General features: G+C 55.9%; 1 protein-coding gene and 1 non-coding gene across 3 annotated transcripts; both read right to left on the bottom strand.

The window, feature by feature from the left end:
• Positions 1-22395: 22395 nt before the first annotated feature.
• On the bottom strand, positions 22396-22554 carry LOC118677962. Its single transcript, XR_004974664.1, has one exon. It is a non-coding gene; the product is annotated as a U1 spliceosomal RNA (small nuclear RNA).
• Positions 22555-29318: 6764 nt separating this feature from the next.
• PAX7 (paired box 7) lies at positions 29319-127874 on the bottom strand. 2 transcript variants are annotated; one of them, XM_036350431.1, is made up of 9 exons: positions 127718-127874; positions 124953-125188; positions 124280-124409; positions 123285-123419; positions 75140-75339; positions 68685-68850; positions 67350-67552; positions 39718-39964; positions 29319-33069 (listed from the first exon to the last, which is right to left on the bottom strand). In XM_036350431.1, the coding sequence occupies exons 1-9, from the start codon at positions 127800-127802 to the stop codon at positions 32954-32956; spliced, it is 1518 nt and encodes a 505-aa protein (XP_036206324.1). In that variant the 5' UTR covers positions 127803-127874; the 3' UTR covers positions 29319-32953. The 2 variants fall into 2 exon arrangements, with proteins under 2 accessions (XP_036206324.1, XP_036206323.1); XM_036350430.1 differs by having other exon boundaries at positions 123285-123413.
• Positions 127875-141018: the final 13144 nt, after the last annotated feature.

Below are 141018 nucleotides of genomic sequence, written 5' to 3'. Positions count from 1 at the left end.
GTTGGTGGTGGTAGTGGGGGTGGTAGTTAGGGGATGCTGTTGTTTACTGAGCCCAGAGCCCCGCCCAGCTGGGCTGAAGCAATGCCATGGCCAGTGACTCTCCCGCTGCCCCAGCCAGACATTCCTAAGGCGTCTGTGCCCTGCGAACATGCCTGTATGCTTTGGCATCTGGCTGTCTTTGTTTTCCTTTTGAAAAACTCCAGCCTGGGCTGGAAAAGCAATTGCCCACAGTTCAGTTGGGTTAGAGAGGGGATCAGGGTGTCTGGCAAGGCCAGGAAGAGAAAGAAGAGACAATGTGAGGCGAGGGGACACCAGGGAAGACGGGGCTCACAGCGCCTTTCCCACCAGGGCTTTCCCTCCATCCCCTCTCTGTCCGCCCACCTTCCTTCCTTCTCTCATTTACTTGTTCAGTGGACTCACTGGGGACCCTCGATGTCAGGCCCCGGGTAGGCCCCTGATGTACTGTGCATCTCTTGAAAGCAGGGAGCTTCTCTAACATCATAGTATCCCCAGCACCTGTTGAATGAATGAATGAATGAATGAGTGAATGAGCGAATGCACAGACAAATTGATGCCATCCCTTTTCTCAAGGAGTTCACAAGATGATCAGCGGAGTGGCACTCAGGACTCTGGAAGCACAGGGAGGGAGGGATCAATTCCTCCCAAGGGCTCTGTGACAATTGATCAAGAACCAATCAAGTGAGGAGCCCCTGTAGTTGAAGGAACAGCCTTTACTGGAAGCTACTGACCCTCACTTTTCTACTCCTCCATTCTCAAGACTGCTATGGGGGTCTTGGGCCTAAGGGATGGTGAGCTGCTTCCCTGGGACGGGGTGGGTGGGTCAAAGCCTTGCATGTGGGTGTGAGCGTGCGCCCGAGTGCCGCTGAGGGTCTCCTAAAAGCCTCATGTAGCCTAGAATGGCAGTGCTGCATGGGCCCTTAGAGGTCATCCAGCTTACTGGTTCCCAAACCGGGTTCCTCAAAGCCTTGGGGTTCACTGCAGTGTCTCTGTGAATGGGACACTGAAGGGGTGGTCACTAGGGGGAGGACTGAGGGACAGCAGCCTCAGGCACAGTAGTACCTTGTGGGCTCTATCCATTTGGGTTCTGGGTGGGAACTTATCAAAATGCAATGGCTGCCCAGTTGTCCTGGATATTGGCGACGTGGAAGAATCTGGTGTTGGGGTTGAGGTTGTCATTGGCGGTGGTGGTGATGCTGGGGCTGGGGTAGGGGCTGTTATCGTTGTAGCTGTTGGTGGTACTGCTGCTATCGGTAATGTTGTAGGCATCATGCTCTGTCCCTCCTCTGGGACACCTGCCAACTCCTACTCACCCAGGTCCCCCAAGGAGGTCCTGCCTCCTGTCATTCACACCTTCTCCCTGGGTCCTTTCACTGCAATCCTTTGCCGTCTGTCTTCCCCACACAGATGTCAGCCCTGAAGGGTAGGGAGCGGGGCCAGGACCCAGCGCTCAGTAGGTGCTCAGTGAATGCTGTGAAGTGAACCATCTCATGCAGCCCTCTTGGGTTGCAGATGAAGGAGCAAGGCCCAGAGGGGGACGTGGCCTGGGGCCCCACGGCAAGTCAGTGACACAGGCAGCTGGTGTCCTCTGTCCCACGCCTCCTGCTGTTCCCAGTGACCTGTCCAGGGCTCCTCTCCCACCTTCCCTGGGCAGACCTTCCTCCTCCCTGCACACCCCTGACACTCCCTGTAACATCTGCACGCTGGGGTGGCATGGGAAGCTGGCAGCGATCTCCCTCCCTGCCCCCCCCCCCCTTGGGGCAGGAAGTCTCTCTCCCGCCAGCTCTGGCTCTTGGCCTGGACCACTGTCCTCTAAGCCCCAGCCTGGGAAAGGCTCCCCTGGCCCCAGTGTGGCATTCCTGGCCCAGCCTTGCCAAGGGCCTCAGCTGGTGAAGGCCAGGATATGGGGGGGGGGGGAGAGGTGGGGGCGCGGGTGGGTGCTGGCATCCAGACCCATGGAGGGTGGGGGTATTTACGGGAATCAGCCTCCTGCCCAGCTCCCCCCCACCCTCCACCCCCTATCTCAGTTGTGATGGAGGCCATGAGGCTGGAGAGGGTTTGGCCAGGAGGCAGCGGGCGGCCAGGGCGGGATGAATGAATAACAGCAGCGGAGAGGCCAGACCACTTCTGGGAAACACCCTTGAAAATTGATTCACAGTGTGGAAAACTGATGGGTGAAGCGGGGTCTTTTGGGGTTTTTGGAGTTTGGGGGCTGCGGTATGTTCCCCTCCATCCTCTGGGGACGGCCATTCCCAGGGAGGCTCCATTCTGCCCAGGTCTGCCCAGTTCCCAAGGCACCACGCCCACCTGGATGTGCGAGGCTTTGCCATCGGGACAGAGACAAGAGGACAACAACCACCCGTGACGCTGTTTGCTTAGTTATTTCTCCCCCCGAGTTCCAGGCAGACGTTCAGGGAGGCGTTAAATTTGCCATCCACTCTGTGAACGAGTGGCCGGATGCCCTCATACCGTAGGTGCCCGATAAACGCTGGTGGAGTATACGGTCTTAGGCCACTGGGTGTAATTGACTCCCATTTTGCAGATGAGGAAACTGAGGCTCCCAGGTTCCAGTCTTGCCCGAGGGCTCCCAGCTGGTGTGGAGTAGACCTGGGACTCTGTCTGCAGATCCCACTGTTCACAGTAGGGGTGGGGGGGGGCCAGAGCGCCCTGGGGGCAAGTCCCATTACGCAGGCTGCGGGGGCCAGGATAGAGTGTCTTTGAGACAGAAATTATAGACTTGCAGTGCTACGGCTCCAGAACAAACAGGCAACCCACCAAGGAACTCTTTGTAGTGTTTGCTTATTTTTCCTTCAGATTATTACAGTAAGGCATGCTTATTAGAGAAAATATAGAGACGTATAAAGATGAAAAGTAAACGCCACCGCCCAATGGCACACTCTACCAGAGTGGAGACCAGCTATTCTGGCTTCTTACCTCCGTTCTGCCCCTGGGACAGGCCCTTGAATTCCCTGAGATTCAGTTTTCTCTTCTGTAAGATGGGGATAATGATCCCTTTTGACATTATGGGAAGATGGTGGGAAGAAGATGATGCTTGAAAACACCTTCCACCTGGCCATCGTGGCTCCTAGGTCGAGTGTCCACCTATGAACCAGGAGGTCACAGTTTGATTCCCGGTCAGGGCACACGCCTGGGTTGCACGCCTGGGTTGCAGGCTCCATCCCTAGTGTGGAGCGAGCAGGAGGCAGCTGATCAACGATTCTCTCTTATCATTGATGTTTCTATCTCCCTCTCCCTCTCCCTTCCTCTCTCTAAAATAAATAAACCCTATCCTTGGGTGAGGATTTAAAAAAGGTCTTGTGGATGGTGAACAGTGCTGTGAGAGCCCAGAGGAGGAATGGTCTGGATCTGGGCGTAGGAGGGAAACTGAGGGCAGCTGGGAGCTGACAGACATGCTGAAGGTGGAGGGTGAAGAGCTGCACTCCAGAGGGAGGGAGGGAGAGAGGGCGCTCCAGGGGGACGGGACGGGAGGGGAGCAAATGCATGAGGCCTGCGGGCAGGGCAGAGGGGCAGGGGTGGGGTGATGTGAGAGGCAGGCAGCAGGGGAGACAGAGGAGAGGGACAGAACACCGCGAACTTAACTCTGGCTGCAGCACGGAGGCTGCGTAGAGCAGTGGGAGGAGAGGCAGGGAGACCCTGAGCAGCCAGACAAGGTGGGAGTCACAGCCAGATGCCACTCAGAATCCGTGAGCTGCGAGAGCCCTGAAAACTTCCAGTCCTCTCGCTTTGCAGTCATGGGAGTGAGGCCCTGAGAAGGCAAGGGATGGGCCCAAGGTCACACAGCATGGTGGTGGCCCAGCCAGAAGTCGGGCGAAGAAGGGGGAGGTTGAGTGGGACCCCAGCTAACCCCAGCTCCGTACCCCTTCCCCACACTACCTCCAGCCTTCCCACTGGTGCTCGGACAGTCACGCTGAGGCCTCCTGAGCTCCCTCCTCCACCAGTCTCTCTGGAGACCAACTTCTTGGCCATTGGCCAGGCTTCATAGCTAAAGTCTGAGCGACTAATGGAAGCCGATGGCTGAAAGGCCTCTCTGTTAATTGGGGCCTAATCGAGGCGGCTGCAGCCACAGCTGGGTTGTGGAAGGGCACAGCCCACAGTGCTGGTTCCCCTTGGTATTCCTCCTGCTACCTCCACAGAAAAGGTCCAAGTCCCACCATGGGGTTTCTGGACCCTCATTCATTCATTCATTCATTCATTCATTCATTCATTCCACAAAGATTTATTGGAGCAAGTACATGCCAGGTGCTGACGGACAGCTATCACCAAGATGGCATGCAGCAGGCAGCCACACCCGGCCTTCATGGAACAAATAGTCTAAAAGCAGAGTCAGATGGTGAGCAGGTAGAGGAGACCATGCCAGCTGGTGACAGGTGCCCTTGGAGAATAAAGCGGGGAAGGGATGGAAGCTTCGGGGTGGGGGTGGGCCTGCGCTGAGATGCTGTGATCAAGGGAGGCAACATTTGAGCTGAGACCCGAAGGATGAGAAGGAGGGAGCCCAGCAGAGATCTGGGGGAAGAGCATCCCAGACAGAGGGAACAGCAAGTGCAAAAGCAGAACAGGGAACCAGGAGGCAGAAATCCTGGGTTTGAAGCCGGAGTCCGCCACCATTGGCTGCGTGGCCATCACTCCCCTGATGAGGCTGGACTTGCTCATTCTCCTCAGCTTTTGGGTAAGCGGAAACCTCGAGGGCCTGGCTGAGGGCCGCACAGGAGGTGGACGGGGAAGCTGAGATTTCTTCAGGAGCTGGGCAGTTCTGGCAGGGCTGTGGGAAGTGCTGGGAGCCTGCTGGGCTGTGGCTGCAGGCAGGGAGGGCTGGATTCACACGCCCCCGCTAATTAAATTAACTCTTAGCACTTTAGCAGCCAAGGCCCCAGCTCTAGGTTTCTCACTTCAGCCAATTCCGGGGGCGATTTAGGAAAGGATGTTTCATTTAGCCCAGGTGGCTGGCTGGAGAAGGTCACCTGGCAGGTGGTCTTCCCAGGAGGTAGACCAGATGTCTCTAGGAAGGCTGGGCCTTAGACGGGAATTGGGAAGATTAGGGGCAGGCAGGTGCAAAACTGGTGAGAACCAATCGGTGCTCCCCTCCTGTTCTCACCCCAAAACTCCGCAAATGATGGGGGGAAGCAGCCTGTTTCGGGGAGCTCCCAACCTGAGGGGAGAGACATAGCACCTGCCCCAGAGAAACTGTCAGAGGGGAGAGGCAGAACACTTGCCCTGGGAGAGTTCTCCGTCTGATTTTTAAAAACCAAATTAGCCCGACTGACGTGGCTCAGGGCTTGAGCATCAACCTATGAACCAGGAGGTCACGGTTCGATTCCTGGTCAGGACACAGGCCCGGGTTGCGGGCGATCCCCAGCATGGGGCAAGCAGGAGGCAGCTAATCAATGATTCTCTCTCATCATTGATGTTTCTCTCTCTCCCCCTTTCCCTTCCTCTCCGAAATCAATAAAAATATATATTTAAAAAAAAACCCCAAACTAAACACATACCAAGAAATTTGTGAAAGAACCAGGCCTGGGTGCTGAGGACTCCACGGGAGCATCGTGGATGGTTTTCTTGTACGTCAGCTTTGTGGCCGGCCCAGTGGGACCTGCTCTTTTGGGCCAAGCTGCTCATGGGCCGGGGATCTGCCGGGCGGTGAGAGGCTGTGGAGCAGGGGGGGAGGGGACAGGCTCCGGAGCCAGATGCCTGGCTTTGAATCTGGCTCCGGAATCTAGTACTGTGTGACCTTGAGCACCTGCTACTGCATGACCTTGAGCAACTCCTACTCTATGACCTTGAGCAACTGCTACTCTATGACCTTGAGCAACTGCTACTCTGTGACCTTGAACACCTGCTACTGCGTGACCTTGGGTTATTTGACACGTTGGGTTCCAGCTTTTTTCATCTATAAAATAGGAGGTGATGGGGTTTAACTTAATTCATACCTGTAAAGTGCTTAGAATGGTGCTTGGCACGTAGCAAGCACTTGGCAAAGAGCTCCTATTTTGATTATTTGTATTCCTCCGTTTTGCAGCTGAGCTGACAGGCTCAGGGAGGGGCAGTTTTTACCCAAAGTCCCTGGGCTGGCTGTGGCCGCCTGGAACTTGAGCCCAGACCTCCTGACTCCATGTCGGCCTTCTTTCCACGGCTTCCCCTTCGTGGCCACATTAACCACCTCCCAGAGCCTGGCCATTGCCCTAGGAAGCGGTCCAGGGAGGTGGCGGTGTCCCATTCTTGCCGATGAGAAAACTCAGGCCCAGAGACCGTTGACTACTTGAAGGCAGGACCCATGTCTGAGTCACTGTAGCATTCCTGGTCGCGTGCTGTGGGATGAGACCACACTTGTTGAAACGAAGATGAAACGAGGAGGGGATTGGTGGGGGCATGGTGGGAGTTTAGGAGAACTGCATGTTCCCCTGGGATGGAGCCAGGATTCCAACCCGATGGGCCTCCCGGGCCAGCATCTAGCATCTGTCTCTTTGCCTCGCTGCCCATCCCAGAGGCAGACATTTGGTTTAGGGTCCTGCCCCAGGCCTCTCTTCGGGCCTAGTGAGTGTCACTGGCCGCCCATCTTCCTGACCTGTGGGAGGTGTGCGTGAAGGCGGAGGGAGGTGAGCAGGGAGGGGGGCACTGGGCCCGGATGCTGAGGCCTCCTGCCCAGGCCTTGGGAGAGCTCACACCTGGCTGGGGAAGATGACAAACACAGCAGAACAGTGTCTGTGACATCCTGTGGATTAATCCGAGCATCCTGGGCCTCGGGCAGTGCAAGCGCTGGCAGCAGGAGGGTTCTGTCTGCAGCCCTGATTAAATCAGAACGCGCTGCCAGTCCGTGCCCATTGGTATAGCCAGCGAGGGCAGCCAGGGTGGAGAGATGTGGCTGACACAGGAGGACACAGGGCACCCGGGCAGTCACCTGGGCCTGTCTGTCCCATGACTCAGGGTTTGTCCTCAAACGAGTCTTTGCGAGAAGCCCATGCTCTGTGTAGGCAGCACCCAGATCAAGAGAGTTGTTCTCACGTAGAAGCCGCCACTGCCCCTCCAGGTTGGAGGAGCTCCAGGTGGGTCCACATCGTTGAATGTCCCTCCCTTTCTGGACAAGACATGGCTTTTACTCACCCATCCATTCATTTCTTCACTCATTTCTTCACCCATTTCTCCCTCCTGCATCCTCCTCTCCTTCCCTCCTCTTCCTCCATCCCTCTCTTCCTTCCATGGACACCCTAGGTAAAATCCTAATCTCCCAACCCCCATTTCCTTCTTTATTTTACCCTTAGCATTTAGAGCCATCGACACTATATATTTTTTCCATTCGTATGTATTTTCCTTATTTACTGAGGTGTAATTTATAACAGTAAAATGTACAGCTCTCACATGTACAGTTTGATAACTTTTGACAAATATGCACACCCATGTTACCACCTCCTCGGTCAAGAGACACAACATGTTCTTCACCCAGAAAGCCCCCGGGCGCCTTCCGGCCAGTCCTCCCTCTGAAGGCAGCCACTGCTCTGCTGTCTATCACTATAGATTAGTGTTGCCTGTTCTTGAACTTCATACACATGGAACCCTACAGTAACACTGCAGACTTTCTTATTTATCTTGTTTATTGTCTGTCTCTCCAACTAGAATGTAGGCACAGCTTTTGGTTCGTCTTGTTCATTGCTGAGTCCCCAGGTTCCAGAACAGTGCCTGGCACATACTGTTGGGAAGGTAAATAAATGTCTGAATAAAGCTATGGAGTTACCCATTTGCCCCCACCCCCCCACCCCCCGCCCCGCAATAGGAATCAGGATGAAGTTAAGCGAGCAGCCCCAGAGTCAGATTGCATCTGGGCTCCACCACCCATTTGCTCTCTGAACTAGGACAAGTGCCTCAGTTTCTGCATCTGTGAAATGGGGACAAGAATGGTTCCTCTCTCAGCGGGTAGGAACCCTTCCCTTAGGATCAGATCAAAGGAGTTGATATATGTACCAATTTACTAAGTTTTCATTAATGTTAATGATTGCAGTTATTGATTAATCAACTGTTAATATACCTTTAGAGGTCATGTAGGTTATTCATTCATTTATTTGTTCAACAGATATGTGTTGAGGACCTCTAGTGACACCCATTGGTATTATAACAGGGACTCAGACTAAGTCCCTTCTTCATGGGGGCTGGCATTTTGGTGGGAAAGTACGTTAGGTGGGGTACAGGTTAAGCTACTAAAACAAATAAACCCCAACACCTCAGTGCTACAGTTGCTAAAACAAGTTAGAAATTCTTTGTTTATTTGATTTATTATTTTCTTTTTCTTTTTAGTAACACTCAAAAAAGTGTCAGCCCTGCTAGTCTCAACATGTGACTTCTACCTCTGTGTTCAGTTATGGCTGCTGCAGCTCCTGCCATCTCATCTGCAACCCAGTGAGCAGGAAGTGGGAAAGGGCAAGAGGAACGTCTGTCCTTTCTTTTTAAGGCTTGACCGAGGTGGGTCTGATATCATATTTTACATACGTACCACTGACTAGAACTTACTCATGTGACCACACCTAGCCCTAAGGAGGTCTGGGAAATAGCATTTCTAGCTGAAGTTCCTAAAATCTTGGGAACTAGTGGTTTGGGGCACTGACTCCCTATCCCCCAGGTGAGCCAGGCCCCTTATGGGGTAGCTTGGGGGTCTCTCAAAGCTAGGATTGTCCGGTTTAGCAAATAGAAATACAGGACACCAGTCAATTTGAACTTCAGGGATGCAAAAATCTTAGGGATGTGTTTATGCTAAGAAGCTTTCCATTGTTTATTCGAAATACTATATCTTATCAGCCATTTCCAGTCAGAGTTCTGTCATGCGAAGGACACAAACCAGTCTTCCTGCGTCTCCCAGCCCCTCATAGCTTTGCTTCCGAAGCCACACGGTCAGATGGCCATGCCACAAGGCTTACCTGTGCACTTCGTGGGTGTTAAACTCTACAGGATGCAGGGAACACGGGTGATGGGGTCCCTGCACCCCCCACCCCGACCCAGGGCAGAGCAGCCAGGACAGGCGGCGGCACCTTTCCTACCACGGCGCTTAATCAGAAGCCCACAGTTTGTCGCGTGGGGCAGCTGGTTGGGGGGCATCCCAGGGGCCCATCACAGGGGGCTGAGCCTGCCCGAGAAGGTGGGGTTTCCATGTGGTGCCAGAGCAAAGCCCAAGCTCAGAATCACCTCATCCCTGGTTCAAATCCCAGCTCTGCCCCTTCCTGGCTGTGTGACCTTGGGCTAGTCCAGCCGTGGGCAAACTACGGCCCGCGGGCCGGATCCGGCCCGTTTGAAATGAATAAAACTAAAAAAAAAAAAAGAAGACCGTACCCTTTTATGCAATGATGTTTACTTTGAATTTATATTAGTTCACACACTCCATCCATGCTTTGGTTCCGGCCCTCCGGTCCAGTTTAAGAACCCATTGTGGCCCTCGAGTCCAAAAGTTTGCCCACCCCTGGGCTAGTCCCTCACCACTCCCAGCTGGGATCTCTCATCTGTAAGTGGGGATCCAAACCGAACCCACTTCGCCTCGTGGTGGTGGAGGTGGGTTGAGATGGGGTTTGTGCCTTGCTCCCGGGACCCCTTCATCTTGTAAAATAAGATCTGGGCCACGGCTTCTTGTGGAGCTGTTGTTACTATTTTTATTGGAGGGAACAATGGGTTGTCGTTGTTATCAGGAGGCAGCAGGAGGGGGGAGGAGGGAGACAAAGGCAAAAGTGTAAAAGGGGCCTGGGCTTGGTGCCGCGGGTGACCAGCTTGAGGCCCGGTGGCCCTGAGGGCCAGCAGCACCATCTCTCCCCTTGTCCCCGCGTCCCTGCCCCCCAGGACCCCCCTCACCCAGTCCTGTGCGCCTCCGGTCCCCGCCCCCCGCTGCGTCCCAGCCCACCACGGCCACGGCCATGGCCACGGCCACGCTGTGGAATTTCCAATTTTCAGCTAATGTGCAGGTCGTGACAGAGGCTCAGGGGCCCTGGTTGGACATAATGGCAGAAGAATTGTAAATGTCGCCCCGGTGAATGGCAATGAGGCCGGGCGGGGAGGGGCCGGCTCCCGGCGGCCTGGGCGCGGGCCCGGGCGCATTTTCCCTGGGAGTGTGTCGCATTGGATTTCCAGAGGTGCTCGGGCTCCAGGTACATGTCATTAGTAACAGTTTGGGCGATAATGAATCCTTTTATTTCTTTTCCTCGCAGCTCATGAATACATAACGAGGCCCGCTCCAGCGCATCTGGCCTGGGCCGAGCCTCCCGCCACCTAATCTTGTCCCCGCTCATATCCAGGCGGCCCAGCTGGGGCCCGCCTTAACCGCCTTAAAGGGGCCGTGTGCCCTTTGCTGCCTGGGTCCCCCTGGCAACACTGAGACCTAGGATATACGCAAAGGGGGTGGCAGACCGGGACGGAAGGGGTCCCCTGGTCCTGGCTCAGTTGCGAGCACCCACAGTGCATCCAGCAGGCACTCCACGGTGCAGGCTGGGCGAGCTGGGTGAAGGCTTTCGGTGACTATCTCTGAGCCCGGCCAGCCGCTCTACCAGGTGGGGCTATGAGGTGTGAGCCCACTTCACAGCTGAGGAAACTGAGGCCTGGAAGGGTGGGGAGGCTGCCTGGGCTCAGCAGGGCAGGCGGAGGCACCGCCACTTCTCCTCAACTGGCCATTCATGGGGAGGTCCCAGGGGAGGGCGCTTTATCAAGTGATTCTTGCTGCCTCTGTTTCGCTACCAAGGATGTGTCTGGGGCTCTCCAGGACGCTTGGGGGGCAGGCAGGCCTGGCGCTTGTCGTGTGGCCTGCCAAGTGGTACCCCGAACAGCAGTAAAGCCCCCTAGATGTCCCTGTGGTGTGGACCCCACCCCATGCCCGCATGACCTCGCCTGGCCGCACTGTGGATGTTGGTGCTCGGCCCTCACCTGGGCGTCCGTGACCGGCCAGGAATTTCAAGCTGAATTTGGTTTGACCTGTTTTGGGGGGTTGGCCCCTAAGCCAAACCATATTCCCTGGGAGGTGGGGACAGAGCTGGCTGAGCTGCTGCCTGGGGCCCCCCTCGCCAGCCCCCTGCCCAGCGCTGCCCCCTGAACTAATCCTGTAATCCCGCCTCCTGCTGCCCCCAGCGGCTCAGGAAGGGTCCTTGGCCTCTGTGATCCCTGTCCTGCTCAGCCCGGCACAGCCCTCGGCCCCTCGGCCCCTTGGCCCCTCACCCGCCCACACTGGGCCCTGCTGAGGTTCTGAAACTCATTTAGATCTGCCTTAGCACCCCCACCCCAGACCCCCAGCCAGGCCCTGTAACAAGACCCAGATGTTCCTTCCCCTGTCCCCGGGGTCCCTAGCATAATCCGTGACAGTTGGGGGGCTGGAGGGGGCCAGCACAGCTGCAGGGACTGCTGGGATAGAGGGCGGAAATGGGGTCCGAGGCCCAGTGTCCGGGGTCAATGGAAGGATACACATACACACCCTGACCTGGGCACCTTCTGTCCAAGCCGCTCTGCCTGCCTCCGGAAAACACCTTCAGTTGGCTGTGTGCCCTTGGGTGGATGGTGGACCTCTCTGAGCCTCACCTTCCTAGCCCACTGTCCCCGCTGTGACCTCACAGCATGGCCCTTAGACCAAATAAGTGAAGGGCTAATTTGGCATAGGAGCCTAGCACATAGTAGGTATTCACCAAACAGTCCTGAGCAAGTCCCCTCATCACTTGGAGCCCCAGTTTCCTCATCCAAAGCCTGGGGAAAATAGAACCTACCTGTCCGGGTTTCCAGGAGCACCGGCACATAGTAGGAGCGCACCAAATGGCAGGTGCTTCCCTCTTGCCTTTCAGCATCACTGGCCAGCACCCACATGGCAGAAGGAGGGGCAGTCCAGCTCCTGGACTCGGCCTCAATGGCCTGGGCTGGCTTGGGGACCCCCTCACCCAATGGGGAATTCAGGACAGAGACCTGGTTTCTAGTCCCGGGCCCCTTGCCTCTCGGCAAGCCCCTTCTCTTGTCTGGCCTCAGTTTCCCCATCTGAACCTCTAGAGCTGTTCCAAGAACACAGTGGATGTTCAATAAACATCTGTTGAGCGATACCCAGAATGCTCTCCATCCTTTCTCTCTTCCTCCCTTCCACTCCTACAGGTCTTCCTCCTCCCCTTGTCCCCTCCCCTCTGCCCCTCAAATGGCAGAGGCACCCCTGGGCCTGGCCACCCTTCCCACACGCTCAGGGGCACCCCCTTGAGTGCCGATGCTCAGCAGAGGAGGAACTGGGGAGCCGGGGCTAGGCCGGGAGGAGCGGCCGCTGCCGAAGAAGCCGGGGCAGAGAAGGTTATGAACTTTGGTTGAGGAAGCCCTGATGGCCGTGGGGGTCTCAGCAAATCACTCTGCCTCTCTGTGTCCTAAGCTCCTCCCTGGAAATAGAATAATAGCTACAGAGCCCTGAGACTTCATAGGGGCCAGGCCCTGCTCCCCTCCACCCCCCACCCCCCGCACCCACCCTGCACCCCCCCCCCACCCCCGCCTGTTACCTGTTTCAGAGACTCTCAGCGCGGTTCCCAGCAGCAGTAGCTGGGAACTTGTTAGAAATGTAGCTCTGTCCTAGACCCCTGCATCTGCAGCTCTGGGGTGGAGCCCAGTCGTGTGTGTGTGTGTGTGTGTGTGTGTGTGTGTGTGCGTGTGTGTGTGCGTGTTAGCAAGCCTTGCAGTGATGTCTGCTGAGGACTCAAGCGTGAGAGCCACACATCTATATTCTCATCATCTTCTTTATCCTCAGCCACGGATCCCAGGCCCCTCCTGCCTGTCCCTCTGAGACTGTCCCTTAGCAAGTCCTCCCTCCCCGACAGGCCACCGGAAGCTGTCCCTCCACACTTCCCAGTGTCCGCAGCGTTAAGGGCTGTGCCCTCCCCCGGTCTGGAATGGGCAGCTTCCATGTTTCTGAGCCTTTCTGCGTCTCAGCTGCTCACCTTTAAAACAGATCATCGTAGCCTTTTCTAGGATGGTTGCAAAAATGAGAGGTGATACAGGTAAAGCTTAGAACGACACCTGTCACGTAGCATGTGCCTGTCACGCTTTAGAAACATGGTTCCCGGGGCCCTGCCCACCCACGCCCGAGCCTTCCTGCCCCTCCTCTCCTTCACGCATCCTGAGCACCGGACTGGGCCACTGTGACTCCCGGAACATGCCATTCCTTGTCATGCCTCCATCCCTTTGCACATGCTGTGACCTCCACCTGCCACGCTTTCCCCCTCCCCCCATCTTGCTCCCGTCTCACAGCCTGATTGGCTCAGCCCCCCAAACCGCCCCCCGCCCCCACCTCCGACAGGACACACATACTCTGATCCCCCCCTGCAGGTCCGCAGTCCCCGGGTGCTTAAATGCCTAGTTTGATGTCCGGCTTCTCCCCTAGGATGTAAGCTCTTTGAAAGCAGAGCCTGCATCTTATTTATCTTCGTATCCTGGGTCTGGCTTCTAGTGGGTGGTTTATAGGCATTCGTGGAGTAAAAAGTAAGAGTGAATTTTAAAAAATGAGTAGAGTTACAGGGACTGACAATGACAGATCGTCACGATAGAGTGCGTGGAACTTCAAAACGGCAGAAAAGTATGCGCGATAGGAGCCCGCACGTTCACCCTCCCCAAGCTGTATTGCTGTGCACGTACGGAACGCACAGGCAGGCTCTGGAAGAGGGAACAGCAGTGATACCAGACATGGGCTCGGACAGGAGACTCCTTGCAGGGGTGGTGAAGGGGTCTCTGTCACCTTGTCTTGTCTGAATTGTTACAGAGAATGAACAGCCAAGCCTCTCTCTGCCACAGGGCCTTTGCACTTACTGTTCCTTCTCCCCAGCTTCCAGGTGGCTGCCTCCTGGGCATCACTCAGGGTCCCAGTAAATGTAGCCTCCTCAGAGGCATCTAATTCAGCCCCTTCATCGCCTCTCAGAGTCCTCTGCTACTTCCCACATGTACAGCTGCTTTGATTATTTCCAGCCTTTGTTTGTCCAGTCGCTTCCTGTCTCCTCCTGCTAGAACAGGGGTGGGCAAACTTTTTGACTCGAGGGCCACAATGGGTTCTTAAACTGGGCCGGAGGGCCAGAACCAAAGCATGGATGAAGTGTTTGTGTGAACTAATATAAATTCAAAGTAAACATCATTACATAAAAGGGTACGGTCTTTTTTTTTTTTTAGTTTTATTCATTTCAAATGGGCCGGATCCGGCCCGCGGGCCGTAGTTTGCCCACGGCTGTAATGTGAGCTCTCTGAGGGCAGAAGCTGTGACCGTCTTTTCCCTGTCGCACCCAAGGCCTAACAGGGCTCCTGGATATAGTAAGTGCTCATTTAATATTTGTTGAATGAGTAAAATTCTTTTTAACAATCTTTAAAAAAAATGTTTGTGTGTGTCCAGTGTTCTTGACCTGTTTCTATTTTTTTAAAGCTTCCCTAGTTCAAACCTGAACCACCAACTCCACGCCTGCCCTGGGAGCCCGGAGGCCCTCATGGACTCAGGCTCCCTCATGAAAATCGTCTGATGGTGCAAGTGAGCTCTGCAGGCACCGACAGACAAGAAACACGGGTTCAATCCTGTGAGACCCACAGGCTGCTCAGGAGGGACAGCACCCAGCCCGGTCCAGTGAGCGCGTGGCTGGTGGCCACTGCCCATTCGCTTGTGCTTTTAAGACCAAAGTGTTCCTTTTCCTCATGTTTCAAAACCTTTTTAATTTTATGTATTGACTATCAGACAGTCACATGATTCAAAATTCCTAAGGACAAAGGCATCTTTCCCTGCCCCCCTCCCTAAAGGGGACCAATGTCAACAGCTCCTCATGTAGCTTCTGGGATTGATTATTTATTTATTAAATACATTTTTATTGATTTCAGAGAGGAAGGGAGAAGAGAGAGAGACAGAAACATCAATGATGAGAGAGAATCATTGATCGGCTGCCTCCTTCACGCCCCCCACTAGGGAATGAGCCTGCAACCTGGGCACGTGCCCTGACCGGGAATTGAACTGTGACCTCCTGGTTCATAGGTCGGCACCACCACGGAGTCATTTTTTTTACCTAACTGTCTATCTTGCAGATCTTTCCATACTTAACAAGTAAATGAGCAAAGCTTCCCTACATGCAGTGATATTGACCAGGGAGTCCAGCCTGGTGCTGGGGAGGGTCAAAGAGACCAGGCCTGGAGTCCCAGCTCAGCCACTATCCCTTAAGCCACTTAACCAGAACCTCTCTGTGCACCCAAAGGGGGACAATTCCAGCACCTGCTCGTGAGATGTTACCAGGATTAACTAAGGGAATGCGTGTTGGGGTCTTAGCTCTTATATGTGAGGTGCTCAAGAAGTGGTGGCTGCTATGAAAATATTCTTAATGATAACATAAGCAGTACTGCCTGGCCCGCGTGGCTCAGTGGTTGAGCATCAACCTATGAACCAGGAGTCACGGTTCGATTCCCAGTTGGGGCACATGCCTGGGTTGTGGGCTCTATCCCCAGTGTGGGGTGTGCAAGAGGCGGCTGATCGGCGATTCTCTCTCATCACTGATGCTTCTATCTCTCTCCCCCTTCCTCTCTGGAATCAATAAAAATATATTTTAAGATAATAAAACAAGCAGTACTGCCTCGTCTCTGTTGCTCAGCAGGGGTGGGGATTTCTGGAGGTTTCCTATTGACCCTGGAATCTTCCGTTTAGAGGAAGCCAGGCTGGTGGTTCCTGAACGGTGGGCCTCAGCACGTTTCGGCAGGAAGGGCCCTGGGAGGACGTCCACCCACCACATCTCGCGAGAACGGGGAGAGGTCAGGGTCTCCAGGTGAGCCGGGGAGTGCTCTGTGGGCATCGTGCAGACAGAGGGGTGTGTGTGTGTGTGTGGGGGGGGGGGGGCACGCCTTCCTTTGCAGCCTTTGTTAGTCCTTGGTCACTGGACACATTCAGGCTTAAACCATTCTGCGTTTTGTGAAATTTCTTTCCCTTCGTTTCCTTTCTCCAGCAGGGAAAGTTGCCATTAACAAGAGGCGAAGACAAGAACAGTGCCTTTTTCTTCTAGTCTCCCTTTGCACACGCATTCTTTGTTTGCCTCTGTTTTGTTTTGTTTTATGAATTTCTAGTTTTCAAGGCAATAGAACGTCCATTTAGAGAGTGAAAAGAGAGTCATAATTCCATTCTCGATGGCCATTTCCATCCCCTTCTGGTCTACGTTCTGGGTACTTTAACGTATTTGAGATCATATCATAAAGTCCGTTTTCTGTCCTAAATTGCTTGGCTTATCGTTGGGTTAGCAACCTTTCCCTGTGTGGTTAAGACTGGCTGCCAAGTAGCCATTGAGTGGAGAAACCACATTCCTTACAGGCCTCTGTTGGACCTTGGGGTGTCCTCATGTATTCCACTGTCCTGGGCACCCCACTGGAGAGGGCTTTGCACCATCCCAGGTTTTTCCCTGAGACTCGGGTTCCAGGGGTGGAATTCCCTGGTCCATGACTATAATGATGCTTAAGGATGTTTACTTCCCCTCCTCCATCACCCCCAGTCCGCTTTAATACATGGCTTAGCAAATCCTGCCTTTATAACAGACAGGGTTCTGACCTGAGTGACAGAAATTTCACAATTTGTTTTCCCTAAAGCATCTTCAAGGTCCCCAAATCCAAGGCCATAATAATGTGGTAAAAACAACTTCCCAGGGCACCCAGCATGGCCCTGCGGAGCCTGGGCACCGCCTCGCTGCGGAAGCAGCACGGAGGGCAGGGAGCTCTGCACGGGCAGCAGCCCTGTGTGCCAGCCATTCCCACCCTCTCCTCCCTGTCAGTTTGGAGCTGTGTGATCCTTTGAAATATCTCAGCCACTCTGAGCGTCAATTATGCTTAAAACAGGATAACCCTTCACCCATCTGAATGTTGGCTGGTGAATTCCTAAGAGGACTGTTCATTCACTCAATAAAATTTAACTAAGCTCTCTCAGGCTATGGTTTCAATTTGCCATTCCCCATATTCCATCTATACTCACTGGTTCAACAGAGGCGTGAGCTGGGGTTAAAGTCCCGTCTCTCTCCCTAATTCGCCGTGGGACTTGGACAGGCCCATGAATCCCTATGAGTCTATGTTTTCTCATCTGTACGTTGGGACCAATAATAGTAGCCTGGAAGGTGACTTTGAGGATTAAATGACATAATGAGCGAACTTAGTAAGAACCTGGCAAATGTTAGCTGTAATAACAATTACTATATTGCACAAGAGGGTCTCAAACAACTGCCAGATGGTCATTTTGCCCCCTTTTCAAGATAATGAAACGCCTTAATTAGGTTCTAGTTGAGTCTCTGTGGGGACTTTGCCTGGATGCCTGCAGGAAGGTCTCCGGGGCTACATGTGCTTTCCCGCCCCGCCCCCCCCCCCCGCCCCCCCCCCCCCCCCAAACCAGGAGCAAGGAGGCCACCAGGTCTGAGCACCTTCCTGTCTGTGACTTAGAATCAGACCCTGGGAATAGGTCCACGGAAGATTCGAGGGCTTCAGTGGGGACCGGACAGATTGAATGTTGGAGCGAGGCAGTGCTGAGCGTTAGAATAATGTCATAATCAAGGGTGACAATGTTATAATGTTAGGGTGTTAAAGCGACTCAGTGTTAGACTGTGCGGATGTTACAATAATGAATGGAGCTTTGTTCTAAGAACTTCAGCTTTGAAAAGGCTGTTTAAGAAGATCTGATCTTTTGCTGAATTGCTAGACATGCACAGCCAAGAAAAAAAATGTAAAATAACTTTTCTGGGGGTTAGTGATAGTGGTTTTAGACTGAATTTGTGAGCTGACCTGGCACCATTTTTATATTATAACATGCATTTGGGAACAGAATACAAACTTTGAATACATTTTTAAGTTAAAAAAAAGTTTGACCTTTTAAATGAGTGTTTGGGGTGGGGCAGGCTGTTAGGGGTGCTTGGTTACCCTGCTTCCTGTACACAGCACCGGTGAATTCTGACTTGGAATAAAGCTAATGGTGCACATGCTATACTCAGCCTGCTGGCTGTTCACATGGTGCGTAGGCCATATCTTATATGGTTATATCTTTCTACTGAGAAAATAAATAGCTGGAAAAAGACGGTCGTCTGGTCTACTTAGAACAGTTGAGTAGAGCAAGTTTTTAGCTCCCAGCCCTGCCACTTCCCAGCTGTTGTGACCCTGGGCAAAGAGCATAGCCTCTCGCCCTAACTGGTTTGGCTCAGTGGAGAGAGCATCAGCCTGCGGACTGAAGGGTCCCGGGTTTGATTCTGGTCAAGGGCACATGCCTGCGTTGTGGGCTCGATCCCCAGTGTGGGGCATGCAGGAGGCAGCAGATCAATGATTCTCTCTCATCATTGATGTTTCTATCTCTCCTTTCCTCTCTGAAAATCAATAAAAATGTATTTTAAAAAAGAACATAGCCTCTGTGACTCAGTCTTCTTTCTTTGGTAAATGAAATTAAAAGGTACTTCCTAATATTGTTGTGAGAATTCAGTGAGATAAAGGACTTTACACAGAGCCTGCAACAGAGAACAAGTGCTTAATAAATACTCTATTTGTAATAATTTATAATAATAATAATCTCTCCTTCTTGCTTCCCCTCAACTCATACCGCCCCCTCCCTGGATGCTCACTCATTCATCTTTCATTACCCTGGTCTCTATTTCAGGCATAGAAACCTGACTCACCCCCACAACAAGTGTCTAAGTGATAGACTTTTGGAGGTTGGGCTTTTCTTGATGACCTAAAAGGATTTTTTAAAAATATATTTTAAAAACCTTTATCAAGCCGGGAGCCACAGCATGAGAGGGGAAAGCCACCTGCCGAAGGCTTGCCGCATGCTCTAAAAGTTAATTCTCACAGCCTTCATTCAGAAGTATCATCGCCTCCATTTTGCAGATGAGAAAACTGAGGTCCAGAAACCAATTAATGTGGCCAACATCAGACAGCAAGAAAGAGAAAGCACTGAGATTCTGGAACTCCGGATGCTTGATCCTAAAACCATTCTCTTTCCACTAGGACACCCCGCCCCCCCCCCCCCCCCCCGGTCTTGCTTTCTGAGCTGGAGTATGGCCCAGTCTTCACTTGGCCCTGGGGTCCAGAGGTGGGTAGGAGGGTGAGGTGTAGGGTAGGATGGGGTCGGAGGTGAGGGTGTGGTCCACGTTCACAAAGTCCCATGAAGTACTTTCCAAAGAGATAGCTGGAAGCCATGGCGATGGGTCTTTGAATGATGGGTATTGAATTGTTTTGATGATTTCCCGGTTTGGTCCAATATTCTTGGTTACTTCCTCTGTGAAATGCTGAGTGGGTCCCTTCGGGAGTGAGGTCCTCCTCACGGGGCAACGGAGAGATGGGACCGAGTTGAAGCCGGTGCAAGTGCTTGGAAAACAAAGGTGAACATGCCGAGCAAAAGCGAGGTGCTCCAACCAGTGCATCTTATCATTAAGTTTCTCCCCAGACTTCTTGTGCGTGAGTGTTCCTTAAACGCATCGGGATGACGATGGTTAATAACATTATGTGATTTCCTTTTACATCTCAAAGAGGTCGCGGGCAGCCACCCTGAAATGGGCCAGGCTCGGGGAGCCCGGGATGCACTGAGGAAGAGCAGGTGACCCTCCAGGAGGGAAAGGCAGCCACTCAACAGACAGGAACCAAGTCCAGGGGGTTGGGAGTGGTGAAGGCCGTCCAGCAGATGTTGGTCAGGGCAGGAGGCTCAGAACCAAGACCACGAACCAGCTGAGAGGTCAAAAGTCTGCTTTTAGGTCACTTGGATGCAGGTCTAATGGCCCACAAGTTACACCCAAAGCACAGACCAAAGCGATGATGGTTCGAGGCTGGCAGACACAAGGAAAAGGCGGATTAGAATAGGAATGACCTTCATCAGAGTCACCCAGCTTGGCCAGTGGACAGAGAACAAGTCCAGGGAACTAAGACCCTGTCCACTCCCTTCCAACCCCGAAGTTTTTATCCCGCCCCCGGGTCTGGAGCGAGCCACAGGCGGCGGCTGCTCATCCTTTGGTCTCCAGCCATCAAGAGACAACAGAATGGAAAAATAATTAAAAAATAAGAGAGGAGGTGGCGGGGGGGGCGGGGGGGGGGCGGGGGGGAGCTGGGGGCGGAGGACTCGATTTCCAGGGAAGAGCGGGATGGAGGGTTGGAGAGGCTGGCGTTGAGATAACCAACAGATGCGATTCTTCAGATAAGCGTAGCAATTTAGATAAATCTCAGGCTTTGGAGCTGGTCGCCTGCGTCCCCGCTCCTCCGTCTGCCTTTTTTCAATTTTATCTCTGAGCCAAGGGAGGGGGCGGGGGAGGGCAGGGAACTCTGAGGGGTGAGGAGATGGGAGGCGGGGAGGGCAGCGAGGGGGGCCAACTTCATCTTCGGGGACTTTGGTTTTTCTTTTTAATGTGTTTTTCCCAGAAGGTGGGAAATGCCAACACACACTCGGAGACCTAGAAGGCGGCCTATGTTTTTTAAAAAGCGGCAGACAAAAATCAAAATATTTGAAAATGTATTTCATGGTAATTATGTCATATTTCATGGGCTGGTGCCACTACTGAAAGAGAGGCTGAATGCCTTAATTTGTATAGAAATTGTAATCATTTGTTCATTTCAAGGTGAAAATTGCATTTTTTAATTTAAATTGTATCCTGCATGATAGTCTATTATCTAGTAAAATTGTCTCCATGTCTGAATGCCTTATATGCAGCTGCAATGCTTGTTACAAATCCACTTATATTCATAAAAGCAGGTGGACTTCTCAGGAAATGGAAGCCGCTGTGTGTGTGTGTGTGCCCGTGCGGACGCGTGTGGACGCGTGTGGGGGCGGTGGCTCCCCTGCCCATCTCCCACTCCTGCCTCCTCGTCCCCCCATCGGCCCCTCCCACCCCTGATTCTCATGTCCGCACGTCCAGATCTGCCTGACAAATGATAATTAGTTGGAACAAATGAGGAGGCTCCGTTATGTGGAAGCACAAGCCCTGGACTGAGTGTCGGCCTTGCTGCGGGCTCCTGGGCAGGTTGCAGTCCTGATCCCCACTCTGGGCCTCAGTTTCCCCCATCTGTAAAGTCATCTTCCGAGTGAAGGTTCGGTGGTCACGTGGCAGCTTGGCGAAGAGCTTGGCCCCGGGACTCAACTGCCTGACACCGAATCCTGGTTTTGCCACCAGCAAGCTGTGTGATCTTACACAAATTCCTTAACCTCTCTGGGACGCGGTGGCCTCCTCTTTAGAGCGAGGTAACACCAAAATCTACCGCATCTGGTTGTTGTCAGCAAACTATGGCCAGCAAGCCAACTTCACCTGCCCCCTGTCCATACAGCTTGCCAGCTAAGAGTGGTTTTGACATTTTCTAAATCTACATTTTTACATTGTTTAAATTTATTTTTTCTGGTTGAAGAATAAATCAAAAGAAGAAGAATGTATTGTGACATGAAATTCAAATATAAGTGTCCATAAGTAAGTTGTACTGGAACACAGACACGCACATGTGAGTACATGTAGTCACTGGATTCTACATCACAGGTGAGTGGCTAGGACAGAGACTCCATGGCCCACAAGGTAATTCATGAAGTATTCATTATCTGGCCTTTTATGGAAAAAGCTTGCCAACCCCTCAAATAGCAAGTCGAGTGCTTAGCCCGGTGTCTGGCATGTCATAAGCATTAGTGCTTTTTTGTTTTTTTAAATGTATTTTATTGATTTTTTACAGAGAGGAAGGGAGAGAGATAGAGAGTTAGAAACATTGATGAGAGAGTAACATCAATCAGCTGCCTCCTGCACACCCCCGACTGGGGATGTGCCCACAACCAAGGTACTTGCCCTTGACCAGAATCGAACCTGGGACCCTTTAGTCCGCAGGCCGATGCCCTATCCACTGAGCCAAACCGGTTAGGGCATAAGCATTAGTTCTTATTAGCTGGGTGGAAGATTTAAGGATGTTTGGTGTCAGGAAAAAAACCAACCAGTATTTATTTAACAGTTATCTTTTCCCGGCTTATACCTGATACAAAGATGCAGACTTTCTCTTTGGGGCAAAAAGCAGAATTAGGGACCTTGTTTTCCCAGAGGAACTTTCACCCAGAGTTTTCTTGAAAAGTCTATAATATTGTTTTAACCCTGGGATGTCAGAAGGGGCCCATGGACCAGTAGTTCCATGCTCTTGTCCACCCACCTGCTCTGTAAAATGGGTCTCTTGCAGCAAACGCACAGCTGTGCACACCCCATGCCACGTGGACAGGGCTCGCACGCACTTGGCCTATAGCAGCTGTCCAGATGCTCAGTTTCTCCTCCTTCCACTGGGGTAGACTCCCTGGTCATTGCTGGACCCTGGTTAGAAGCACCTACTGCCCATCTCTTAGCCCAGCCCATGCATTCATTCACTCATCATTCATTCATTCATCCCTCCCACAATTTCCAAGCAACCTGGGTTTTCTCTCTCTTTTTTCTGGGGGTGCTAACGCAGTCCCCCACTACCACAGCACGCAGTGGAGTTTCCCCCATTTGGGGAAATCGCAGGGGTGAGCGCATCCGGAGTGCCATGGATGAGACTCGTCCTGGGAAAACCACCTTGCTGATCATGGCCTCTCCCCTGCCAGGTTAGTGTCCCCTGGGCTCTCTCTTCATTCCAGCCTTCCTCCGGTGAAGGAGAAGGAGAGCCTGCGCTGGAACCCAGGCTGAGTGTCCTCTGGTGAGAGACTTCTCGGAGCCTCTCTTCCCCGACCGGAAGATGGAGCTCATAGTTCCCCGCTCCCTCTCAAATCGTGCAGGACTCAGAGACGGTGTGTGGCAAATGCCCATCACCTGCAGAGAGGCGCACAATTGTTACCTACGGATCTACCTTTCCCAGGAGTTAGGTGAGGGGGGACGTGCCGGAGGCCACGTGGCTAAAAGTGACCCAGTTGAGTGTAACATCAAGGCTTGGTGTTTGTGTCCAACTCCCACAAATCCCTGTGTTGAGGCCCTAACCCCGCAATATGATGGTATTTGGGGGGTGGGGGGGCTTTGGTAGGTAGTTACAGGCAGGTAAGTCCATGGCCAAACAAATAATGAATGAATGGATGTTCGGGAAGGGCCTGGGCTGGGAATTCAGAGACCTGGCCTCAGGTGATGGTTATCTGGAACTTTGGACAATCCCCCTTGTCCTGTCTGGGCCTTTGTTCTCAATGTTTGTTGGGATAAATTCTCCCATAAAGTAGGCATGGTCACACCCATTTTATAGATGAAGAAAGAGAGTCTTGGAGGGGCTAAGTCCCATGCCCAGGCCACCCACTGGTAAGGGCGAGGGCTAGGATTTGAGCACTGGCCCATCTGTTCCAAAGCCCACACACTTCCCTACGCTTCCACCCTGAATGCGCTTCCCAGCCCAGACCCCTGACCGATCTCCAGGTTGGGCCAGTGGCACATCCAGCTGCTGTCAGAATCCCCGCCTGGGGCCCCTCATTCTGCAGAACCCTCCATGCCCCAGGCCCTGGCCCCTCCTAATCACAGTGTACCCGATTGAAATGGGCCACATCCCGCTGCCTTCTGCAAAGAACCAGGTCTACTGCGACACGGGTAAAGAGGAAAATTCCACTCGTTTAGTGAGTCCAGACTCAATGTATAATGCTAACAAGCATTCCTACCATAAAAGGGCCTATGGTCACATAAGACTGTGAAACACAGAGCTAAAGAAAGTTAAATTGATTTCTTTATTCTGTGATCTCTTTTAGTCTTCCCAACTCTCTTGGAGGCTGGTAGCATCATTACGCCAGCTTTGCAGGTGACGAGAAAACCGAGTCCTCAGACAAGTGTAGACCACCTGCCCACGGTTAGCCAGGGGTGGCACTGGTGTTGGAACATAGGCGTCTACTCTCTTAAAACATATACAAATCATGTATCTAAAAAGCCTGGCTACAGGCTGGCCTCAAGCCTGGCTTCACAAAGAAGGGTTCTGTAGGCTCCGGAGGGTGTGGCCCCGCCCATGGTCTCAGGGAATCCTGCAACCCCTACCCCAACTCTCGCCTAAGCCCTTCTGCCCGAGAATGCTCCTACTCATGCCAATTTATCCCAAGTTGCTCCTGATAACCCACAAACCTCATACTGAGCCCCACCTTGGCTTTCCGCTCTTGGAGGCCTGCTCTCCATAGACACAACTGACAGGCCTGGGGGAGGGAGCTGCATGGCTTCACACGCACCAGGGAGGTAATTGCTTATCGGTCAGCAGTGTAGCCCTGGAAGTGAGAGAGGTAGAACCAGGAGAGGATCCTTTTGTGTTTTTGGTAAATTTCCTGAATAATGGGTCCCAATTCTTTTAAAAAATATATTTTTATTGATTTCAGAGATGAAGGGAGAGGAAGAGAGAGAGATAGAAACATCAATGATGAGAGAAAATCATTGATTGGTTCCTTTCTGCATGCCTCCTACTGGGGATTGAGCCCACAACCAGGCATGTGCTCTGACCGAGAATCGAACTGTGACCTCCTGGTTCATGGGTCGATGCTCAACCACTGAGCCACACTGGCTGGGCAATGGGCCCAAATTCTTAACTCCCTTGTCATAGACATACATACCCTTTCCATGCCTCGAGATGGGTATGATAGACCTGCCCAACTTTTGACTTGGGGCTTGACTTGCCTTGGTCAATGAGATGTCACTGAATCTGACCAGAGAAGCAGCTGGAAATGGGGCTTCGAATGGGACCCCCACAATGCCTTTAGGACTCTAGTGATCTTTAGTCATGACCCAGTAGCCACACTCTTCATGGGCCCCCAGAACAAATATTGTCAGACCTACAAGCTTAAAACTGAGCTGCCCACCTATATTAGTTTTCTGTTGCTGCATAACCAATTGCCACTAACTTAGCAGCTTAGATCAACCCATTCATCATCTCACCGTTTCTGTAGGTCAGAAGTCTAGCCTTAGCACATCAGGGTCCTCTGCTCAGGTGTCATCAGACTGAAACCAAGGTCTTGACTGAGATCTCATCTGAAAGCTTGACTGGGGAAGAGTCTGTTTTCAAGCCCATTCAGAGTGTTGGCAGAAATCAGGTTTTTGTGTAGTACTAAGTCCCTGCTTTCTTGCTGGCTGTTGGGCAAGGGTCACTCTTCACTTCCTAGAGGGTGTCCTCACACCCTCTTACAACATAGCAAGCCGCTTACATTTTTATAGGCGGCAGGAGACTCTCACTCCAGGCTGCTGTGATGGTGTCTCATGGAACGTGAAGCAATCACGACCAGGACTATCCCATCACCTTTGCTAGATAGTGTAACCATGTCCAGGTAGTGACCATTCCACCATATTCACAGATCCTGCCCCCACTCAAGGGCAGTGGACTAGATCAGGAGTGTGCAGCAGGGGACGGAAATCTTGGTGGACATCATAGAGTTCTGCCAACTACACCACCCAAAAGTAGATTAGCCTAAACCATGGTCAACCTACAAACTTGGGAAGGTGAGAATGAATGCTTATTATAGGCCACTGAGGTTCGAGGTTATGATTCTTACGCAGCGTTGCTCTGGTATTGGCTGTCTGATACACTGTAAGAAGCAGTCTTCCTCATTCACAGTGTCCTAGCTCCCTGGTGGGGAGGAAGCTTGCTATGAAGGACAGGGCACTGGGACCAGTCAGGTCTGGGTTTGACTCTTCTCCTCCTAGTGGGGGGCCCTTGAGCCAGTTACTTCGCTTCTCTGGGTCCACGTCCTCCTCTGTGTAGTTGGAACCACAATGCCTATCTCACTTGGCTGTTGGAAGGATTAACTAAAATAATGGATGAGGACCACGTGGTATACAGTAAGCACCATAAATGTCAGTGTCTTTTCTCTATGAAGTTCATATTTCTAGTCAACATGCCCATGTCTTCAGAGAATGAATGTGGTATGAATTCTGGGAGTGGCCACTGCTGATTCCCGTAGGTTGCCTGGCTGGTCACCCATTACCAGATGAGAGGGTGACCTGCAGGGCTCTCTGACCCTGGGTGGGCTCTCGGCTTGAGTCACATGGTGGAAGGCAGCCCTGCCTGGTTTCTATGGGGTAGAGGCCCTGGGCAGCCACTCGCAGACAAGGCCCCTGCTCCCACTCTCCAGAACTTTAATTTTAAAATGTGACAATGGTCGCCCTGTTTTGGAGAGCGCAGTCTCTCCCACTAACCAGCTGTGTGAGCTAGGGGAGGTAACTTCAACCTTCTGACCCTTGCTTCCTTCCCTGTGCGTTACAGGTAAGATTCCCACCCCATAGCGTCATTATGCTGATGATCTGACAAAAGGCATATCCCTGGGCCCATTACTGGAGTCCGAGGTGGTGTACTCCTTCCTCAGAGCGGAGACTGTCTACACCTGTTCTTTTGGTGCTACTCCCTGCCCCGCTCTGCCTCCCAGGCCCTTCACAGAGAGGAGCGCAGGGCAGGTGCTAAGGGTATTTTTGGTGCTGAATTCACGCCTTTTGTCTCATTTGATTCTCATGAGAACGTCTGTGTAGGTGGGCGTGGAGGCCCTGAAGGCTGTTCCCCCCAGACCCACCTCCCGCCCCCCAGGCACGGGATGGATGACACTTCCCTTCTCTTTTCAAGTTCAATGTGATCACATGACTTGCTTTGGCTAAGGAAGGGTGAGCAGAGGTGTCCCAGGTCACTTGGGAAAGAAGCTTCAGGGGTCAGTGCCGATTCACCACCCCCCTCTTTCCTTCTGATACCAGCGACCGGCAATGCTTGTGATGATGCCTGTGCTCTGTCAACTGACAATAATGAGTAGAGGACATGAACGTGAACAAGGAAAGATCAGCCTTTGGTGCTTTAAGCCACGGAGCTTTGGGGGAGTTGCTCACTGCACTCTAGCCTGATATAGTGGACAGACTGTATTTCCATTTGAAGGAAGAGGGGAGTGGCTTGCCTAAGGTCACACAGAGGGTACCTGGGATCATGGGTGGGGCTTTGCCTGAGGGGGCATGTCTGATTCTGTCCAGGGAGAGAGCAGAGGTGATGAGAGCCCTGAACACCCTCTCCCTGGTGCCTTGGGGAAATGAGTCCCTGCAACAGCTGTTTACATCACCAGGAGCAGGAAAACGATTCTCTGTTCAGAATAAGTGAATGGAAGCTTAGGGAGTGGAGGGCATGATTCTGGAAGCTGTATTCTCAAAAGGACCAGATATTCTTTTTTTTTTTTTAAATATATTTTATTGATTTTTTACAGAGAGGAAGGGAGAGAGATAGAGAGTTAGAAACATCGATGAGAGAGAAACATCGATCAGCTGCCTCCTGCACATCTCCTACTGGGGATGTGCCCACAACCCAGGTACATGCCCTTGACCGGAATCGAACCTGGGACCTTTCAGTCCGCAGGCCGACGCTCTATCCACTGAGCCAAACTGGTTTTGGCAGGACCAGATATTCTAGACTCAACTCGGCAACAGAAGCCTCCGTCTCTCTGTCTGTGTGTCCCTCCTCATCTCCGTGGCTCCACTTGCCTCCTCCTTCAGGAGCCTCTACCCTCCACTAGTAAATCTTGTTCAGGGAAAGGCTGTGAAACTCATCCACCATGAGGTGTGCCCCGGCAATGAGACCAGGAACAGACCGCTATGTTACGCAGCATTGTTATGACAATAGCTAACTGATACACTTGTCTATCCAATATCTGTTCTTTTCTATTCCTTTAGAGGTAAACTGATTTTATTCTGGGCAGTAGTGTGCCTGGGCAGAAGACTGTATTTCTCAGCTTTTCATGGGGTGTAAGCAAAGGTTTTTGAGTGGGACTCCCAGGAAAGCTCTCTAAGAGGGGGGTCAGAGAGCTCGCTGGGGGCCGCCAAAGGTCAGGGAGCTCCTTGGTATCATACACTCAGCACCCAATATGTTGAATTGCCTTCCCAGCAGTGGTGTTGGACCCCTCTGCATCATCCAGGCACTCTCTGCACTGCTTCAAGACCAGCCTTTGGCTCAGTTTATTGTCATGGTAACCTAGAAGATGCTTAGAGATCATCTAGCCTGCTTTTAAAAAGATACACAGAATTAGGGTCTGAGACGGGGAGAAGATTGTCTCGGGACCCATAGCAAGTCATATGCAGAGCTAAGAGTAGAACTTGATTAGTTCTTCACTCTCCCTCATACCTTCCTTCCTTATTGAGTGATGGTTGCCTGGTTGGGGTGGTGGGAGGGGTAACAGACTTGGGGTGGAATGTGGCTGGGAGCCCTGGTTATGACAGCAGCTGCCTGGAATTCATAGGGGCTGGAACAGAGCTCATCACACTGCAGGGACTCTATCTGGAGGCGGGTGCTGGGGCAGTCCTCCCCTTGGTCGCAGACCCTGGGTGCTGCCCTGGAGAACTGGGCTGGGTTGAATGGACCAGGTCCACAGGAACAGCTTATGAACCCTTCTTGTACCATTTTTCCCAACTACTGCCCCCCCACACCCCTTCCTGTTCAGGTCATCGAGGTAATCCAGCATCCTGGAATGACATGAGGACCCTGGAATGACATGGGGACCCTGGAATGACATGGGGACCCTGAAAGGACCTGGGGACCCTGGTTTAGAGCCAGGGGAGCATACGTGAGTAGACGCTGCTGATCCTGGGCTAGATGCTCTTTGCTGGGCCAGCACACCGGTTCTTTAACTGGTATGAATGTTGTTGCTAAGGGCTCATTGCCACACCTTTCTCTGGAGAACTGGCCTCAGCCCATAGGAGCCACTGTAACCAGAGATGCTGAGGCACCTAGTAAGTCCTTTAGCCACCCACCCACATCCCCAGGGACAGCCAACAGCCAATGAATGTCAGATACTGGGGAACAAAGGGCCAGTCTCTGGTCTCATGGTCAGACTAACTCTGTGCTATGATTCACGCCCAGAGCTCCCTGCAGTATTAGGATGAAGCAAGACTCCAGTTAAACCTCCCTCTTTGCTCATCCCCTCCCCGGCCCTCTCTTGCTTCCTTCTCTCCCTTATGGGTTTCTCTTGAGGGCTCTCCCTCAATAAGTCACCTGCCCAGGAACCCTCCCATCAGCCTCCATTTCTGCGGCAAGATGGAAGCTTCTGAGCTCTCACCCCCACATTTGTGTCCTAGGAGACGGCCAAGAGGGTTCTAAGCTGAGAAGCTTCAGAAGTTGGTCGTGGTGAAGAGAACGGAGGCTTTCCCAGAGAGGTGCTTAGCAACAGGATCCATCGATCAAATATTGACGAGGTATCCACTGTGTATCCAGCAGCTGCTTGCCATTGGGGGGCCCGGTGGGGTGTGAAAGCAACGTAGCTCCTAGCCTGACCCTCTAAATTAGGTCAAAGCACTTGGGTCTCTGTTAGGGCAGTCGCATAACGGCGACCAAGTGAGCACAAGGAACCTTGCAAATGCTTTTAATTTCTTTTAATGTAGAACAGTTACGCCTGAGTTACAGAGGAAGCGCTTACAAGCAGGTAGTTAAAGCGAATGCCGGTTTCTCTTTCTAGTCTACTACTCCATATAGCTGAATAAATTATGGTGCGATTATACTTAAACACACACCCTCGCGTCCACACGCACACCCCACGCACACGCCCATGCACACACGCTCACTTCCACGTGGAGGAAAATGGCTGCGAGTCAAACATGGATGCAACCAAGTTGCAGTTACTAGGAAGGAGGAACGATCTAGAGTGCCGCGTAGATTGTTCCCAAGCAGGGGACCGGCCACCTTACAGTTGGCAGAGAATGCATTCGATGCGCCGTGTCTCTGAGCATTTCACGATGGCGGCTGGAGACCCCCCATTTGGTCTGGGTTTGGTGCCTCTGCAGGAGGGGAGGAGAGAAGACCCGTCGACCTCAAAAAGCGTCCAAGAGTGAAGGGTGCATTTGGGAGCTTGGGGGGAACCTCCATCTGAGAGAGGCCCCAGAGGAAGTCCTTTTGGGGCAATCATGGAGTTTTGCCAAGTTCCACAATGCAAAGCACAGGATGCTTCACCAGCTCCATGGACATGCTGGACTTGAGAGGCCAAAGTCTGGGACCTTCCTGTCCTCAAGCCACCGCCAGACTGGACATCCGCTCTCGGTTTTCTTCTGGGCCAACCTGTCTTCATCCTTCCCTTCTCTCTCACCCCCCCCTCACTTCTCCTCCATGTTCCTCTGGCAAAAGAACGGCAAAGGTAAACCAAGTAAAATATACGAGTATAAAAGCGTAGCTTGGTTCTTATACATTGGCTTTTTTTTTCTTCATAGCAAGAGAGAAATACCGAACGGCAAAAACAAAGCAATAAAAATGGAAGAACCCAAGAGAGCCTGGAATGTATACTTTGAAACACACGCTATGCAGATATATCCCTACAGATGGTCCCTGGTACTAGCACGACACACACTGTGGGTTTCTTTCCTGTTGGATATATATTTATAGATAGAAAAGTCAACTTCCTATAGACGAACAGCACATCACCACGTTTCCAGCTAATGTACAATGAGCTCCGGGGAGGGGCCGCCCATAGGTTGGGCCTCCAGTGACGTGTGAGAAGCTGGAGGACACATCTCTTATTTTGCTACAGACTATTCGCAGGGATGGATGGGGGTCGCTTCTGGGCTGGCCTAGCCGCTGGGGTTCAGGCTGTGGTCAACCCTCAAGAGTTTGAGGCCTTGTCCCTCTCATCCCACACCACCTCTCTGGTGAGGTTGTGAGCTGCCAACCCCAAGACTGAATTTTCTACACCGAGTTGGTTAAGCAAAGCCATGAGTGAGCTTTTAGGGAAGAGCTGTCTGGGCCAAGGTCTCTTTCTGAGGGGAGTGGGCACCTGGGGGAATAAGTCCCATTTTCTACACCAAGATGGTGGCTTGGGAGAACTCCAGAGAAGCCGAACGTAATGAGGAATCATTTGGTTTGTTCCCGTTTCATCACAGGGGGCAGAGATTTGGATTGGTCCCAGCTTTGGAATGTCATCTGCCTGGCATCCCTGCGCCTGGGCAACGTAGGGCATAAAAAGGCTCAGGTGATTCCTGAGCCAGGTCTCCAGGAGGAAGGAGGGACCAGTCAAGGAATGTGGGTGAAGATTGTGGTCGAAGGAAGAGCTGCTTCCTGGCTGGGAGAGCTACAGACGCATGGACTGGGTCACCAAGGGTACAACAGTCCTCCTTTTGCCCAGAGCTTAACGAGCCAAACGTCTGCTACAGCGGACGCTCCAGTTGAAACCTGGGCTGAACTGGATGGGCCACACACATCTGGGTGTCTGCTGCTACTGAAGAATCTGTGTGTCCCCAACTTCTAGCAAGTTCCTCCAAACCCGAGATACGAGCCCCCTGGCCTGGTCCAGGACAGGCGTCACATGACTGCGTCTGAAGCTCAGAAACACGTGAGCATCTTTCACGGAGGTGACGTCCATGTGGGAGAGTGCCCCAGCTCCCCCGAGGGAGGAACTCAGCTCAACTCCCCACGCAGCAGCAGCCCGTCCCTTTCGGAATGTCATGTTGGCTGAGGGCAAGACATGGGGTGAGCCAAGAGGTGGCCTCGTGTGCCCCAAGGGGGACAAGCAATTTGGTCCAGTCTTTGTGGAGTCAGTGCTGTGCCTCCCGTCACAGAGCCTCATACCCAGCAGCACCTGAGAAAGGTGATCCGAGCGTAGATTACGATGGTGCTGATGGCGAAGATGAATAGAATTTTGATAAACAGGTGAAGGCGGTGAAAGTTCCAAGGGAGGTGTAGCCTGGGGCTTAAGCCATTCCCCCAGGGTCTCAACTCTAAAGAGCAAGAGCTGGAGGGAGCCACTGGCGTGGCCGAGGAAGGTGGCCCCCACTGCCTGGGGGTAGCGGTTTGAAGACTGGCCACATCTGTCCCTGCACAGCTGTGCTGCATCAGAAGACAGAGGCCTCTTGGCCGAGAGTGACTCAACACGGAAAGATGCCACTCTGGGTGGGGCAGGGTCATGTCCGCTCGCCCCCCAAATGCCAAGGGGAGTCGGTGGCCTTGTCTGTGGGACAAGCAGTCCCTGTGGGCCCAAGGACCCAGCTCCAGAGCTGCAAGGGAGCCCCCTGCACCCAGCAGCCTAAAGGGACTCGCTGGGGGTAGAGGCCCCTCCTAGGAGATGAGCACGCAGGACGGGCTTGGGTCTCTGCGGAGGCTTCGTGCGGGATCAAAGCTACATAGCGCCGAGGTTTGCTGCCCAGAAGCAGAGGCACCCCAGTTACCAACACCCTTCTGAGCCTGCCCTACGCCTCCTGCTCATGGGTCCTCAAGACTTCATTCCCTCCTCCTCCTCCCCCGCACCGATCCAGTGAATGGGAAAACTGAGGTTATGTGGGCTCCCCAGGCCCCACGTGGGGTGGGCACAGTGGGAACTTGGGCTTCGGTAGAAGAGCCGGCTGCTTCTGGCTGCCTCACTGGTTCCTTGTATCTTGGGCTGGTCGCTGCTGACCCATCCTCACATGGTCACACCCCTGGTTAAGTCTCTTCCTGGTTTTCCCAGTCTCCCTGCTTGGGCTAGGTTCCCCCTGACAGCCAAGCGAGGTGTGCGGGGAGGGACCCGAAGTCCTCAGACTTCCTGGGCAATTCCCCTGGGAAAACCCAGGGCTGGGTTCCCTCTCTGCTGGAGTCGCATCACCCAGAGGAGGGATGGGCTGGGGTTCGGACCCTGGGCCAGAGACCCACCTGGAGGGACTGGCTCCCAGCACTTCCGGCGGAGAGCGGCCTGTGAGCTCCTCCACCTCCGGCCAGGGTGCCCACAGGCCCTCATCCCAGACCCCACCCTCCTCCGGGGGCTCATGGTGCCCTCTGCGGGGTGAGCCTCCATCTCTGTGCCTCAGATGGCACAGGGGCCGCACAGTGACAGGGTTTGACTGGGACAAGGCTGTGGGCTGACCAGGAACCCCCCTGGGGACAAAGTAAAGGGGCAGATGCCAAGGTGGGGTCACGCTGGGCCCCCAGCACAGGTGCACACGAGGCTGGCGGCACGCCTCCGGAGGACTGGCTATCACAAGGGAATGGGCTCCTTTCCCGGCCTCCTGGGACCCCAGGGTGATGGGGGGACTGAGGCTGGGAGGTTCAGGGACCAGTAAGGGTGAAGCTGGGCCTTGGGCTGGGGCAAGTCGCCCCAGGGGCCCTAGTAGGCCTGGCCGGTCTCCACGGGCAGGAGTCCCAGCACGGCGGAGTGCTCCCCGAGCTTCATGCGGCGCTGTGTGGAGAGGCTCACGTTTTTGGCCAGGTAATCAACAGCAGCTGGAAAAAAGGAAAAGAAACTCCTAGAAATTATAGTTATTTTTCCCTATCCTTTCATCTGTCCCATATCGATCCATCAAGCCATCCACCCACATATATATCCACCCATTCATTTATCCATACATCAGTTTGTCCATCCATCCAGCCAACCAGCCAGCCATTATCCACCCATCCATCTCTGCATAAAGCTCTTTCTCTCACCTCCGCTCCAATCATTCAGCAAATATTAACACTAAATAAAAAACTCAGCTCTCGCGTGGGTTCTGTAGGGAGATCCAGAGGATAGCCACATTGTTGAGTGAAGAACCAGTCCCTCTTTCTGTACAGATCCCTTCTAGGGGGGGGGGGGGTGCCCAGTGAGTCCCACGGAGCCCAGGTAGTAAGGAGGGCAAGGTCCTTCTGCCTCCTTTGGCCCTGAGCCCAGCTCATGGATGAGGCAAAGCAAGGCCACTTACTCAAAACTCAAAGCAGTTTTTGCGGGTGAGCTGAGGGGTCCAGGCAGGGGAGGAGGCAGGGCTCTGACATGCAGGAAGCCGAGACCTTTAGTCTTGTCAATTCTGGTCACCCAGGGGAGAGGGGGGGAGAGTTTGAGGATGTGTACGTCTGTGTGTGTGTGTGCGTGTGTGTGTGTACAGTGGAAATAAGAAACTTGGAGAAGTAGCAATGGGCATGAACATGAATGCTCACACAAGTAGTACTTGCATATGCGCACACACATGCACACAGGTGTGGGTGAGTTGTGTGCACCTGCATGAGTAGAACAACAGTGGGGATGCTTATGCATGTGCAGGTAACTGTACAGGTGAGCTCCACCTAGGCCAGGTACATGTGTCGGAGTATGTGTGTGTGCACAGGTCTGACCACTAGGCCTGCATGCGCACATGTAGTCTTGACTGTATTAACTGTACCTGCCTGAGGCTATGGCAGAAATCAGCCCTGACCAAATGATTGACTGGCATGTGAGCACGGCCTCCTGATCTGCCGCTTCCTGAGCCGGCATCCGCGGCTGTGGCCCATCCAGCCCCTGGGATCTCTCAAATCCAGAGGCCGAAGGAAGATGGAAAGTTTGCTGCACTAGGAAGCACGAGGCTCCGCCCACCACCCGCTTCGTCACCTGCCTGAAGAGGGACCCTGAAACTCCATATGCCTCCCCAAAGTTGGGGGCTCCTGCCTGGGGTAGGTGGGCGGAGCTGGGAGGTGATGGGGCCTTTGAGCTAGAGGAGGCCATATGGCCTAGGGGGTCAAATGGCCTAGGTCCCAATCCTGGGCCTGCCAATTTTGAGGGTGTCATTGTGGGCGCCCCACTTCACCTATGCAAGCCTGTTTCCTGGTCTGTAAATAGGGATAGTAACACAGCCACGCTGAAGAGGTGTGAGAACTGAGGAGGAACGTGCCTGTAAAGGGGGTTAGCACTGTGCCTGGCACACAGCAAGCTCAGCAGACATGGGCCTGCAGACTGGAATTTAGTGATCAGATGTGACCTTTGATGGAGCAATAGGGAAAGTGGGCAATTTGGTGCCCGACTACCTCCTGTTCACGTGGCTTTGGGCAGATCACTGAGCTGGTGCAGGCCTGTTTCCTCATCTATAACATGGAAAGAACAACTCTGCCTTCTTCAGGGCTGTTATGAGAATCTTGTGAGATAAGGTGCTTTAAGAGGTTGGGCAGAGAGGGCGCTAACGAATGTGCTAATGCCCTGGGCCCTCTGAGCGGCTGGACCCTGTGCCCCTCGGCTTCCCAGCTCCAGGGCTGGCACTGAGCTGCTGGGTCGCCCCCGAGGTCACTCAGCCTTTACGCTCCCAGCTGGTCAGCAGAGGTGCCAGTGGCCACCTGTCCTGCTGGGTCTGCCCCTTGCTCTGAGTGGGCCTGGCACAGTCTCCCATCTCTGGCCCCTATAACTCTGGCCACACCATCTCTGCTGCTCAGAGCCTCCTCTTATCTAACTCAGGTCTAACTCAGAGTCAGGATGGGAGCAGCAGGAGGAGGAGCTAACGTTTACCAGAGCTTGCTCCTGCTCTAAGCAGTTTATGGAGCCTTATCATCCCCATGTTACAGATGGAACTGAGGCCCTTCCCTGAAAGATCACATAGCTCCTAGGTTGTGGAGTCAGGATTCAAACCCAGGCTGTCTGCTGCAAGCTCCTATCTACCACCCCCGCCCCTTCCCCAACATCACCCCGCGCCTCCCATAGAACAGCCTCCATGTTCCACATCACACCGACCTCTGATGCCAGCCTCCCTGGCTCCTCCTGAGGACGGGGCGGGAAGGTCTGGCTTCGACAACAGTGATGAGAGCAGCAGAGCGAGAGCCCTCACAGGTGAGCACCTACTGTGTGCTAGGCGGACATGATCTCACTGAGTTCTTTCAACAGCCCCATGCTGCCCCATTTTACAAAGGTAGAAACTGAGGCACAGAAAGATTGCTGGCCCAGAACCACCCATAGCACGCGAGATGGCAGAGCCTGAATCTGTCCTGTTTGCACCTCTGGTCTCTGTTACTTCCTCTTTAGCTTCTCCCAGTTACCAGCCATGGCCCAGCACATAGCAGGAGCTTCCCTAGGCCCCGTCAAGGTGAGCGAGGAAACATGGAGAAGCCAAACTTTACTGATGACCCAGCCAACTTCAAGGGCACCCATAACACCGCACGGCCTGCCGCTCCCTGGGATCCAGCCTGGGCCGGTGAGGGCAGGGCTGTGGCATTTCTCATTACGGCTTCTGTCAGCGGCCCTCCCTGTCCCTCTGTCTCTCCGTGTCTTCCCTTCTCTGCCCGGTACCCACGCTTTGGCTCTAAACGTCTCAAATTAGATTAATCGGGAGTTGGCAGGAGATGTGGCTGTGATGCCAACCCGTAAACAAATCTCAGCCGTCAGCATCTTGTCAGCCCGCGGCCCCAGAGGAGGACCCTTCCAGACACAAACTCTTATTAGACTTGTCAGATCTATTAAAATTCTCTTCACACTTCTGCGTTCTATCAGCCCCATCATTAGGACGGCCCTGGCCTCTGGGAACACCAGGGCCATATTAATCTGCCGTGTGCCCTGTCCCTGCCCCCTGCCCCCCTACCCCGACCCCCTCCAGGGACAGGAGGGAAAGACAGATGGACGGACAACAGCCAGGGGCAGGAGAGGAAGGTGTGGAGCTGTCCCTGGGAAGGCGCCAGGCCCAGGAAGAGGAGGTGTACTCCACTGTTTAAGAGTTTGGCCACGTGTGTACGCCACGCACACCTGAAGGCGAGGCTCTCCAGGGCGGGGCTACTGTGGGGCTGTGTACACACGGATACGCGCTATGTGATCTCGGGCAAACAACCTCTCGGGATCCCACTGCCTCATCTGCCCCGTGGAATAAGCATGCGCTCCATACAGGGTGGCCATGAGCATGAAATGCCCGGCCCGAAGTAGATGCTCAGTAAGTGGTCATTTCTCCTTCCCTCCTTCACACACACACAAACATTTTCATATGTACACACACATATTAGTGAAAACTCCCATCGAAGTGAATCTGTGTGCGCGTGCCTCTGAGCGTGCATAGGTGGGGGTGAAGTTGTGAACGTCAATCCACACACAGGTGGGTCTAGGTGCGTATCATTAGGTGTCTTACACAAGTCTGGGTTTGGCCAGAGAGAACTGGACTTGAAGTTAGGAGACCCGAGCCCTCCATTCGCCTACGGTGTGACCTGGGGAAAGTTCCTAGCCTCCCTGAGCCTTAGCTTTGTGCCTATAACCTGGGGACAAATGACATCTACCTTGGGTGGGGTGAGGACCATGCATTTCACCCCGTGCCTGGTTGGCTGAAACTCAGGCAGGGGACAGATGTGAGCAGATGACAGGCTGGACCTGGGCCTACACAGCTGGTCTGGGACATGCGACTTTCGCCTGTGGACCGTGGGAGCCCAGTCATGGGTGGATGTGGTTGCCCATGAGCGTGGGGCAGGTGGTCAGTGAGGACACAGGGGTCCCTCCGTGGTCCCAGGATGTCATCGGTGAGGGAGATGCTACCATGGACAAACTTTGAAAAGACTGAGTCTAATCCCCAGGCCCCCATTTCAGATGGCAAAACTCAGGCTCAGAGAAGCCGGGTGCCTTGCCCACTCTGATGGTGCGAGAGGAGCAGCCTTTCCCGCAGGCCCCTCCCAGCCCAACCGGAGCCTCTGTGAGGTGGGGTCTTGTGCTCCGATTCCCTCTGAGTTGGGCTGGAGAATGTGACTCAGGAGGAGCTCCAAGCTACCCCTGGAGGAGCCAGGGATCAGGGGTGGAGCTAGAGGGGCCTGGGAGGACAAGAGAGGGAAGGAGGGGGGAGAGGGAAGGAGGGAGGGGGAGGGAGAAGGAGGAGGAGGGAGAGGAAGATATTGCTCCAGCCAGTTTCTAGGAGCAGAGGGGGAACAAACACTCCTTTCTCGCCTCCTGGGCCCTTTCCCTTTTGATCCCCCCTCCCTTGTCACCCCCCGCCCCCCCCCGTGCTGACTCCGGGGTTAATTTTATTTCCGAGTTGGGCAGGCGCCCCTGGAGTCAGGCACGGCGCTCTGGGTGTGACTAACGCCCGCCCCAGGCCAGGGCTCTAAACTCTTTATCAAGAGCATGTGTCCCACGGCTCCCCGGGCGCAGGGCTGGGGCAGGGGTCGCCCTTGTGCCTCTGGAAACACCCCCATGCACATGTGCTCACCCTGCTCTCAAACATACATGCGCACACGTTATGCACCCGCACACACTTGCTCCCCCTGCACACACACTTGCTCCCCCTGCACACACTCACACAGACACAGTGATACACACAGACAACATCATGGGTACAAGCCCGGATGCACAACTACACACAGGAGCACACAGCACTCCTATGCAGACACTTACACATGCACTCATATGTATTCCCTGCACACTTCATCTACATGTGCCACAAATACTCCCAAAGGCACACACACTTGAGCGTGTGTATACACATGTACATATAGTTACACACTCACACACATCTGCACACATATTTATACATGTCCACACAATAACAGATGCACACTATAGATGTCAAACACACAGGCACATACACAGCCACAGCCACATGAACATACCTGAATGCACACTTAAACACATGTATATGTGTCACAGCCACGTATGTTTACATGACCAAACATTGTGCATGTGTGCGTTTGCATAAAAACACATACCATGTATGCATAGTGTGCTCATTTAAACTCACATGTATGTGAATAGTCATGTGCACATATACCCACATGTGCCACACACATACACATACTCACCTATGTACAAGGATGTGTGCAATAACACTTGTATGCTGGGATACTCACAAATACACACACACACACACACACACACACACCTGAATTGTAACACATCCAAAACATGTATTCACACTCATGCATATATCGGCATGCACATATATCATATCCAAACATGCACATACAGGGGGGACCGTGAACGCAGCTGGGAGGTGGAGGCAGCACAGCTGGCCCTCATTTAGCCGTGGAGGCCAAGGCCATATGAGGAGGCGAGGGCTGGTGTGGGGACAGGAAGCAGAGGTCAGTGAGGCCAGGCCAGGGCTGTGGCGGGGCGGGGGGTGTGAGGACATCCTTAGGCTGGGAGGTCTCACCCTCTCGCCACTTGCCCTTCTGATTAGTTTGACACCAGCAGGTGAGGCCTTTGCCAGGAGGTGGGGCAGGAGGGGCAGCTAGTGACCTCGGCTCCCGGTGCCCCCTTGGCCTGCTCTGCTGCTGCCCTGCCCAGCGGCTGGAGGCTGTGGCTGGGCCCGCCTTCTGCAGCTTTTGGTCTGAGGATCTGCCACCCCCCCCCACCCCCCCAGGCAAGGTGCCAAGGGGATGGCGACTGGGCTGGGCCTGTGAGGCCAGCTCAACATTTGGGGAAACCAAGGCTGAGGATGGGGGTAGAGGAGAGAGCTCAAAGGACAGCTGGCCCTGTGGCCAAGGGGCAGAAGGGGCAGAGCCCCACCATCTCACTGTCCCACCGGCAGTCACCAGCCACGTGCGGCGAGGGAGCCCCTGAAGTGTGGCCAGTGCCACTGAGGAACCAGATTTTACATTTTGATTTGATTTTACCTCATTGAAATTTAAAAACCGAAATTCAATTTAGTTTAGTGGCCGGGAAACTTTGCAGTAGATTTGGAACAACTTGGGTGTGTAAGCCTACAACCTTCTCAGTTGTCAATGCTGTGAAATTTCAATGCGGGTCTAGCGTTCCCCATGAAACTGCGCGTCTGAATGAAAATGGGCTGGATTTCAAAGACAGCATAAAGAAAAGAATGTAAAATAGCTCATTGATAATTTTATACGGATTACATGTTGAAATGATCATCTTTTGGCTAGAATGGGTAAAATAAAATATGTTAGCAAAAATAATTTGCTGTTCTCACATTTTATAACGTGGCTCCTTGGACATTTTAAATGACATTTGTGGCTTGTCTGATACTATTTCTGCGGGACAGCTTTTCTCCCAGGCAGCAGCAGTAGCAGGGGCCCAGCTCACCATCATCTTAGAACAGATGGTTCTTAGAACAGCTGTTCTTCCTTTCTGGACCTCAATTTCCTCATCTGTGAAATGGGCACCTCCCCCACAACACCACCTTCCAGCTCTCTACAAATGAGCAGGGGGCAGGGAGGGGGGGATGCCGGGTGCCGGGCACTCACTCTGGCCGTACTGGCCGTACTGGTAGCCAGCCACGGGGTCCACGCTGTAGCCGGTGGTGCTGTAGGTGGGTGGGCAGTAGGACTGGGAGGTGGGCAGGCTGTCCCCTGGCTTGATGGAGTCCGCCCGCTGGCTGCAGCTGGCCGAGATGGAGGAGGCCGAGTCCAGGCCGCCGTGCAGCGGGGAGATGGAGAAGTCGGCCTGCGGCTGTGGCGGCACCGCGCTGGGGTTGCTCAGAATGCTCATCACCTGTGGGGAGAGACCATTGTGTGGGCTGAGCAGCAGGGGTGGGGCTGGAAGGACCCCGCAGGGGCGTGTGCGGGGACGATGCCAGGCTGGCGTGGGCAGGCCTTTGCTGCAGTCTCTCCCTTGGGGTCCCTGCAGCTTGGAGATCCGTTGACCTGTGGGCTTGCCCTTGAGGGTAAGATGGCTAGCAGTTCTTCCTGGTTAGGTCCTGACCCCTGGAGGCGTCCTCCACCGAGAGCCCGGGGGTGAGGTGGGCCTGTTCACAGCTCTAGCCCCAGGCCTGACTGAATAAGTGAATGCATAGCACATGCATGAATGAATGAACAAGCACGCTAATTATGTCTCTCCTATCAGACAGGGAGCTCCCCTATCAGACAGGGACCTATGCCTCCCCCATCAGACTGGGATGCTCCCATCTTCTAGCACAAAGGGGTTTCAGCAGGACTCTGGGCCTGTCCGGCTTCACCCCTCATCCTGTGCTATGCTCTTGACTTTGGTCAGGACCTGGTGACCTCTTGGGAAGGTACGACACTGTAGCCTGCCCGGAACCTGGAACCTCTCTTCGGTTCCAGCAGCTCCTGGATGTCTGTGCCATCACCCACTTCCTCGAGGAGCCGGTTCAGCAAACAGTTCTCACCATCAGTGCTGCCAACTCAGACTGTCAGGGGCAAGCTCCTTTCTAGAAACTCCGCTTCAAGATGTTGTGTGTTCACTTATTCATCACTTAACTCATTGGTGTGTTCACTTATTCATTCAACAAACACACACTGAAGGTGACTATGACCCCAGAACTGAGGCTGAGCCTGGGACCTCAGAGGAGGAAGAGCCATGGCTCCAGCCCTCAGCTGGGGGAGTGTTTGGGTCTGGGGGAGGGGGCACCTAGCAACAGATCATCAAGATGTGGAGTGATGAGGATTGTTACAGAGGCAGCTCAGGGGCTGTGAGAGCCCAGGGGAGGGCACCCAGCCGGCCAGGGGGCCCAGGAAAGAATCTGGAGGAGGTGACACCTGTGTCCAGCTGTCCAGGAGAGAGCGGGGAGAGGGGGTGCGGGCAGCAGGATTCCTGCAGAGAGCATGGCACCTAGTCAGCCCAGGGGAAAGGGGGGAGGGGCAGACCTTTGTGGGTCTGACCTGAGGGCCAGGACCCTGGTGGCCTCCTGCTAATGCCACCCCTTATGGGAGGGAGGCCAAGTGCCAGTGGGGTCAGGCTTGTTGATGGTCTGCCCAACACCGAGCTAAAGGATCCCGCTGCCATCCACACGGGGCAGGTGGCTGTGTTCTCTGACTTCCCCTCCCACCTCCTGGGAGATGGTGGGCTCTGGGCATCTGAGCCATGACCTATGGCATCCTGACAATGTCTGCCTTCTCACTTTTGACTTGTCCCTGCCATAGGCACTGGGGCCTGGCCAGGGTCTGCACCCTCAGGCCAGGGCCAGGCACGGAGCTCCTCCACTTCCTGGCTGTGCGGCCTCAGGGTGTCCCTTACCTTCTGTGACCAGCCCATCCGGAGGAAAAGAGCCGACAATGAACCTGACTCAGAGGGCGCTGGAGGCTGAGCAGAGCCCAGCACGGGGAGCTTTGCGCCCAGCCTGGCGCGTTGCAGCGCTGAGGCATCAGCGGCCCCAGCTCCTCGGACCCTCTTCTTCCCACCTCCTTCACTGTCCCTCCTCTCAGACACCAACTTATGTGACTCTCCTGATCCAGAGGCCTACAGAGACGTGTGGGGCAGAGCTATGGCGCCCATTTCTCAGATGACAAAACCGAGGCCCACGAAGGGCTGGGGCTTCCCCAGATCTCACAGCCAGTCCAGCCGGCCGGACCCTGCCTGCTCACCTGATAATGCCGGGACAGACTCTCAAGGATGTTTCCGGCACCTGACCCCTCCAGAGGCTCTTACTCTGGGGACCAACCAGCAGCTACTGGCGGGGGTGGGGGTCCCTCATCCCTGACTCTTCCCTCAGTGCTCCCAACACACCTCCCTCAGCCCTGGGGCAACTCTCCTCTGTCCTTTACCTCCCCCCACCCCTTCCCAGAGCCAGAGGCCAGGGCATGGGCCTGCTGGGCTGGTCTGTCTCCACTGCAGCTGGTGGGATTTAGGTGGGTCTTCATGGTGTGTCACCCACTGAGATGGCAAAGACACAGGGCACAGGACTGTGAGAGGGGAAGTCTGGGCGGGAGGTGTCGGGGCGACTTTGTGCAGCAGCACTGTTTTAGGGAGCGGAGGTCTCCCCGATTCTCTCTGCACTGAATGCGCTTCTAAGGCCTCTGTCATGGGGGGGGGGCACGCACAGGGTGCTGGGGTGGTGGCTAGAGGGACTCTAGAAAAGGGGGTCCCCATAGTGAGGGTGTGAGGATGTCTGACCCTATCGGGTTGTGCTTGCTGCCTTCTGACTGGAGATGGGGCCTCCTGGACCTGAGATATTTGCTGTGTGAATGGAGGGGCAGGGGTTCTCTGGGAAAACTCAGGAATCTCATGATGCCCTGGGAGTTAGGAGACCCCATTCTCTTCCAAGTTCCTGCCTAGACCTCACTTTCCAACTAAATTAAGAAAATCACCCCCATCCTATTCCCCACCCCATGCAAACACTACCCCTGCCCCTTCCTCCAAGGAGGCCTGGGCCCCAGGACAGACTCAGGCTCAGGGGAAGCACACACCCACTTCCCTGGGGGGCGGGAGCCTCTCGGGAGGGTGTGTCAGCTCAGGTGAGCGAATCCCTTCCTCCTGGATGTCACTACGAGGCAGGAAGAGACATGGGAGGGGGGAGAGTAGAGAGAGGATGGGGGTGGTCTGGGGACGAGATGGGAACTGTACACAGAGCCACTCACACTGCAGGACGGGACCTCCGGGGAACCGCCTCAGAGCTGACCACATCGCTCATGTCACTCACGCATCACCCGTGGCTTCTCAGTGCCTTCCAGGCAAACAGGGCAAAGGTTTCTTGTGCTCTGACCGCTACCTGCCTGTCCCAACTCCTCCCTGCCTTTTCCTTCCTTGCACTTGAAGTCCCAGCCACACCAAGCTGTGGTGTTTGCTAAGGACATCTTTTAGTCATTCCACGAGCATTGCACAGAGGGCTGCCCCTGCCAGGCCGGAGAGAGGACTGCACTGTGACTCCTTGAGGCCAGGATGAAGCTGCATTTCGTCCATCTTTGCGGACCCAGTGCCTACATTGTGTCCGTTACATGCTATGAGCTCAGAAGAAGCCTGTGGAATTCATGCATAGTCACATACCGCATATTTAGTGAGCACCTACTATGCGCCAGGCCCTGAGATGCAGCAGTGAGCTTGAGCAACTCCATGCTCTCCTAGAGTTGCCAGTTTAATGAAGAAGCTGACAACAAACAAGTAAGTCACAGAATTTGCAATACTGGTAAGTGCTATGGAGGAAAATAAGGAAGGGGGTATGTGGAGCAGTCAGGCAAGACCACCCCCAAAAAGGTGATATCAAGGCCAAAAAAGAACCGGCATGAGAAGATGTAGCAGACAGCTTTCCAGGCAGCGGCACCAGCAAGTGCAAAGGCCCTGAGGTGGGCACATGCCCAGCAAGTTAAAAGAATAATAAGAAGATCAGTGTTGTGAGAGGAAACCCTGAGCCCCTGAGCGCTGCAAGGCCTCCCAGGATCCTTCGTCAGAGGGACTAGTGTGGTGCCCAGTGGCTCAGGAGGCCTCGGACCCTGGGCCAGTAACAGACAGCTCGGAATCAGCTCTAGCCCAGGGAGCTCTTACTGTAATGAGATTTGTTCAATGGGATTTGCCCTGGAACATCAAATCAAATTCACATCTGGGGTAGGTGTGAATGGGGGAGGGGTGGCATCTGCCTGTTCTCTCCCAGAGTCCCTGGGGGCCTGTAGATCAAAGGGCTTCCCTCCCATCCAGCCCCCTCTTGGGGCATGGCAGCTTCCAAGCAGACAGGACAGGACCCAGCTGAAGAGGGGGGACTTGGGAGCAGTGACTCCTCATGGAAATAGACTATCGTTGCCCTCATTCTGCAGTTGGGGAGGGAGAAAGGCGCATCCATGATAACACAACCAGTAAGTGGCAGAGCCGGGATTTGAACCGGGGTCTCCCTGACCTCTAGGCTGTGCCTTCCCCACAGCAGGCAGTGCTGGAGAGAATGGAGAGAGCCCCCTCGGCAGCCCCACAGCCCAGGGCCTTCCCGGAGTCCCTCTTTGCCCGCAGAAGCAGAACGTGTTTGCCCACCGTTAGGGGCCTAGCCGAGGTCTGGAGCCTGCAAACTTTTGAACTTGAGGAAGTCCGGGTCTGATGCGGTAATCTACCACCCCCTCAAGAATTCGCAGGCCTCTCCCTGGTGGGTTTTACTTTGTCCCGGTGACCTTGCTTTCACTAATGTATTACTTCTTGGTACGTTACCGTTACTAACTCAAAATCAATACCGACCTCCACATCTGTAAGGTTTTATCTGAAGGCAAATCTCCCGGCTGTCCGTCAGGCTGAGTGACAGCCATCCCTTCCTCTCCCCCCCCACCAGCCAGAGCCCCCCACCCGCCCCCAGCCCCTTCCTCTCCCTCTGCTCTAAATCAGTCCCAGCCTCCACCAGACTAAATCAATAAGGGGCCGGCCTCACCCCCCTTCCGCCGCTGGCTTGCAGGTTTTGGGGGGTGGGAGCCGAGGGAGCCCCGTGCCAACCCCCCTTCCACATCCTCTGCTCACCGCCCCCGCCCCCGGGACTTGCCGGCGCTCCCCTACTTTAAAAGAAGGGGATGGGAAAAATGTAATTAATTCCCTCCGTTCCTGAGCTGGCCCGGAGGGCCTGGGACCGAGGAGGCTGAGCTGTGAGATCTGCACCCTCTGTGATAACCGAACGTGGCTTTGGGAGCGAGGCTGCAATTAGAAGGGGTGATCGCCATCATCGGGGCTCCGTGGCCGGTTCGGGTGGATGAGTGGGGGCCTCAGCAGGAAGCAGAGGGGAGAGGGAGGGGCAGGGCTGAGATCAATGAGGTCAGGACATTGGACCTGGAGATGAGATGGACTGGAATGAGGACTACTTGGATAGCAGGCAGGAGGGCAGCCCCACCTCGCAACGCCAGAAGAGGATCAGACGGCGGTTTCACCAAGGGCACCTGCCAATCAGTGTTCTGCAGGGCTTCCCTGAAGCACCAGGGGCCAGAATGTCTGCATGCATCCTTGCTCTGCTGCTCACTAGCCGTGACCTGGGCAATTTCTTTTAACCATCTGAGCCTCAGTTTGCTCCTCTGTATAATGGGAATGATAATTACAGAACCCATAGGGTTACTGTAAGGATTACATGAGTAAATGCACATTAAGTCAGTACCTGGCACATCACCGATTCTCAGTAAATGCAAGCTCTCCCCCTTCTCTCCCACCTGCTTCGGGGGACCTGGCTCAAGGGAGAAATGGCCACTTGAGGACAGACTCAGGGACCGCCCCCTGTTGGGGACCATGTTGTTTTCCACCCCTTCTTCCTCAAGGGGCCTGGCACACAGCGGGTGCTTTCTGGCCAGAGAATGACTCTGCCTCCAGGCAGAAGCTGCACCTGTGCTCTCTCTGGAAAGGGGCCCAGGTGCGTGTCTCTTGGACAAGCCACACCCCTTCTTTGGCCTGAATACACCCATCTATAGTGAGGGGGTGGCATCCAACGACACAGGACCGTGCCGGTGAACCCGTGAAGTCTCCAGTCGAGATGTAGCGAGGGTCAGAACTCACACACCACACAGGGCAGCCCCGCCGCACCTCCACAGGGACCCACACCTGAATCCAGGAAGCAGGGGCGACTCAAAAACACCTCATCGGGATGGCCAAATAGCTTTTCATCAACACCCCACTAAACCAGCGTGAAAACCCTTCGCCGCTACTTTGCTCAGACTCGTCAGTACATTTCACACGCGCGCACACACCGGAGCACACCTGGGAGGCGCCCTGGAGATCGCTGCATTTTCAGACGGGAAACTAAGGTTCCGGAAGGGCAGTGACTTGCACTCGGGGAAACCACGGCAGCTGAGCAGGTCCCAGCCCACTACTGCCACTCCCCCTGCCAGCCTCAGGTTCGGCTCCAGGAGGACCTGCTGGTGTGGTGCGCTGAGCTCATTTATCTCTAAGCCGCACATCTGAGAGCAGCCCGGGCCCACCCTCTAATGCATCCCCTTGGCTCCCACAGGAGGGGAGAGGGGGTCTGTTGGGGGGCAGCCTGTGGAGAGAAGGCAAGGGCGCAGCTTGCCAGGAATGGAACTGAGTGAAATGTCTTTATTGGACCCAGACTGCCCCCCCCCCCCCTCTCCGGCTGGGACAGCCCAGCTCGCGACTCGCTCTGGCCCCTAAGGGCCTGGAGTCCACCTCTATGTCCAAATGGGGGGCCGGCGAAGGGCTGAGCAGCGGGAAGGGCTGCTCCTGGGTTTGTCCATTTAAGTCACTGCTTCTTCACCGTGGCTGCCCCGTGGGAATCACTTGAGGAGTCTTTCAAAATGCTGATGCCTGGACCCCGCCCCTTAGAGATCCGGATTAGTTGATCTCAGGGGTCTGGGCACCAGACATTTTTAAAGCTCATTCCATTTCCCTCTCATGTGCAGCCGAGTTTGAGAGCTACTGCTCTCACGTCAGCGCTGTTACTGCTACACACACACAGCCCCACTGTACACCCATGCCCGGGGCGGAGACGCGAGCACACATGCAGATACACGCAGACTCTCAGACTGGAATGCACACGAACACACGAAGAGTGATGCAGATGAAAATAGCACACACATACACACACACACATGCACGCACCGCTGGGCTCCATGCCATCCACACACTTCACGGATGCACACACGGGCGGAGTCGCACACACATTTGTGTGCACCGCAGCCTCACAGCTCCGTGAGGCCGGCTCACTATGGTGAGCCCGTGCCTCTATGCCCCCTCCTCCAGCTCCCAACACCCCACACCCCGCACACAGACACTCCACCGCCTGTTCTGCTGCCTGTCCCAGCTCCACGCTGGGATTAGTGCAAGCGAGAAATCTCCCACCCGGGCAGCCGACCACCCCGCTCCCCCTCTCTCCTGCTCAATTCTCTGCTAAGAGGATCTGGGCCCCTCCGCTCTCCCTGCCTCCTGTGGACAGCGGTAATGGGTTTCGGGTGCTGACTTTGAGCTTCCAAACAAGATTTCCTGCAGGTCTCCCTGTTCCCCTCCCCCTCCCCCTTCCATCTCTCTGCTCATGGCCCTCTCACTCCACTCCTCCACCGTCCACATCCCATACAGCAGCCCTCCACCCCCCAAGAGAGCTGATGCCCAGGGGGGCCAGCGAACTCCCCTCTCCGCCCCCTGACTCCCGTCCCCCTCTCCTTTGTCACCACCCAGCCTTTCAGGAAGGATCTTCAACGTCTGCCTGTTGTCATTCTCTTGCACAAGCGCAGCCCCTTCGTTTCCAAAGCATTTCCCCTGAAGCCTTATGACTACGAAGCATTGTTAGTCCATTTTTCAGATGAGGAAACTGAGGCTCACCCAGAATTTCCTAGGGGATGCATGGCAACTTTGGGGCAAGAACGCTTGACCTCTGACTTCTAGTCCAATACACCTGCCCTGGCTGTGGTTTTCATTGCCACATAGAGCTCTGGTGTGTGTGTGTGTGTGTGTGTGTGTGTGTGTATACTGTGTGGGTGCCTGTGGGAATGTCATGTGTGTGAGAGATGAGTGTATGTGTGCATGCACGCATATGCGCATGAGAGTACTGTGTATTCTCTATGTGAATTTTGTATGTGCGCTTGTGAGTCTGTGTGCATGTGTATAAATACTGTGTGTGATTTTGTGTCCGTGTTATGATTATTATGTGTGAGTCTTGCTGTGCATGTATGTGTGCGTACTTCACACGTGTGTGGCCGCGTGTCCCGTCGGTCCCTCCAGGTGACCTCACCGAGGCCACACGCTGGGGCCTGGGCCCTCCGAAGCTCAGAGGGCACCTGGGAAGCACCTGGTCACTGACCGGCATCTCTGACCAGGAGGGGCCCCGCCCCCCACTCTGGCAGGTTACCTCTTCCTCCACGTGGGAGCCCCACAGGCCAGACCCGAACAGGCTCGTGGGGCTGGCTCTGGGAGGTTAAAGAGGAATCCTGAAGAGAACGGATTCAGCCAAGACTGGTAAGAACCTCCTAGTGCGTGGAGGCAGCGACTCTGAAAGGCTAAGCCAATGAAGGCTGTCAAGTCTGGGGTTTGGACCTCATCTGGAGAAAACCTGCAGCCCCACCTCCTGCCCTTGGCACAGACCCGCCCTGACCCTGGATCTGGCCAGGAGCTGCTGGGGCTGACTTGGTGGCCTGTTCCGAGCGCCTGGCACATAGTAGGTGACCAGCAAACATTTGTTGAGCGAATTACTGAGTGAACGAATGAATCTATCTGTTGATCCCCAGTGCAGGGGCTGGTACAGAGCTGGTTGAATGACAAGAATAATGGAGGGGCCCGTGGCATACTCACACCCCCACCCCCTCACCCCCCACCCCCGTCTCAGTGAATCTCAGAGTCTCCTCCCACCACAGGGTTCTTGGAGGTTTTAGCTAAAGACCGTGAGGAAGTGAGGGACCAGACAATGACTTCCCACTCATTGTCCCAGAAGCTGAAGTCCGCCTCCCCCCCCCCCCCACACACACACACTTCCAATTTCCAATGCTTGGTCTACAAGATGTCAATCTCCAAATATCTGGAAACATCTAGAAATCTCTGGAAATATTGGAGGGGGCCTGGATCCCCCCACCCCGGCTTCCCGGGAGCATCCTGGGTTGGCCCGATCTGAAGTGTTCCTGCCAGGATGGGTCCGAGGACTCCTGGCCCCTGGCGGGCACTGGAGCAGGCGGGGGTGCGTGGGATTCAGAGACCGGCTCTGATGGCGCGATAATGGCGGCCGAGGGATTAGTGCGACTCTGCTGAGAGCGTCGGCGGCGGCGGGGCTGGAGAAGGAAGGGGCCGATCGCTGGGAAAGATATGACTATTTAAAGATAATGATTGCATAAATTTAATTAGCACACTTTCACGCGGCAAATGGCCGTTTTGTAATTAATGTATTTGGCCTTACTAAGCATGAAAGATCCCATCTCCTCCCCCTCCCCTCCCGCTCCCCCTCCTCTGCGGCCCCTAATGAAAGACAGAGAGCAAGTGACAGAAACAGTTTGTCAGCGGCTCCAGGTGTCAGGGGCCTAATTGGCTGAGCTGAGGGAAGGAGGGGGAGCCAGGAAGGCTGGCAGGGGTGGGGAGGGGGCCTCCTGGACTGGCCAGGCCCAGGTTGGGAGAGGAGGAGGAGGGGAAGGAGGAGGGGGAGGCCTGGGCTCTTGGCCCCCTGGCCTGGAGGGGGGGCTCCCCCTCAGTAATTGCCGGAGATGGGAACGCAGATTGGCCGTGGCAGGGAGTGAGGGGTGGCAGGCAGGCCTCGTTAGTACCTGGGCAGACAAGCTGGCACATATCACAATGCGTTAGGGACCTGCAGCCACGATGGCTCGAGCCCTGCTGGCCCTCTCCCGGTAGCAAAGTCCTTTCAGTGGAATAAATGGATGAGCCTCAGTTTTCTCTTCCAGAAAACGGCCCCCCGTTATCGAAAGGCTCGAAAAAAATGATCATAACCTCTCATGCCTAAGTGCCTAGTGTGTGCCAAATACCTACTATGCGCAGGTAGCACCGCCATTCACTCCTTACCATAGCTGTCCGAAGGATGCGATTGTAATCTTTCTGAAATTCGGGTACATTTTATCACCCTCAGTGCCTTTCTGTGGCTGAGTCTGCGGCCAGGTAGCATCACCGTCAGGTGGCAATGATGGCGGAGCTGTGTGCAAGCTTGTGTTGACGCCTTCTGATAAGTTCAGGAAAAGGCCAGCATCCTTTTCAGTAAAATGGGGGTACTGGCTGCCCCATGTTAGAGATCAGAAAACAGCTCTGGGAAGGTAAATAATTTGCCCAAGTCTGCAAATTATTTAGGAAGTGGTGGGCTAGGATTTGAACTCAGAAGGCGTAACTCCAAAGTTAATTCTCTTTCTAGCAGCTACCTACAAGACCCACTGCGGGGCCAGCTCAGCACCCGCCCTACCCCCGTGGCACCATCCGCTGCGGCCTAAGACGTGTGACTGGCTCCACAGGGAAGCTTCTTTGCTGGGTGGGTATAGCTGCCAATGCGATAATGCCCCCCAAAGTTAGAGCTGCCTGATTTTCTTGTGGGGGGACCAGGAAACAGGGTTGAGAGGGTTCCAGCTGCCACGCCTGACGTTGTGCCATGGCCATGTTGAAACTGTGTGCACTCTCGCCTCTGACAATGGCCCTCCATCCTCTTCACCAGCCGCCCTCTGCCAGCCTCAGACAAGGGCCCCTGCCCCAACCAGCCCAGCCCCTGCCCCGTGATCTCGGAGGAAGGCAGGGCGGGAGGCCTTGAGCCAGCCCAGGCGGGTGGAGCCGGGCCCAGCCAGCCCTCTCCCAAACCAAATTCAATTTCGAAGCTTAATGAGTTTGCAGAGGAGCCGGTATGCTCGCCCGACACCACTCCTTGCCGGCTGGGTGGTTCCCGCCCAGCCACCGCGTGCGCAGCAGCCGGAGCAGGGAGAGCCCTGGGCTCCGTCGAGTGTGGCGGGGGCACTGAGCGAGTGAAAAATGTCAGAGCAAATTGCTCTTGACAGCGTTAATATCTGCACCTCATAGCAATAATTACATGTAAATAAATAGCAAAATGACACTCAGCTGGAGGCGGCTCGGGGAGGACAGGCGCTGCTAAGGACCAGCTGGGGACCCAAACGCTCTGCGCCGTCCTTGCCTTCCCATCGTCGAGTCTCAGCTTCCCCCTCTCACCCTCAGCCGGATTCTGGCTGCAGCACGGAGCAGGGACCTCCAGATCCTGGCCGCTCGTTAAAAATGTGAGGGGAAAGGAAAACATTTGGGTCCCCATGGGAGGGGGGACAGTTCGACCAAGCCTCCTCCCGGCCTCTTTCTCTCCCTCCTCCCTGAGCACCTTCTTCCATCTCTGGGTCCCTGTGGAGAGATGCCTCTGAAACCCACATCCCTGCCCTGACCTCTTGGCCTTGACCTCCACGCATCCACCCCCATCCGGGTCCTCCTGCACTTCCTGTCTCTGCCTCTGATTTCATTCCCCTCTTGGTCACTTGCGCTGTAGATGTCCAGTCATCCTTGCCTCCTCCCTCGTCCCGGCATCCGTGATGCTGGGACAGCAGGTGCCATGCAAACTCACGAACTAAACAGGGCGCCGCTTCCTGCAGAGTCACCCGGACCCGATGCCAATGTACTTCATTATGACGACCCACAAATATGGCTCCACTGTGGCCCAGAATGCAAAGCGAGCGTGCCTTTTGAAGATACCCCGTGACAGTCTGTGTGATCCCCACCCCCGGGGCCTCGGGAACACAGTCCGCTTTTACTGTCAGGGCTACTTTGGAGAGAAGTTTGTGAAGCCCAGGGTGGAACCAGAATCGCCCCGAGTGCCTTCTTTGGGGGCCTATTGCTTCGTTGGTTTGCTTTTGTGCTTTTGTCTGAAAAAGCAAGGACCATGCCTTACCCGTGTCTGGACTCTTAGGACTGAGCAAAAGGCCTTTGCTGGTGTCTGAGGGAGGAAAAAAGGAAACAAGAAGGACGTAAAAGGCCAGGAGGAAGGGAAGGGGGAAGGAAGGGCGAGGTGGAGGAGGAGTGGCAATGGGGAGGAGGAAGCTGCTGCCCAGAAAGGTCACATTCTCCACATGAGCCCATGTATACCAGGTAGCTGGCCTGAAGGCAGGGCTCCCCTCCAGAGGGACCCAGGGGCCGTCCTCCTGGGACTCAGCCTCCCCTCAACTCTGTGCCCGTGCTGCCTGGAGTTCCCAGGAATCAGGGCTCCCCCGGCCAGGAAGAGCACCGAGGGCCTCCAGCTACCCGGCGCCCCGCCCGCCTCACCTGCACAGGGCAGAGAACGCAGCTCATTCTTTGCAAAACAAATACCTTCTCCGGAGCAGCGCCCCAGTCCGACTCCGTCTTGTTTAGCGCACCGACTAATCCACTTATCGGGGATAAAGCGCCTGTGAATCCCCGTTTGATAAAGGCAGCCACAAAATTAGCAAAAACGTGCCCACGGCTCTGACGCAGCAAACAAACAAGAGGCTGGGGACTGCGCGGGGAGACGCTGTCTCTTTTCAGTGCCAGGCCCTGAGAGACGCGGGAGAGATCCGGGCAGAGATGGAGCTTGCTAGCTGGCGCTGCAGGCTGGGAAGGCTTTGCCTTGGGGTAGACGGGAAGGGGTTGGCAAGGTGTGGGAAGGAACCCGGGTGGAGTCCCTGCCCCATTCGGTACTGCATGCACCCCAATGCCAGCCTGGGTCCCCAGCTCCCATTACAACCACCTTCAGGACCCCGGTGCTCCCACAATTCCAAATGCACCCGCTTGTGATCCCAGTTCTTCAACGCTTACTCCAGGCCAAGCAGCATTCTGAGTGTGTCCCGTGTTAACCCATTTACTCCTGACAACAACCCCCTGAAGCTGCTGTCATCCATGCGTCACAGATGAGGAAACTGAGGCCCAGAGAGTTCAAGTCACTTGCTCAAGATCACACAGCTGGCAACCGCTGTTTCCACTTGGAGAGGTAGATTATCTATGTTTTATAATCTGTCATTTAACTTAGATAATAACGTTCCAAGTGAACCGCAACCAAAACTCAACCCACATCTTCAACCACGGCCCCTAACTCTGACAGCAGCCCCCCAAACCATCTGGCTCTACCCCCCCCCCACCCACCCCCCCGCCCCAAGACCTGCGGTCCCCACCCCTGCCACTCTACACAGGGCCTTTAGGCTGCTGAAGCCTGGGTGCCCTGCATATGATCGGACGGACGACTGCCAAGTTCACCTCGCTGAGTCACTGACAGAGCGGAAATGGACCCACGTCCACACTGGTGACTGTGCTCGGGGCTGTGGGCCTCCTGCAGGCCCCCGAGGCCTCTCTGCCCTGTCGCAGGGAGCTCCGGGTGCTTTGCTGACCTGGCCTACCGACCATGGCAGCGGCATTAGTAATGAGCCCGCCACGTAGAGGGAAGCCTGGAGCAGAGACCTGAGCGAAAACTCAGCTGGCTCATGTGAGGGTGGCTTTGAGGAGGGGCCTCTCCTCTGCTCCAGGTGACAGGGGAAGGTCCCGGAAGAGGGAGGGGCCAGGAGGGGATTCTGGAAGGCTCCATCCCTGTGCTGCCCACACGCCCACCAACCCTGGCCTGGGAGGAGGGGCTGGTCCCAGGCCCAAGGGGCGGGGACATTAATCACAGGGGAGCACCTGTCAGGGTGGCATCTGGAACTAAAAGGAAACACTTGGCAGAAGGGCAAGGCTTCTCACCCCGGGCTCCTGGGGCTCTGGGACCAACCACCGCCACACCTGGAGGCCAGGGCTGGGAGCAGGGCATCTGGGGTTCAGGCAGGCAGCCCCCCTGTGCCTGCAGCAGGAGGTGCCTCCTGAAGCAGCCCTGGAGCTCAGGGCCCAGGAAGGAGCCCACCCTGATGGGGTGCCAGCTGGTCGTGAGCACAGAACAGGGTGGTAGGGCTGGAGGAGCCCCCAGCCCGCCTCCCCTGCACCTCGGAGCGATTTTGGTTTCCCTCCCAGGCCTCTTTCTGTCCTGTGGTCGGTCCGCTCTGAGTCACTGCAGGGAGCTTGTGCAGAGAGCTGGGGAGTGGGGAGGGCAGGTCGAGGTCATTTCAGACAGTGCTTCTTGAACGTTCCTGTGCACGCGAGTCCGCTGGGAACCTGTTCACGTGCAGACCAGACCTGGAGTAACGGGTTTGGTCCTGTCCCTGCTATTCTGGCAGCCCAGCACGGAGGCCAGGCCCGAGTTTGGGATTCTGACATTGCCCCTTGCTGCCGACCTTGAGCTTTGCCTCTCTGAGTCCGCATGAGCCCTCGGGGCTCGGTGAGGATCAACAGCTAAAACACCTGCTTCACCACCAGGTTCTGAACAAGTCGGGGATGCCGTCACCGCCATGGACAGTAACAGATGCCGAAACAGCAAGCCTGCCACGTTAGGGGCCAAGCAGGGCAGGACCCCAGTTGGGACAGCTGCTTCTCCCAGCGGCCTAGAGAGGGAGAGGGTGCTGACTGGGGTTGGAGTCGGCAAGGAGCCTGGGGACTGTGGGTTTGGGGAGGCATTATCTGTGGTGGGGAAGGGAAGGCAGGCCCTGGGGCGTCGTGTCTCAGTTTCAGCCTGGACACACCCTCTCTGTGTAAGACACTTGCCAGGGCCGTCACGGGACCTTAATCCCCTGACTCTCTGCTGGTCCCCAACACCAGCAGGATGGCGGGGCAGGAGCGGGGCAGGGGGTCTCCTCACTGCCCCCATCCGGTGCTCAGTGCTGGAGAAGATTCCCCAGGGCTTTGTGTCAAAGTGGGGGAGGGAGTCCGTGGCACTTGGAGCAGAGAGATGACTGTACGGCTGTCCACTGACCCTCCGTCCGCAGTGATGGGGCCACTGCCACACCCGCCGCGCCCTCGGAAAGGCCTGCCAACCCCAGTGTCTCCAGGCAGTAGAGTGTGGGCGACTGCGGGGCCTCTATTAGTAAAAGGAGGCCGTGGGCCAACTATTTCCAGGTGCTTCCAGCTTGAAGGTGGCTGCAGAGGGGATCCCTGTTCCATTCAAACAACCCCTCCCTGACTCTCTTCCTAAAGAAGCGGGCAGTGGGTCAAGGAGTTGATGCAATGGTGAGAAGGTGCAGGCTCCCCAGTCCATGCTTCAGAGGTGCCGGGCCTGAGACCTGTGGCTCAGACGGTGCCTCGTTACCATGGAGGCTCCCCAGGCCCACAAGAGAGCGACTGGGGCAGCCTGTCGGGGTGGAGCCGGAATTTCGACCTTTAACAGCGACCCCACACCCTTCTGCGGGTCAGGTGTGGGAACCACTGACTCTCAGTTTAATCTCCTACCCTGCAAAGAACCCACTCTCCAACAGCCTTGACCAAACCAGACACTGTTTGTGAGCACACACACACGCACACACACACACACACACACACACACTCACACCCCGAGAGGGCATGTCACTGACGTACAAGGCTGCCCTTTCCACCTTCCGTCCTGGCCAGTTCTGCTGTGCAAAGCCCTTCCTCACTATGAGCTGAATCTGCCTCCCATGACCTCTGCCCTCGCCCATCACCCCTAACACGCTGGCTCACTCTGCCCCAACCACGAACAGCCCCGTGGAGGATTAGGGCGAGAGGCGAAGGCTCCCTTTGGGCCTCACTTTACATAATCTGACCACCTAGCCACCCGGGACGGTGGTTAGAAAGCAAAGGTGGACCTCGGGTGGGCCTTGCAGCCCAGTCAGGCCAAAGGTACTCCCCTCGGCAGGAGGGTGCCAGGCGCCAGGACACCCCTCCTCCGCCCCTGCCTGGGCAGCCCCCCGCCCCCCTGGAGGCTCCTGACTCCTGGTTGGCTTGCTTGTGTCTTGTGGACTAACTGGGAAGTCCTGGAAGGCAGGCCGGGGCCACAGCCGGGCATGGAACAGATGCTCCGTGTCTAGTGCGTGCCCCTGGCCGTTTATTCACCCCTACAGTGCGTGCCAGGCTTCGTGCCTGAAACACAGGCCACCAGGACGGCCTGGTCCTTGCTTTAGGGGGAGAGAACAATAGCCACAAAGTTAAAATTCAGAGGCAAACCTGCTACCCTGGGAGGGAGCATGGCCATGCAGACTGGCAAGTCGGGGAAGGCTTCTGGGAGGAAGTGACCTCTGAGCTGAGATCAGAGAGAGGAATAGGTGAGGAGAGGCAGAGGGAGAACATTCCGGCAAGTGCCCTGGAAAGAGGACTCTACGAACGGGTTGGGGTGGGGAGAAAGTCCTCATTGGAGGCACCACCAAGGAAATGAGTGTCCATTGCTTCTCTCGCTAGGTCGGCCTCGCGCCCTGTCCCTCGGCCACCCTGGGCCACCGTTCACTGGGGACAGATGCTGGAGGCAGGGCCGGCGACCACACGCCCCCGTGGGGGGAGTCCAGTGTTTGGCCCAGCCCAGGCAGAGGGCTCGGCGTTTGGGGGTGGCCGGCTCGCTGCTGCTCCCCATCCCGGCCGGGCAGCTGGAATTAAGCAGGCCGCCAAGCCCGAGCGGGTCCTTATCTCGGGGAGACAGTTGTTGGGAATCACTTTGACTGAGTGGTTTTGTCTCCCCGCATTTTCCACTGTCAGGCGGCCTCGGGCCATGGATCAAAGGCAGGGCTCCGGCGCTCAGTGCACAGGGAGGGGCTGCCACGCTGATCCAGCCAGATCCCCCCTTCCACCCCCTACCGCCCCCACCCCTGCCCGGACCCAGGTCCTCTGGGCCCCCAGAACCTGCGCCAGCCCAGGCTGTGGGCCCGGCATTAGCGAACTGGACAGGTCTGAGAGAGACTAGAACTGTTGGGAAAGGAGAAATGGGAGAGGGGACAGGAAGGGGGTGAAGGCAAGGGGGGGAGGGTGCTGAAGATGAAGAAGGAAGAGGTGTTTGTGAGAGAAATCTGAAAGTGAGAGAAGCTGTGGAAGAGAGAGATTAGGGGAAAGAGAATGGGAGGGGCTGGATTTGAGAGGAGAGAAGAGGGAGGGAGAACAGAGGGTGTGAAGAAGGCAGGAGAGGGGAGGGGTGGGGGAGGAGGGAAGGGCCCAGGGGAGGGGGCAGAGAGGATCCTATCTGCAGAGGTGTAGGAGGCTTATGATGGGAGCCAGGAGAGGGTGCCAAGGGGGTGCTGTAAATAGGGTGAGGGGCCAGGGGGCTGAAGGGAGGGAAGGGGCTGGGAGCAGCCAGGCACTGGAGGGAGGAAATGGGCAAGGAGAGAAAGAGAGAGCAGGAGCCGCATGCAGGAAAGAATCAGGGGCTGCTTTCTCATCAGCTGGGCCGAGAAAGTCTGGTGTGAGGGGCAGGCCATGGAGGCAAGACTGGCTGGAGGAGGAGGAAGGGGGACGACAGGCCTGGCGGGGCTAGGGGTGGGGTAGAGGCCGTTCTCCCTCCAAAGAAGGTGCTGGCAAAGAAGGAAGCAGAGGCACAGAGTGGGGTGACCAGCCGAGACTGCACCAGGGCCTGACCTTCCGAAGGTCCCCAGTGATGCCCTGGGGGACAGTGGCCTGGATAGCTGATGCTCCTAGAAGCCCCAGCTGCCCTAGGGCAGCTCCGAACTCCCGTTCCCACCCCCAGAGGTGCCGGAGAAATGTGCACAGCTGGGGAGAGGGCCAAGGGAGAGAGGAGGCCTGGTGTGAGGGCCGGGAGAGGGGGAGGCCCTTGGCTAAGGTTAGGGCGGGCAGATGCCTGGACAGGGAGGCAGGAAGGAGCAGAGGAACTCAAAGGTGCTGGGAGAAAATTCATTCTGCAACAGGAGGTCTGAGGCCTGGCCCTGCACCCCCTCCCTGTGTGGCCGGGGGAGCCCCCACCTGCAAAGAGCCACCCACATTGAGCCAGGCGCCGGTGTGCTTTGCATATATCAACTCAGACTAGCTCACTGAGACAGGAGCTATTATTAGCTCTGCTTCACAGAGGGGAAACTGAGGCAGAGAAGAACCTGTTGGGAATCATACAGGTAGGAAATGACAGTGCCGGGGGCTGGGACCAGGCCCGGGGAGTCCAGAGCCTGCGTTCCGACGCCCCTGCTCTCCTGTGTTTCAGGCACTGGAATAGCTGAGATCCGAGAGCCATGGTTGGAACCTCAGAGATGTCACCGGCAGGTGGAAAACAGACCATTTCTGTGACAGGTACTGAGTAGCAGCAGGGTTTCTGGGGCCAGGCAGGTGGGTTCAAGTCCAGGCTCTGCCACTTGTTAGAAACTCAGGCAAATTATTTAAACTGCTTGGTGCCTCTGAACGCCCCCTTGAAAGAGAGAAGTAACTGAGGCCCTCCCCTTGCAAAGGAGGTGTTAGGAAGATTAAATAGCACAGCCTCTGGCCTGTGAAAAGTGCTCGAAAAACGGAACCATTATTATTATGACTTGCCTAGTAATGCAAGTATTCTGAGCATACTGATAAAGTGTGATAAATGAACAGCGCAAGCACCACTAGCCCACCCTGAGGGGTGAGGGAAGGCTTCTTGGCAGGGCCAAGCCTAAAAGTGTCAGCAGCAGTGGGACTGGGGTGATGACGGGGTGCTGGAGGGGAGTCCCCTGATGAGCAAGCAGCAGGTGCAAATTCTTGGAGGTGGGGTGGAGCATGGCCCTAGGGGACCCTCAAAATCACCCCGTCTCTCCTACCTGGGTCTTGCCCGGCCTCCCAGGTCCAGGTGCCGGGCATCCCGGCTGCCTCCCTCCCGCTGGGGACCCCAGGGATGGGCCTGAGCAGCTCCGCATCCGCCCACCATATTAATTGCTAATCTCCCTCATTTTCTTCCTCTCTATCTGCGGGGACTGTCTCGCTCAGAGCCCCCGTTTAATCAGGAAGAAGGACAAATCCGCTATTTGCATTCTTTCCCACCGAACCAGGCAGCTCGGCACTGCTAAACGCGAAGCTCCACAGGCCCGGGTTGAGGCCCCAGGAGGGGGAGGGGGGTGCGGGGTGGGGGGGGGGAGAGGAGGACTCACGTGCTCATACAAAGAACCCCTAGGAATCACGGACTCTGAGCAACAAGGCTCCAGACTAGCAGTTCATCCATCTCTTTAATTGCACAGATGGGGAAACTGAGGCCTAAAGGGGGAGGTCAGAAGCAGAGCCAGGTGGGAACTCAGATCTTTCAACGTTCCAACTAGTGACCAGGCCTGGCCTAGCTGAGCCAGACCTCCAGTCCCAGGAGAAAAATGGCCTAAGCAGAGACACCTAGCAGGTCATCCCTAATTCAGTTTCTGATCAGGGCAGGGGGAAGCAGAGAGGGAAAAACTGTCCCTTATTAAGCTCTTCTTGTATGCCAGGCATGGTACTAAGTGTACGCAGTCTCATTTATTTCTCATCATCCTGCAAGGTGAGTAGTATCAGTCCATTTTACAGATGAGAAATCTGGGGGCGCCTGAGGGAGGCTGACCGAGGCTCAGAGAGCTCATGTAATTTGCTTGTGGTCACACAGCAAGTAAGGAAGGACCCGGGATCCGAACTCTGGTCTGTAGGATCATTCCATGATGTATCTGAATTAGACACCGTTTAAGTATTTGCCACATTATTTGCTGCTGTCTAGTCTGCACCAACTTCCTATCCCTTCCTATTTTTCCTGAGCCAATCCGACCTCCCCTTTGAGACTCCTCCTCCAGGAAGTCTTCAGCGGCCAGGCCCTCCCTCCTTCAAACTCTTCTGCTCTTCCTATCCCATCTGACCAGAAGCCCCACTAAACTGTCAAACACTGATTCTCTCATCGGTAAAAGCAAAGACAGCCATATGCATTCCTTATCTGGGCCTCCACTGTTGTTAATAACAGAAACCAGATAAACGAATTTGAAGGAAATCATATGTAATGACATCCAAGTGCAAACTACGTGATCAGCTGCCTCAAAAAGTTCTTGGGAACAGACCACAGCTACATGTCATCAGGCCTGAAGCACGCCTGGGGGGGTCACCAACGGTGGGTGGAGACCTACTATGTGCCAGACACTGAGTTCTGTGTGTTAGCAAAGAAATCATCATGCACCTGCTGTCACTGCATCACCAGTGGTCCTACTGAAGACCCTGGTCCCTGACCTCAGGGGTGCCTGGAAGCATCCAGGTCTCCCTCCCCTGCTTGTTTAGGCCAGGAAGGGGCAGCGAAGCTCCCGCCCACACCTTCTCAAGGGGTGCAGTCTAGATTGCTGCAGGTGTGTCAGTCGCGGGGGGGGGGGGGGGGAGGGCAAAAATTGGCCCAGAGCCCTGAAGGCAGTCTCCAACCTGTCTCTTTTGTCCACACTCGAGGAGGTGGGCTCAAAACCCCATCTTCCCAGAATCCCACCTGGTCCTCTAAGGAGGAGGAGAAAAGGCCAGGTTGCCCTCCTGCTTCTTCCTCAATGACAAAAGCCCCAGAGTCACCTGGAAGCCAGAAAATAAACCAGCCCCCCAGTTCCTAGCAGGACCTGTGCATGGGCATGACGCACCGCTCACCAGCAGTCGGGAAAGTTCCAGATCCCAGGCTCGCCTCTGTCCTACCCCCTGGCCCCCCTCCAGGAAAGGAGGGTGGAGCAGCAGAGACATAAACACGGTCTGTTTTATGGGAGAGGAGGCTCTGTCCAGGCCTCTCCCTGTGGGCTGGAGGCTGCAGTGACCTCTGATTGACGGGAGCAGGTGGTTTTGTTTGGCAAGGAGCCGCCAGGGGGAAATAACTCAGCTTTTCCCACTGAGGGAGGTTAACCGTGGACAAAGGCAGCACTGGATGTGAGAGCAGGATCTTGGCAGGATCTGCGCCCCCAGGGGCTGGAGGGGCTGGAGGATGCCCAGGGCCCCAGGGCCAATTCTCTGAGCCCTAGAGCAGGCCTGCCAGGAGTCGAGGGGAAGGGGCACTCAGTGTGGGGGCGTGTGAGGAGCTGGGAGGACAGGCCCCGGGCCCTCAGTTGGTGCTCTGATCAGGGCTGCAATGGGGGCTGGCAGACAGGGCTGGGGGGCGGGGGCGTCCCCGGGAGCTGGCTGGCACTGAGTAGGGTGAAAGCCAGCGGGGGAGGGCAGACACTGTAAAATGCCACTTGGCTTTGGGTCCAAGAATATCTGGCCACAGACTCTTGGCCCTTTCCACAAGCTGACCTCTGACCCCACACCATCATGGTTGGTCATGGTGAGAAATGGTGAGAAATGGGTGGGTGGGTAGATGGGGTGACTCAGTTCGCTTTTCCCTCATCCTGGGAAAATCACTCAGAACCAGTGTCCTTCTGATGTGAGCTCGTCAGTCCTTCCATCCCAGCTCATCCTGGACCAGAGCCCTGGGCGGGGGTGCGGGTGGGGGCATATGATGGGGGAGAGGGGGCAGTCTTTCCTGTGCTTTCTGCAGAGTGGGGTGCTACCCTAGCATCCTCTCTCCCAAGACTGGGGTCAGCAGAATACCCCACACTGTTCTGGATTGGAAACCAGCTCAGTTATTTTCCAACCAATTGAAGGGAGTGAAGGAGAGAGGGAAGGGAAGGGGGAAAGGGGCAGGAAGAGAGAGGCTGGGAGTAAGACAGTGTTGGAAGCCAGGGCATAGGTTGGGGGGCGGGGAGTGGGGTGCACATTTATTGAGCACCTACTATGTGCCAGGCACTTGACTCAAATTTCCCTTTAGTCCTTGTGGTACTCCGGAGAGGTAGGGATTACCACTCTCATTTTCAGATGAGGAAAATGAAGCCCAGAGAGGTTAAGCAAGCTGCCCCAGGGCCACACAGCAATTTAGGAAGTGGCAGAACCAGCACTTCAGGGCTGCTCTTTAGCAAGGCCATGCAGGGGCCTGAGGGAGAGGCCTCTCGGGGAAAGGGAAAGCCTAGAGGAGACCCTGAGAGCCGCAGGGAGGGGAGGAGAGCGAAGGGCTGGCGGCCCAGAGGAGCGTGGGCTGGGGTTAAAGCCCCATGTTCCTACAACCCGCTAAGCCGGAGAAATGAATTCTGATCCCTCCAAAACCCAACCTTGGAAAATGCGCGAGAAGGGTCTCCTTTCAGGGGAGCAGGAAATCCTCTACACCTCCTCCCGACGCCCCGTAATGCCAGGATGTCCCCAATCTGCTTTGAGGAACGGAGAGATTAAGAATAATAAAAAAATTGCAATAAAATGTGTGTGAAGGAGGGGGTAATTGTGGACAAACGCAGCATTCAAATTCATTTTTCAGCTCTTTTACACACCATTTCAATCTTATTTTCTGCTTGTTAATGAGATCTTGTTGCCTGGGCTAGGCAAAACCTTCCAATATCAGGACGTAATTGCACATAATTTTCTCTCCTACCAGTGATTTGCATCAGTTTTTTAAAAATTCTGGGCTATTTAACACCCGACAATCCCCCTCCCCGTCTTCGTGCCTACAAATCTCCCACTCCCTCCTCCTTCCTCGTCCCTGGTCCAGCAAGACTCATTTTAAATGCTTATTATAAACGCAGTGTCACCAATAAAGGGGTGGGGGTGGGGGAGGACACAAAGAGGAAGTGACAAGAGAACAGGCCAAGGAGTTTCCTGTGCCCACGCACGAGGGGCACAGCTCCGCTCTCTAGAGGAGCAGGCTTGATCTTATCCTGCCTGAGGGTCAAGGGTCACGCAGATCTGCCTTAGAGTCCTGTCACCGACCACCTGCTCTGTGGTCTTCAGCAAGTTGCTTAACCTCTCTGAGCCTGTTTCCCAAGTGTAGGGTTTCTGTGGGGCTTGAATGACTTCCTAGGGGCAAAGCGCTTCCATGGGACTTGGCACCCACAGGGGTTCATGGAGGAATGTCCTTCCCTGAGGGATAGGCTCCCCTGGGGGCCTGGAAGGATGCCAGGAGGGCGGCGGTGGGGATCCGCGGTTGAGGGGCAGTCAGGAGACCCCATTCATCAAGAAATAAAAATCAAGCCTTGAGCCTGATTCCTACTGGTCTCAGGAGGAGCTTTGACCCTGGCTATGTCCCTGTGGCTGCAAACCCAACCTCCCCGGCGGCCACAACAGAACAGAACAGTGTAGTGGGCTCTGCAGCTGGACCATTCGACTCCTAGCTCTGCCCCTTTCCAGAACCTACTGCAAGCCTGGCACATGGGAGGGGCTTAATGAATATTTGCTGGATGGATGGATGGATGGATGGATGGATGGATGGATGCAGGAAGGATGGATGACCCTGGACATGCCAGTTTCCTCATCTGTAAAAGGCAGGTCACAATAACTACCAGGATTCAATGAGTGAGCACAGGTACAGGCTTTGGCCTCGTCCATGGCTGGCCCATTGTAAGCGCTCGCTGCACGCTGGCTGCCACTGGAATTACTAGGAGCTCAGGCAGGAAAGACAAAAGGCTTAGTTTACTGTGACTGTGGCCTGGTGATTAACTGCACACTCAGAGGATATTTTCCATGAGTTCCGTGTGGGGGAAATGAATATGTAAATCCCTTTTCCCGGCGCCTTCATGTTAAGCTCCAGAGAGGAGCAGAGGGGACCACAAATGTGGGACATTATGAAGGAGCAAAGCGGGTGGTGGTGGCAAGACAGAGACGCCCCCTTCCCCCAGGCGGCGGCTGAGCCCTTGGCCGGGGTCAGGGGCCCACTAACCGACAGTGTGATTGTGTGATTTGGGGCAATTTCCTCCCTGCTCTGGGCCTCGGTTTCCACTTCCCACCCTGGTGGACTCTGCATCTAAAACAGCGGGGACGGGTGAGGAAACTCCAGCTGCCTCCCACAGGCAGACACACACACATGGACACACACACACACACACACACACACACACGTCCTGAGAAAGCCCCCGGCCCTGGGCACCGGCCCCTGGTCTCCAGCCCAAGTGACCCTTGACGTGGCCAAACTTTGTGCCCGATTCTTTGCTCAGGAGCTAGGCTTGGTGAGTGCTGCTGTTATGAATGAATTCCTGCCGCCCGCCTCCCCCATCACACTGGGCGCTCTCCAAGAGAGGGCTGTGCTTCCACCGTCAGACTAGGGCATCTGGGGACCAGGGGTTGTTCTCTTCCGCCCTTTGCCTCCTTTCAGACCAGGAGCTCCTCTGGCAGGGGCTGGGGAATCCCTAAGGACAGGCCTAGGTGCCCCCTTTCTCTCTGCCCACTACCCCCAATAGCGTGCCCTGCTTGCGAGTCCTAGAGATGAGCCAGTGTGGAGCGATGAGTGTGCAGGTATCAGACTATTCAAAGTCATTACGGTTACAAAAGCTGCCTTTCGTCCTAAGCTGCCTTAGGCTGTTTTCCAAGGAGCTGCCCCTACAGGGGACAGAGTGGGCTGGGGTCCCCAGCCTCCAGCGAGCCAGCAGAGAGAGGCTGATTTCCTCTCCAGAAGGGCCCAGTGCACAAAGCTGGGACGGACACGTGCGGAGTGCCGAGTGCCGAGTGCCTGGCCCTATACGGCTGCCTTCGGGGGTGGCTGAGGGCTGGGCTAGGAGGGGACCAAGCCTCGTGGTTATCCAAACCTCTAGGAAGGCTTTACTTGTCTGAGTCAGCCCTGCCCATCACCCCCTAACCTGTGGTCCTGGCCTCAGTTTTCTCATCCGTGGCATGGGCTGAATGAGCTTTCCCCTCCCCCGAGCTGAAGGTACCAGCTTCCTGAGATGGTTTCCTCTTGCTGCCAACCGATCTCCAAAAGAGACCGTGAGTGTGGGCACTTCTGAGGCAGGAGTGTGAGCGGCTAGGAGCTCAGGCTCTAGAGACGAGGGCTGGATCCCGGTTATGTCCCTTAAATAGATGAGAAGACAGGAAACGCTCTGAGCAGGGTCTGGGTCACAGGGGCTCAGAAAGTCTAGCTGCCCTTGTCCATTTCTGCACAACACGTAGTGCGTGACTTGCTGTTTCCGGATGTGCATTGTCTGCCTGCCCTATGACACAGCCAGCTCCACAGGGGCCCGGGCAGGGCCTGCCCCCCTCCTGCTCCCTGGCCGATGCCTAGAGCAGTGCCTGGCACCTCACAAACACTCTGAGTCCGGGGCCAGGCAGAGCTGAGATGAGTGAGTGGCTTTTTGTGGACTTCTGCTGGGCAGCCTCTCTGAGGAGTCCCTGAAGCTCCCAGCACCTGCTTCCAGAGCTGGGTCTGAGACAAAGATGGGGGGGGCACCCCAGGAGGGGCACATCTTCCCCAGGCAGTAGCGAGCCAGCCAGTGTGACAAGCAGGTACTCAGCAGAGCCCCAACTTCATCCCCCAGCGCAATCCCCTCGGGCCAAGGCCACCTGGGCAGCAGCGGCAGGGACCTGCCACCCTGGGTGAGGGGACCTGTGCCAGCCCACAGCCCAGGCGGAAACCCCACCCCAGCGGGCCCATCATCTCCTTCTCTCCCAGGTGGGCTCCTCCTGTTGGGGAGACAGGACATGGGAGGTGGAGAATCCCTCCTCCTCCCCAAACCAGAGAGGCGTGTGAAGATGTCAGCGGGCTGCTAAGATGGAGGAGGGGCGTGCGGCCGCAGAGCGCAGAGATGCCGGAACTTTTGTACCAGACCTGAGCACCCCCTCGCCGCCCCCTTCCTTCAGGAAGTGTTCGCAGCTTAACCCCGGAGGGTCAGCGCACAGCAGCACGCACAGCAGCACACACAGCCTGCCCCCGGCCCGCCCTGCGCGCAGCCCCCTCTCCCTCCAGCAGCTGTTCACCTCCTGGTCCCCTCTGCCCCTGTCAGACCCTCCATCTGTCTTCACACCTTTGGTGGGAACCTCTGGGCGAGTGTCTGAAGTTCGCCCAATCCATCACGCCTCCAGCCTCTCCGCCCACCCCCGGAGCGGGGAGCAAGCTGCGGAGGGTGGGGCTGCATCTGGCTGCTCACGTGGGTGGGTCTGTTTCTCCTCTTCCCTCCCTCCCTGAGGTTCCTTTCTGAGCCCCAACGGTGCATGGAACATCCACACTGTTTAACAGCACCCCGCCCCGCCCCCCCCCAACCACTCCGCAAGGGGCCTGGTCTCCCAGTCTCTCTTCTGTCCTGTGGCAAGAGTGCTGCTTGGAGGATAAACCTCATCCCACATTGAGACCAGTGTGGCTGGGAAGAGCAGCCCTCAGGGAGACAGGTGCCCTGAACGCAGCCCTGGTCCTGCCAATGTGTCCTGGGCCCTCCGTCTGTCCAGCGAGATGGCTGGCCACGTCCTCTCATTGGCCCTCCTCCGATTCCCAAGCAATGCTCCTGTTTTGTTGAGGCCAGGCCGGCCCACATTCTCGGTGGATACCTCTCGTCTCTGCAGCATCCTCCCTCCCCCCACCAGCTCGGGGATCCTGTTGTGTCTATCTCCTGACTCTGGAGGGCGAGCTGGGCCAGTTAGTCCTTGGCCCTAATGAGACGGAGGTCATGGCCTTGAATCCCCAAGAGGCTCCACTGGGGAAACATCCTGGTCTGCAGGCTGCCTCACCCCCTACCGTGTGGGTCCCCAGGGGCTTGGAGCACCACCGTTAGGAGCTCTGCATTCAGCTGCATGTTTACCGGGCACTCAACTCTGCATGGACCTGGCTGAGGGCTTTACACAGATGGTCTCCCTTAATCCTCAAGGACCTTGGAGGTAGGTGCTGTAGTGTCCCCATTTTGTGGAGGAGAAAATCAAGGCTTAGAGAGGAGAAGGGAACTTACCCACAAGTAAATGATGGAACTACAATGTCATTAGCCCTGAACAACACACATTAATAGAGGCAAACAGAAATGAATCGAAAACATGCAGAGAATTAACGTTCTTGGAAATGTTTTAGATTAGCGGGAAGGGCTGTGTGCTAATAAAACTTTATTTACAAAAACAGGTAGCTGGATAGATGTGGCCAGGGGGTTGGGGTTGTAGCTGACCTCCCCTTTGGCCTCCCTTTTATTCCAGGCAACAGTTTCTATACTAATTACATTATCTTGGCAATGGCGGGGAGTGGGGGGATGGGACAGAGAACTAATGCTTCCTTGACCCTATTTGGTAACAGGCTCTGTGCCAGGTGCTCTGACCTATCAGCACGTGAGTGCGGAGACACCTTTCTTAGGTTAGTGCCACTCGGCTTGACCACTCTTCTGTTTAACAGGGGATGAGCTGAGGCTCAAGGATGCTACCTTGCCTGACACCTGGGCCGAGCAGCTGGCTTCAAACCCTTCCCGGTCTGCCCCTTTCTACTGCACTGCAGCTGCTCAGGTAAGTTTGTATCAGACCAGAGGGAGGTGTCTCAGAAGCGGGGAGGCAGGGTAAACCCGTCTTGGATTTAATCCCTTCCCCTGTGCACATCTATCCGAGAGCCTGCTGTGGCCACAAGCATGAACTCGCCAGTTCCGCAAACTCACTAGAACTTCCAGCATCACCTCGTCCTGTTCCCCGAACCCACCGCTAACCACCATCAGCCTCCGCATTTAAAGTCGGTCCCACGACTCCTAACAGCACCGCCAGGCAATGAGTGACCCAACCAGCAACCAATCACACGCGAGTGAACAGAGTTCTGAGACCCAACGGGAGTAGAGGGCCATGGAGCTCCCGGCCACATTCTCTCCACCAACAGGACAGGGTCCTGCCTTGCATCTGAAGGCCACTCCTGTGAGAGGCGGGAGATGGAGCACAGGAGGGAATCCAGGAAGGACTCCTGGCTCTAGAACAAAGCCCCAGCCACAGTCAAGTCCCCAGGAAATGTGCCCGGCTTCCACCAAGGCCCTGGCTGAAAGTGCCTGGCGTTCATGGCCTGAACAGCCATGAGGTGGGTGGTGGCCAGTCTCACAAGCTCTGGGTGGCCTGGCGCCAGGAGCAAGTCTATAGCACAGTATCTATTTGTTTCGGGGCAGGGAGGGGGACAAGAAGTATGGAAACTTGTTATGCAAACCCTTTCTCTACGTCCACCCGCTGGGCCACCCAGGCCTGCAGCTTGAGAAGACAGACCCAAGGTGAAGGAGTGCGAACTTTCTCCCCAGGGAGCACCAGCCTGAGTCACCCAGAGCCCTCGAAGGCTGGGCTGGTGGGCATCCGGCCACGGGGCTGTGGGCAGAGGGGCGAGGCCGCCTACCTGAGGAGACAGGCCGTTGCTGACGGGGTTCATGTGGTTGGAGGGCGCCGCCGCGTTCATGAAGCTGTCGGAGTAGCTGGAGAAGCTGTGGCGGGCTCCATAGGCGGAGCTGGTGTCCGCGGCTGCGGCGGCCACAGCCAGCCCCCCCTGGTGCATGGTGGATGGCGGGAGGGGCTGGGGCCGGTGCACTGTGCTGCCCCCATCTGTGGAGAGACCCAGGAGAGGGCTGAACAAGTGGCCTCGCCTGGAAGGGGGGCCTCCCAGGGAGGGAAAGAGCCTCCTGTTTGGAAAGCGAGCTGTGAGCCTCCTCCTCCCAGTGCCCATCCAGTGGAATGAATCTTCTCTTGAAACGGAACAAGCTGGCTTCTGGGCAGGGCACTAGGGACTGGCCAATCTGCACAGACAGCCAACCAACTTGCCAGGCCACCTCTAGGCGACTGCACCGGCCCTGCTGCCCAGCGCCTGGCACACAGTGGGTGCTCGCTCAGCAACTCGTCTGGACGGAGTCAGACCTCCGTTAACCTATCCAGGCATGTCCTGATAGCATTTTTCGAGTAGCAACCACCTGCCAGGTGCGTTTACAAACACTAAGGGTGTGAAGCAAGACCATGGTCCCATTTTATAGGTGAAGAAACTGAGGCTCGTTGGGGCTGGGGCACTTGTGTGAGGTGACAGGCTAGTGAGCGGTGTGGTCAAGGTTTGCACCGCTGTATCTGCTCCTAGCTGCTCGGCTGCAATTCCGCTCTGTCAGCCTTCCAGCGGACGGGACCATCATCCTTGGCAAAGGTTTAGTTTCTCATCAAGAACTCGAGAAGTTCCCCTGCTTCTCTCCTCAGCCTCCAGATATCCAGCCTGCCAGCCCTTTAAGAGGAGGCTACCGGGGCTTCATGAAGCAGATCTCAGGTCGTGGGATTCCTACTGTGTGCTGGCGGGGGGGGGGGGGGGGGGTGAGGGCAAGGGGAGGGCAGAAGCGGAGACAGCATCCAAGGAGGGGGGGAGGAATCTTTCTCCTCCTGCAAAGCTCACCTTCTCTTCTGCATCTTAATAGGAAGACCCAGGAGATTCCTGCGACTTAACAGGTTGAGAAGCTCTGCTCTGGATGTGGACCTGGAGGTGACCCTGTTAATCCTCACTGGATGCTCCGTGGCAGAGCCAAGAAGTTCAAGGGCAGGACCTCACCTTTTTGTCTTAATAGTCTGCCCTTGTGGAAGCTGGCAAGTGGTCATAAATATACAACCCTTGTTATTCCTTCTTTGTTAAGGAAGGAACGGGTGGGCAGAGGAGAGAGGGCCAAAGGGCACGGCTAAGATGCCAGGATGGGGCGCGGGCACTCACCTTGGGAAATGGTGGTGGTGGGGTAGGTGGAATCCGGCAGCTGGTAGGGGGGCAGCGTGGGCATGCCGGTGGGCGGAAAGCCCCCGGGCAGAAGGTGGTTGAACGCTGCCAGCTGATTGGCTCCTGCCTGCTTACGCCAACGCGCACGGCGGTTACTGAACCAGACCTGTGGGGTCGAGAGTGGAGAATGGAGCCCTCAGCCTGGCTCCTGGCAGAGAGCTGAGACTTAGCTAGAACAAGGCCACCCCGACCGTCTCCCCCTCTCCCCCTCCGCTGTCACCCTCCGTCCAGGCAGCATCCTCCCCCAGGAGGACATCCCCACCTTTCTGTGCTGGGGACAGTTTGCAGAGAGCTGTCCTGGGCACGGTCCCGTTCTGTCCTCATGACCTCCCACAGGGGCTTATGATCATTACCCCCATTTTATAGATGAGCAAACTGAGACCCAGAGAGAGTGAGTGACTTGCCCACGTGACAGGCTATGTGACTCTGGGTACAGTGCTCTTTCCATTGCAGCTGCTCCTGCCCAGAGGGATGGCAGTGGGTAGACTGTCCTTGTTCCCACACACCCAGCTCCCACCTCCTCCAGGAAGCCCCCAAGGGGGAAGCCACGCACCCAGAACCCACCAGAATCCAGGATGAGACCAGATGAAAACCAGTTCTTTGTCCGGAGCCTGAGGCCCTGCTTTGCTTCTCCGGCACAGGCCCCCTTGGCTGGGGAAACCACCTCCCACAGTCACGGGGGTCTGTGAAATAGGCATCAGTGGAAAACTAACCTAACATCTCTGCGACTCCCTTTCCTCCAAGCCCTGTGCTGGCGCTTCACCGGTCTGTCCGTACACGGAACCACGAACCATGTCCTCCTATTCCCATTGCACAGAAGGGAAAACGGAGGCTCACCGAGGTCAAATAACTTGCCAAGACCACACAGGTGCATCTAAGGTTCCAACTTAAATCAGCCTGACTTTCCAGAACCCACTTATCCGAATTTGCGCAGCAAGATCTGGGCTGGGCCAGAGAAAGAGAATGAGTGCGCCAAACAGGGGCTGCTCTACGGGGGCTCATCTCTGCCTTTAAGCTTTGCACATGCTGTTCCCTCTGACTCAGCCTGCAGGCTCAGCTGAATCGTCTCCTCCGACTCCAATTCCTTAAGTTCAAGCAGGTGCCGCCTTTTCTCAGAGACTCACGTGTGTTTCCTCACAGTTTTCCTATTTACTGTGGGTGTTTTTTTGACGATGCTTCTCTTCGTTCCTCAGGCTCCAGGTTCTGTGGGCAGAGGCCCTGCAGCCCTTGCTCAATGCTCACTGCTCTGTAGGTGCTCACCCAATACTCGTTGCATGAATGAATGAATGAATGAATGAATGAATGAATGAATGAACGAACGGACGAACGAACAAACAAGGGAAGGAAGAGAGGACTTTGCCAGGACTGGGGCCACAGGCTCAATTGGGAGCCCCTCCTTGCAGGGTGAAGACCCCAGCCTTCCCTGGCATAGGATCACTGAGACGCCCTGACCTCCAGACCACACCTGCTGATATGCCAGCTGGAAGGAGGGGTCTTATGTGTCCCTGGTGTCGCTTGTCTTTTCTCCCAGGGGAGAAACGGGGGTCAGCTTTCTAAGCTGGTGGACAGAGCAGCCGGTTCCCACCAGCGCAGGATTCACAGAGAAAGGAGTCGGGGCCGCTAAGTCAGGAGTGAACACTGGCACCCAAATAAAACCGAAGTCCCGACTTCTCCCCTCCCCAGGGCACCGAGGGCTCCCCGGGGCATCCTGTTTCCTGAGCTGAATATTTCATCTGGCCCCTTTCTCGATGCAGCACAGACGAAAGGAACATGATGGGCAGACTTGGGTTCAAGTCCTAGCACAGCTGCCTATGAAGTGCGTCTTCAGGAAGTTACTGCTCTTAGCTAAATCTCAGATTTCTCACCTGCCAACTGGGGAGACTAATCCTCCCTCCCTCCTAGGATTATGGTGAGGATGGTAAAGATAATGTATGTAAAGTGTTGAGCATTGTGCCTGGCATCAAAGTGCATGAGACATGGGATCTAGTGTTGTGAAAAGATTTGGTTTAAGTTGCTAATTAGCGAGTCCATCTAGAGCAGTGGTTCTCAACCTTCCTAATGCCGCGACCCTTTCATACAGTTCCTCATGTTGTGGTGACCCCCAATTTCATTGTTACAAATTGAACATAATGAAAGCATAGTGATTAATCACAAAAACATGTAATTATATATGTGTTTTCCGATGGTCTTAGGCGACCCCTGTGAAAGGGTCGTTCGACCCCCAAAGGGGTTGCGACCCACAGGTTGAGAACCGCTGCTCTAGAGTCTAGACCAGCCGTGGGCAAACTACGGCCTGCGGGCCAGATCCGGCCCGTTTGAAATGAATAAAACTAAAAAAAAAAAAAGACCGTACCCTTTTATGCAATGATGTTTACTTTGAATTTATATTAGTTCACACAAACACTCCATCCATGCTTTTGTTCCGGCCCTCCGGTCCAGTTTAAGAACCCATTGTGGCCCTCGAGTCAAAAAGTTTGCCCCCCCCTGGTCTGGAGCCTCCAAAATGCGATTCAGCTCGGGGCAGCCTTGGGGTCTAGAAGAAACACGGGCTCGGGGATCTTGGCAACAGGACACAATAGATTTGTTTGCCTCCAGGAAGATGTGCGCCAGGGTGGGGTCAGCCTCCAGCTGTTTAAAAATGAAGATTGCTCCAGAGGAGGTTACTGGCCCCCAGGCATGTGTCCTCCTGCCTGACACCCCGTCCCCCACCACCCCCCCTTCACCGTGGCCGAGACAGGGGACTATCATAATGAACCCCCACTTATGGCACTTCCGTGTGCTGGCCACTTTCTGTGTGTGTGTGTGTGTGTGTGTGTGTGTGTGTGTGTTTCCATGTCATCATTTCATCCTCAGACCCTATTCTTTCATCTCCACTTTGCAGATGAGGAACCTGAGAGCGAAGGGAGTGATTGATGGAGCTGGAATTCGCACCGAGGCCTCTGTCTCTGAGACGACTCAATCACTCCACTCTCCCACCCATCTCTCAGGGCACTGAGGGAAGAGGGCATGAAAACTGGTTGCCAAAGGGAGGGGGGCTGGGGGGCTGGGTGAAAAGGTGAAGGGATTAAGAAATACAAATGAGTGGTTACAAAACAGTCCTGGGACGTAAAGTTCAGCATAGGGATCAGAGTCCATAATATTGTAATAACCATGTATGGTGCCAGGTGGAGACTGAAAATACGGGAAAATTCTTTGTAAAGGATAGGACTGTCTAAGCCAGGGGTGGGCAAACTTTTTGACTCGAGGGCCACAATGGGTTCTTAAACTGGACCGGAGGGCCGGAACAAAAGCATGGATGGAGTGTTTGTGTGAACTAATATAAATTCAAAGTAAACATCATTACATAAAAGGGTACGGTCTTTTTTTTTTTTTAGTTTTATTCATTTTAAAAGGTCAGGATCCGGCCCGCGGGCCGTAGTTTGCCCACGGCTGGTAAGCACTACGCTGTACACGTGAAACTAACACAAAATAATATTGAGTGTAAACTGTAACTGAAAAATAAAATTTAAGTTAAAAAATCCATATGATTGCAAAATCCCTGAGCCATAGACTCTTAGAATCAGACGCCGAGACCTCAACAGTCTAGAGCAGCAGTCTCAACCTGTGGGTCGCGATCCCTTTGTTAGTTGACCGACCCTTTCACAGGGGTCGCCTAAGACCATCGGAAAACACATACATAATTACATATTGTTTTTGTGATTAATCACTATGCTTTAATTATGTTCCATTTGTAACAATGAAAATACATCCTGCATATCAGATATTTGCATGACGATTCATAACAGTAGCAACATTACAGTTATGAAGTAGCAACGGAAATAATGTTATGGTTGGGGGTCCCCACAACATGAGGAACTGTATGAAAGGGTCGCGGCATTAGGGAGGTTGAGAACCACTGGTCTAGAGCCATAAAACCGAAGCAGTGCTCCGGTGGCTTCGCGCTCCTTGCCACACTGCCCATGGCAGAAACCCTCTCTGGGGTCTCTGATAGACAGAATGTGGCACTGCTGCTTGATTGCTTCAGGTAACAGGGATCTCATCACCTCTCAAGGCAGCCCTGATTGTCGGTCAGGATCCTGGAACTTCAAGGGGGCCTTAGTGACCGTTTCGTTAAATTCCTTTATTTACAGATGGAAAATTAAGTCTCAGGAAAGGAAACTGATTTGTTAAAGGTGCTGCCGCTGATCAGAGGCAGGAGCCCAGGGGAACCTAGACCTGGGGCCCCCAGTCCTGTGCTCTCGCTTCTACCGACCTTTTCATGGGACTCGGGACACCTCCCTACCGGTCTGGTCCTACCCTGGGGGCCTCTCAAAGCAGAGCAGCCATGTCCTCCAAGTCTCCTCTTCTCCAGGCCAAATGTCCCATCATTCCTGTCTCCATTTTTGTTTGTTTGTTTTGTTACCCTTTGTTCATTCTTTAAAAAAAAAAAAAAAACCATTTCTTGTTCTGCCCTCTGCAGGGAAAGCTCTCAGGCTGGGAGCTCACAGCCTGAGGGGGACCCCGACCTGCCCAGGGGGAGCCCAGAGTCTGATAGGGGAGTCAGCATGTGGAGGATGTCTGCCTGGGCCCCTCACTCTGGGTTTGTCTGTTCCCCCTCTTCCCAGCCCCCTCCCTCCCTCCCTGGACCTTGAGTGACACCTGTTTCTGGGTCCCCTGGGCCAATAAAAGCACTGCCCTGACAGCCAGGGGATTTTACAAGCAGCGGCCAGGCTTCAAGGTGGTGGGAAGCAGCCGTGGCCCCCAGACGTGGGAATGAGAAAGCACCGAGGAATGTGCCCGAGAACAGCTGCAGGAGGATCAGAGGGGAGGGAGGCCGCGGGGGCAGGCTCGGGTATCGCCCGAGAACAGGGGAGGCGATGAGATGAGCTGGCTGCTGCCGCCTGCCCTGCCCCTTGGGTCTCTCTCAAAGGCAGCCAAGCCCCCTCCCCCACCACCGCAGGAGTGGGGGTGGGGGCGTGGAGGGAGGTACATTGGTTCCCGGAGTGGTTAAATGCCACTTTGCTTCTAGAACTTTCCCTATTGCTTTCAGATTCCAGCTCTGACTTCGTTTCTACTTCCTGGATGGGAAGAACCTGGTCTCTGGGTGTCTCCAGGCCCGGCTCAGCCCCGATCCAGCTCTGTGCCTCTGGGCATGCCACTTCCCCAGCCTCAGCTCCTGCACCCACAGCTTGGGGGTGACCATGCCAACCCTGACACGGGGTCTGAGGCTCCACCAGGTCATGCACGAGAAACCCAAGCCCTGTGACTGGCACAAGGTGGGTGCCCAACGAAGGCTGGTTAGCCTCGGATGGAAGTGCCCCCAGGGAGCAGCTTGGGGTGACCCCTCTGCCGAACTGTGCCCCCCATTCAGGGAGAAGACAGGCCAGGAATGGTTCCCACGGGAGCTGTCCCTCATGACCTCCTCCTCCACCCGGCCTGAGCCCTCCCCAGCAGGCGGACACTTGCTGCACTCGGCGGCGAGGCCGGCACCCCAGTAGGCTCTGCTCTTTCTGCACGCCCCCTCCTCCACCCCTGCTGGTTAGGGACCTGACACTCGAGGGCATGAAGGGGGTTAGCCACCCTCTTCTGATGTTTCTAACCCACCAGGAACCCACAATGCCTGCCCAGTCTGCTTGCATGCTTCCCATAACAGGAAACTCATTACCCATCTTAGGAAGCTAGGCCTGTTCAGAAATTTTCCTCCAAACTACTTTCTCCCCTCATCAGAGACTTGGAGATTTTTGTTCTCTCTGAGTCCTCTCTTCTAGCTGAGCTACTGCCCTTCCTTCTTCTCTTCCTTCCTTCTTCCTCCCTCCCTCCTTTCCACCCTTTCTCTTTTTTAAAATATATTTTATTGATTTTTTTACAGAGAGGAGGGAGAAGGATAGAGTTAGAATCATCAATGAGAGAGAAGCATCGATCAGCTGCCTCCTGCACACCCCCTCCTGGGGCTGTGCCTGCAACCCAGGTACATGCCCTTGACCGGAATCGAACCTGGGACCCTTCAGGCCGCAGGCTGACGCTCCATCCACTGAACCAAACCGGTTAGGGCCCTCTCTTTCTTCCTTTCTCTCTCCTTCCCTTTTCCTTTCTCCCTCCCTTGAGCTCTTCTCTTCCTCTGCATCTCTCCCTCCATCCCTCCTCTCATCTTTTCTTTAAAGTACTTGTTGCCTGGAGAGATGTCAGCAGGCCTCGCCACAGCTTCCGGCTTCCCCCTCCATTAGTCAGTCAACCAATGCTTGCTGCCCACTTCCTCTGCATCGATTGCTGGTGGCATTATTGGTCTACAGGGTCCTCAGACCACTTAATGCAGAGCTCCCCGGGGGCCCAGCGAGCCCTCAGACCCTGGCCGCCCCACTTCCTTAATTCCAGCCTCTGGGTCAGGGCCGCAGTGCCAACCCGAGACGCCTCCTCACCTGGACGCGCGCCTCAGTCAGCTTGGTCCTCTGTGCCAGCTCCTCGCGGGTGTAGATGTCCGGGTAGTGCGTCCTCTCGAAGGCCTTCTCCAGCTCCTCCAGCTGTTCGGCCGTGAACGTGGTCCGACTGCGGCGCTGCTTGCGCTTCAGGGGGAGGTCCGGTTCCGACTCCACGTCTGAGCCCTCGTCCAGCCGGTTCCCTACGGCCAGGCGAGAGGGAGGGAGAGGGCGGCCTGGTGAGATGGAGGGGTGCGCTGGGCCCCCCTTCCAGCCCATCACGGCACCGAGGGAGCATCCCCCTGGAGCACCGGGCACTGTTTATCAGAAGGAAGAGTGGGAAGCGATCCCATGCCCAGCCCTGGGGGACTGGCTCAACACTTCACGGCACAGTCATTCCTTAAAGACGAGACTCCCCTGCAGTCGGGCACTTAGGTTATTTCCACGGACAGGAAGGGTGTGGTGACATAGGAGGCAGGGGGTGGTTTCATGATGAAGAACATCATGAGGATTTCTAGAACCACATTCCCCGAAAAGGAGATAACTTTGTGGCGTATTAACGACCCCGGAATAATCCTGACGCTAAGAGAAAGGGCAGGTACACACCAGCGTACAAAGATCAATCCCCCTGTGGGAAAGCACGTGGGTGGCACGTTATGGAACACCAAGTCCAAGATCAGCAGGTGTTAGCCTCTGGGTGGCGGAACTTTTGTTTTTCTTCTTTATACTTGTTTATAGTTTAGTACTTTTAAAATGACAACCATTTAAACAACGATGTTATTGCATTTGGGGGAAAGACTGCAAAAATGGAGGAAAAGAGAGAGGCAGGAAGGGAGGGAGGGAGGGAGGGAGGGAGGGAGGGAGGGAGGGAAGGAGGGAGGGAGGGAGGGAAGGAGGGAGGGAGGGAGGGACAGAGGCAGCAAATGCAATAGTGTCTCGTCTCTACCCCTGTTCTTAACCCAATTGCTTCAAATGTTGGTTCTGTGAATAGGCAGAGGGTCCTCCCACAAGGGACAACCCTCCCACCCCCACCCCCACCCCCAATAACCTCAGGCAGCCTCTTAGATGTCACCTGGAGGTGAGGGAAAGGCATCCAGGCAGAGGGGAGAGTGCGGGCAAAGGCCTGGCCTGTCAAAGGGCACGAGGGGTCGTGTTTTCATGGGGTAGTGCCCTTCCACCTGCGTGCCCTCCCTCCATCCTGCTGCCTTGGCCACTGGACAGTCATGCCTGCTTTTGATCGGTCACTGCCAGGCTGTCCCTGATTGTGACAACAAGGGAACCACAGGCAACGGAGCCCTCCCTTCATCGTGGCCGGCCTCGTTCCTGAAGGCAGAGACTAGGGTCGGATCCATCCCCCTCACCCGCCCTTTCCCGGCTGCCTGTCAACCCGTCACTGAGAGGCGGCCACGGGGGGCACAGCTGGCAGCCGGGGCACCTTCCCCAGCACGTCTGGGGCTCAGAGCCAAAGACAACTAATCGCAAGGATTCGTTTCCTGAAACTCACTGCGTAGCCTCAGTTTTCTGACAGCGGCAGGGAGAGGGAGCCCTCGGAAGGAGGTAGCAGGGCGTGGCAGGCAGGCAGGCAGGGAGGAGGCCCGCCCGCAGGTGAACGGGGCACCGGACTCCCCCCTCCAGTGGGGACCAGGAGCTGAGTGCGAAGGACCGGCGGCCCTGTCCTCGGAGACACCCCAGTCTGACTCAGCCTCAGTTCCGTCCAGAGCCACGCTGTCCAGCAACGCCGCGATGGGGGGACGCTCGGACCTGCGTGCTTCCACATGGTGGTACCAGCCACGCGGGACGAGCACTGGACACGTGTCTAGTGCAACTGAAGAACTGAATGTTCCCTGTTATTTCACTTTCATTCACATTTACGCAGCCAGGTGTGGCTGGTGGCTACACACAGGACAGTACACATTTAACACTGCTGTTCTCTCTTTCTAACAAGGAGAGGACCCGCCTCTAGTAGAATTAACAACATTGTTTTCATGGTTCCCACCGATGTATAGGACATGATACTCATTTTCCAAGCACGAGAGCATTCGTTTCCTTGGATTCCGTTGTTTAAGGTGCTTTCGTATCAAGTAAATTTTTAAGGAAATAGGAGAACAGGCCCTGGGGCTGTACCCAAAAGCATGAATGCAGTTAGCAACTGACCGGCCGCGGGATGCATTCAAGGTGCTTCCGACACTGCCCTGCCCGGCCTCAGTGCCCACGCGGGCCCCGTGTGCATCCAGGGCCCTGGCCCTCCAAACTCCGGGCAGCCTTCTAGGCTCACCGTGGAGTCTGAGTCTCCTTCCTCCTCATCTCCCTGCTCCTCCCACCCCTTGTTCAGCACAGATCTGGGGTCTCTGGGGGCCCAGAGAGCTGCCCAGACCAAAACCAGACTGGGGAAGGTAAAGCAGGGCCCTCAGGCCTCTTGGTTGAAAGGCTCCTCTAGGATGTTGACGGTTGCCATAACAACTTCCTGGCTGCTGAGTGGGGAGAGCAAGGCTCTGTTCCACTAGCCAGAGATGGAGAGAGGCCGAAGGGACCTGGACTGTGTGACTCCAGGCCTCCGCCCTGGCCCAGCCCAGGGAAGACAGCCTTCTTGGTCTGTGCCAGCTCCACAGCCGGTCTGGGCTTCTGGCGCTTTTACAAAGAGGGGAAAAGGCTCAGAGAGGTTCAGTAACTTGATGGAGGCCACACAGCCTGAAGTCCATGCTCACTCCTGGAGAAGGAAGGGGAAGAAGGATAGGTTGGGGGGAGTGGGGGGCCGTCTGGGGCAGCTCTGGTCTAGTCAGGAGTCCTGGTCTGGAGGCCTGACACCCGGATGCTGGGCTCTGTCTTTCCCTCACTGTGTGGCCTGGGATCAGTGGCTTCCCCTCTGGACCCCGGTTTTCCCAGTTGTGAAAATGAAGATGATGATATATGCCCGCGGGCCCCACGGGGCTGCTGGGAGAATGGAATGAAATGAAGACTGCGGGATCATCTGGAGCCGTAGCGGGGCACGCACATGAAGGCTGCTGCTGCTGATGATGGTGATGGTGACGGTGATTGCAGGAAGGGTAGAGGGTGGGTGCAGGACCAAAGCAGCCTGAGAGAGGGGGGCTCACTCACAAAGAGCCCTGATGCCACCCCCCGCCCCGCCCTCGCTTCAGTTTCCCCAATGATGCTCTCCCCGCCTCTGGAACCCATTAGTCTCAGAGTTAAATTAATCAACAGGATTAGGTGGACTTGGCCACAGAGAGGCCCCGATGGCTGGGGCTGAGTCCTCCACGCAGCGAAAGCCTGGGCAGCTGGCACAGGGAGGGGCTGTGGGCAAGTGGACATGGGAGCGCATTCATTAAACGGAAGCTGCACAGAGGCGGGCAGGGGAGCAGCGTCCTGGCCAGCTGCAGCCCTGTCTCCTGTCTCCAGCAGCTGTGCGACAGGAAGATTCGAGGAGGCGGGACAGGCTGGTGCTGGAGATAGGACCCGAGAGAGAGAGAGAGAGAGAGAGAGAGAGAGAGAGAGAGAGAGAGAGAAGAGATGGGGAGGGACCCTCCTGGGTTCCCGGGTCCTCTCTCTGCTTAGGGGTGTGTGGAGTCCCATACAGAGCAAGGAGAAAAACCAGCCCCACCGTGGGGCCCTCCCAACCTTTTGGGGGGAAACAGCCTCTGTCTTAGGAAGCCCAGGTGTGAAACATGTGACCACAGAACAGCCCGAGGAGCGAGTGAGGGACGGGGGTGGGCGGGGGGGAGGGGAGACCCTAAGGGTGGGCAGGATGAGGTCTGCTCGGGCAGAGGCCAGCCCAGGCCAGGCTGCTGGAAGTGGGGAGCATATGGCTGGGCAGCCCCACAGCCCCCACCCCAGCCTCCCCCTCCTCTGGAGAACACCAGCTTTCACAGCCACTGACCCCGGAAGCCTCGATACGCCAGCGAGGCCCCACCACACACGCCCTGCCCGTGTCCGACGCACCCTGCCTCTCCACGTGGTACCGTCCAGCTCTCGGCCTCCGAATATGACCGAGCCAGGCCGTCTCCCACGCTCCAGCTTCTGAACGGGAGTCCTCTGCTTGGAACACCTTCTCACCACCAGGAGCCACCTGCTCAGCCAGCAGAGCCCAGCTCTTGGGTGCTCCCGGCACGACTTCCTGGGCCAATACTCGGGGCTCTCCAAGCTCATTGGGAGACACCAAACTCGCCTTCTCTGGGTGTCTGGGCCCCACTGCACCAGGAGACCCGTGACTGCAACAGGGACGGTGCCCGCACACAGCAGGTGCTCAATAAAGGCTTCTCGGATGAATAGGGCTTCAAAGGACAATGGCAAAGTTTCTTTGAAATACTCCTGCCTCAAGGCAACAGTCAGCACCTAAGCTTGTGCACACATCCTACAGTGCACAAGCCTTTCATTGACCTGACACGGTTTGTCCCCTTAGCCCCGGAGGGCCAGGGCGACAGGAGTAGCCCCATTTTCCAGATGCTCAGTGGAATCCCAGGGGAGTGGGCCTGGGAGGGAAGCCCAGGGCTCAGGACTCCCAGCCCAGCGACAGTCGACTTCGCTGCAGTGAATTCCCGGGGATGGAGGATTACGTTTCTGATCATGGAAACCAACCCTGGTGGCTGTTCTCCATCCCCGCCTTCCAAGCCTTCCCTGTTCTCTCTTTGCCCAAAGAAAAGCCTGGAAATGAGATGGTCACAGTTTCTGGACCTGCAGGAGGGAGTGGACCCATCTCCAAATCCTCGTCAGAAATTCTGGACCAGCAATGGCCTTACAGTGTGGGGTCCTTCTCTCAGACCCCCCACCCCCACAGACACCTTCCCACTCCTGTTCCTGCGCTCCCATCCCTGCCGCCTCCCACCCCAGCCTTTATTACAGTTTAACATAGGCCGGCTCGAGCTGCGGCAGAGAAGCGAATCACATAATAGTTGATATGCGTTTTAATCAAGTAATTCGGGCAGAGCCGGGAGCTGGCGAGTGTGGACCGGGCGTCCCTGAATACCAAACAGGCCTGGGCGCAGGTCTCAGCAAATGGAAAAGTCATTTACAGCTCAGCTGGGGGCCCGGACAGCCAGGGCCAGCCGGCGCCCTCCTGCGCGCCCCTCCCTGGAACCGCTCAGCTGTAACCGGCGTGTGGTGCGTGCATCTAGGTAATGTCTGCAGGAGCCCACCCCCACCTCACCCGCACACAGGGCCGGGCGACGGGGACCAGAACGAGAGGCGGGGCTCGAACCCCAAGACAGACCTCCCAGAAGCGACCTCCTCCTGGCCACCTCCTCTGCCTGAACTTCTCCTGGGTGCCCATCTCGGCCCCGCCACCCAGGCACCCACAGGACAAACCCTGCACTCCTCCTAACACCCCTCTCCTCCCCCCTTCACACCTCACATGCAACCAGCCCAGAGCCACAGCCAGGAGATTCAGGGGCCCTGTGAGCCCCCAACCTACCCCACACCCCACCCTCCCTGGACACCAGCAACCCCAGCGACTGCAGGCCTTTGCAGAGGCTGGGTCCTCTGCCTGGAGCCCCTCCCCAGCCCCCCATGGCCTGCCTTTTTCATCAGGGGGGCCAGGCCACGCAGAAGGGGCATTGAAAAGCACAGGCTCCTGGCAGTTTGCCTGGTCCTGTGGATTCCACGTGTAAGACATGGACAATAGCAGGGCCCCGTGCACCCGCCTGGCTTTGCATTTCTCCACAGTCCACGTCGCAATCTCACGCGCTAACTACTCTACTCCACTGTTTGTCCCCAGCTCCCTGCCCCCCGCTGTCCCCAGAGCACACACTCATGCGGGGTGGGTGTTTTCGTCTTCTTTGTTCGCTGCTGACTCTCCAGTGTTGGGCACAAAGTGGGCGCTCAAGTACCTGCGGGATGAATGAATGAGTCGACGCGTGCGGAGGTGAAAACACACAGAACAGTGCCAGGGACACGCGTGTGTGTTACATGCCGTTTCGGAGGCTCCCACTCCTGGAGACCCTATGAATGAATGACGTCCACAATGTCCCGCCCCTGCTCGGCTCCTGGGGGCTCGGGCCTGTGGCTTGTCTTACGAAAACCCACCTCATGCTTGGTCTCCCACCTCTCCTGCCGCCTTCCATGCTTCCCAGCATTATTTCTCCTGAGACGCCCGGCGCAGGACAGCCTCCATGCTGTCGTTTCTGCCTCCAGGCATGTTCCGGGGCTTACTGTGCTCTGGGACCCATGTGTCCATCTTTCTGGCGGTCCAGGGTGTCCGGAGAGCTCTCCTCCAACACCAGGCCTCAGACGAATCCGCTCTTTCCTACCGGCCTTCGTCACTGTCCAGCTTCCACATCCACGTGTAGTAATCAGGCACGTGGGGTGCTGGGGCGTGAATGACCTCAGCCGTGGTCTCCAGTGACACATCTCTGCTCTTGGTGACCGTTCCGAACTCTGCCATTGCTGCCCTTCCCCGTCTCAGCCTGCCGATTCCTTGGCTTTTCCGTGACTCCTCACCCTTTCCGACTCAGCTGGGCATCACCCCTCCCGGACAGCGTCCTCGTCTATCTGGGTGTGAGGTGCCCAGGTTGCCGGGACTCAGCAAAACCGTCTGCATTTAATGCACTGCAGGCCTGCTCTCGCGAGGCCTCCCGGGGGATGCGAGGCACCGGAAGGTGGGAACCCAAATAGGTCCTATCTACCTTCAAATCCCATGCGACTCCTCAGGCCCTGAGATGCATCAGCTGGCCCAATTTCACTCTCCCAACTCAAGGAGAGGAGGGAGGGGGGAAAGTGCGCTTAGGAAGCTTGCAACCGAAATTTGACAAAACTGTCCCTTCTCTGGGAAGCCCCCATCTAACCCATCAGGCTGTTCCCCCCTGCCCCCCCTCCCCGCCCCCACTTTTTTTACTCTGAACCTGATCCTGGCTTCGGTACCAACAGCACAATGCGGTCCTCGGCCACTAGAGGGCGCTCTTTCTACATGCCTCCCAGGAAGGGGCAGATCTGGGAAGGAGGAAGTAGTACTGCTTGACACGGTACCCTGTGGTTGTTGCCCGCATTCAGAGCCATGCTTTCTCACGGGGGATCTGGAGCTTTTCTGCATGAAACTGTGAACCAAGCACAAGCCGCCACCAATGGGCGAGGAGAGAGGGCTTGTAGGGGGCTGGAGCCCTCGGAGGCAAAGGCGAAAGACTTACTGGGAGCCGAGTCCCAAACTGAGGGCCACCTGCCCTTAAGGCAAGGGGTGACGATGAAGATGCCATGTGGACCCTTCCAACTCAGTCTCCTGAACTTGTTGGTGTCCTAGGCAACAGGTTAGCAAACGTGGAGTTTGGAAGGGGCAGCAGCTGTGGATGGGGGAGGGCAGGAGGCGGGGCAGGTAGGCAGGCGCCTGAGAGGCCAGAGCAAGCCCACCATCAGAGGGGCTCAGCTCACTGTCCCCTTTCACACTCTCCCTGTGACTTTAAGACAACCCTGAAAACAATCACAGCTTTCTTTGACTTCTTCAGTGGGCAATGGGCAGAGCTCTGCCAGCTCCTGAAAGGGGCTTGCCACGGGGTCTGTCTTACGGAGCACGGCCGAGGCCGCCGCAGGCAGACACTGGGGGGTGGTGGGAAGAGAAGCTGTGGGGTCGGATGGACCTGGGATTCCTGTGAATTCTGGATCTGCCTCCCGAGAGCTATCGATGCTAGACGTGCTTTTTAACTCCCAAGCAGCATTCTATTTCTAAAATGGGGATGAATGCATGAATGAATGCCTGCATGCATGAATGAATACCCCTTTGCCATCCCTTCCTTACTCTACCATGGTGGGGGCTCTGCACAACCCCAGCCACGACCACAGCCCCCACATCCCATCCCATCCCCAGGGAAAGCCATCCCAGGTGTAAATGGTGCCCATGAGAGGAGAGGGTGCCGGAGTCTCAGGTAAGTGCTGCAGCTGGTACACAAATGCTGGCAGGTGCTAAGGGCCCCAGAGGGAGACAGACCCTCAGGAAGCTGAGCCTGGGGAGGCCTGGGGAGGCTTTAAAACCAGCGAAGGGGAAAGAGCAGCAGCTGGGGCCCCCGTGGCCAGATGAAGCTGCCGGGCATGGCCAGGAAAAGGCAACCCGGCCACCCGTCAGCACCCCACAAAGGCAGAGTGAAAGGGCCATATGCCTGAGAAGTCAAGCCTGCGGGACCCTCCTTCGCCCCTCCCCTTCCCGTCCCGCCCCCATTCGTGTTGGAGCGCAGGGGAGGGGGCGGGGGGGGGGGTGTGCAGCCAGTTGGAAAGTTGTCAAAGGAGGGATGAAAAGTGGCCTCAGGACCCCAGCCCCTGCCTCCCTCTGTCCATCGAACCCCCTGCCTCTGGGTTCAGTTCTTAGACCAGGGGCTCCCAGTACCCCGAAGCCAGGGCTATGTGATCACACAGTCTCCTACAGCAGGACTGGGCGTAAAGGCTACTGAGAATGAACAAAAACAGCTGTGCACAAACTTGGAGCTTCCACGTGCCTTTCCTGTAGCAAGTCCTGGTTTCCCACTACAACCCTAAGAGGTAAGGACCGTTATTAGTGAATGTTATTATCAGCCCATTTTACAGATGAGGAAACTGAGGCTCAAAGGGGTAATTAGGTCAATGACAGAGTGCCAGTGAGACCCCCACAACTGGCCCAGAGGCCCCTCTTCACCAGGTGGCACATGTGAGCCTGGTCTTCAAGGTCCCCCTAGTGCTGGGCCCACACGTGCCTGTCCCTGCAGGGCACTTCCGGGCCGTCTACCGCTGTGGCCTGGGGTGCTGCCCTCACACTGTTTCCTGCTGTCTCCTTCCCCACTCTTCAAATCTGGGCTCGAGGGCCACCGAGTCCATGAAGTTCTCCGGGACTGTCATGCCCGAGAGCTCTCCGTGAATCCCCGTGGCACCTGCCACCTGTGCCATCCTCTCGGCCCCTGGCACCGACCCCTGCTGGAGACTGGCAACGGACTTTCAGTGCGGCTGTTGTGTTTCCCAAATACACCCCATCGCCCGTTTGTAAAAGGGTCATCTGAACTTCTTGAGTGTGGGAACTCGGTTTCCCCCATCAAACTGGGGACGCCCCACGTGGAGATGGCGGCTTCGCACTAAGGCTGAGAGTTCCCTGAGGCTGGAAGCTGTGTTCCTCCTGTTATGACTGGGTGCTACCCCAGGGCAGGGTGACTGGGAACAGCTCTCTGGTAATCATTCCAGAAGGCTGCTAAGAACAGTTCTAACCGGAAGTGCAGCCACAGGTAAGCCAAGAGACCGTGGCCCCTGTTGTCACAGACACGTTGGGGCTCCCGCTTCCCCAGAGTCGTGTCGGAACTGCGTGGATTTCTCTCCCTCGGGCTCACTCCCCTCCATGCAATTCCCACCCGCCCCACCTCCATCTTTGTTTAAAAAGGAAACTCCGAAACCTGACGTTGCATTGCGGATCATGGTGCACAGAGGAGCATGGCCCAACTGGTAGCTACTGAGCTCCTGCCGGGCACCCCACAGACCCCCACTGACAAAAGCTCCAGCAGTGACATTTCACCACCACAGAAGCTAGTGGAGAGCTCAGACCCCGCCCCTTTGATTGATTTATTTTTTAAAATATATCTTTATTGCAGTGGTTCTCAACCTGTGAGTCGCGACCCCTTTGGGGGTCGATCGACCCTTTCACAGGGGTCGCCTAAGACCATCCTGCATATCAGATATTTACATTACGATTCATAACAGTAGCAACATTACAGTTATGAAGTAGCAACGAAAATAATTTTATGGTTGGGGGTCACCACATGAGGAACTGTATTTAAAGGGCCAGAAGGTTGAGAACCACTGCTTTATTGATTTCAGAGAGGGAGCGGGAGGGGGAGGGGGAAGGAAGAGGAGGAGGGAGGGGGAGAGGGAGAGGGAACATCAATGATTAGAATTAGAACATTAGTGATCTCCGGTGCACCCCACACCAGAGATCAAGCCCCCAACCCAGACATGTGCCCGGACTGAGAATCGAACTGTGACCTCATGGTTCATAGGTCAACACTCCACCACTGAGCCATGCCGGCCAGGCTGATCCTGCCCCTTTTAGAGAGAACCACTCTCCTAAAGGTGGCAGAGCTGCAGGCTGATCCAGAGCAGCTACGGAAGCCAAGAGGATCACGGGAAAAGCAAGGGGCACGTCCTGCCACCGGGTGAGGGGCTTTCATGGAGGCCGGCCTCCCTCCTTAGAAGCAAAAGCTTTACCTGGCAGCACACGGGGCAGAGCAGTCTTCCCTTCCCAGACCAAGGCCAAAGCCATCAGCTGGTCACTGCAGAAGTGCCCCCCAAACCGGCTACAGGCCCCCAGCCCACCCCCTCCAAGCCCCCAGCCAGATGACAGGACTATTACCTTGCCCGGAGGAGGGTCCCCAGGGAGCCTGGGGGCTGGCTGGAAAGACTAGGGGGCTCCTGATTTGCACCCTGAAGTTTGTCTGACTTTGCCTTCAACTTGCTGTGTGACCCTTGGCAAGTCTAAGCCCTCTCTGAGCCCCCAAAACAAGAGGTCCTCCTGGATTTCTAAGAGTAACCCTGAGAAGGAGGCCTGGGTTATAGCATTCATTACTTCACACTGCAGAGCCCAGGATGGTTCCTGGCACACAGTGGGGCTTTCAGGAAATGCCTGCTGCTGGAGGAAAGAATGATTGGTCCACGTGGGCAATGAGGAGCTCCAGAGGGGACTGGGATTCTACAGTGGGGACTGCAGGACACCCTGCGACCATCTGATTCCTGGGGGGCAAGAGGGGTGGATTTTATCACCCTCAGATTCTGCCTGGGGCCAAGCCTGCTTCCCAGTAGTCTCCAGGCCCTTCTACTTCTCTCAGGGGAAGGGGGTGGGGAAACTTAACTCTCCCCTCCGCTCCCCTCCCCCTGCGCCAAGCACAGCCCCTTGTGTCCCAGGCTGGTCGCTGGGCAGCCAGAGGCCTTTCATGGTGCATTCTCCCGCTGCCCCCTCCCCACCCTCTCTCCCCAGCAACCCCATCCCGTCGTGCCCCCATCAATCTACCGCAGCCCAGCCGCTGCAGCTGGCCTGGCCGGGCCGTTCCCAGGCAGAGCAGGTCCGCAGTGGAAGGTGGTGGAAAAATGTGGACAAATTTCTGATTTGCAACACGCTGGGAAAGGGTTTATTGCCATTGTTTGAGGACGAATGTATAAATAAAGCCGGGCGCAGGCTGCAGGGGGAGGCCGATGAAAGGCAGAAAACGAGAAATTTTATGGCCCTAAGGAGCGTACTCTAATGGTGATTTTTGAGGCACTGGACCATGGTCGTTACTTAGCCAAATGATCGCTGTGAAGCTGGGCAAGGCGGCTTATTTCTTAATTACTGTTACGTATTATGTCAGGCGGACGCGCAGCCCTGGAAAACCTGGGTCCTGAAGCACGTACCAGCAGGAGCCAAGTCCGGTGCCGAGATGCCCCTGGGCCCATGGAGGCATCACCCGTACCCACCAAGGGCAGGGGTGCCCCTGGGTCTGCTGTTCTCTCCCCCTGCCCAGGTGCCTGCCCCCAGAGAAACTGGCATGAGGCAAAGAACCGAAGAAAAACTCCAACTCGCGCCCACACCTTCAAGACAGGAATGCATCCACTCAGCACGTAGTGCTGGACACGAGTAGGTGCTGAACTAGCTGGGCTGGTAGAGCAGAGAGTGAAATGGGCATGATGCCCACCTTCAAGAGATATCTGCAAAGAGCATGCGGGGCTCCCTGGCTGTGAGTCTCTGTGCAGAGTAACTCAGAGGGCAGGACAGAGATGGAAGGAGGCGGCTGTGTGGTCGGAGGGAGGGCCAGGGGACAAGAGGTGTGTCACCAGGGCCACGTACACGGCCTCGGGGAGCCTCTGAGATATTGGACTTGGTCCCCTTTGGGTCTGATATCTGACGGTTCTGTGACTCTGAGAAGCTCTGATTCTCTTGCTCCCGGAGCTGGTGAGGTTGAGTTTTCAAGGCTGCTCAGCGCTTGTCCTGTTGAACACGCTTGTCGACTTGCACAGGGTGGCTTCTGTCCGGTAACCAGTGCCAAGAGGAAGAAGGGGTGGCAGGCAGGTCTACTGTGTCCCGGGAGCTGAGGCGTCGTGTCTTCCCACGGCGTCCTCACCATCGTCTCAGGGCCGGTGCTCTGTGTGAGCGCTCGGAGAGCTGTGCGGACCTGCTCAGATGCTCAGAGGCAGAGCCTCCCTTCAAACCCAGGGCGGTTCGGCACCGAAGCCACGGAATGCATTTTAAAAGGAAACCAAGTGGCCTCCCTGGCATCTTCAGGGCATCAGAATCCCCTGGAGGGCATGTGGAACACAGATGGCCGGGCCCCTGGGGGAGTTCTGATGCAGAAGGTGGGGTCTAAGAAGTTGATTTCCAGCAAGTTCCCTGGTGAGGCTGCTGCTGCCACTGCTGGCCTAGGGGACCCCAGTTTGAGAACCACTGTGCTACAGAACTCTGGGGGGAAAATCGCAAGAGCTAAAAAAAACAAACCACCCTGCTCTGTGGAAGGTGAAAACCATGCAACTTGTTTGCAATCATCAGAATGGGAGTTGAGGGCCTGAAAGAGGGCGCCACGCCCTCAGCCCCCAGGGCTCCAAAACTCTGGGTCGATTTCACGCTGGAGGGTGGGGTGCGGGGAGAGGCGCTCAGCCCAAGGTGTGCGAAGCCAGGGGCAAGCTTGGCAGCTGAACTCCTGCTGCCTGCCATGGTGGCTGCATCGGCGGATGCTCCACAGACCACAGCCCAGGATGCCTGGAGCCCTGACCAAGACCCAACCTACCCCTCGACTCACCCCAGCCTCTGAACCCACCTACTTCCACCGCTTCTCTCCACCTGGTTCTTACCTAAGTCCTCTTTCCTTCCCTCCCTCTGCCCCCACCTTCCCCTTTGAATTCAGCCATCAGATTAGCAAGGGCAAGAGTGGTCACAGTCTCAGGAGAGTGGCCTTTAAAAGGCTGAAGTCAGGGACCACGCCTGACACCTGCCTCCTCCGTGGCCCACCTCCCAGCCTCCCACCTTGAATAATTCGGATGGGGCAGTATTTCCTCTCCAGGAGGACGAGGAATTGTATCCGTTTTGTTCATTGCTTTATTCCCAAGGCCCAGAAGAGCACTTGTCCATGGGAAGAACTCCACACATTTATTGAACGAACGAATGAACGAACAAACGCACATTTAAGAATGAATGCATTGCCCCTCCCGCATGCCCAGACCTATGCACCAACTTGCAATGTTCCGACAGATGCCAACGACGGTTTGCTCTCCAAACCCGTGCGTAAGTGTGCTGGGCTCATCCTGCACGACCATCTCATTAAAGATGTATTTATGCAACGCCAGACACCTGGCCCAGGCTGAACGCCGCGGCTAGCCAGCTGAACAGTTCCAAGAGGTCCGGAGGATCAGCGCTCTGCAAACCCACGCCGGGTACTCCACTCAATCCCCCAGCCTGTACCCAGATGTTTGGTCCACTCGGAGGCGGACCAAATGCAAATGCGGCGTCTCAACACTGCCCACACAGCCGCCCCACTGCCCGGGGAGTCCCCCTGCACCCCCCTCCACCACCCGACCCTCCGAGAGCATCTCACTGCAGATCCCGACATCTTTGGGAACGGGTTGCTGGCGGGAGCCAGTTTTTAAAGGAGTTAAAATTCAATTCGATCCTGCTGCTTACGCCTTTTCTTGTCTGATGTGTTTTTGATAAAAAATGTTTTTTGATCAATAAAAATAAAATCTGTTACTCGCACCCTGGGGCCATTATTGCTCTGGGCCCAGTTTGCTGAATCTTGAAAGAATAATGTGATTTTCCCCCAACTGTGGCCAGCCAGCGCCTAGTTACATTAAACAGCAGGGAGGGGGTGGGGTCTGAAAACACACTGGTTCTGAGGACAAAAGCATGCTTTTCGATATTCGGGGGTGGGAAAAGCAGTCTCATTTAAGGCGCTGAGGGTGCGGGGTGGGGCTTCCCAGTTCCGAAGAACAGGTGGTCCTCCGGGGAGAGAAAATGGAGCATTGGTGATGCGCTTCCCCCGTGCCAGGTACTGTGCTCGGCAGGCATAACTGGCACTCACAGAGCCCAGGCCCGGCGGGCAGGCTTTACCGCCATTAAACCAGCTCTAAGGGTGGGACTCAGAGAGGGCAATGACTTACCCAAGGCCACACAGCTCTATGTGGCGGGGCCAGGACTTGAACTGACATCCATCGGGAGTCTGAAACCACATACAGACCCCGTTTTCCCCCTCCCCTCCCGCCCCCCCGCCCCACCCGTCTCCCTTTCTTTAAGTGAGGACAGCGGAAAGGCCTTGGAAACTGCCCAACATTCACCCGCCAATGCTTCTTTTTCTGCCCCCTTTGCCTCCTCCCTCCGCTCCCTCCGATGCCTGGGCTGCATTTGGTGGGAGGGGAAGCAGCACTGGAGATACGGATGGATGGGGGGACGCTGGGTCCTGTGCCTGGGGAGGTCGATGTGGAGGGACACACGTTCCTGCCAGCGCTGGTCCTGCCAGTGTGCGGGGCGTGCACGGGTGCTCACAATTCCGGACATCCCTCTCCGTTACGTATTTCTAAGCAAAATCATCCATCTCTTAGTAAAATAATCTTTTAAAAAATATGTATTTTTATTGATTTTAGAGAAGAAGGGAGAGGGAGAGAGAGAGAGAAACATCAATGATGAGAGAGAATCATGGATCGGCTGCCTCCTGCACGCCCCCCACTGGGGATCGAGCCCGCCATCCGGGCATGTGCCCTGACCGGGAATCGAACGGTGACCTTTTGGTTCATAGGTCCATGTTCAACCACTGAGCCACACCAGCCGGCTGGGCTAAAATAACCTTAAGTATCCTGCAAGAGGCCGGGTGGGGGGAGGAGGATGGATGGCTTGGTGGCCTCAGACGGAGGCTGAGCTAGAAGGGTGATCCGGGGAGGCTAGGGCAGTGGTCGGCAAACTCATTAGTCAACAGAGCCAAATATCAACAGTCCTTCTTCAAAATAGACTCGCCCAGGCCGAAAACCGACTTCTGCGCATGGGCCATGAAGTTTCAATCGCACTGTACGTGCACGCCCACACGTGGTATTTTATGGAAGAGTCACACTCAAGGGGCCAAAGAGCCGCATGTGGCTCTCGAGCCGCAGTTTGCCGACCACGGGGGATCTGGTGGCAGAGGGTCGGTGGGGCAAGAGAGGGGAGATGGTGAAGGGAGGTTCTGAAAGCGAAGGGGACAACCAGGGGGCCGGGGATGCAGACAGTGTTGGTGTTGCACGTGTGGAAGCTGGTCGCCGGGTGGAGAAGAAAGAGCAGAAATCAACGCGCATCGAGCACCCAGTGGGGGTCAAACTCTGGCTACACATTCCTGCATCTCATCCTGTCAACAATGCCAACCACGAGGTGCACAATCCCATTTCCAACTGAAGAAACGGAAGCTTAGGTTCACCACCAACTCCAAGACGTCAGGCAGAGCCGAGATTCAGGATCTGAATCCAAGCCCGCTGAGCCTTGCACCATGCTGGGAGGGAACTCCTCCCCAAAGCCCCATTCTACCCTCCCCGCCCTCCTCCCACAGCCCACGGGGCCTCCCCGCCCCAGCCTCCAGCTCCCACCCACTCACGGCCGGGCCGCCTGCCCTCTAATTAGATTCCCCTGGAAATAAGAGTGCATTGTACAGTTCCGCTAAAGGCAAACTGATTTTACAACGTCTTTTCTTTCCTCCTCTTTAATAACTCGCAATGTCTCAAGGAGGTTTTACTTAGGCCTGCACCCTGGAAAATTATTCTGTCTCTCGTTTTTCTCTTGAGGAAAATTGAAACTGGATTTCTCCTCCATCACTGGCCCCCTCTTGGCTTGTCTTGGGCCCGGAATATTCTAGTGCATTCCCAAACTGCCTCCCTGGCCCTTTTCTACCTCGAGAGCAAGCCCCCCCACCCCCCACCTCCCCCACCCCGCCTTCCTGCCCCACAGCTCAGAAAGGCCGGCGCCCGACTGGTCGGGGAACAGTGCGGAGTCTTGCAAAGTTAGCACAGCGGGCGGGTGGAGGGCGAGTGGCATGCGGTGGGGTGCGGAACGGTTTGTGATGCTTTGAGGTGCTTTTGCCTCCAGAGAACTGGACCGGCTCCAGCACTTTTGAGGTAGGAGTGGGGTGAGTGTGGGGCCTTGATTGGTCCCATCGGGTTCCCGTTACGTGTCAGGCGGTAAATTATAAACAAATGCCTCCCATTTCCATTTCTGAAGGCATGTCCAGCCCCGCCTTCGCCCTCCACATTTTCAGGGTACATCCCCTTAAGTGGTGCCTCATGGGACAGGGAGCCAGGTGGGTGGCGTCTCGCAGGCCTGGGCTGTCATCTAAAGAGCTCTCAGCCCCCACCGCCGGCTGGCACCGCCCTCCAGGGCCTGGAGCCAGACCAGAGATGCCATGTGCCAGACAGATGAATGGACAGACAGACGGGGGCCCTAGGGAAGTGCGGGTCTGGGCTCCAGGTCACAGGTTTCATAAATTAGGGTTTGAGAGCTCTGGCCCCAGGAGAAGCAAGAGGGTAGAGAAGGAGGCCTGGCCTAGGGCCGGGCTGCGGTGCGGCTGACATGCCCACAGCCCCGGGCTAAGAGGGTGGGGAGGGTGCAGCAGGTCCGGGGGCCTGGCACTCAGGGTGTGTGGGACAGAGTGCCCTTGGCACCTGAGCAGGGCAACTCCAGCCTGTCCCCTCTCTCCCCCTACTCCTCAGCTCCCGCCGCCTCTGCTCCCGTGATGGGGCTTGGAGAGCGGAGACCCAGCCACACCTGTGCCCATCACTGATCTTACACCACCTGGCACCATGCGCCAGGCACCAAGGTCTGGGCACTTACTATCCCATGTAATCCTGGCACCAGCTCCACCTGCTAGTGCCTATTACCCCCATTTTACAGACAGGGCTCTGGGGGTAGGGAAACCATTACCACAGTGCTTCCTGTGCCAGGTACTGCTGAGGGCCCTTTGGGGATTAGCTCACTAACCGATGCTGCAATTGTTATCACTCCATCTGCAGACGAGGAAACCAAGGCTCAGAGAGGCAGCGCCTGGGCCTGGAGCAGGCACAGCGCCCTGCGTAGGACATTCCCCAGATGGACTTGGTCTCTAACGTCCGAGACCTTTTCAAACTGGGAGCAGCCTGAGAGCTCACTCCTCCCAGCTCCTTGTCCTACAGGTTAGTAAACTGAGCCCAGAGAGGGCATGTGACTAGCCAGGATCACACAGCAGATTCGAGGGAGTCAGGGCTGGTGTCAGGCTCCCTCTCTGGTCCCAGAGAGCTGCAGTCACTCTCAGGGCACGTCAGCAAAGGGTGGAGGGGGGTGGCGACAGCAGGCCTCCGCAGGCAGGGACCCCCTGAAGGTGTTGCCTGTGTGGCCGCGGTCTTGAGGCCATGGACTCGGGACCCAGGCTCTGCAACTCTACAGATGCCCTGGGTTCCTCCTGGGCCTCCCCTGCCAGCCTGGCAGCAATGCCACTGGCTGTCACCAGGCTCAGGTGCTCCAGACCTGGGAGCGGGGAGGAGGGGGAGACTGAGGCCAAGCGCCAGGAACCGAGCGGGGTCTGGCCAGGCTGGGTGTGCAGAGGCATCGTGCTTTCGTCCCCATGTCGGACTACACTGTAGTCACTACAGGCTCCCAGCGAGATGGCTTTTGACACCAGAAACTGGGAGGTTTGAATCCTGGGTGATCTCAGGCTGGTCACTTCGCCTCCCTGAGCCCCCAGGATCTAGGAGGCAGGTAGGTGCTCAGGCAAAGCAAGTGTCTGAGGAAAGGGAGGCAAAGGAGAGACCCCTGGCCCTGGCCCCTGAGCCCTCCAGGGGCCTCCCAGGAAAACCGACACAGGCGCTTGCCACATCCTCCTGGGCCCTAACTTGTCTCGGGAAGAAACCTGAGGAAGTCGGCAGCCTGGGAGGGACTTGGCTACAGCTGAGTCATGTTTGCCGAAGGTTCCCTAAGACGTGTCCAAACAAGACCCAGCCAGGGTCCTCCTCCAGGGCCTCCCGACACACCTGCCTGCCCCGACCCAGGGCCAAGGCCACCCTCCTCCTGGGGGAAGATGTGCCCGTCCAGGAGTCGGTCCAGAGCAAAGCATACGTAAATGAACACAAAACACCTGGCAAGGGGCCGGCCTCCGCGAATGGGAGCCATTATTACTTTAACAAGCATTTGACAAGCACCTACTAGGTACCAGGCCTTCCTCTCAGGCCCCACTTCTCGTCTGACTGTTCAGATGGTCCCTGGTTTTTGCAGGTGAGGACCTTGAAGCTGGGCGGGCACGGCTCAGGCATCCCTGTGACTGGACCATCCGCACCTCTGACTCATGGGCCAGGGGTTCGAAACCTCAGGGAGCTTTAAAAAAAAAAGAGACTGCTCCCCATTCTGATGTAATGGTCGGGGGTGCAGCGTGGGCACTGAGATTTTTAAAAGCTGCCCACGGTGACTCTCCTGTGCAGCCATGGCTGGGAACCACCGCCCCAGAGATCCCGGATTTGCCCTGAATTTTCCCATCTCCTCTTCAGCTCCCAAGGCTGCCTGGTTAAAGGATGGGCGTGGGGGAAGGATCATGGAGATTGCAGAGAGAGGGGGAGAACTGGGAGCAGGGGAGGGGGCAAGTGTCCCATTGGCCTTGGCTGGGGGAAGAGAAGGGCAAAGATGGGACCCTCCCCATCTCCAGGTGCTGGTTGGGCTGGCTCAGGGATAGGGGTCCCAGCTGAGGCTGACAGGTGAGCAGGAGCTCCTGGGACTGGGCTGGGGAGGTCATTTACACGCCCCCCGCCTCTACCACCTTCTCAGAGTACATAGCTCCCCATCCCAGCGACTCTGCCTCCTGACCCCCAGGACCTCATGACTTGTAAAGGGTGTGCATTTCCTTCTTACGCGGAATCTCAGTCCTCCCACTGTATCCTCCAGCATCCATCCACCCGCTGGGATTGTTAGTGAGGGCTGGCTTCCTGAGGCTGCTGCAAAGTCAGGGGTGTGTGCAGACCGAGCATCCTCCTTCCCCTGGGACTCCCCTGATGCAGGTGAAGCCCACACACCTGTCCTTTCTGTGGGTGTTATTACCCCCTCCCCCCATTTGACAGGTGGGAACAGCCACACACACAGCCCACACGCCAGCTGCTACAGGGTCAGGACTCTCCTCTCTCGTCATCTTTGGATCGGCACCTCAAGGAAATGAAGTCAGGCCCAAGGAAGACCTGCCCAACCTCAGCATCCTGAGCCGCCAGGGGAACCACGGGCCACGGAGTGGTAGCAGGTCTCAGGGTCTTCCTGACCCCCGTGCCCTAAGCTCATCCCTGGAGCCAAGCTCCCAGACAGCCCCGCCACCACGCCGCCTGAATCTTCCCCAGGTGAGTCGGAGGGGAAATTCAATCCAGTTTGCTTTTCTCTGAACTTGCCAAAAGCTTGTTTGCTCTGAGAGGCCCTCGAGGCCTTGGCTCCCTTGGTTTCAAAGAATTGACTTTCAAAGCTGGTCTTCAGGTGGAACGCTGCCACGCACCACGGATGAACCCCCAGGGCCCTGCCAGGCACTGAATGGGGAGACGTCTGGGCTTCAGTCCCCACCCACCGGGAGCCGTCCCCGCAGTCCTGGGCTGGCTGGAGTTGACTCAGATGGGGCTGGGATGGGCAGGGCAGCCCCCTTGCACCCGCGAGGACATGCTGGGCAGCTACTAGAGGGAATGCGGCTCTTGCAGGTGTTCACCTGGGCCATTCGTCCCTCTGGGGCTTGAGACAGAGCGTACCCCCCCCCCCTCAACTCAAACACTTCTCTGGAGAACCCGGAGGGAGGTCCCCACAGGCCAGCCGGTGCTCAAGGTCTCCCCTCTGTCGTGTGGAGGACAGGCCTGAGGTCTGGAGTTGGCCTTCCACCCTGGACTGCAGAGCCGGGTTTTCCCCTCCAAATTATGCAAGGTGGGGCAAAAGCAGGTTTACAGTTGTTCGCGTGGAAAACACAATAATCTATACTAATAATGGCGTAGGTGGCGTCACGCCCTCACGTCATCACAAGATGGCCATCACAAGGTGGCCACATGCACAGTAGAGGCGGGGCCTGTGGCTGCTCCATGCCATGAGGCCTGGGGCTTGCAGCTCTGTGTAGCGTGGAGAAGGCTGGTTCGGGGTCTCTGCTGCCTCATGAGGAGGAGGCAGATCACGGCAGGGGAGGGCAGTTGTGGGCGATCAGGCCGGCAGGGGAGTGGTTAGGGGGCGATCAGGCTGGCAGGCAGAGGAGGTTAGGGACAATCAGGCAGGCAAATGGTTAGGAGCCAGAGGTCCTAGATTGTGAGGGGGATGTCCGACTGCCGGTTTAGGCCCGATCCCACAGGCAGTCGGACATCCCCCGAGGGGTCCCAGATTGGAGAGGGTGCAGGCCAGGCTAAGGGACCCCCCCCTCCCGCCGTGCACGAATTTTTTGCACTGGGCCTATAGTCTATAATAATAAAAGTGTAATATGCTAATTAGACCAGACATCCTTCCGGACGAAGCCGGGGCTGCGAGGGCCAAGCCCCTTGCATGAATTTCGTGCATCGGGCCTCTAGTTAATAAATAATAATGTAAAAACAAACCACTTCACAAACTCACAACTGTAAACCTCCTTTTGCCCACCCATATGTTATTATTTTTTAAAGTATGTTTTTATTGATTTTTTTAGAGAGGAAAGGGAGGGAGAGAAACATTGATCAGCTGTACGCACCCCGGCCAGGGATTGAGCCTACAACCTGGCATGTACCCTGACCAGGAATCGAACCAACCACCTTTTGGTGGGTGGGGCAATGTTCAACCAACTGGGCCACACCAGCCAGAGCATGTGTTATTCTTTTGAGTTGAATTGTCACCATCTCTGGGGAGAGGAGATGCAAATAACCACCTCCTTTCTTTTATAGGAAACGTCACCATTTCTGCAGCTGGAACACCGCCGAGCCAGCCCACGCCCAGGTCTGTCTAGCTCCAGGCACAAGACACCTCCTTCCTTCTGTGTAGGCCAGAGCCAGTGACGGGCACGGCGGGCCATAGCTGTGCTGCCCAGGCCACTCCAGTGGAGAGCAGAGCCAATCACAACCCCCCTCAGGCTGCCCTGATCATAAAAACAAGCAGCCACCCACATTGACCGAGCACCGTAACCCGGCTCCCTGCTAAGCCTGTGGCCTCTAACCCACGCAACTGCTGTCTACGTATAACAGACGCCACATTGCACGTGAGATAACTGAGGCCCAGAGACAGGAGGTGGTTTCCCCAAGGACACACAGCAGTTCGGACTGGAGTTCGGATGCAGCTGACTCCAGAGCCTGGAAGCTTAGCCACCACCCTATGCCATGTTTGAATCACTGGAACCAAAGGGTGGCATCTCGGGCTGGGCCTTGTCAAAAGGCTGGCATGTTCCCAGGGAAAGGAAATGCATTGTGCTATTTCCCCTAAGGACCTGGGGTTCACCTGTCATGTCTAGAGAAACAGCACGTGTCTAGGGGGATGGTCCCAGAATGAGAAGCTCCTGGCCACCCCTTCCTCATCTATAAAATTGGAACAGAGCCTGACCAGCGTGGCTCAGTGGTTGAACATTGACCCATGCACCGAGAGGTCACTGGTTCGATTCCCAGTCAGGGTACATGCCCAGGTTTCAGGCTCGATCCCTGGTAGGGGGCGGGCAGGAGGCAGCCAATCGATGTTGATGCTTCTCTCTTTCTCCCTTCTTCTCTCTAAAAATCAATTAAAACCTATCTTTTAAAAAAATATATTTTTATTGATTTTTTACGGAGAAGAAGGGAGAGGGATAGAGAGCCAGAAACTTCGATGAGAGAGAAACACCGATCAGCTGTCTCCTGCACACCCCACACTGGGGATGTGTCTGCAACCAAGGTACAGGCCCTTGATCGGAATCGAACCTGGGACCCTTCAGTCTGCAGGCTGATGCTCTATCCACTGAGCCAAACCAGTTAGGGCTAAAACCTATCTTTAAACAATAAAATAAAATGGGAACAGAGACCTAAGTGGTCCCAAAGCTCTTCCCCACCCAGGTCTGACACCCCATCACTCACTGTGTGACTCTGAGCTACTGATGTCCACCTGTAGGCCTCAGTTTCCCCACGTGTAAAACAGGGGTCACCAGGCTACTGCACCGAGGGTGTGGGGCTCACAGCCTTGGAAGAGCTGTATAAACTGCGAAGTGCTGGCCAAATGAGAAGCCTCCAATAGCTTCGTCAAAGGACTCCCAGCGAGGCTGCCTCGCCCTCTTCCCTGGGAGCCGCTTGTCCCCGCCCCACCCCCAACCCCTCCCAAACCACAGGCTTGGTCTTGCCTTTTCCAGGTCACCAGCTCCCCGTTCGTTAGCCTCCTGGCCTCCTCGGGGCTGCAGGCTCTCCACAGTGGGGAAGGGAAGACCCAGATGTGGCTACAGACCCTGTGGGGCCAGGACAGAGGTCACCGCTGCCTCCGAGGAAGGAGATTGTCTTTCCAGCAAGCTGTCCAGGCCCTGTCACCAATTAGCTGTGTGACCCTGGGCAAGTCACTTAACCTCTCTGGGGCCTCTGCACCTCCATCTGTGAAAGTGAGAGGGTCAGACTAGATGCTTCCAGACCTGACATGTGAGGAGGGTCTGATGTAAGAGCAGCTTTTTGGGGGCCAAATCCCAACCTTAGTACAATGATCTGGTGTGAGTTTCAGGATCCTAGATTGGGGAAAGGGCATCGTTGCCTGGGGGTCCCGCTGCCTAATGCCGGTGGCTGAGGGGCGGGCGCACTAAGCCTCCCTTCTTCTCTGTCTCTCTCAGCAGGAGGGACAAGGTGCTCTGGAGCTGGCCTTTAGCTCCAAGGCCATGGAGAAGCCACGGAACGCTTCCTGGCCAGCCTGGAGAAGGCCAGCCCTGCTCATCTTTCACCACAGGGCCAAGCCCTGCAGGTAACTGAGCAGGTGTCTTTCAGGATGGGGCCCATTCCTCCGCACACCCCTGAGGCCTCCAGATTCCAATTCCCACTCAGCTCGGTTCCAGCAGGAGGCCTGACGTAACCTCCTACTTCTCTGGTCCTCGGTCTTACCATCTGTAAAGTAGACACAGCGGGCTCCTTGAGTTAATGGGTGTAAGTGACCGGCACACGGCCAGGCACATCCATTCTCACCTGTCGGATCGACAGTGACAAAACCACCGATCAAACCCTCAGCTGGTGAGCATCAGGGAGGAAGTGGCCTCTCGCTCCTGCCTCCGGAAAACAACGTCCTGATACACTAACTCTTCACGTCTAGAGCGTGCCTGTCACACAAGCCCTTTGCTCAAAACAAGCGGACGGAGGGATGTGCACACTGCCCTCCTGGGAAACGCCCAGAAGGTCAGGCTCCCGTATTATTCACAGTATTTAACTCTGGGGGTGGGAGGGAGGCGATGGCGGACTTTTTACTTTCTATCCTCCTCCAGCGCTTGACCTTCCTTCCCTACAAAAAACAGGTCATTCTTGTGTAATAAAGAACCAATAAAGCCCGGCCAGTGTTGCTCAGTGGTTGAGCATCGACCTATGAACCAGGAGGTCACGGTTTGATTCCTGGTCAGGGCACATAACGGGTTGCAGGCTCGATCCCCAGTAGTGGGTGTGCAGGAGGCAGCTGATGAATGATTCTTTCTCATCATTGATGTTTCTATAGCTCTCTGAAATCAATAACAAAATATATATTTTTTAAAAAAAGAACTAACGCCCTGGCTGGTTTGGCTCAGCCTGAGGACTGAAGGGTCCTGGGTTTGAGTCTGATCAAGGGCACATGCCAGGGTTGCGGGCTCCATCCCCTGTAGGGGGGTGTGCAGGAGGCAGCCAATCAATGATCCTCTCTCATCATTGATGTTTCTCTCTCCCTCTCTCTTCCTCTCTGAAATCAATAAAAATATATTAAAAAAACAACAACAAACTAATAAAATGTTTTTGGATGTTAGAAACCAGGTGTGTTTTTTTCTAATTCCAAGCAGAATTCTGACCTGAAGTGGCCGCCTCTCTCACAGAGCAAGAGAATCAGTGAGTGAATGAATAAATGAATGACCTACAGAAGAAATGAAGGCGCCAACTGCAGGACTTCACAAAGGTTACCTCACGTTATCAGCTCACTGAATGTCACCTAGCGCGTATGTCAAGGTCACGGGGCAGGGTCATCATCTTTTGAAGACAATCACAGAAGCCCAGAGAGGACGGGTAGCTTGGCCAGGTCCCTGGTCACACCCTTCAGAAGTGCTTGCCTGAGGCCTTGGGCAATCAAAGCACCAGAAACTCCTAGAAAAGAGGCCCCCTGAGTACCCACCTGTCCCCAGGGAATTGCCATCCTGTCTCCAGCCCCAGAGCAGACCTCTGAGGACACGGGTGCAGGCGGAGACCAGGCTGTGCTCGACCAGGGACCAAGAAATAAATACTGCTGCTCCCTGTGCTCCAGGCGGCTGGCTCCCACCCCTCCCTGGAAATGTTCTTTGATTTCAAAATAGGCTGGAGTGTAAAACCAATAAAGCGTCCTGTGCCCATAAACAAACAGGCAGCCGTTAACCTCCCCCTCCCAGCTGACACTGGAAGGCGCAGTCGGGGGGCAGGGCTGAGCGGCATTGTCCCGGTAATTAATTGCGGTACTAAGGAGCTGCCCGAGCTTCAAAGGCCAGGCTGGGCCTGGGAGCAGGAGCCCTGGCCCCTGTGCAGCCAGAAGCAGCATGGGCACCCTCACTCTGAGGGCCTACTGTGCGCAGCAGGCACGGCCGGCCCGGGCACTTGGCGCTTTCCAACAGTGTGAGGTGGGTGTCACAGGTGAGAAGACTAAGGCTCGGAGAGCCTGTTTCTTGCCTGAGGTTACAGAGCAAGGGAAAAAGCTCAGCTAACCCAGAATGCAGCCCTGTAGAAACTTCCAGAAGATCTGGCAGGAGAGCCTCGGCTTTCCCCTCAAGAAGATGGGAAGACTGAGGTCAGTGCAAGAGCGGTGGACACACCACACAGGTCTGGGTGGGCAGTGGTAGTGGTGGGAGCAGAGATCAGAAGAAGTTTCTGTAAAGATGCCCCGGAAATGTGTTTGCAAAATTGAAGAGAAATTCATTTCCATCTCATGGCCCTCAGAGCCTGTCCCCCACCCCCAGCACCTCTCACACTGAAGGGGGGGGGGGGGGGAATCTGTTTGCCTGTCTCCTACGGAGGCCCTGAGGGCAGGGATGCTCCTGTGTTGTTCTCTGCTTCACCCAGCACCTGGCATTTAGTTAGTGCTCAACAAAGAATCATTGATGGACAGACACCAGTGCTAGCCATTTAAATCCTCAATCATCTCCCCATTCTGCCCCCTGATTTAGCACATTTTCCCCTCTAGCACTGTTGAGCTCTTAGACTGGGCTCGTGGGAGCTGCACTCACCCACACTGTTTCACCGAATGCTTAAGGAAATCCTCTGAGGACAGTAAGTTATAGCTCCATTTTACAGGTGAGAAAACTGAGGGTCAGAGAGAGAAAATACCTTCTTATTTGAGGGGAAGGCTGCCCACTTTTTCTCCCCTAACTCTTTCCACCTCCTGAGCATCTTCCCCTCACCCCACCTCCCCCATCCACCCTCCTTGGCCACGTGCACGTGCTCACAGTCCAGGACGGGGGTGGGGGGGTGGGGAGGGGGGGGGGGGGGGCCCACCTCTGAGCCCTTCTGTTTTTTCGCTCAGGATTCCTGAGCCCACGGAGCCCGCTTGTTTATAGCTCTGTTGCCTTGGTCCCAGCTCAGGTCACCTCTCTGGGGCGAGTGCGAGCTTTTGAACGTGTTAAATACAGGTTACTGGGGTCAGGGGTCACAGGCCTTCCTTGGGGGAAGTTCGCCTAGAATCATCCATGACGTAGTGACCCTTATCCTGGGAGGAGGAGGGAGAGGCAGATTTCTTAAATGATGATGATTCTTCAGCCACCTCCCACGCCCCACCCCCTCCCAGGTCTCTCTGGATAGATTCAGCATCTGGCCTTCCCCTAGTGTTCCCTCTGACTGTCCTTAAGCCAGAAAAGAATGAGGGGTCTGGGGGCAAGCAGAGCAGAGACACGGGGAGGAATCGAGCATTTGCTGGAGGCCCGCTTTGTTCCTTTCCTGTTTCACAAGTGGGGTAATGACCCCCCTAAAACCACCCAGCCGCAAGTGGCCAAGATAGGACTGAAACTCGGGTTGGTCTAAAGCAAAGGGCTCCGCTCCGTCTGCCAAATATGAATCTGGGTCCTCCCCACGGAGGCTTCATGGGGGGAAGGGCGCCCCAGGTCCCCTGGGAGCCACCCCTCTCAGCCACCCAGCACAGAGCACAGATGTCTCCAGTGTAGGGCTGCGCAAGCACAGGGCGCACCAGGCTTGTCAATGTCCTTTTGCAGCCCCTCCTCCCTTTGCACCCAGCCTGTTACTGCCCCTCCGTTCGGTGATGGCATATCTGGAGGGGTGAGCAGAGACTTGCCCCTGCACCCTAGGGAGGAGGGGGACCGACCGTCCCAGTTGCCTAAGACTGGGGGTTTTCTGGGATGTGGGACTCTCAGCGTTAAAACTAAGACAGTCCCAGTCTGTCCCCGCCGGGAGGGAAGGCAGGATGCAGAGGCCAGGCTCCTACCTCCTAGACAGGAGCACACGAGCGATTTCCTTCTACCTGCTACTTGCCTAACCCCCTCCTTTCCCCTCCCATCGCTCTCCCCAGGGAAGAACCAGCTGGGAGGGGGAGCATGAGGCAAACACCCTCCTGGCCTGGCTGCCAGGGAAGCAGTTCAGAAGGTGAAGGTCAGCGATACGGGTCTGAATACCCATATTACAGATGGGGTGACTGAGGCGCAGAGGATAAGAAAATGGCCCATGATCATTAGGGACACTTCCTTCAGGCCCCTCCAGTCCCAAAGGAAGACAGGAGTCAGATGGGGTGAGAGAGGGAAAGGGGGAGGGGGAAGGAGAGAGGGAGGGGCCAGCCTGGACCCTCAGCAGCAGCCTAGCTGTCCCCTATATGGCTCAGGTGTCCCGGGAAAGTTCTAGATTTAGAAAGACATACTGAGCACCTACTCTTCATGCAGCACCGTCCTGGCACAGAGTGGGATGCAGTTAACTAGTCCTCACCCTCTAAGAAAGCCCCCAGCCGGCACAAGAGAGGGGAGCACAGAAAAAACTCACCAGGGCAATGACTCCGCAGGGCACACACACTCATACGCTGCACATGCATGCACATGCTATACATGCATACACACACACATGCACATGCACACATACTTGCCCACTCACATGTGCACACACAGACTCTGCATCCGATTCAGAGGGAACTGGGGTCCCCCCCCCCACTGGCTTATCTGAGCCCAGTGCCTCTCCTTCCACAGTGACCGTCAAGAAAGGATTCTCCCACAGCCACTTCACCTCCCAGCGCCCCAGCCAGAGCTCCCACAACCTCGCTCGGTCCTATGTCCTGGGGTGCAGGCCTTGTGCACACGTAGATTCTCTCGGATTCAGAAGCCAGCCGTGTAATGAGGGGGTGGGGGGATTGACTTTTAGCCTAACCAGGTCCTGAGTGCAGCAGCTAAGAAGCAGGGTGAGGCTCCAGGCAGCCAGGCCTGGAGACACAGCCCTGCTCCTAGCTTCCCCGAGAAAGACCCTTCTTTCTGGGCCGGCTTTGCCATCTACACCTTGGGGGAAATAACACCTAGCCATGTGAAAGGCCGCATAAGCAACAGCAAGCCTAGGTTCCTATGGAAGCCCGAACACACAGTACGCGTTCCACACGGTGCTGCCTGAGACGAGGGCAGACGGGAAGACATGATATTACAGAGACACGAACCCCTCTCGCCTCCTGAAACACCCACCTTGGGGTCCCTTCAAAGGCACAAGCAGGCTGTGCTGGGCAACATATGGCTGCAGGACCGCTGGGGGAGGGGGCGGGGTGGGGGCCAGGGAGGAGGGCAGGTGGGGGCAGGGGGGAGGAGGAGGAGGAGAAGGAGGAGGAGGAAGGGCATATTTAGGAAAAAAGAAAAACCCACACAAAACAGACAGAATTCCAGGCGATTATTCCTCCCGCTGCAGCTGTACATTAATGCAGGCGAGGTGGGGGGCGGAGCCCGGCCCGGGAAAGAGAAAACGCTGGCAGTCCTTTTAACAAGCCGTTGTCTGGCTTGATCTTGTCACTCTAAAGAGGGCCATTGAGAGGTATTCATGCGTCCGCCCTGGGGGGACAAAAGGGCCCAGTATATGTACTGACTGCTCAGTTGCCTGCGGGCCTTGGGGCCTTTGTCTAACCTCCCCTTAATAAACTTTTGGGAAGAGTTCATCAATCCGCCTCAATAGCTGATGTTCTCATTTTCAGGGAGAGAAGAAAAATAGCAGAAGGCCGGCCTGGGTGTGTTTTGTTTTTTTTAAGGAGGCGTTCTCAATGCGAAGGGGACTGGGAGAGAGAGGGGGAGAGAGCCCGTGACACCCCACTTTAAAGGGAAAAAGAACCCGTCACAACCACAGCCGCAAATCCTAAATGGAAGCCCAGACAAAACCGCTATTCACGGGGCCTGAGTGCGCGGCCACGGAGGGTCTCGGGCGCCGGGGCTGTCCCCGTGGCAGCGGCGGGGCAGGCAGGAGTCGGTGAGAGGGCGCACCAGCAGGCAGGAGCCCCCCTCCAGCCCCTCCCTTCCATCTAGGGTCACTCGGTTCCCTTCCCATCAGAGGCTTTAGAAACTAGAGGTGTTTTTGTATTTTTCTTTTAACCAAGGGCAGAGGGGCCAGTTTTTTCTCCTCTAAGCAGTTTTTCCTTCTCTAAAGGAGACATCGGCTTCTGAGACCACAGGAACCTCACCCTCCGGCTGGAGCGGGGTTCAGTCCCCAGCCCCTCTCCTGGAAGCCTCTGTCCCCCCACTTTGCTTTAGGTTGTAAGAAGGACCCCCAGCTCCTCACCAAAGGTCTGAGATCCAGGCATACCCTGTGTTCCATGCTGCCTGGTGACGTGCGGGGGGTGGGGGGGGGAGTTGAGTTGGGGGAGGGACAAAGAAGAGAGGACATTCCTAATATTCGTGCAGTTTTGACTATTTCACACTAGTTTTGACTCTGTGTTAACTCACTCACTTCTCATCACAAGCCTATTTTTTTTAACACGCATTTTATTGTGCTCATTTTACACCTGGGGAAACCGAGGCTCCCAGAAATGATCCCTGATCCAGAGTCCCGAGCAGGAAGCTGACGTCCAAACTCGAGTCTTATCAAATCCAAACGTCAGAGTTCTACCCCTTACATTTTAAGGTATTACTAATAACAAAAGCTACCAGGAGCTGTGCTCTTAAAATGTGCCAGGCAATGTTCTAAGTGCTTTGCCCACATTGTTTCCCCAACAGCCCTGAGCGGTGGGTCCTATTATTGGAATACCCATATTACAGATGGGTTGACTGAGGCACAGTGGATAAGAAACTGGCCCATGTCAGACAGCCAGGAGGGCAAAGCCGATTCTAACTCAAGTCTGACTCTGGGGCTGGGCCTCCACGCCATACTGTTCTGCCCTCGATGAAAGGCAGATGCAGAAGGAAGGGAGGAGATGAACAAATGAATCTGACTTCTGCCCCTGCCAAGCCTCAGAGAGGGGTCTCCCAGGACCTGGTTCAGCTTTGCAGGGAGCAATCCCAGACACACACACACACACACACACACACACACACACACCCTCTCCAAGTCTCCCCAGTGGCTCTAGTTCAATGTTTTACAGGCCTAATGAGTGTTGACAAGTTTAATGAGTTTGTTTTAAAGAAGGGAGGGGGGACCTGGTCAAGTTGAGATTTCCGAGTCAAATGAATTAGCGGAGGCCGCCAGACTTCAGCTGACAGGCCTGGAAACACTCCCGCGGGTGCAGCCTTGAGCCAGGGACCCAAGCTCCCCTCTCAATGGGACCTGGGCCCCAAGCCAGACGCTGGGGGCTCCTGGGACCTCTGCATCGCCCTCGGGTGCCTGGGTCCCAGTCCAAGCCCATCTCTTTATCCTGCAGCACCCTCCCCACCCCCACCCCCAGCCAGCTCACCCCTCTAGGCCCCACTTCTGCTGGACTCTCCTCCCCCACTGGGTCCCCAATGAGAAATTTGATTCAAACCCAGTTTGGCACTTGTTTGCATATTGATTGCGTGGTAATTAAGTGGCTTCATCTGTGGAAGGGACGGGCCACCTGCATTTCCCAGCCTCCCAGTCACGGGCTGGGACTGGCCACAGCCCCTGCTTCTGACCGTGCAAACTGGAGTCCAGGGAGGCCGGCCCTGGCTGTGAGCAGGGAGTTAAGCACGTGTTTGTTTAAAATGGGAATCTTTCTTTTTGGCACTGATGAGATGACTTGGGAAGGAGCTTGCACAAAGCTGACCAGGCAGGTGAAATAGCAGAGTTAAACTTAAATCATCTTAACGATGCTCAAGTTAAAGGAATATTTGCACTCTGGCCCCGGAGCTGATGGCACCAGGGCATGAAGGCACCAGCAAAGCAAGATCAGTTCTCCCTCTGGCCCCTCCTGAGCCACCTGGGGCTGACCTGAGTCTGGGCCCCAAAGGCAGAGAGGCCAGGATGTAAACTCCTGTTTCTTTCTCTTGGACAAGTGACTTAACCTCCCTGTGTCTCAGTTTTCTCATCTGTAAAATGGGATTAGTAAACCCTGTGACGTTCACAGGGTTCTGGGGCTCAAGGGACTGTGCCCTGCACACAGTAGGTCCTGCACAATCCCAAGTCTGCTCTCCAGGCCGCACCCCTGCTGGCCAAGAGCACTATCTCTCCGATTATTACAGCCTTGCAAGTTAGCGCACGCCACCTTCCGGCCCACACAACGTGGTTGGGTTCTTTCCTCCACTTGCCCGGGTAGCCCACGATGTTCTCAGGTGGTGGCATCACCCTTGCCCATCATCAGGAGGAAACGGGTTAGGAGACTGGGAAAGGAGAAAGGCGTCGCCTCCCTGGGCTCTGGTTTGCTTCATTATGTCGTCTTTCGTCGTCCATTAAGGAGAACAGAGTTGGAGCTGACACATCTCAGGCTTGGGCACAGCGTCCAGCTGGAGTTCCAGGCCCCTCCCCAGCTCGCTCTCTCTCTCTCTCTCTCTCTCTCTCTCTCTCTCTCTCTCTCGATTATTGATTAGGTTTCCCCCTGGGGTGCCCCTCCCCTCTTTTTTACTTTCCCCTACTCTCTGGACTCAAGTGGTGAACTTGTGAGAAGTGTTCTTTCTAGTGAGAATTTCTCAGCACTGATTTCCCCTTCCAGCAGGGAGCAAGGGTGGGATGGGAGTGGTAGGTGAGGGCAGGGACGCGGGCAGACCCTCCGACCCGCTCTCTGGACAGGGCTGCCACATATCTCTGGCGCTTTCTTCACTTCCTAGGTCTCCCCATTGTTCAAGGCTGCGGCCAGCTGCAGGCATTCATCTTCAGCGTATTGCAATCCCCCCAGAACCAGGCCCTTGTGCGACAGGGCTGGGCTGAGGCCCTGGGGAACAGACAGAGGCTGAGATGCCAGAATGAGCATGGACTGCACACACATCCACCAGGCCCCTGACCAGAGGCAGCATCAGCTCACCACCTCCCGGGCATTTCAACCTTTTGTTGTCACTGAAACCTTTCCTGGGAGCAGGGAAGAGCCTGGATCCTAAGGGCAGCTCTGACTCCCTTGCCGGCTCAGCCACTTACTGGCTAGGTGACTTCGGTCAGATGACTTCTCTAAGCCTCTGTTTTTCCTTTCTGTAAAATGGGGGCAGGCACATTCAGACCATAGACCAATGCACCGACCTTCACCTGTGAACAGTGGAACTGGCAGGGCCCCACGGGTACACATGTTCCTTATTCTCCAGTGACCCATGGGACATTCACCCTTAGCACTAACAGAGGCACACCCACACCGACCCAGCTACGCACCCCTAAACACATTCACACTGTACATCACAAGGATAGACCCACACACCCCAACAAAGACAAAGCTCCCCACCCAGCCTAACCAGGACCCGCTATTTCCTCCCCAACTCCAATAATCAGCTCCTCAGCAAGCATGTGCACACAGCACAGCTGCAACAACAAATACACGAAAGAGACAATGCTCCTTCAGCAGAGATCCCAACGCCTACCTTCCAACACCCGCCCAAGGCCAACCGAGGTTTCTCAGTTCATAATCTCCCCCGAAAGTCAACAGTGTGGGCAGGGCACCCGATGCCAGAAAACCAACGGGCAGGTCCTCCGAATGAACCTTCTATGAAGGACAAGCCCCCTAGAGACAGGAAGCCACTCCCCAGGGACTGACCCCGTGAGTCAGTGGAGGGCATTCCCAAGTCAGATGTTGGAAGAGTTTGCAGCAGTAAGAGTCCGTGGTACCTGGATTCCATTACTGGCTCTGCCACTTTCTGGCTGTGTGACTCCAGGGAGCTGAGCAACCCCTCTCTCTCTCTTTTTTTGTTTGATTTTTGTTAATCCTCACTAGAGGAAATTTTTCTGTAGATTTTTAGAGAGAGTGGGAGGGAGGGGGAGAGACAGAGAGAGGGAAACGTCGATGTGAGAGACACATCGATGGTTGCCTCCTGCACACACCCCGACCAGGGCCAGGGATCGAGCTTGCAACCAAGGTATATGCCCTTGACCAGAATTGAACCCGGGACCTTCACTCTGCAGGCCCACGCTCTAACCATTGAGCAACCAGCCAGGGTTGAGCAAACCTCTCTGACTTCCGCTTTCATTTGCAAAATTAGGATAATAGATACCCAGGAGCAGGGTTCAGAGCAGCCGTGGGCAAACTACGGCCCGCGGGCCAGATCCAGCCCGTTTGAAATGAATAAAACTACAAAAAAAAAAAAGACCGTACCCTTTTATGTAATGATGTTTACTTTGAATTTATATTAGTTCACACAAACACTCCATCCATGCTTTTGTTCCGGTCCTCCGGTCCAGTTTAAGAACCCATTGTGGCCCTCGAGTCAAAAAGTTTGCCCACCCCTGGTTTAGAGGCTGAGATGAGGTGTAGAAAGCAGGAGGTGGACAAGTTGAGTGCAGGCTTCCAATGAGACTCACCTGCTCGTCTGTGCCCGAAGGGCCAAGGCACCTGCTTGTACCTCAGTTTTCATATCTATAAAGGGGCCTCTTAATAATCCCTCTTCCTTGGTGCTGTTGGGAGCGTTTCCTGAATTCATTCCTATAAAGCACTTGACCCAATACTTAGCACGCAGTCAGCTCTCAATTGGCTATTCTCCTTCGTATTTCAGAATCCTCTGGATGGAGGTTCAATAAATGACTGCCTCTCTTTCCTGCCATCCGAGTCTCAGGTCAAATACCACCTCCTCTGGGCAGGCCTCCCTGATACCCCACCCACCATTGCTTCCCAGGCCAGTCACTTTCTATCTTCTTTACGCCCCTGTCCACCTTCTTAGTGTTTTCCTATTCGTGGACATGCTCATTGCCTGACTCCCCACAGTATGTAAGCTCCGTGAAACCAGGGCCTTGTGCAATTTGAGGCTGTCCTCCCGGTCCCTGCACACAGTAGGTGCTCAGTACATTGTTATAAGAATAAAATGGGAGTCCTAGCTCCACCTTCCTGGGGCACTGGTGTGGGTGGAAGGGCCCTCCCTTCTCCTCTATCCCTGCACACACCCCGCCCCTCCGGAATGTGAGTCCATGCTGCTGGCCAGCCTTTCCGCTGTGGCCCCAGATTCTCTCTCGCTGCCTCCTGCCAAGGGGCGGTATGCCTTGATGAGTTTACCTGGGTGTTAATCCCCCAACAATCTCCCCCGGCCTGACCCGAGAGCCAGCCTCCATTCTTGTCCTGGGTCTAATTAAGGGCCTGAAATGCCACTTCCCCTTTCAAACCTGGCTGCTTTGCTCAGAGGCGAGGCAGGTAAAGCCCAGCCTGCGCTTTGAAGCAGAGGGGCCGGAAGCCCTGGCAGGTGCATGAGGAGGAGAGGGAGGGGCTGAGGGGCTTGAGGGGCAGGGAAGAGGGCTTCTGCCGGCCCCTCCTCCGAGAGGACAAACACCTGCAAATCTCCTAACTCTGGATGCTTTGTTGGGGACCCCGGGCCCGAGGAGACCCAGGAAAAGCTAAGGTTCCCCGCCCAGGGAAATGCATGCATCCTTACACATACACACGCTTGCGAATTCCATTCTGGGGCTCCGTGGTCACCCCTGAAGCCTGTAGTCCCCAGGCGAAGTTGATATGATGCTACTGTCCCTCATATCTGTCTATGCCTAATTAGATGGATGGATGGGTGGATGGATGGACAGATGGATGGATGGGTGGATACAACATAGATCTGGGTATCTAAGTGCAGACAGCTATCCTCCCAAACTCAACAAGATCACCTCTAGGGAAGCATTCTCCGCTTCAACATTATATACTTTTTTTTCTGACTTGAATTTTTACAAGCACGTGTTACTTTTATAATAAACCTTCCAAAAACAGGACAAAACTATATGCATATATATCTTAGAGCCCCTCATAGAAGAACAGTGTGCATCTGACGTGGGGGATTCTCATCTGAGAAACCTCTAGGAGTCATCCATTCTGCACAAATTATTTTCAGGCCTTCTATCTCTTTTCATCAGGCACCTCCGATGTGCCAGCCACCTTTTCTGTTATTTTTAACTCATTGTTCTCTTGGTGATTTTCATCCCCATTGGATAGATGACAAAACTGAGGCTCCGACAGGCGAAGCGACTTGACTTGCTCAGGGGCCCGCAGCAGGGAGGCTGTGCCTGGTCCCACGGACTCAGAGTTCAGTGAATTTTTGTGTCCCCGGGGCTGCCTCTGGAAGACAAGGCTGAGGGCCCAGAGCTGGGATGAAAGTGAGGGTCTGGGGTGGAGGGGGGCAGCCTCAGAGTGTGGGTAGGTGTTGGGGCCAGGACGACAGGTGGGGTCTTGCCCTCTTGGCTCCCTTGTTCCTTGCATGGCGCCCTTGCAGGCAACTAATAAAAAGTGAGGGACCCAGCAACTTTGGAAGAATGTTCCATTCATGGTGCCTGGTTTAACCGTCTGGAGACGGGGTCCCTGTTCTCACTCTGCTCTCGATTTGCTGTGCAACAAGGAACAAGTCCCTTCCCCTCTGTGGGCCTCAGTTTCTCCATCTGTAAAACAGGGTGCTGCACCAGACCAGCGGCTCTCAACCACGGCAGCTTTTCCAAAAGCCACTGCCCCAATGGAGAAAGTGCCCGTTGGCAGGCTGTGCAAAAGCATCTGGGCACATCCCCAGCCCTCCTGGCTCCCAGGCCTTCCCATCTCCCACACTCTGCACTGACTCCTCCTTCCAGGGCCACGCCGGGATGGCACTGCCACCAGCCACACCGCCAGTCCCTCACTGAGGCGCAGAGAGGGAACCGCCTCCCGTGGTCACAGGGCAACCTGGGCAGGTAGAGCCCAGTGTCTGGAGACCAGCCAGGCCTGTTCTCCAAAGAGACCTCCCAGCCAGGAGAGAAAGTTCCCTAATCAGGGGAGCAGAAGAGGAGGGGAATCATTTGTCACCAGATGAGCGATATCAGCTTATCTCTGAAGACCAGTAGCCACAGCCTGGGGCTCTGATTCCCAGCGTAAACACAGCGTCCTCTCCTCTCCTCCCCTCCCCGCCCCCCCACCCCCCACTCCAGAGTAGCCTCCTCGATGGGAGGATCCCTGCTCCTCCCCAGGACAAAGCCCTGTCTCGCCAGAGTCTCCTCGATGGTTTTCCTCCTCCAAGGCATACATGCTCCTGGTATCAGAGCTCCCAGGAGGCTCACCTGCTGCATCACCTCCTGCCTAGAACCACAAGGTGCCATGGAACACAGTTTGAAAACCACTGGGCTCCTCATGCCTTACCCTTATTCAGACAAAGAGGCAAGGACCAGAGAAGTTAAGTGGCTTGTCCAGAGTCACACAGCAGTTACTGCGAAAGCCAGGGCCACTTTGTGGGCCATTCACAGGAAGATCTGAATCCTAACCCTAGCCAACAGTCCTACAGTTCCTTCCTCTGGGCTTGAGTTTTCCCTGCTGCTAAAAGGACTTTTCCCAGAAGATGAACAGGCCCTTCAGAGGGCAAATCTGTGGCTTCTGTCCGGTCTCAAGATCCCAGTCGGTGACCCTGGGTGGTAGCAGGGGGTACTGGCTTGAGCCATAGTATCCCCTGCACCTGAGGATCCAGGGTTCGTGAAGGGTGGGGGCGGGGAGAGGTGCTGGGGCTGCAATTGTCCAGATGGAGCAAAGGAGAGCAGTTGGGTTGTGCCCTTCAGGCCTCTTAGGGTAAAGGCCACCCTATTAGGAGAGGCCCCTCCCCTCCCTATTTCCTTGGGATAATAACTGTGCCTCAGTTTCCCCCTCTGTGAAATGGAACTTACAAAGAGTGATAGACTGCGGGGATGGGAAAGGGCCATGCTCCCCATGGCTGCCTCACCTTCGAATTCCTGGAAGCAAGACCAGCTGATTTCGCTTGTCTACCAGGCCCACGGCCAGTCGCCTTCCCCTCTTTGGGGCTCACTCACGCCACGCCCTCAGGACCTCAGCTTTTCCATCTGTAATGACCAGATGACCTCTCAGGCCTGTTCCGCTCTGACTCACCCTTGCGGATCTCAGCCTGGAAAGGAATTCCCAGGTCTCTTTCATTGACCTAGTAGCCAGCCACAGGTTCCCACACACCTGGGCATCGGGCGGGAGGAGTCTGGAAGAGCTGCTTCCCCTCCCCTCTCCCATCCCTGGCTGGGGCTGCCCTCTCCTTACACCCCTCCCCTCTCCCTCTGTACCACCCCGTCTCTGTCACAGCATGAACTCCTAGCTGGTCTCCCCACACCTTCCAGTGCAGTGTCTGCTCAGCCCATCACTCCTTTGCCCAAATCCCCTCTCTGGCTCCTCATGCCCTAGGAGTAAGTCCCAACGCCTTAACTGAGCATAGAGCAGTCATGGCCTGGGCTCCAGGGGTATGGGGCCAGCACAGCCCACACAAGGGGCTTCCTAAAGAGGTGTGGGGTGGACAAACGAAGAGCCAAAGCACTTCCGAGTCATCCCTCAGGACTTAGAGCTCCCCTATCAAGGGGATGGAGACAGCTGTGGGTGGGGAGGGGATGTGATTGGAGGGGGGTGGGGGAGATGTCACAGACCCTCCTTTAATCACCGCATCCTGCTCGCCCTCTCTGCTCACCAAAGCTGCCTGGCCTCTACCTGGAAGGAAATGGGACTCATTGAACAGTGGCTGCTGGGCCCCAAGAACTGGCTGTTTCTGCCTCTTTCCCTGCCCACAGGGGCCACTTACTTCTTTCCAGGAAGGAGGGGCGCTATCCATCTGCACAAGGTTGAGCACCTGTCCTCATCCCCCCCCCCCGTCCCCCCCCCAAACATGGTGTCACCTAGAGACCTGCAGCCCCTATGATTTCTCAAATCACAGGCGAATGGCTCTAGGTGGAAAGCAGGAGGTGGAAGGGGCTGGAGAGCAGTATTTATCCGGCCTCCCAATGTGTCCTGCACTTTCTGAAATTACATTGACTCTTCCCAGAGCGCTCTGAGGGTGTGGCTCCCAGGACCACTTTGCAGACAGGGACACTGAGGCTCTCGGGGAACCTCAAAGTTACCCACACCTTTCAGGCTGGGGTGGGGCTCCCCTTTCTCCTCCACCCCCACCGCCCTGCCCCCCACTCAGGCACCTCCTCTAGAGCATTTCAGAGGCGGTACCCCCGCCCACCAGACTTCACTGTCACAGGCCCGCAGGTGGCCACAGCTGGCAGGGCTTTGGAGTCGTAGGGGCCACCTCCCCAGGTTCACAGAGGAGGAAGGGGAGGCCGAAGAGCCAGGGCGCGCGCGCAAGTCACGCAGCACTTAAGGCAGACGAGCCTGCTTCTGTGGCCTTAGCTTTCTCCTTTCCTCCCCCCCTCCCCCAAGAAAGCACCGACGCCAGGGGCGGGGAAGCGGGCCGAGTCCCCCCAACCCCCACCCGGCGGGCCGGCAGCTGACCCAGCCGCAGCTCCGCCGCGGAGCCTCGCCAGGCCTGGCTTCCCCGCGTCCGGAGCCGAGCGGGGTTTTGTTGTGGGGTTTTGTGCGTCCTGTTTTGTTCGGCCTCCCCGCCCCGGCGCGTCCCCTCCCCCTCGGGGCTCCCGGCGCGCCCGCTCTTGACTTCATCCACTAAGTCAATAGCCGGGCGCGGGCGGGCCGCTCCCCCGGCTCCCCCCGGTTTTCTTCTCGGGATAATGGGGGCTCTTTGTGGCCTAATCAGCCTCCTGAGGGGCCGGGAGGCCGGGAGCGCTTCCCCCGCGGCCGTCGGGGGAAATGAAAGCGGGATTAGGCCGGGCCTCGGCCCGCGGCATCGTAAAGCGCCACCAGGCATTCGCCCCTTCAAAGCCCCTCTCGGGGGTTCGGTTACTTTATTTCTAAAGTTGTTTGTATTTCTAAAGTGGCCATTGAGGCGCGAGCGGGGACTCCGCGGAGAGGGCGGCGGAGGGGGCGGCGGGAGGAGCCGAACGCGCGGAGCCGCCCTCCCCGCCCCGCGGGCCGCCGACCCGTCCCCGCAGCGCTGTCCGGGCGCGGGCGTCCTCCTGCCGCGGGACGGGAGCAGCGGCCCCGACCCCAGTGACCAGACGGGGAAACGGAGGCTCCACCCCAGAACCAGGGCTCCCCGGATTCAAACCTACCGACGCAGCGGGGAGGGGAAGGGGCTTTTAAAGGGGGTGACGCAAAGGGGCCTTGACGGCGGCCATCACCCGCCGAGCGAGCGGGCCAGCTAAACCCACGGGTGTCGCCTGTGCAAACCCTGGAAGGGAAAGTCCCCACCCAGCACAACGTGACCTCCCCAGGGAGAGAGTCAGCCCTACTTATTAAAGAAAGTTCTAGAACTTTAAGTTCCCTTCCAGCAAACCCCAGAGACACCCAAGCAATAGTTCAGTATCCTCCCCATCGGCAAAGCCAGGGGGTGCCGCAAGGATGCTGAATTCTGGGATTTGCCGGCAGCTGGAGAATGGGAGACGGCTATGGGGGGGTGGGGCGCAGAGGAAAGCGTGCTCCTGGCTGCGCCTCCTGCCCCCACACACATACAAGGGGGTTTCTTTTTATTATCAGGCTTTTTGACCTCGGAAGGGTGAATCCAAGCTCAAAAAGTGCAGGCGAGGAAGGAAAGGGCAAGGATGAGGGGCACGGGAAGGGGGTCTCAGGGGAAAGTCAGCGGAGAGCCGGCTGCCTCTGGATCCCTGTCTGTGGTGTCCGTGGTGAGGAGGGAGCACGGGAGATGGGGCTCTTCTGCAGGCTTCCGCTGGGAACCAGAGAGCTCCAGAAGGTTCCTCAGGCTCCCCTGTCCCCTACCAACCCCGAGTTGTCACTCTGGAGACAAACTAGAGCTTGAATCTGGTTTTCCTGTCTGTGCGGCCCAGAGAAATCCGGCGCAGACTTCTAGGACAAGTTTCCAGGCAATCAGGGCTTGATTCCGGACCCAGGATCCTGATCCCGGACCCAGGATCTCCTCGAAAAAGTACACACCACCCACAACCCACTCACACACCTGCACAACTTCCCCGGATGTGGCCTGCTCTCCACCTTCCCCAGTCGCCTAGGGACTCTAGGCCTGAATTGGAACCCGCAGCCATCATGGTCTCTCCACCTGTCACCCGTGCTGATGTTTGGAACCGTGGGGAAGGCCCCGAGGAAAGGCTGCTGCCCATTTGTCTGAGGCTTTGCTGCTTCTGGGTGCCACCAAAAGGACCCCAGACAAATTCAGGGTGTTTTCTAAGCGGAGACTTGTGCCCAAAGCCCCACCCCTTTTTCTGTCGGGTCTGGGGCCCCTTTGATCTTAGGTCTTCTTTTCGGCTTCAGACAAAGAGCCCTGTCAAGGCAAAGGCTCCAGAGACTGGAGGCCCGCGTCCTCGATCCTTACTCCTCCCTCCTTGGCTGGCCTGGACCTGAGGCCCTTCAAGGTCCTAGCTAGCGCCTGCAGCTCCTCAGGGTCGGGTTGGGGGCTGCCTTCCAAATTCAGCCCTCATCCCCAATGCATCCTGATATTGTGCTCATACACAGACTCCCACCCACCCCCCAAAACACACAACATTCACAAACACCCAAACACAGAGACAGCCTGCACTAGGCTCACACCACACACACCCCTACTGGGGCAAGTCTGTTTATCACGGGCTTGTTTACTTTCTGAGTCATCCACCTGGCTCAGAACTCCAGGAAAGCAGAAACCTTCTTGTCTCTGGGATTCTTGGGCACTTAGCACGATGCCTGACACACAGTAGGTCCTCAAAACATTTTTACAGAATGAATCAAGAAAGTCACCCCCATTGGAAAATGTCTCGTCTTTTTCTCCTCTGTTTCTCTCTCTCTCCTTCCCTCGCTTTCCTTCTTGGGACAGACAAAAGGGGGAGCTCAGTATTTGTCCTTACCTCTGCACACTACAACCTCAGAAAAGACCCTTCCCGCAACCACCAGGAGGAGGGGAGTGGGCTGTGCTCTCTATTTTGGAAAGGGAGGAAGCAGCAAGGGCCAGGCTGAGGGCAGGCTCTCAGCTTCATTATCTCCCTCCCCGCCTCCGCCTCAGCCCCTGCCCCAATCCATTGCCTCATCCTGGGCTCCTGCTTCCGGGATCAGAAGCTCTTTCAAGAATATGTGTTCTTATGGGGCGTGGCCCCCTAGAAGCCCAGAGACCCCTTTATGCTGCCTGGAAAATTCCGCCTGTATGAACACGTGTGAATGACCAGTTTCTGAGGTTTTACCAGGAGACCAACACCAAAGGATAAGAATCTTTGTTTTGGTCCAATTCTCTGGTTTTTCGTGGGAGAGCTGGAGGGAGGCCCAATTGCATTGCTAGTGAGTTGGGGCACGATGGACACTAGAACTCTTACTGCCTGGGCTCACCACTGCGCTCGGCCCCTCCAGGATCCTCCCTGCCCTGCACAGTTGGGTTCAAAGGGAGTTAGGGAGGGAAGGCCAACCGGAGAGGGAACCCAACTCCCAATCTCCCAGAAGCGGTGGTTGTGAACCGGAGCCTGCGCAGCAGGAAGCCCTAGGCTGGCCCGGGTGTGGTACCCTTACCCTCACTCACCCTCTGCAGCCTGGGAAGCTGGGGAGTGGGGAGGGTGGCCTGGGCGCCATCCTTCCCAAAACTGACAACTTAGAAGGGGCGGGCACAAAAAACCGGAAGGAGGCGAGCCTCGCTGCTCCGGGGAAAACTGGCCTGGCCTGTTTCCTTAGCATTATTCAGCGACGCTCTAAGTAACGGTTCCCGCCCCCCACCCCGCTCCGAGCCCCCGCAGAGGCCGGCGCGCAGACCGGCCCCTTCCCCGCGCCTCGGGTCCCCGCCTGGGAGTCGGCCTCCTCCCGCCCCGCCGGCCCGACTCGCTCGCCTCTAATTAAGCGGCGGGATCGCAGCGAGCCGCCGGGCCGCGCTGTAATGTGATGAACTGCCTTTGTGCCGGTGTCACCGAAAGCGCTTGCCGATAAGGGGAAGCCGCGGAGGATCAAAAGGAGGAGCGCGGCGCGCCCGCCTCCCGCCGCCCGGCTCTGCGCGCTCGCCCTTTCCGCCTGCGCTCTCCCGCGGGCTGACTCTGGGACCCTCGGCCTCCCCGGGGGTGCCCGTCCCGGGGCCAGCCTTTGGGCGACTCTGTGTCTCTTTGTCTTGCTTCCAGCTGCCCCAGCCTCTCTGGGCCCCTCGGCCTTTCTCGGCGTCTGCCAACGCTCTCCCCGCGCTCGGTCTTCCTCGCTCGGAACCTGCGCGCGCTGCTCTCCCTCCTCACGCTCGCCTCCTCCTCTCCGACTCGCTTCCGTCCCACAGCTGTGCTCCCCGGCCTCTGCCCATTCCGCTCTTCGCCTCGACCAGGGGCCCAGGCACCCAAGTCTTGGAAACGTCCATTAGATCGACCGGGGCCCTGTGCAACCCACCCTCACTCGGCTGTCCCGTGGACGGCCAGGTGGGCTCCAGAGGCGCCCGGAGCGTGCCTTGGGGAGCCCACAGCTTCCCCTCCTCCTTCCCGAGGCTGCCGGGCCCAGGCGCCTTCCTCTCCCCCAGGGCTGAAGGTCTAAGTGCAGCCGAGCCCCCTTTTGACATTCCGGTCCTTACACCCCTTCCTTTGGCTCCCGCTTCCCCTTTGCCCTCGACCCCTTCTCTTCCTCCTCCAGGCCCCTCCTCCCCTCGCAGGCTCCGCGCGCCTCTCCGGACCCCTTCCCCGCGTCGCCGCCCCTTCCCCGCCACTTTGTTTGAAGTTCTGGAGAGATCTGTCTCCTCGTGGCGAAGTTTCCCCCTTAGGTCACCGTTCTGCCTTGATTCGATTTGGGAAGGCGAGTTCCCTCCCTCCCCCTGCGCGACCCCAGTCAGGGCCGGGCGCTCCGAGCAGGTCAAAACGGAATGACCCCACTTCCACCTTTTCCTCTTTTCAGTCCAGTTGGGGGAAGGGAAGGCTTAGGGCGGCCAAACCCGAGGGGGCGTCCTAACCTTCCAGTCCCCTCCCCCCTCCCCAACGGGGCTTCCTAATCACCTCATTAGTCTGGAGCGGGGGAGGGAGAAGAGCAATTTTTTTCTGGAATTCATGGAATGTGCCCCCCTTTGTCTTGGCCTCCAGGTCCCCAAAGTCCCTGGAGAACCTCCCCGTTGGGGTTTCTATTCTGTGCTCTTAATAGCAGGAAGGCTTCCCCGAACCAGGCCACCTCTCTTCTGGGGTGATTCTGTCTGGCTTTAGAGCAGACACTTCCAGGGCCTGAACCAGGGGCCCTTGTACCTTTCATGCTTGGATCCTGGGGTTCCCCTCAAGGTTGAAGTCTCATCAGCTTTGCTGATAATGGCAAATAGGAACTCGAAAGAGGCGACCTGGAGGGAAATCTCATTTGCTCAGCCCTCGCGCCCTCGATGAAACTATGTTTTTATATCATATCACATATATCATGTAACGTGTAACAACGATCATTTTCAAAAATTCTTTTTTTAAAAAAGCCCATATAATCACCTTACTGCTTTAAGGCGACTGTTATATGTGCTTTTAAATCCTTCCATGTAAATGCTACTGAAAAATTTGGAAAGCTGTGAAAGGGGGGGGGGCGGGGGGTGTTAATCCGGGTTTACCGCGGTTGCCGGTTTAGGACGGGGTTAGCCTGATGGCGTTATCTCTTCCCAACATTTCAGACGCCCATATTTCACCCGGCCAAGTAGCGCGGAGAGCAGCGCAGATGGCGGCCGCGGTCGCGCCTCGGGAAAATGTGTTATTAATATCTAAATAACTTCCCAGGACTGTCTCTAAATCTCCCTCCGCCGTTCCGAGGGATGGATTCGTTTGAAGTCTTCCCCAGCCTCTCCTCTTTTCAATGTCTCTCTCTCTTCTTCTTCTTCTTCTTAGCCAGGCTTATTTCCAACTGGTAAATATCTAATTCCTTGAACGGCTGTGCCGAGCGCGGGAGTCTTTTAGGTCCAAACGCGCCTGCAAACAGCCGGTGTGTGTGGTGCTGCGCGCCGCCGCAGGGAGGTGAGCGTAAAACTCGCGGGCCCGACAGCAGGGCACCCCACCCGCTGAGAAATGCGCTGGGGAGCAGGGGGCTGCGCTGGGACCTCCGTCTGGCAGCGGAGCCCTTCCAGGTGCGCCCCCGGGGGCCCTCTTCTGGTTCCCAGTGGAGTCCCAGCGGCACCCCCCAACAGACAGCTCTGCAAGGCTCGGCTGAGGTCCCCCACTCCACCCCCAGCGCCCCAACCTGCAAGGGCTTTTCGGGTCTCTGGGGCGGATAATTACGCGCCGCTCGCCTGTTCGCCCTTGTTTAAAGTTTGTTTTCTAAACGTCTATTAGATTATATTCGTTCATTCCCCCTCCAACCTTATCTCTTCCCGTCTCTTCTCTCCCCGGCCCCCGTCACACTCCATTTAGGCACGAGTTTATCTGGCAAACAGCGGACTTTGTTTATTTGCCGCGGGTTCTGGGGCTGCCAGCGAGCGAGCGCCAGTGTTTGCCTTTGTAATAGTTATCTCATTGTTGTTCTTCCTCGGTCTCCGCTCCCTCCTCCCCTCTCCCTCTCTCTTCTTCGGTTGGGGGGAGGATGGAGGGAAGAAAGGGGGCGCCGTGTCTGCCCCGCCTAGACTCGCCAGGAGCCGCCTCCCCCGGGGATAGTCCTCCCAAGCACAGCTCCCCTCGGCTCACCCCTTCCACCCCCATCGCGCGGGCCTCCCCCTCGGGTTTCACTGAATATCCACCACCCAGCGCCGCCTAAAGCCGGGGAATCGCCCGGCGCCCTCCCGCCTTCCTCCGCGCCCCCATTATGCGAAGCTGATCCCACTTTGAACAGCTTCAAATCCCGCCTGGACTCCGTTTGATTAGATTGCCAACCCGGGGTAATCCTTTGATTTGGTGGAGTGTCAATTACCTTTCTCTAAACACACATTTACGGAGGAGGGAACTTGTTGGTTTAAATCAATGCCGCTTGTTTCTTGATAAATGGACTATCTTCTCTCCTCCCTGGCTCCCTCTCCCAAAGCCCCTCTCCCTCCGGGTCCCCTCCCCTCCGCCCGTCCTCTCCTACCCGGTAAACAATGCCCCTTCCAGGTGTGAAGAAGCCGAGGAGAAGGCGGCGTGGGCTGAGGGGAGCCGCACCCCCTCCCCCCATTCATTCGCTCCCCCGGAGCCTAATTAAATTTGGCAGGTCCTTGTACACACAATCAAAACAGCTTCCTCCTGTGTAGCAAACGACCGAAAACCGCATTAGCAGCTACCGCCGCTGCCAAATTAAATTGTTTCCCACCTCCTTTTACAAGTGTCTAAAGCCGGCACTCGGGGCTCTCCCTCCTTCCGAGTCTCCTCCTTCACTTCCCACTCCACACCTGTAAGTTTGCTGCTTTCAACACCGATGAAGGGAAAAGGCAGAGAAACACACACCTGCCTCTCTCTCAGGCACACACCTGGGCCCCCACTCAGGTGGCCATTCATAAGGGGGAAGCCAGCACATTCTCGGGGGACTTTGGGGACCCCCCAAAAGGCACACTCCTCTTTTTTAATCTTGTTACTTTTCCCCTGGCTTCCTATTCATTGTGACCCTGCTGGGCTTTCTGCTTTAGAGAACCGTGTGGAGCCCCCACGTCTGATCTGGTCCGTTTCAGCCTAAGTTTGTACATTGCCAGATGCTTGCTGGAGGCTTTGGTGTTCTTATTGCTTATTGCCATTATTATTATTATTATTATTATTATTATTACTCATTTCTTCCCATTCACTCCGTCCGTTCCCCAGAAGAATGGTTTGACTCTGTGCAAACGCCTCTCAAATTTCCTACAAGAGTCTCAGGAAAATCCTGTTCTTTCTCGTCCCTCCTCAAACCCTTTCCTGGTTGGGTCCCGGGCCTGTCCGTCCCCTGATCCTCAGAGAAGGGGCATGGAGGAGAGTCTGAGCGGATGAGGGCAGCGAACTGTCCACTCCCCTCTCCAGATGACCAGAGCTTGGCCGGAGCCCCTACGCGCATCGGGCTGCAGATCCTCACAACCAACAATCCTAATAACTCAGTCTTAACAAGGATAAGAGCGAAAAAAAATATGAGCAGCCTCATGAATATCAGCCCAAGGGGAGCAGGAGTGAGCTGTTCAGAGATGAAAGTGCACAGAAATAAAAGCTCAATTTAATCTGCTTTAAAACCCTTCAACTTAACGTTTGTGCTTCAAACTCTGAGAGTGAGGACTGATTGCGGATAAATAGTTTCTTACCATGCCTGGGAGCTATTACACCCCTCTCCAACACCGCTTCCTATTCAGCAGGCCCAGTTTTCATTACCAGCTCTAATAAGTCTTAACGTTATTAAATGCCAAGCGGACGGCAGGAAAAAGCGGGCTCAGGGAGGGATCTCTCTTTAGCGTTTAAAGAGGAGAGCTCTTAAACCCCTTCTTCCAGGGCTCCCCGCCACGAGTGGGGCAACCCCGGGAGAAAGCATTTGTCCAACGCAAGGAGCCAAAACAAAGTTTGTGGATGTGCGCCCCTCCCCGCGCTCTGCCCACGGGGCCTCGCAGCCTCTCCCCACCTGGTTGATACTGGTGGAGGCTGGGAGGTCTTTTAACCCCTAACTTGGCCATGAAACCGATGTCTGGGGCCTGGGAGAGAGGTGAATGGTTCCAGGTGGGCAGTTCACCCAGGTGCCCACGGACTGGCCCAGGTACCACATCAGGAGCTGATATGATTTGTGCACAGACGAGCAGGCAACCGACCAGCACACAGCCCATTCACACTGCACCCCTCTACAATGACACTGCACCCCCACACAGAAGCCCACTGGTTCGGAATACAGCTCTCGCACTCCCATCCAAGGACCGAGGGGCAGTCAACGGACAGACACAAGCGCCTACGTGGCCACCTAGCTCCAGTCACAATGCCCACATGCCCACTGTCACTCAGAACTGCAGGGCTTTTCTGAGCCCAGGCCCGCGGCTTTCATTTCACTTTGCCACTCCACAGACCCAGTGCCCATGCTCTCAGCCTTCCCTTCGGAACCGCCAGGCTCCTCCTTCAACCCTGGAGGCCTGGGACTTCCCGGTCCTGCTGCAGGGAAAACCTCTATCTAGCGAAGTCGCCGCCTGTTAGCTGGTTTTATAAAAGCCCAGACCTGCACCGGAAGCCGCTTCGAATGCCTTTGAGTCGAAGGGATTCCCCAAACCACACCATCTTTCCATCCTCTTCATTTCCCTTTTTCTCTCTCTCTCAAAAGAAATGAGTCTATTGTGCTTCCTCACAGACTGAGTTGGGCATACCCCCACCACATAGACAGACAGACAGGCACACCCCTAAAGTTTCTCCAAATAAAACCAAATCTCCCGGCACTCCACCCAGGGTACCCCTCCCACAAGCGCTGTCTGCTGTGCAGGATTTGGTGGGAAAGATTATTCAAGTTTTATGTCTCCCACCCCACAAAAAAGGAGTCCAACTAAGTACCTTTCCAATACAGACTGAAGTGAGGACTGGGTCCCTCCCACCAGCACCAGGAGTGCCAGGGCTCTGGGCGACCTCAGGAGAGCCAGGGGCTGCTTGGCAGGCAGGGCCCCTCCCGCTGAAGACCCAGGCCAGGCCCCCCTCCCGCTGAAGACCCAGGCCAGGCCCCGCACAGCGGGGTGTCAGGCACAGCTCGCTCCCTTTCTTCCCTCGCCCTTTTGTCCCTGCCGGACAGGGTTCCACTGGGGGCCCTGAATGTCAATAGCCTGCTCAGTCCCAGCTCCAGCTGCTCTCACAGGGGGCTGCCTCTGCCCCTCTTCCTTCCCCCTCCAACCAGGCCCGTGGGGGCTGGGCCTGGCTGGGCTTTGTCTGTGAAGTTCACCTTCAAGGTTGGGAGAGGCCACTGAGAACTGGAGAGAGACCTGAACCGGGAGTTCACGGGAGGCAAGGAGAGGGAGGCCTCCACAAACTTCTGGAAGGAAACGCGAACACAAGTGCTCTTTACAAGTTTCTGCCCTTTTCCCAAAGCCACTGTCGTACAGATTCCCACTGTCCTCCCCGCGCATGTCCTCGGGGACCGGCGTCTTTTCCTGTTGGCCCGTGACTCCGGATCCCCCGCTTCTATCTCTCCCCACGCCCTCACGCAAAGCAGGAACACTCACCACGTCTCAAAGACAACTTCCAGGGGACGAGGGATTGAGGAAGGACTTGCCCTTCTCCTGAAATTTCCTGCCTCGATACAGGACAGAGCAATCCCCTCTCCCAGGCACGCAGGCGCCAGGAGGATGAACGGCTCCTCTAGCTTCCCTCCAGGGAAATCAGAGCCCGGGTTAGGCTCCAGTCCGCCCAGCGGCCGCGCTGACAGGGCGAGAGGGGGTGCAGCGCCCCAATCTCTCTCCTTTACCGGATCCTCCTGCCCAGGCTCTGGCCCTGAGTGCACCCCTCTGCCTCCCCACTCTGCGCCGCCGCGATCTGGGCCCTGGCAACGGGAAATGAGAGGCAGCGGCCCACGCGGGCCCGCGCTAATTTTTATTGATTGCGGCGGTCAGTCAGCTGTCAGGCGGGGTTTCAAGGGACCGTTTAGAGAGCGTGTGCGGGTCTGGTTAACAAATTCATTTAGGGAGCCGCAGGCCGGCCCCTCCTTCCTCGCCCCCCGCCCCCCTTGCCCAAGTTTCCTATAAATAATAGATCGACCCAGGGACCCGCAGCCAAAACGCCAGGCCTGGAGGACTCGGGCCGGAGTCCGCGCCCCCTAGGCGCACGGTTGTCGGCGCGCCTTGCAGTAACCTGCAGCCGAGCTCCCCGGCAACGGAGGCCACCTGCTCCCCGCCCGGTGGGACACACGGAGGGGGCGCCCTCCCCAAATCCTGAGAGGCTCCTGGCTGCTCCAGAGCCACGAGTTCTGTCCGCCAGTCTGGGGCACAGAAGCAAAGCACAATCGATTCATCCCTGGCCCGCACACCAGCGTGTGGGAAACGCGGGCTCGGTCGTGGCCGGCAGGGAGGGTCCCTACCTTTGTCGCCCAGGATGCCATCGATGCTGTGTTTGGCTTTCTTCTCCCCATCGTCTTCTTTCTTGTCCCCTTCGTCGTCCTCCTCTTTCTTCCCGAACTTGATTCTGAGCACACGGCTAATCGAACTCACTAAACCTCAGAAATTCAAAGGCAAAAGAGCGAGTATAAGTTGTTGGGGCGCGGGAGCGGAGCACAGGCCGCCTGGGCCCTGGGGACAAAGTCCTGAAGCCCCATCCCCCCAATACACTGCCGGGGATTCACACCCACAGGCCAGCATTTACACCTCCGCGGGGCACGAGCACAGTGGGTCACCCCATGGGCAAGCCTGACTCACACGGGGCACACACTCAGCGGCAAGACGGGCAGACACAGCCACCTGTGCACTCCTATCCTAACACATCCCCACACCCACCTGTGCCTTTGCCTTCACATACCCTGGGTGCACTCCCCGTCCACACCGCCTTCCCCAGGCCTCCCTACAGGCAGGCCCCCCAGCCCCGGCTGCTGCAGCCACAGGCAGGTGTGTCCCAGCCCTGCCTGCCCCAGGGCCCAGGCACACACTTCCCGCAGGGAGCCTGGCTCAGGGCCTCCACATTTGGGACCCACTGATGGCTGGTGGCAGCGGCAGAACAGACATGGTGACTTGAAGAAGGGGGTCCAGGGAGCCCCCGGAGATCAAACCTCCTGGGACAACCCTGTCTCCAGGCCACTTCTCTAGGGGAGTGCCAGGGAGCGCTTCTCACCCAACATGATAAGTAAACTTTTTGCTGCCTCTTTCCTCCCTCTCTCCCTCCCTCCCTCCCTTCCTTCTCCTTCCATCTCCCTTAAGGTTTTGCTTCCCTCCTGTGTCCTCACTGTCTCTCTGCTCTCTTCCTCCCATTCCCTCCCAACTTTTCTCCAAGTTCCCCCCATCCATCAGCCTCCGCCCCCCTCATCCAGCCCGGATCCCCAGAGCCCTGCAGCCCCGGGCTCTGCTGGCTCAGCTGCCTTCTCACCTGAGGGCACGGTGCTGCGGTCGCAGTGCCCGTCCTTGAGCAGCCGGTCCCGGATCTCCCAGCTGAACATGCCCGGGTTTTCCCGCTTGTACTCCTCAATCTTTTTCTCCACATCCGGGGTCGCCACCTGCTTCAGAGGTGGAGGTGGGAGGGCAGGAGCGGGAAGACGGGAGGGGGGAGGGAGAGACTTTCAATATCAACTTCCCAAGAGCCCCAGGCCAGGCTGGTGGCTCTGGTAGCCATGCCCTCCTTCTGAAATGGGCTTTGTATCCTTTCAAGGAACCTGTCTGACTCCAAGGAAGGCAGTGGGGTGTGTGTGGGGGTAGAGATAATGAAATAGAACCCACAGGATCCCCCTCCTCACTATTTCAGACAAGACTGAGGGGGAAACGGTCCCTGGTCTGGGATGGTGACAGGGAGTCAGGACAGATATAGGTACAGCCCAGGAATGACTCATTGGCCTCAAAGTCTCAGGCAACCTGGACCCCAGGTATTCCCATCCCTGAGAAACTCAAACAATGGGGAGGGACATCTGGGGTGGGGACAGTCTCCCACCGTATTTCCCATAAGAAGCCTATAGTCACCCGGATGGCACAGGGTGGTGAAGGGGGCCAGGCCAGGATCCCCCCACCAGGGGAAGGCCTGTGGCCGCCGCTCTACGGCAGACACTCACTCTGGGCTTGCTGCCTCCGATGGCCCCGGGCCGGATGGAGCCGGTCTCCTGGTAGCGGCAGAGGATCTTGGAGACGCAGCCGTGGGAGACGCGCAGCTGGCGGGAGATGACGCAGGGCCGGATGCCGTGGTGGGCCATCTCCACGATCTTGTGGCGGATGTGGTTGGGCAGGGGTCGCCCGTTGATGAAGACGCCACCGAGCTGATTGACCCGGCCTTGGCCCAGCGGAGTGGACACTGCGGGAGGGAGGGAAGGAAAGAGAGAGGCACCGGGTGAGGATGCGGAGGAGACCCCGTGCACCCCTTGACTCCAGTGTTTCTTGAGCCCCAAGACCTCTGACAGCTCTGAGCGCCCAAGGTTTGGAGCAGTGGCAGTTCAGCCATCAGAAAAAAAAAAGTCCTGAAGCAGAGGGAGGGTCCTGCAGGGGTGGAGAGAGGGTCCTAGCTGGCTGCTAGAGTCCCAGGTGCTGTGAGTCCCCAGTCCTGCCACCCTAAGCAGAAGGACGACACACCTGGAGGGTCTGGACGCCTCTGAGAAGGGCAGGGAGAGACAGAGGGAGAGCCTGGAGGCGCCTGGAGGCTCTGGGACCAATGGCTCTCTGCCCCCCAGGGTGCAGCTTGGGCAGCAGGTTCGCCTGCCCCTTAGAGATGCCAGTACCGGCGAGATGTGGCCCATCCAGACAGCTCCACGCTCCAAGAGGTCAAGAGGGTTCATTTTGTTGGGGGCCAGAAGGGGCTGGTTGATGACTATATTGACAACCCCGGTTTGGGCCACCGCCCCTAATGGAATAGCGAGGACAGGTGACACCATGCTGTTTCCTGCTGGCTCTGGGGGCACCTGGCTGTCCCTCCCCAGACTCTTCTTGATTCTAACCTCTCGCAAAGTTCTAATTTCGTTTGGGGACGATTGGGGACATGCTCCATCGTGGGAAGTCTCCTAAAATGAATACCTGCTCGTCCCCAGAAGTCCGTGGACCGTACCTGCGGGTTCTGGGAGGTGGTACACAGATGGCCAGGGTCCCTGGGGCGGGGGTGACTTTGGAAACCAGGAAGACAGGCCCTCCTGGTGCGTGCCAGGGAGGGAGCCGCCTCGCCTGGAAGCCTTAATGCAAAGTCTACACAGTTTGCTCAGAAGGTTGGGGGACACCCGGTACACTAATCCGGCCTCGATCCCCCCAATTTGGGGACTTGGCGGCTGCGGAGATCCGGCAGATTAGAACGATTTCACAGCCGCCGAGGCGGAGGGAGCCGACGGATAATTGGAAGGGAGGAGGCGAGAAGGGGCTCCGGCTGCCGAGCGGTGCCTACCGCCTCCTCCCTCGCTCTCGCGGTCCCCCCCGCCTCTCTTTGTAAAAGTCGGTGTCTGAAGCCACCCTTGGATTTAATCAGAAATCGTGCGTCGCCAAGTCAGAGTCCCTCGGTCTCCGTGGCGGGATATGCCATTAGCGCTGGAGGGCTCTCGAGCGCCCAACTTTATATTCAAGAGCCTCTTCAGCGACCGGCACTCGGCTCTCCTCAGTATTCTCCGTCATGTTGGGCAAATATTGTTCTAATCCGCCGCGCGTCCTCGGCCGCCGGTTTCCCCTGCATTCGCTACAGGAGAGCGCGCGGCAAATCCCCGGGCCGGGCGCCCTCCCGCCTGCGTGGCCGCTCGCGCGCACTTGATCACGGAGCCACTCTCCTCGCCGGCGTCTAATTCCGAGACCCGCGCCGTCTCGCAGCCGGAGGGTCCGGACCCCCCTCCTCCCCAGATCGCAGGCTGCCTGCCCGCCCGTCCCCACCCGGCCTCCTCTCCCCAGCCTCACGCACCAGGGGCCTCATAGAATTACAAGAAGAGTAATTAAAAAAAAAAAAAAAAGCCGCGCCTATCGGTGACACCCTGGGGTTCCTACCCCCAGGAGCTGTGTGCCCTCCCAGTTGACAGGTTGAAGACCTTCCATTCGTTAAAAAAAAGAAAAAAAAAAAAGAAAAGAAAACAAAGACGCTGGAAAGGGTCTGGGCGGCGCGTCCCCAGCGCTCTCCCCGGCCGGGACCGGCTCCCCGCCCGTCCTCTCTGCTCACCGCGGCGCTGGGTGTTCGGGGAGGACACATGACAAAATGAACGCTTCCCCTTGCCTGCCCATCGCGGTGCCTTCTCGCCACGCTGAAGCTCTCTCCTGGGAGGGTTCCCAGAGTTCGGAAGCCCGGGTGAAAAGTTTGGCGGGGGTGGGAATTCGTTACTATGTATCATTTCTAATTAGCTGGTCTCCAGACCCCAAAGCAGGAGAGTTGCTTGGGCAGAAGCGGATAGCCTGCCCGGTTTAGACATACACATACCACGCGTGTTGGTATTTCGGAATAAAAGGGATGGGAAGACACCCGGAGAGGAAACGAACAATTCAAAACAAGAGCAGAAAGCCTGTCGCTGGGGAACGCAGAGCGCCCAGGAATATCGGAGTGGGCGAGAGTATCTGAAAACAGTGGAAAGAACGGAAATCCACCGGGACCCGACATTTACCAGGAGCCCGAATCTGCCGGTTCAGCTCTGCGGGTGAAGGCCAGAGCCTACGACCCTTGAGGCGGAGGCCGAGGGTCTGTGAAACCAACGCAAAAGCCGACGAGTGTCGGACCCAGGAACTTCCTGGGTCTGGCGCCCGGACTTGGACCCAGAAGGGAAGGGGACCCCCGTGCTGTCGGGGCGCCGCCACCACCCCCTGGAGACGGCCACCTCTCCGGGGACCTCCGTTCCCGGCGGAGGAGCGAGGCGAGGCCAGCCCGCGCTCTTACCTTCCAGCGGGAAGCCGGTGCGGGGGTAGTTCTGCCCGGGCGCCGGCCGCATCATCCTCGGTACTGCGCCGGGGAGGCCCGCCATTGTCGCGCGCGCCGGGGGCGACTCCGGAGTCGGCCAAAAGCGCTTCCCGTCCTTTCTCTTCACCCCCGCTGCGATCTCTTTCTTTCCTTCTTCTTCTTCTTCTTTTTTTTTTTCTTAGCCTCGTCCCGCTCCCCTCCCCACACTCTGCCTACCCCCCGCCCCCTACCCCGGCTGTAGTCTACGCGTCCAGAAGCCGGGGAGGGGGGTGAGGTGGGGGCGGAGGTTGCGCGGGGAGGGAAGGTGGCGACAAGGAAGTTCAAACAAACAAACACGCCAAGCCCAAGTCCGCCTCTGCCCGCTCCGCTTCGCCAGAAGTTGTGCGGGCGGATGCTCGGGGCAGATCCGGGGGACGCGGCCGCAGTCCGGGCCGCCAGCCTGGGACGCGCGAGCGCCGCGCTGTCGCGCTCGCGGCCAAAGTTTCTGAGCCGGGAGGCTGCGGAGTGGATTCTTTCTCGTATTTATTTATATATTTATTCTCTCGCCCTCCCTCCTCTCCCCCCGCCCCCCTCCTCCTCTCCGCACTGGTCTCAACGCCTTTCTCCAGACCACACTCGCTACTCCCTTACGCACCAGCTCCCACACCCCCGCCCCCAGGACACGCGGGGAGGGGAGAAGGTGCCTCCGGGGTTTCGGGGCCAGAGGGGAGGCGACAGGGATGCCGAGGGCGAGCGAGGGGGCGAGCGGTGCTCCGGGTAAGTTGTGCAAAGTGCTCCCCTGGAGTACGAGGAGGAGGGGGCCGCGCGCCGGAGCTGATAGGTCCCGACTTTTCTTTTATTTATGCGGAGGGAAGGGGGCCAGGGCGGAAGGGAGTGGAGAACCAATAACGAAAAGAAGTCGCCAACCAGTTTTTCCCCCTTCTCTTTTCTAATCCCCGACTCGGCCTGGTTTTGGGGGGAGAATTTGAACTGCCCGTTAAAACCCAGGGAGCAAAGGCCAGGAGTTGGGGGGGGGGGCGGGAGGAGGGAGGAGAGGGGGTTAACTTTGTCCGAGTGTCTCCTTTTGACGAATGAGTGGCCCCGCGGAGTGCAGGCCCCGGGGCGCCCACGGCCCCTCGCTCCCGGCGGCTGGCGGGCGGGCTGCAGGGGAATGTCTGCCTCCGGCGGTGGCTCCCCTGGACCCTCCCTCGCCTTCTCTCTGGCCTCCCAGGTCAGCGCCCGCTGCCTTTCACATCTTCTCCTTCATTTCACTCGCACACGCAATTTTCCGCGAGTGGGGCCGAGGGTGACTCCAAGGGAGCGATTTACGACTTTCTCTGAAACCGTGTCAGCTCTGAGAGGCTGAGGGTGACTGGCAGGGTCTGTTGCTTAGAAGACTGGGTCTGTGGGTGTTAGGGACGACCCCCCACCCCCCCAATCCATCCCTCATCCTTCCCTGCGCTGCTCCCGCGGGTTAAAACCCCTCACCCTCTTCCGCCTCCCATGCCACACCCAGAACTCGTTTCTAGCAGGTAATCGGGTTCCCTGAGGCTGAACCACCAAGGGGTGCCCAGGATCTGGGGGTCCCAAGGGGTGGGAGGGAGGGAGCGGGTCAGCACTTGGCACCGCCCTGAGCTCATTAATTCCGAGCTCCTCCGCTCAGAATTTGGAGGGGGCGCGCCCCAGGAGCCGGTCAGGAGCCGGGGTGGGGTGGCCAGAGAGGCCCCGACATTCTGCGCGCTCCTGGGCCTCAGTGACTGGACTCCCCGGCCTCGGATGGACTGGACGCTGAGTCCTGGGGGCGAAACGCCCTCCCAGCGGGGCAGGACGCCAGGGCTGCAGGCCTTTTGTCTCCCCCGGGAAATAGTGTCTCCAGCACAAAATACAATAAAATAAACCCAGCCCCCAGACTCGCCCAGAACCCACCAGCCCGCCCCCACCCGCCCTCTCCCAGAGCTGGGTCCGCCTCGTCCTGGCCTGGGGGGCTTTCCTCAGGCTGGCCCCACTGTGCCCCGCTCCTCCCCTCTTCCTCACCTGTGACCTTTGCCCTCTCAGCATGTGGCACACTCCCTCCTCTGCCCTCCCTCCAGGCACAGGGGGCTCCTCAGGCTCTTGGGGGAGGGGGAGGCCCTCTAGGAATGGGAACCTACTGGAAGGTATTAAACCCACTCCCTCCGTGGCCCCAGAATTGAAAGGGGGGACACCAGGGTGCCTTGCCCAGACCAGGGTACCGGCTGCCTGAGTCATAGGGGTGTTCAGGTCCCTTTCTTCATTGGCGGTGCCACTCGACCATGGAGTGATTGAGGGTCACTCCTGCCCCAGGAGAGACTGAGATGAAATTTTAGGCCGTGTGTGTGTGTGTGTGTGTGTGTGTGTGTGTGTGTGTGTGATGAGGGAGACTTCACATCTCATCTTGCTGGAGACTCAGGCCTGTCTTGACCTCCAGAGGTGGAGAGGTGGCTCTACAGGGCATGTGCACGCATATGCGTGCTGATATACACAGACATGTGTTACATGTGTTGTTCATTCATTCATTCATTCATTCATCCATCACTGATCTCCCTCTGGGCTCAGAAGGATTCAAGGCGCCTCTTCTCTGTGTCTGTGGGTGGACGGGCCAGGGTACCTGTGTAGGTGGGTTTGCGTGCAGGGCTGCTGGAGGCGGTGGTCCCCAGGGAGGGCTGTGTTTCTACGTGAGCATCTGTGTCCGTGTTTATGTTCTGGCATCTCTTCCATGTTGCCTTGGCGTCGCTCCCCACGCTGTCCAGAGGGTATAAGGGGTGTTTTGGGGAAAAGGCCCCTGGAGCGAACCTGGTGCAGAGGCCGGAAGACGGTCCCTCCTCTCAGCCTTGGCATTGGGCCCCTCTCCCAACGGAGTGGGGCAAGCCTAGAGCAGGACCCCAGGATCCAGGGCCCTCCAGCTGGGCACTGGAACCCCAGGCAAGCAGGACCACCTAACCTTTGGCACGGCTCCTGCCCTCCTGGCAGCCCACTCAGAATGGCTGGTCCAGTAGCAAGGATTCCTCCCTTCCCCCCCCCCCCCCCCCCCGCCTCTTAACAGGCTCCCCCAGACCCAGTGCTGGTGGCGGCAACCCTGCGTGGTCAGAGCTTGGGGATTCCGTGGGCTCCCGGGGGGGGGGGGCAGGTGCGAGGGAGGAGGGGGAGGTGTCTGTCGGAATGAGCATGGCTGGTCTCGCCTGCTGGAGACCAATTTCACAAATGATTTTTGCAACAATTAAGAAGTGTGGCGGGGTGAAATGGCGATTTCACATCCAGCAGGGGAAAGGGGTGCACCTGGGAGCTGGGGCGGCTTCCGCTGGAGGTGGGGGGGGATTTCCTCCTCCTCTCAGTTCCCCTTGCTCACCTGCTGGCTCCAGTGCACCCCCATAGAGACACTAGTCAACTCCTAAGACCCCCAATCACTGCTGTTAGCACTGAGGGGCGCCCTCTGCATTGCGGGTGCTGGGCTGGGCCTGGCCTGGAAACTTTTCCCTTCAGCCTCTCATCCTGTTCTCTCTCTCTCTCTCTCTCTCTCTCTCTCTCTCTCTCTCTCTCTCTCTCTCTCCCTGCTTCTTCCTCCCCCCTCTCCTCTCTCTCGCTCTCTTTCTCACACTCTCTCTCACAGGCACGCATAGCTCCCTTTTCTTTCTCTGTCCCCCCACACTCTGTCACGGGCTCTTCCATCTCTTTTTGTCTTTCTCTTTCCTTGTCTTTCTGACTTCTCCCAGCGGCTTCCCCCTCTTGGTCTGTTCATCTCGTCCACCGCCTCCCCCATCTCCATGGTTTCCTGAGGTATGCCCAGCCCCCGTTGCTCTGCGGGCTGTAACTCAGCCCTGAATCCCTGGGAGAGCCCCTGGTCCCCTTGGGATGGGGCAGAGGCCTTCTGGAGGGGCCCCTCTCTGCTTTGCCTCTACCTCCGCCCGCCTGTCTCTCTCTAAAGCACTGCCTCCCAACCTAAGCGTCTCTAAAATCCTGATGCGTCTCTAACCCCCCCCACGCCCCCCTCCGTGACATATAATTCTTATTATTCAAACAGTGAACTCCTATTCACGTGGAGGAAGCCTAAAAGGCCATTCACTTGGTCTAAACAAGCTTCCAAAGAACATGGCATCCATGAAAGAGAAAAATAGAAGAATGAAAGGACAGTTGAAGTACTGAGGAAGGAATCACCAAGAAATTGTTTTTAAAAAAATGAAGTGATATGAAAGAATAGCAAATAAAGTTTCAAAACATATAATAGGGAACTGGAATGCATAAATACAATATATATGTATATACTGAATATGAGGCCCCTAGAACCATAGAAATGCAAAAAATTCAAATTCACTGTTAATCACTCATTCTCCAATTGCCCCCCTTAAAAATCAAATTGCCCCCCCCCCCGTGGGGCGTGTGCCCCATTTGGGAACCACTGCTCTAAAGGAACATCTCCAGGCCCAGCCCAGCCTGACTCCAGTCCCCCCACCCCCAGCCCCACCCCCAAGTCACCCCATGCTAGTACTCTGGCTGGATAACTGTCCCCTACCTCCACCTCTCTCTGTCCTGAGATCTTGCCCCCCTCCAACTTCATTTATAAGGGCAACACAGTGCTAATAGGAAGTCTTTCTCCCTAGTCCCCAAATTGAACCCTCCAAACCCAATTAAAATGGGAAAGAAAAACATAGGCCCCAGGATCAGGGGCAAGGCCCACGGTGACGTCATCCGGGGAAGCTGGCCTTTCTCTCGCAGCCTGTGAGTGATGGAAAGTGTGGCACAACTTAGGACCGCACCTGGGGTCCCTTTCCCTGCCCCCACGTGGCCAGTGGCCCTTCTCCCAGCCCAAGGGGGAGCGCACTGTTTATTCCAGATCTCTGCAATGAGCCCTTTCTGAAAGCGATTGCCTGGCCAAAGACATCTACAAATGGAATTATTCCGTCTTCAAATATTTGATAAAGAGAGAGGAGGGGTGGGGTGGGGGTGGGGAGAGGAATGGAATATCGTGGAACAAAGCACCCTCCGCAAGCTCCCTCCAGGTTCGGGATGCCAGGATTCCTCGGCCTGGCCCGTTTGAAGGGGCTCCCTTAAAAAAGAACACCTTGGCCAACTCCCCCAATCTTCTGCTCCCGTTTTTTTTCTCTTACGGAGTAGCATTCTTCCAAGAGAGGCCTTGAAATCGCTGCCCCAACCTGCAGAGGAAGGAAAGGGAAGTGGCAGTGTTCTCTTGCTTGACATTTTTCTCTTCCCCAGAAAAAGAAAATAGACCCTGTGGGGTTCCAGTTCTCAAGGTAAATAACAATGGCAGTAATAATAATACGGCTTCTCCCAGGCCCACTGCTCAATAGGCCTCCAGGAGCCGCCTCCTTCCCTTCCTCCTGGCCCTCCCTCCCTCCCCCCCCCCCTCCTCCTCCTCCTCTCCCTTCCTCTCTTCTTCCTTCTCCTCAGGCTGGTACTGGGAGCCCTTACCTCCTGAAGTTCTGGAAAACAAGACTGTGAGGTTGAAACTTAGAGGGACACCCAGGAGGTGCCCAGATGCCTCCCGTGCCCACCTTGCCAGGTGGCCAACTGCTGGGACTGCCTCCCCCCCTCCCTGCGCTTGCTTCTCTGGTTTTCTCTCTCTCTCTCTCTCTCTCTCTCTCTCTCTCTCTCTCTCTCTCTCTCTCTTAAAATATATTTTTATTGATTTCAGAGAAGGAGGAGAGAGGGAGAGAGAGAGAGAAACATCAATGATGAGGGAGAATCATTGATCGGCTGCCTCCTGCACACGCCCCCCCCCCCCCCCCCCCCCCCCGCACTGGGACCTCACATGTGCCCTGACCAGGAATTGAACCATGACCTCCTGGTTCATAGGTTGATGTTCAGCCACTGAGCCATGTTGGATGGGCATGGATTTTCCTCTCTCGTTACTTTCCCCCTGGCTTTCAGAAGTGCAGTCAAGGCCATCTTCACAGCGCGTTCTCCAGTATCTGGAAAAACCCCTCCCCTGCCTATTAATCCCCCTTCCCACTTCGGTGTGGGGAAAGTGCCCCCCGATAGGAGAATGCCCCTCCAATCCGGCCCCAGTCCCCTAAAGGGTGGAAGGGACTGTGCGTGTGCTGGAGTGTATATGTAGGAATGTGAGGCTGAGAGCCTATAAGAGCATGTGAGTGTGCCTGTACCTGCACATGTGTGCATGTGCGCATGTGTGTACACAGCATGTATGTGGGTCCACGCAGGTAGCAGGAGGTGGAGGTGCGTGTGCGATGGGAATGTGATCCTGGAACCCTGGAAACCTCCTCCCAAGCTCCCAGCTGCCTGAACAAAAGTCCAAGTGTCGGATCTCGCCGGGCTGCCCCCTCTGGCTCCCTTAGATCACTTCTCCAAGTTCAGTTTGCACTGAGTCCGGCGTTAATGGGTGGTGGTAGACTGCGCCCTTGGACAATTACCTTATCACAGCCCAACATCTATGGAACCGGCAAAGCATTTTCATGAAACAAATCAAAGGTTGGGGGTGGGTGTCGGCCCAGCGCCGGCTGGCCTGCAGCTCTGGCTGTGCACGGTTCCAGGGAAGCTCACGGCCCAGTCTAACTTTCCCTCCAGGCCCCCAGGCTTTGGTGGGGGTGGGCGGGATGGGAATTAGGTTGAAAGATCAAACGCTGCCTGGTCCCCACCTCAGACGGGCCTTTGCTGAGGGAAAGCTGATGGAATTGGGTTCCGTGGTTCCCCAGGGCTGGTCTGTCCTTGTCTCCTTGGGAAGCCCCCTCCTCTTCATGGCCCTGTCCGGGCCGGGGTGGGGGGGGGGGGTGTCTCTGTCCCGGGTACAGCAGAGCTTATCCTACTCCTGCAGCCCATGTGCTATAGCAGATGCTCAATAAATACTTATGGATGAATGAATGAATGAATGAATGAACGAATAATGGCAACACAGTCAGGGTATCTGGACTTGGGAAAAGTGGGAGTCCTGGGCTTAGACCTTGCGAGGTCAGCAACTTGCCGTCATATCGAACCTTTGCTGTGCCACATGCACACATATGACACATACACATGTGCTCAAACAGAACTCAAAACATGACCCATCATTACAGTCTTAGGCAGCAGGAAGGCCTAGGGCTTGGTCTGCAGTCAGCACTCAACACATGCTGGCGCCCTTGCTTCCTGCTCCCTCTGTAGTCGGCCCGGGGACCGGACCATTCGGTGCTCATCTCTGCAATTCGGTGGCTGGGCTCTGTGTCTGGAAGAACACAGGGGCTGCTCCATAAAGGACTCCGTTGAATGACCATATTACTCTGTGACCTTGGGCACCAGTATAAATAACCAGCCTTTTGGAAGGCTTACCCCATGCCAGGCATCTACCAACCAGCCTGTTTCATCTCAAAGCCTCCCCGTGTGGTGGATACTAGCATCTCCGTTTTACAGAGGCTCGGGGAGGTGTCCAAGGTCAAACAGACCTGTTCAAGGTCAAAGAGTACCAGGTGGTAGGAAAGAGATTTTAACTTAGGCTTCTTTGACTCCAAAGCCTGTCCTCTTTCTTGCTGTCATTTCTTTGCCTGCTGCCTCAGTTTCCCCTTTTGTAAATAAGATGAACCCAGCACTGAGCACAGAGATGGACACATGGCAGGCACTCAGAAGGAGCTATTGATTGAATGAACGAAATGGGAACATCCTAATGACTTAATGACTGTAGGTTGGCTCTGGAGTCCATGGGGTGGGGCTGGGGCTGGGAGACTGCTGGCCACAGGATGCTGGGGCTGGGAAGGAACCTTTGAGAGGATCTTGCCCAAGGAGTTTGCAGCATCAGGAGCCCACCTCCCTCCTAGGGGCTGAGGAGAAACCACAAGGGCTTTTGGTGGCCAGAAAGTGCCTAGCCCAGGGGAGGAGGTGGCCCGTGTGGGAGCGCCGGGGGCCCTGGTGGGTGCCGGTCTTCATTGGAATGTATAGGTGGAAGGCAGTGTGCACTGCATATTTGTCTGGGTGAATTAAAGGCACAATCCCCATTCCCCAGAGGGAGCAGTGGGCTCATATTTATACATTTAGTCTTACAGGTGTAAAATAGGTTTCCTTTATGCTTATATAATAATTTTTCATTTGAATTTCAAGGCTTTATTCCCTTCTTTGGATTCAAGTCTTCCACCTGAACCCGATTCTCTCCATAACCATTAATTCCTTCATCATAAAAATGAATTCCATCGTATTCTCTATACTGGCAGTTAGAGCAGATCAAAAAGTGCCGTTGCAAAGGGGCACCCCCCACTCTTACCCCCTCCCCCCGCTTCTACCATTGTAGTTTTCAGCTCTCCCGTCCGCCCCACTCCCCACCAATGCTGAGTTTCAGAAACCAGGGCTTGGAGCAGAGAAACTTATTTCTCTCGCTTGGGAAGGGGGGTGTGCGCTGTAGAATATGCTCTTCAGTTTCAGAAGGACAACAACAACAATAATAATGGTGACTTGCTACTTACGATGAGCCAGACACTTGCGAGGCACTTGGCGTACATCATATCATTAAATGTCATACACATCAGGTCCCAGTGTCTTCATATTACAGATGAGGAGACAAAAGTCCAGAAATGTGAAATAAATTCCCACAGCCACACAGCTAAGAGATAGCAGGGCTTAATAAAAAAAGTATTAACTATTTCACATAGACATTATAATAGAACTAGAGGCCCAGTGCACCACATTCATGTCCCTCAGCCCGGCCTGTGCCCTCTCAGCCTAAGCCGGCAGTCAGACATCCCCTGAGGGGTCCTTACTGCTGCCGCTGTGCTCTCCAGCTGTAAGCCTGGCTTCTGGCTGAGTGGTGCTCCCCCTGTGGGAGCGCACTGACCATCAGGGGCAGCTCCTGCATTGAGCTTCTGTCCCCTGGTGGTCAGTGCACATCATAACGACCAGTCATTCCGCCGTTCGGTCAATTTGCATATTAGGGTTTTATTACATAGGACTAGAGGCCCAGTGCATGGGATTCATGCACTGGTGGGGGGTGTGGCCTGCGGGGATTGGCCCACTATGGTAGCACTGCTCATCCCTGTCAGCATAGTGGCTGTGGACCTGCCCTCTGAGTGGCTGCTCCCTGGTCTGGCATTTTCCGTGGAGCCAGAGCACTGGCTCTCCTGAGGACCCAGTCGGGGCCGGGCCCAATAGCACTGAGAGGCAGCCATGAACCTGCCTTCCAGCCTCCGGGGTCAGCTCTGTATTGAGTGTCTGCCCCCTGGTGGTCAGTGCGCATCATAGCGACTGGTCGACCCATCCTTCTGGTGGTTCCGCCATTGGGGTGCTGGGCTTCTATTATATAGGATGGGCACTCACACGCATAACAGATACCCTCTTGTGCCCCTCCCCTACCTCATTTTCTTTATTTTCTCCCAGAAGAAACCACAGTAATGAGTTTGGCCCATATCCTTTCTACACATGCTGTAGTAGGTTGAATAACAGCCCCCACAGACATCAGGTCTTAATCCCTGCAACCTGTAAATGTTATCTTAATATGTGAAAGAATCTTTGGCCATGGGACTGAGTTAAAGATCTTGAGATGGGAGCTTATCTGGGATTATCTGGGTGGGTTTGAAATGCCATCCCAGGCGTCACTGTAAGAGAGAAGAAAAGGGAGATTTGACACAAGTAGGAGCAGGTGCTGGGACCATGGAGGCAGCGATTGGAGTGATGTGGCCATAAGCCAAGGAATGCTGGCAGCCACCAGAAGCTGAAGGAAGGAACAGATTGTCTCTTAGAGGGAGCACTTCCTGTGACACCTTGACTTTGGCCCAGGGACAGTAGGATTTAGGACTCTGAGCTCCAGAACTGTGAGAGAATAACTCTCTGCTGTTTTAAGTCACCAAGTTTATGGTCTTTTCTCATGGCAGCTACAGGAAGCGAATGCACAGGCTTTTATAATTTTACTACATATTTACATTAGAAGATGCAGTCTTTACAGGTTATATATGGTGCACTGTGGACATCATCCTGAAACTTGCTTTTCTTGCCCAACATAATGTTTTAGAGATTTGTCCTGATCGACACACGGTTGTTGGTTTAAAGGCAAAAAAGAATCTGACTGGCCAGGCAGACCCAGTGGGATCCTGAACGGCCGCGTTTTGCCTCCGCAGGACGCTCTGCCAGGAAGAAGTTGCGGTTCTCCTGCCTGTCATGCCCTGAACGGGCAGAGCCACACGTGTGCTCCCTGAAACCCCCGTGTGACTCAGGTGAACACGGGCTTGCCGGGGGTCGGGAAGACTGGGCTGATGGGATCGTGGGGGAAGGTGTGGGGACCAGCTTTCAAGTGAACTCAGGATTCTGTGTCTCTGGGACCTTGGAGTGTGAAGGGTTCAAAGCCATGGAAGAGAAAGGCAGTAGAATGGGAAAGAGAATGTGTGTGTCTGCGTGTACGCGCACGGTGCCTGCCGTGTGCATCCGTGTGCGAGCCTGTGTGTTAGTGTGGACTCCTTGAGGCCACAGACATTGCCTGCCTCTTCCCCCAGGAGAGTGAATGAACAAATGCGGGGGTGGGAAGGGGGTTGGTGATGGGTCCTGTAAATGTAACTGTCTGTGTATGATTATCCAAGTTGATATAAGTTGTAAGATTGTGAGCGAATAAATAGTTACATCCCGTGAATGAAGGTGCCATTGTCCACCCTGTTGGACCCCTTTACAGTTTATACCGTCTTCGTGTTTGTGTTTCAAAAACTCGATTCTTGCCTCAATATTGAGTGGCATTCGCCTGGTTATTATTCTCCCCAGACGAAGGCAAACTGGGATTAGGGGGGTGAGGCAGCTTTCCTTCTGTCGCAGAACAAGCAGCTGCCAACGCTGGGGTTACGGGCAGGCGGGTCCAGCGAGTGGGGCTCTGCCGTAGGACACAGGCTCTGAGATGTGGCGAAGTCCATCGTCATCTTGGTCTCAGCCTCCTCAGTGCTGGGTTTGGTGGGGCGAGTTCCTGAACCTCTCTCAAATGTCCTTTTCACATTGAAGGAATGGGCACACTTAGCTTGCGGGGGTGGGCAGGTGGGGGAGGGGTGGAGAGAGAACACGTGTCCAGTGGCCGGTCCCAGCAGGGCTCACTAAGGGGCAGCTTTTACTGCTTATCCTCAAGCAAATGCTATTTTTCCTCTTGCAGCCCCGGGCTGTCACCTGCATTCCACCCAGAATGATCAGGGACATTTAGGGAAGCAAGCAGCTCAACCCGTTGGCTGGCATCAACTGTTATCACCAGGGGGCTTGAGTTGTCCCTTTTTGGGGGTCATTGGGGCGTGATGACCTGTGACCTGTGCAGCCAGCAGGGGTAGGAACCCAGCAGATTTGGGGTCATCTAGGACTTCTGGAAAGACCTGATGGACCACTTTCCAATCTGGGGTTTTTCATTATGAGGGGCCAGTAAATCAAAGGGACGGCTGCAGGCTACAAACTTAAAAGGGCCCCAGGCCGATGCAAGTTGGCAGGGAAGATGCTGATGGGGGAGGAAGCTATGGCTTCCCTGGCTGGTCACCCAACGAATCCACCGGGAACAAAGTAACGGGAACAGAGTAACGCAGCAGGGAAAGGAGCCGGCAAAAATAAAATCGAGAGGTCAATGGCAACCCGGAGAAAATACTTTCCACACCTCTGCCGCAGAGGGCCCAGGTCTTTGCTATATAAAGAGTTCTTGCCAATCAATAAGGATGACGAGCAGCCCCTAGGCAAAGGCCACGGACAGGCAATTTATTAAAGACACCCTGGAGGCTAGAAGCATGGAAAAATGGCCAGTCCTATCAAATACCTAAGGAAAGCTAATGAAAACAACGAGGTACCGTGCTCACCCATTGAGTGGCCGTTGTAAGACAGGAAATGGTATTCAGGGCTGCGGACGGCTCTGGAAGCTGGGAGCCTGATGTACTGTCGGTGAAGAGTAAATTGGCACCAGCCTCCTAAAGGGCAACTTGGAAAGTATGTTTCAAAAGCTCTAAAGCAGTGGTTCTCAATCTGTGGGTCGCGACCCCTTTGGCGGTCGAACGACCCTTTCACAGGGGTCGCCTGAGACCATCCTGCATATCAGACATTTACATGACGATTCATCACAGTAGCAACATGACAGTGATGAAGTAGCCACGAAAATCATTTTTGGGTTGGGTCACCACATGAGGAACGGTATTTAGAGGGCCGGAAGGTTGAGAACCACTGGTCTAGATGCATATTAAGAGTAACACTTGTATCTGTTCCCTTGGCTCCATGCTCGCAACCATCGGGAATGCTTTACAAATGCATTAGCTCACGTAACCCTCACGGACGACTGTTTGAGGTGACTACTAATATCATCACCCCAATTGTATTGGTGGAAAAAGGAGGCTCGGGGGGTTAAGGAGCCGGTTCACAGGCCAACCCCAGGGTCTGTGTTCTTCACGGAGCTACCTCTCAGAATGTTTATTTATTTATTATTGTTTTTTAAAATATATTTTTATTGGTTTCAGAGAGGAAGGGAAAGGGAGAGAGAGATAGAAACGTCAGCAATGAGAGAGATTCATCGGTCTGCTGGGGATCGAGTCTGCAACCTGGGAAACTGCCCTGACTGGGGATCGAACCGTGACCTCCTGGTTCATAGGTTGACGCTCAACCACCGAGCAACACGGGCCCGGCTAGAATTTTTAGAATTTTTAAAGAACTGACAAATGTTCATGAAACACTGAGTGGAAAAACGCAGCTTCCAAAACAGCCTAATCCTATCTGAAACAAACTGTACGGATGTGTAGAAAAAGAAACCAGAAGGTGTACCCAAATGATCAGTGAGTGCCACTAAGAGATGAGAGGGTGGATAATATTTATTTTCTCCTTTTGGAGAGAAACAGAGAGAGAAACATGGATTTGTTGTTCCACTGATATATGCATTCGTTGGTTGATTCTTGTATGTGCCCTGACCGGGGATTGAACCTGCAGCCTTGGCCTATCAGACGACACTCTAACCGACGGAGCTACCCGGTCAGGGCCTACAAGCATTATCTAATCTTAAAAAAAAAAAAAAATGTTTTCATTGGATTTAGAGAGAGAGGGAGAGGGAGAAACATTTATGAGAGAGAAACATTGATCTGCTGCCTCCTGCGTGCCCCCTACTGGGGATCGAGCCTGCAACTCCGGCACGTGCCCGGATAGGAATTGAACGGTGACCTCTCGGTGCGTGGGAGGGCGCTCAACCAACTGAGCCACACCAGCCAGGGCTCTAAATGTTATTATAATGAGAATATGACTTGTAAAAATAAGGACATCCCAGTGAAAGTTATTACAAGGAAAGGAAGCAGACTTTGGGCCCATGTTCATGCCTCAGGACCTAATTACCCCAACCCAGTGTCCAGGCAAAGAAGCGAGATTCATGGCTCACTCCAGATCTT

The sequence above is a fragment of the Myotis myotis genome, unplaced genomic scaffold (genome assembly GCF_014108235.1).
Source record: "Myotis myotis isolate mMyoMyo1 unplaced genomic scaffold, mMyoMyo1.p scaffold_m19_p_2, whole genome shotgun sequence".
NCBI lineage: Eukaryota > Metazoa > Chordata > Mammalia > Chiroptera > Vespertilionidae > Myotis > Myotis myotis.
Note: the sequence above shows the minus strand (reverse complement) of the source record. Positions and strands in the feature narration are given on the sequence as shown.

What these genes read in the sequence shown, in the direction of transcription:
- PAX7 (XM_036350431.1), bottom strand. Translation starts at nt 127,802, where the DNA reads ATGGCGGGCCTCCCCGGCGCAGTACCGAGGATGATGCGGCCGGCGCCC. An exon ending in TGACTGAGGCGCGCGTCCAG is followed by an intron (nt 68,851 to 75,139) that starts GTGAGGAGGCGT and finishes TCGACCCCACAG; the next exon opens with GTCTGGTTCAGTAACCGCCG. An exon ending in CACCACCACCATTTCCCAAG is followed by an intron (nt 67,553 to 68,684) that starts GTGAGTGCCCGC and finishes GTCTCTCCACAG; the next exon opens with ATGGGGGCAGCACAGTGCAC.